The sequence below is a fragment of the Phalacrocorax aristotelis genome, chromosome 3 (genome assembly GCF_949628215.1).
Source record: "Phalacrocorax aristotelis chromosome 3, bGulAri2.1, whole genome shotgun sequence".
NCBI classification, from domain to species: Eukaryota; Metazoa; Chordata; class Aves; order Suliformes; family Phalacrocoracidae; genus Phalacrocorax; species Phalacrocorax aristotelis.
In genome coordinates, this window is record NC_134278.1 from 106306641 (window position 1) to 106450819 (window position 144179).

At 41.0% G+C, this 144179-nt stretch overlaps 3 protein-coding genes across 6 annotated transcripts; all 3 read left to right on the forward strand.

The window, feature by feature from the left end:
* The first annotated feature begins 250 nt into the window (after positions 1 to 250).
* On the forward strand, positions 251 to 66794 carry LPGAT1 (lysophosphatidylglycerol acyltransferase 1). 3 transcript variants are annotated; one of them, XM_075088960.1, is made up of 9 exons: positions 251 to 340; positions 691 to 850; positions 1255 to 1522; positions 29359 to 29477; positions 35697 to 35792; positions 39902 to 40175; positions 48538 to 48664; positions 58244 to 58350; positions 62648 to 66794. In XM_075088960.1, exons 3-9 carry the CDS (start codon positions 1285 to 1287, stop codon positions 62797 to 62799), a joined length of 1113 nt encoding a protein of 370 aa, XP_074945061.1. In that variant the 5' UTR covers positions 251 to 340; positions 691 to 850; positions 1255 to 1284; the 3' UTR covers positions 62800 to 66794. The 3 variants fall into 3 exon arrangements, with proteins under 3 accessions (XP_074945061.1, XP_074945060.1, XP_074945062.1); XM_075088959.1 differs by having other exon boundaries at positions 255 to 379; XM_075088961.1 differs by lacking the exon at positions 251 to 340 and adding an exon at positions 371 to 499.
* A 33282-nt stretch (positions 66795 to 100076) lies between these two features.
* NEK2 (NIMA related kinase 2) lies at positions 100077 to 110106 on the forward strand. Of its 2 annotated transcripts, none has more exons than XM_075088962.1 (9): positions 100077 to 100239; positions 100460 to 100677; positions 101797 to 102034; positions 102742 to 102824; positions 103071 to 103197; positions 104011 to 104230; positions 105224 to 105278; positions 105361 to 105431; positions 107959 to 110106. In XM_075088962.1, exons 1-9 carry the CDS (start codon positions 100144 to 100146, stop codon positions 108183 to 108185), a joined length of 1335 nt encoding a protein of 444 aa, XP_074945063.1. In that variant the 5' UTR covers positions 100077 to 100143; the 3' UTR covers positions 108186 to 110106. The 2 variants fall into 2 exon arrangements, with proteins under 2 accessions (XP_074945063.1, XP_074945064.1); XM_075088963.1 differs by having other exon boundaries at positions 100079 to 100239; positions 100460 to 100662.
* An 18442-nt stretch (positions 110107 to 128548) lies between these two features.
* SLC30A1 (solute carrier family 30 member 1) lies at positions 128549 to 137284 on the forward strand. Its single transcript, XM_075088964.1, has 2 exons — positions 128549 to 129380; positions 132875 to 137284. Exons 1-2 carry the CDS (start codon positions 128750 to 128752, stop codon positions 133783 to 133785), a joined length of 1542 nt encoding a protein of 513 aa, XP_074945065.1. The 5' UTR covers positions 128549 to 128749; the 3' UTR covers positions 133786 to 137284.
* Positions 137285 to 144179: the final 6895 nt, after the last annotated feature.

Below are 144179 nucleotides of genomic sequence, written 5' to 3' on the forward strand. Positions count from 1 at the left end.
CAAGGCGGGGCCGTGCCGTGCTGCTCCCCGGCTGTCCCGGGCCCGGGGAGTAGAAGCCCCGGGGGACCCTGCAGCGGCAGCCCTTGCTTCGACCCCCTCCGCCGAGCGGGGGCACCCCGCGGGCCGGTTTGGGGGACACTCCGGGGGGCGGGGGGTGCTGCTCCGCTGCCGAGCGGGTGTCGCTATGAGGGGACGGGGGGCGGCGCTCGCTGCAGCGCCAGCCCCGCTCCTCGGCAGCCGGCGGGCGGGCGGTCACGGCGGACACGCAGCCTGCGGGGGCGGGGAGCACGGCCCCAGCGGCCGGCATGAATCCCCGGCGGCCCGCGGCGGCGGTGCAGAGGTACGGACCCTGCGTGGGCCGGGATCCCGCCCCCAACAGGTGCAGGGTCTTCCTCCTCGCTCTCTACCCGCGGCACCCACCCGTCCTTGCGGTGCCGGGGCTCGGAGCGGTCCCGCCCGCGGAGCGCCACGCTGAGCCGAGCAGGCGGGGAGGGGACGGGTAAGGGGAGGGAGGGGAGGGGAGGGGAAGGGAAGGGGTGCTGTGCCAGGCCCGGCCCGGCCCGGCCCGGCCGCCGGCGCGGGAGAACCGAGGTGAACCCACGGTCTGCGCCTGCCCGCCCGGCCCGGCGCTCCCGCCTCCCGCCCGCCGGCCCCCGCGCTCACGCCGCCCGCCCCCGTCTCTCTCTGCAGGGAGCCGTAGGGCGAGTAGCGCTGCCGCGGCCGGGCCACCCAGCTCCGGGTCCATGAGCCGCCGCCAGCCGCCGCCAGCCGGGACTGCCGCCGCCAGCGCCGGGCCCAGCTCCCCCAGCCCCGCCGCCGCTTCCGCCGCCGCTCTGCCGCCCTGCCGGAGGTGAGTCCCGCCGCCGGGCCGGGCCCCGCCGCCGCCTGCTCCCCTCAGCGCCGCCCGCGGGCCCCGGCTCCTGTCAGCCGCTCCGGGGCGGGGGTGAAGCTGCCGGCAGCCGCCTTAGCGCCCACCGTCTTTTTTTGGGGAGGGGGGAAGATGGAGGCCGGCTGGGACCGTGCGTGTGTCCCCCTGAGGGGAGCTGTGGGCCGGGGTCCCCCGCAGCCCGCCGCGGAGGGGTGAGGGGAAGCGGCGCCAGCTGGGGGGTCGCGGCGCTCCCTTCGTGCCTCCCCCGGAGCGGGGGTAGCTTTGCTCCCCGGTGCCTAACGGGGGAGGCAGGAGTGGACTGGGACTGGGGTCGGTCCCTCGCCTCGGGAAGCGCTACCTGTGCCTTGTTTTTCCTCTCCCCGCAGGACGGTCCCGCGCCCTCCGCTGTGAAGAGAATGGCCGTGACTCTAGAGCAGGCCCAGCGGGTGGGCTATACCTGCCTGAAAGCACTCCTCAGGTTCGCTTTTATGGTCGCCAATAACCTGGTTGCTATTCCGTCCTACGTCTTGTACTTAATTATGCTGCAGCCTCTCCGAGTGTTGGATAGTAAAAGCTTCTGGTATATCGAAGGAGTGTTATTTAAATGGCTTTTAGCTATGGTGGCTTCCTGGGGCTGGTGGGCAGGATATACAGGTAAGAATGTCTTATTAATTTAAACTATACAAATATAAAGATGTAAATAAGTGACAAAACACAGATGTTTTAGTATGGGGATGTGTAGGGGGATATGTAAATATAGTAGATATGTGGGATGTTTTTCTCTCAGGTTTCTAATACAGATGCTGTGTATTTCTGGATTGAGATGCCAAGTGTAGCGAAACATTTTTTTAAATCGTAGGTACAAACTTATTATATGTGAAGTAAGACTTTCTCGATCACTATTTTGTCTTACTATAATAGGAAATACGATTTTTCCTAAGTATCTTGATTGCTTTGCTTTAGTATTACATGAAAAAGGTACCTCTCCTTAAAAGAGAGTTGATTTGTACTGTTCATGTAGTTGATAGATCTAAACTTTTCTTAAGTCTGCATTAAGTCTCTAAATCGTCTCCACTTAAAACTTTCAGGACAGAAGGCTAGGAATTTTGACACGAAGCTCATGTCAGAAGAGTAGGTCTTCTGTTCCTTGCAACAGTGACTGTCTTTGCTGCTTCAGAATGGAGGGAAACAGAGGGAACCTCTTTCATACAAATAGTGATATGCAATGTTTCTTGGCTGTATGGCTCTTCATTTGTTGTTAGCAGAGCTAATTACAGAATCTGTAGGGTTTTTCCCCTCTGCATGCTTGCTTTGCAGTTTTTCTTGCACTTATATTTGCTCGTTAGTATTCATAAGCTCATCAAGGCGATGGACTGGACTGAAATACTAAGGAAGGGTATAGTCTTATCTTCGAATGCACTGATTTTCATCCTGACTACTGCACTTTGTGCAAGAAGCAGCCATCGATTCTTTATATGTGCTTAGACCTTGGAAAGGGGAGGAAACGAATCTACTGAGTACAAAATATGAACAGCCCTCCTAAAATTCTTTCCCTCTCTTCTGTCCAGGCTGCATCTGCAGGTCTTGTCCATGTAAACAAGGAGAGAAAAAAAAAAAAAAAAGGAATGGCAGCACACAGCTCTGGAGTCTGGTCGGACTCCTGATTAGTCAGGAAGTCAGTGTTGACCCAGATGGAGCGCTCTTTTTGTTAGGCTACAAGAGCTGAAGCCTCTGTGATAATGTGCCTTTTGGTACCCTGTCATGTGCCTTTCCAAGATGCATAAAGTTTCTGTGGATACTCTAGGTGAGCTTCCAGTTCTTAAGGAGGTGGTGGCAGCAGCAAGCTGGGTTCTGGTCTATCAGGCTAGAACTGTTGCAGTGTTGCACTGCTTCCAAATTGCCTTGCCTGGTACAGCTCAAGCTTTTCTAGATATGCTGTTTTAAAAATCTTTTTATATGTTTGTATTTGCATATTAAAAGAAGTCCACATAGTATTTGCAGTGGCAGGTATATTTTTAAAAGTCTGCTTTATGCCTTAAAGCCCAAAGGCCTTCCAGAAGGAAGGATTGACTTTCAAGGTGTTGTGTGTATTATTAATTGGAAATGGGAAAGTTTATGGGCATAATGGTAATGTTAAAGTCATACAGCGCATGACCCTGGGGATTCGCTGTGTATACTGAATGTGCTAGTTAAAATTCAAGCCATTGTCCCATGAGGATATGGTTGTCAATTTTTGAAAGCAGTTTCCTTGGGATAGTTTTACTGCTGACTGCAGAACTGTGTGGTTTCTTTTGCCTATTGCTTGGAAAGTGGTCTTAGCATGATCTGCATATTCCAGAGTCTTCCTGAAGCATCTGTTGATTGGTGTTGCTGATGTATCTTGACAACTTGAAATAATTTGTTTTACAGTCTTGAAATGTCTTAGTGTGTTTGTTTGAAGTATTATTTACAAACAGCTACGGAGAAGTGTTTTCTGGGATGGTGTATGGGTAAGGAGGCCCTTTTTGCTTTTCACTATAAAGCATGGCTTTTGTTTTCAGGAGGATTTTAAGCAAATGCTTGTACAAAGTCTCAGTTTATATTTTATTTGATGTGGAGACATTAATGTGTTTTATACTGAAAGCTACAAAATGGCAAGAATAGCCTATTTCTCTGTCCATTCTTTCTTTTTCCTCGTCAGTGCTCACCACCACATGGAGAACAAACCTGGAAAGCGTATCTTTCTGGCTTCAATATACATAGGCAGAGTAATTTATGTGTCTGTTTCCAGATTGATAGATTCATAAAAGCCTGTTGCTAAGTCCCCTCTTTTCACAGAGTACGACATAACTAATTCAGAACTGAAATACTACTTTATTAGAGTTAGTGTTGCAAGACATCAGGATTGCAGTGGTGCATCTGAAAGAAACATTGCTCCAGAATTATTCTGTTTCCAATTTCAAAAACTAAGTCAAAAGCTAGGCTTCAGTATGTTCCATCTTTGCAAAAGTAAACGCAGGACAGTATTTATGTATGGGTTCATTGAGTAGATTAAGGATTTTTCTTTTGAGTTGATGAGTTTTTTTGTTTGTTTCTCTTCTTGATTGAGAGGGTAACCAGCTAAATATGTTTACTTGTCTTTTAATTGGAGGTAGTGTTGAAGGTGTATTTCAGTTTTTTAATTTATTTCCTTTTTCCTTTTCTGAGCTTGGGCCTTCAGTTGGGTGAGAAGTGGCATGAACCGTTTGTAATTAGGGACTTAAACTCAGCTTGCAAAGTAGATTCAGGGTGGACTTTTTTCCCCTGAGAGTTTGTAGGTAATGTGCAGGAGAGAGCTCAACACCAAATGAAGAAAATATGCTAGGTGCTAGGTTTTTCTTGGGGGCTTTGCTGCTGTTGTGTAATTGTTGGTATATTTTATCAAATAAAGCTGGAAGGGCTGAGGAAAGCTCATAAACTAGGTCTGCCCTTCTCCTTCCCACCCCCGCATAAACCTGTGGTTTTGTGCTAGGATCCTAGAGGATTTGTTACAGAAACGACATGATCTGTGTCTGTATTGGCAACTCCAATCTGTGCTTTTTGATAAATGTAGGTGTTTCTGTTTGCAGATGCACTTGATGTTATGTAAAGAGATAGTGTATAACTGGACAAGCAAAATAAAGAAAGGAATGGAAAGAGAAGTCGTAAAGGTCATTCTCCTTTCCCTAATCTTTTGCTTCTTAAGATGCAAGTATGAGAGAGAACTTGGGTATAATTGGTTGCCTTTGATTTTTAAAGGGCAGAGTATGATAAATATCTATGTTGTTCTCTTGAACACTATAGTGTTTCTTATGAAAAGGAAGACTGAGTGTCTTTTTATGAAGAACATTCAGATAGTCTAGCAATGTTATTTTATTTTTATACAATTTCAGAAAGGCCTTTTCATAACTCTCCTAAGCCTTTTTCTTTTTTAAGGGTTTTTATATAATTGTATTGCTCTTGTTGTAGGAGCTGTTCAGTTAGGACACTTTGAATCTGCATATTAGTGTGATTTGAAAGGCACCTTTGAATAACACTTCTAAATATTTTCCTGCATTTGTTGGCAGATGCATTCCAAAAAAAGCAGACTTGAGAGTGCTTGATCCTTTGCTGGCAAGTACCTTTCCCCCCCCCCCCATACTACAATTTGTCATTTAATATACAAGTAAACCAGAAACCACTAAGTAATGCAGTGGATGTAACGGGAGGGAGATGGAGCGTATCTGTGGCAGTGAATTTCTGATGACCTCCTGATCACCTACAAAACTAGTTTTAAAGCAACCATCTTCTAGATTTGAACTTCTTTGGGCAAGTAACTATTGCAGACTGAAGTTTAATATCCCTGTATTAAATATCAAATTGCTAAAAAATATGACTGGTAGAGAAAAGCTTGCTTTGCTTAAATACACTCAGACAAACTGTTTTGTTGTATTCTCCTGCTATCTAAATGCAGAAGTTAGCATTAGCCTGTGATAGTGTTGTTGCAGTATTGCAGTTAGAAGTGTCTAGGATAGCAGAGTAACTGGTTAGCAATGCAGTCTCCTGATACTGGTGATGCTAATCTTGTGCTTTGCTCTGCTCCACACAGCTTGGTCCCGCTGTAGGGAGCAGTGGTGTGTGCCCCCAGCCTGTACCTCTGGCTGGGGACGAGTGAGCATCCTGTGTCGGCAGCAACTGTCAGTGCTCTTCTGCCTGTCAGAGCACTAGAGAGAGGTGTTGTATGTGGTCGGCAGGGTTGCGTGCACCTTGGGAGGGGGTTTCCATCAGAGTTGTGCTTGGAGTATTTCATACTCCAGCAGTGAAGAGAACTTGACAAAACCTGTTTCAGCCTCTTGCCAACACACACAGTCTTGCAGGAACGTTGGGCAAGTTGGTATGCTGATGAAAGGAAGAGTAATACACGTCCATTACCACACACAAAAAAGCCTTAGTGGTGTGAGTATGCTTACTGGTATAAAGATGCAGTGCTTAATAAAGAGTGAACTAATCCTATGGTATTGCCTGTTACTGTTCTGTGTCAGCTGGGAAGGTGACATTTAAAGAGTGTCTGTAAGAGTTGTCGGGTTTTCTTGAGTGAGGAGAATTTCTCTTTCCTCCTCCTTTGTTACTCAGCCAAGCAGAGTAAAACTGAGGTTTGGATTTTTAGCTGTGACCCCCCCGTCCTCTCCCCTCAAGTGATGAAAAATTTATTGGCAGATTTGTACGTATGATTAAGTAGTGACTACTCTATAATTTTTTCAGCAGTCATTTTTTTTTTTCTCTAATTCAAAATCTTTGTTTCCATTTCATCAGTCAACAGCCTCAACTCCTCTGATCTTCTGAGAATGTGAATGTTTTTGTCTTCCAGAACTGTAAAAGATACAGGTGGAGTTGCTGTGACTACACTTCCTCAGTGCAGACAGTCTGCGCTGCTTCTCATCGCAACTCAGCCCCTCCCCTGCTCGGGCAGGAAGTGCAGCAGGAGCTGAAGAGCAGCAGATGAAACAAAGTAGTTTTTTCCCCAAATAAGGCAGGAAGATATTTAGGGAGACCTGTCTATGCCTCTGACCCTGACACTGTTTTCTACCCTCCTCTTTTCATACAGTGTGACCTTTTTTTTCTTTTTTTTTTTTTTTTATTTTAACTGGGCAATATTTTGTTTACGGGACTGGTGGCAATTCTGAGGACTGGGCATGGGGGGAAACAATTTGTGTTTTTGAGGTCAGTCAGCATGTGAAATGGAGAAACAAAATTGTTGTTGTTTTATGTTTTCTCTGAGTGTGCAAAAATACCTGATGTGACTCTGTAGATTTAGATAGCAGCATACCACACAGAAACTTTTAGTTTATGATATGGCTATGTGTTGAATTTCTAGGTAATCCCTGGCTTAAATGCAGCTTTCTCTGATGTGTATCATTTATGTGTAGGTTATGCTGAGATCAAGCAGGGCTCTTCATTTATTTTGCTGTTTGTAAGAGGAAGTTATTGTGTAATTTGTGAGCTGTCTTGATAAGAAAAGGTCAGAATTGAATGAGTTGGGGACTTTGGAGCTGTTTCTATCATGGCCTCGGAGCAAAGGCTCATTGTGCGTTTGCGTAAGAGGAGGTAAGGAGTACAATGAACTCACTGTCAACTTCTATGTGCAAGTGATGTGTCTATCTGTGAAGAGTGCTATACAGTGACCCTTGTCCTATTTTAATAATATGTAAAATCACACCAGGAAATTCCCACCTCTCCTTTCTAGAACATGAGTTACAGGCTTTACTACACTTCTTTGTAGCTCATCTAGTGTCAGCAATGTGCCAAAAGCACTATAGCTTATCTTTCATTTTCCTATTGTATCATTTAACTATAAAGGATCACTCCAAAAGATTAGGTATTGAAGTGCTCTCTGAATTTCATTTTTAGAAAGCTACAGCGTTCTGGCACAAAACTTGGAGCAAAAGCACACACTGTTGCTATTTGCTAGTGATATTTGTGGTGTTGGTTGCTATTCACATCCTTTTTATTTTTTTCTTCTTAGAGTGGCATAGTCTCTGCTCCTGTTTCACCTACTCTGGATAATACACAAACTATTGCAAGCATACCAAAGCTGTCACATCTGCCTAAGGATAGTAAAGATGAAATTATTGAGAAATACCTATATAGAAAGATGTGGTTATTTACTTCTAAGTCCAGGAATGGCTGCGGGATGCTTCTGAATTGGCTTACATGCTAACAGTCAAAGGAAGACAAAGTTTAGGGAATTCTGGGCTCTATTCCTGGTTATGGCTGAGTTTGCTATTTTTAGGATGTGTTTTCATCCCTCATAGTAGTTCTGGGCCTTTGTTTTTAGAGTACCTATTTGCGCTAGTCATCTTACTTCTCTCTTTGTTGCTGGTTGAGTGCCTGAAAGGATATGACTAAGAATACCTGAGAGATGTGCCCCTATTCTGTGTACCTTTTCTTCTGCTTTTTCTTGATGGTAGGCTTTTAGGAACCATGTGAAATAATTACAGAAAAGCTTTGTCCAGCTCTGATTTGGAGAAGCAAAATCTTAGGGAGTTAAATTATTTGTCCAGAAATTCTTTGCAGAGGGCATGAAGGAGGAATTTTTTTTTCCACTTTGACAGTGTGATGCATCTATATTGGAACATGTCGGAGATGATGTCTTTAAGTCAGAGACGCAATTTCTTATTCTCATTTAATGTAGCTGTTCTAAAGCATAGAGGTTTTAGAGCTTTTCAAGAAAACTGGAGAAAAATATGGAATGTTTAATGTGGATAAAACCTATTTTCTCTGCCATTTTGTTTCGGGAAATTACTGTTTTAGAAAGAAACTCAAACAGATGAACAGAATATACCATTTTCCCTTTCTCTGTCAGATGTGTGTGAGGGATAGAGAAATCTTGCCAAAGGTTAGTTTGGCAAGGTTTTAAGCCACTGAAAACAGGATCTTAAAAATGGAAGAGTTGTGCAACCTTAATTAGACAGGGTAGTTAGCTTATATTCCATAAAGGATTTACTTAGCGGTGTAACTTTCCAGTGTGAACTGAGCCAAAATACAGCTTCAAGATATGTAATCTGCTCAAGTTTATTACAGTGGAATATGAACTCTAATGCTTAAGATGACATGTTAAATGTGGGATTGTGTAGCCATGTAATTGCGCTGCTGTTGCCGTCACCACACCACATTTGAGGTAATAGTCCAGCCATTTGTATATGCAGTTACTGAAATAAATAAAGTTAATATGTTTACATTGCTAAAAATGTTCTGTGACACCAATGAGGGATTCTGCGTATGAGGCTGTAATTTTTTTTTAATTTTTTTTTATCTCTTCACCCACAAGCATTTCAAGCAGGGAGTGCTACTGAAGAAAGCCAGTCCCAGCCTTTCAGACTCATCCTACCATCACTGCTTCAGTTTTATTGGCCAGATATTTTAATGATTGTGTGGTGATCTGGATCACAGCCCTGATCTCCACTAAAACTATCCACCCCACCCGCCTTTTTTTTTTTTCTCTCTGGGTGACTTGTAAAACACAGTCCCTAACCCAGTTCATTTTGCGGGTGTGGTGAAAGAAGGTGGTGGGTACAAATAGCAAAGGAAAAGAGGAAGGAACTGTGTCTTTTGGTGACAGTATCAGCTTTAATGTATCTGTTGAACTAGTTAGTGCTTGTGGCCGCAATTCAAGAGAGCAGTCCTGTGCAGCAGTAGTACATGCATAAAGTGTCACTGAAGTAGACTTCTTCACCTTCTCTTACGATTTTGTTAACTGGTTAGTGTTGTTTAGACTGGAAAAGTGCTTTCTGCAAAGTTCCTTTAGAGAAGAAAACTAAGTGTAGGGTGAGAACAATGGGTTATCATAAAGTGAAAACTGGTTGATAAAGGAATAAAAAGACAAGTGTTCATTTTGATGAAAGCTTAGCAGTGGGGTCCCTGCTTTGTATGCATACTGTTTGAGTTTGTCGGCTCCAAAGACAGTTGTAAAGAACTTCAAAAGTACTTAAGCTGTATGAATAGCCAACAAAATGCAGAAGTTGTTCAGAGAGGAACAGTCCAAAATAATAAACATTTAAGTAAATTAGCAGTTTAGGAAAGAGATTAGTATCAGTGGATTGCTTACAGGAAGTTTTGGCTCGGTGCACAGCTATACATTATGTTATAAAATCTGTAAAGAACAAGACGGAGAATAATATTAAAAATATCAGTGGTTCAACTTTGCGCTTTGCTGGTTTTGTCTGTTGTTTAAAAGCTATTGAAGAGGTAAGAAGGGACTCTAAGAGGGCCAAGAGCTTCATTAGTGTAAGCTGAAATCAGATCAGAACAATTTCATTCACAGCTGAACTTGAATTGGAACTGAATTGGACAACTCAGTGATTCTCTTTCCTGGGCAGAATAGAGTAGAAGAGATGCAATCTCCTTGCCTCTGTGTAAAAAAGAAGGGGACTTTAATCTTCTACTTTCCAATGACACTAAAAGTCAGCAGTGCTTGGGGGTTTTGTTTGTTTTTTTTCATAAATACTTAGTCTTTTCATAAATACTGACTTTGCAAGATAGCGTCAATGGTGTTACTTCTTTTGAGTCGTACAACATAACCTGAAAACTTCCTGTTTAAACCTTGTGGTTCTAAAAGGTAAGGTATTGTCCCTATTTAAGAAGTCTTATAGTTTAAACCAGCTTAGAGATTCACCTCAGTTTTGTAATTTAAGGAAAGGGGGAGGGGAAAGATTAATAACTTTATTATTGCTCTTCACTTACATAGAACTAAAAATAGAAATGGTATTCTAAGAGCAAGGGCCAGCGTTGCTGCTCTTTGGGAGGGCATAGGTTCTGGAAAGTTGATTCATTAGGACAATGGTGTGAGTGCTTGTGTGTGTGGTTTTTCGGTGGCAAAAAGGAGGTTTTGTCTGAGGGTTTTTTAGTTTACTTCCATTTGTTTTCTAGCACCCCAGAGTTACAACCATGTGCAGTTTCTGTGAAAGTCTGTACTGTCTGTGTTTGCTTGCCAGAACTGGGGAAAGAAACCCATTAATATTAAGAATAAGTGGGTTTGGATAATTTAAACATCCGTTAAGTTTGAGTGTGGTGTTTAGGGTGGGCCATTGAACACTATTTTAATGTAATTTGGTGACTTGGATGTTTTATTACCTATGTAGATAAATGTGACTGGTTTAAGCATAGTTCCCCAATGGGATTAAGCTACTTGTTTAACAGCTATTCTTTCTCTCACCCCTCCCACACTTCTGATTTGCCTCCTTGGCAATCTATCTGCAATTGACCAGATGGTTCAGATTTCAGACATAATGGTGTTCTCACAAGTTTGGTGGAAATTGGCAGCTGAGTGGAGGAGAGAGACACCTAAGTTAGTGCCTCAGCTGAGGGTAGTGCAGGCAGATTTGGCCATCGTATGTCTTGTTGGACATCAGCTGCATGTCCAACCAGTGCGTTAATGGTTTTGGGTTTGCCACAGTGCGGCATGTCTTGTCCAGCCTGTTGAGGAGAAGGAGGTTAGACAACAAGTTTTTGGCAAACCAGGCTTTGGCTCCTGCTGCTTCTGGAGCAACATGCTAATCTGGCAGTGGCAGACAGTGTATGAAGCAGCATCCTTTCCTTTAGATGATGTTTAGTCCCCCTTGCTTATCATAGCCTTTTAGATCCAAAAGGCATATGCAGATAACTGTTTAGTCTTAATATTAGGAAAAAGGATAAGGTGGTAAAAGAACTTAAAGTATTGTGGTTTTAAGACTTTCTACTCTGTATATAAACAGGAGTTGGCGTGGCCTCCTAAAAGGAGGACTGGAAGGGCATCAACCTGACTGAAACTCAGGAAAGAGCAGTGATGCTCAGATTACTGTAGGCGGGGCAGAGACAAAGAAAAAATCAGTTATGAATCTGACCCAGGGACATGTAGAAACATGAGGCTCGAGGTATATTTGAGTGTATTTGGGGAGACATGGGAGAGAGCAACGGTGTGGGTGGTAGGCAGCATGAGGGTCTGTCAAGAAGGGTTCTCTACCGTCGTGGAGGCGTTACATTAGAAATGTGTCCTCTCGAGTTTTGTACCTGAACCTGTTCTGTTTTGGTACGCACAAATATACATAGATGGCCTGGCAAAACTCCAACTCTGGTAACTGCCAGTTTCCTTTCCAAATGCATTCTTCTTTCATATCCGTTTTTATTTCCTGTGCTTGTCTCGGGCATAAAATTAATTGTCGTTCCTCCTAGCAACAGCTTTCCCTAGAAATAAATATAACTGTAACCTGTGTATATGCCAATATAATAACATGAAGGACCTATGAAGTTCAGTTTACATTTGTAAAAATGCTTTCAGATGCAGGTAGAGTTAATATAAATGTCTGCCAAGCCTCTTGCATGTAGTGGGTTACATGAAAACAAACAGATAAATATTTTTTGTATTTGAAACTCTTCTATTTGTATCATCAAACTTAATACTTCGGTTTTCTAACCTAGTAATGTAGGAGGGGAATGTGACAACAGAAAGGCCCTTGCCTGGGTACTTCTATTGTCTTGGATGTGTTTAAAGATCATTTGATGACTAACTTGGGCTTCTGGAGTTTGACAAGATTTTTACAGGCTGGAGAAGCACTTTGTTATCCATTTCAGAGGGAGAAAATCTTGAAACATGCCCTCCCCCCTCCCCCCCCGCCCTTTATTGCTTACATTCTTTGTGACTGTTTTAGCAGCCTACTAAATCTTACAAGCTAAAATGCAGAGCTGAGTTCATGTAGCCCCGAGTTGCATTGCTGTGTGTCACTGTAGGAAGGCTAAGGGTTATTTGGGTGGCTGCTGTGGTGAAGAAAGGAGTGTAGCAGGTGTCCTGCGCCTTCCTTTTCCAGTCCCATTACCACCCTTTCCTGATACTTTGCAAAAAGAGCATGGTAAATCTGAGTGTCTGATCACTCACTGGGTTTGCTTTGAGGCAGGGTTTCTTTGAGCAAAGTACGCAGGATTTAGTTGGATAGGTAGATTAGATGTTTGAAGTATATTGACCAAAGCTCTTACTCTGTGGAAGTGCTAGACTTTTGTAGCCCGAATAAATTTATTTTTGCCTAGTTTTTTTTTGTCTGAGGAAAGAGTCATTTGTAACACTTTTGGCAAGTGCTTCATGAGTAAGCCAAGGCACTTGTAGCCACAGATCACTACAAGTTGCATATAAAGTGCTTACAGTGCCTATTGCTACCCACAGACTTAGGACTATTCACATTAATCATTTAATTGTAAAGTGGAATTTTGAGATTTGTAATGTCGTCTTGCATTTGTGGCAGGCTTGCTGTATTTGAGATGGAGAAGTCCATTTCCACAGTCTCTTTCACAACTCTGTTGTTAAACCTCTTTACAGGTGCTCTTCAGAGAAACTGCTCTGCAGTGAAGTACTGTTTTTAACTGAAGTACTCTGATATCTGGGTGGTTTTTTGGTTTGTTTCGGGTTTTTTTTTTTTTGTTGTTGTTCCCCTAGCTTTTGTCTGCTGTCATTTTTACCATTTGTTCCCAATGTATAGAAAAACTTTTTGATCTGAGATGTGGATTTTTTTTTTTTAATTAGGGGAGGGAGAAGAGAGAACGGACAAGATGCCTCAATTACTGTCATTGCAGCAGCATATTTCAAAATTAGGACCTGGGTATTTCATTGAAAGGTGCATTGAATATTAGTCTGTGTGCTAAGGATGAAGGGTAGCTATTGGAGCCAGCCATTCAGAACGTTTGAATAAATTTGTTTGTACCGAGTCTGACCATTTTATGTCAGTAAAAAACACTACTGAACCTCCCAGTAAGACTGTCAGCCACAAATCCAAGGTATTTTTTTGTAATTGTCAGCAGGTGTAAGAGGGTTATTTGCTCTGTAATAGTAACAGATGCCAGAGACCTAAACTTTTTTTTTAAATTAGGAACAGTAAACTTTCTGCTGCTGCTTTGAGGTACATCAGCTAGAATAATCAGTCTAATGAGGAGGCTGCTTTTTCCTGCTAATTACTTCATTTGTGATAGCCTGAGCGTACCACTGAAGGCCTCACTTCTGGTTTTATGATGATGGACTTCTGCTTACCAGCAACCTGAAATGTGGCCATACTCTTTAAGAATTAAGAGTTGCTGAACTGGTATGGGATAACCTGGGGTAAATTTAAATATGGTAAGATTCTTTGTTGGCTTGAATCTTTTGCAGTGTCATACCAACAAAAGTACTAGCTTAAGTTCCCAGCTAGAATTATTGTTATGCTAATTCCAGCACACTTTTCAAACTTACTGTGGCTTCTTGTTTTAATAATGGGACTTGTATAAGCAGAAATGTAAAACTGAATATAGGAATTTGCTGTTATGTTAATCTGCATCATTAGATTCTTACTATTTTATGATTAAATTATTTTGATTAAATTTGTGATAGCTGAACATCATTTTCCCCCTGGTCTTTATAAAATCCATTATTTGAAAAAAAATGAACACAGTATCTCAAAAGTCCAGGGGGAAACATTTTTACAGTTCTTGTTCGTGTTATAACTTCTTTGTCGTGAAGACTGTAGCGTGGGTGAGAGGTTTAATAAAGTCCTTGAAACCTAATGGCGCAAACATTTAAGGCTTCTTTTAAAATGTTTGTCCTTCTGCTTCCTTGCATCTGTGTCCAGTTATTTTTTTGATTCTTTGCATACCTTTCATTATTAAGTTTTCCCTGCCACACTGCAACTTGAAAATATCCAATGGCTTGGTTCTGTTTTGTGGTATATGGCAATGCTAACCCACTGGAACTGGAGGATAATGCAGAGGTGTATGGGGGGAGGAGAGAATAGTGCTGCAGCTGTTTGGTTAGTAGCCAGTTCTATTGCTTGAGGATATTGATTTTTAGATTATGCTACTTCTGCAATCTCAAAATACACTGTTTGAATATGTATTTTTGTTCTTACGGTCATTCAGGAGCTCAGAGTTGACTGAGTTGAAGAGGTTTAAATGGTCAATGTCCTTCAAGTAGAGACAAGCTCCTCAGTTCTGAGGTCACTGTAGGGAGACAGTAAATAAATGCACAGAATGGCCTTTTGCCTTTCCTGTGTAGGCCAGAGATAATTTAAACACAGATATAGAGACAGGGATAATCTAAAAGTAAAGGGTTTTCCAAATACGTACAGCACTGCTTTTATGTGGTGGTTTTGTACTGTATCAGCTGGGCTGAAAAACAGCTGTATAATGAGAAAGCATCAACAGCATTTTGTAGTAACTTAGACAAGAACTGAAGAATATGAAGAGGTAACTGAACTTGATTTGGATAAGGAGAAGGTAGTGATCAGAGCTGGGATATAGGGGTGGTCTTACCATACTTGGAATCTTGTTGTCCAGTAATAGTCCTGATCTGAACCTTCAGCCAGTCATTAAAGTCATGCAGATCGCTTCTGTTAGGAGGAAGATTGATAAACATGTGAGGTTTTTTGTTTGGTGTTTTGTTGTTTTGTTTTTTTTTAAACCAATATGACTTATTTAAAGACTATATGGAAAAACATGTTTTTCTGGGCCTAATTGGATCTGAACATGAGGAAAATGGTTTCCTTACTCAGTAGTGTAATTATGTTTTTTTTTTAACCCGGCACATCCTCGGAAAAGCATACACTTAGTTCTTACCTGTAGTCACTCTGGCAGCTTTTCCTGATATGTACCCTTTTGGCTGTAACCCTTGCCTGTGCCCAGTCTAGGTGGTGCAGTTCTAGAGCTAAGTAGTTCAATGCTTGGGGGCTGATCAAGCCTTTTCACCATGCTATTTAATTAGGCTTGGTATGTAGGGAGAGATGAATGCAAACTCTCACTTGGAGTTTTAGGCAAGTTCCTCATCTTGTTTGAAGGAAAAGTAATGTTTACTCACTTCCAGCCCTATTACAGTTTTCTCATTCCTGTATTTGATAAACCTCAAGGCACTTGAGAGAATTTCATGGATACCAGAAAACCCTTGATTATTTACCTCTCTAGCTTTGATAAAAGTGCACCAGAATAAAGTGCTTTATCAATTTCCTATGAGAAATTGCTCTACTTTATGCAACCCAGTGCCAGTTTTCTGCATTCTGCATGTCTTCTACCTTGTATAGTGCTCTGAAAAGTTTATGGTACCAAAATATAGAGTAACTTAAAACTTGCAGTTAAAAATGGAAATGGGACTTCCAACTCATGTCTTTTCATTGCTAGCTAGCCTCTCCAGTCCCTTATGCAGTAGGTAGTAACTAAATTCCATTGGCCTCTTCTGCTGTCCCCAGAAAGACTTAATATTCCATGGCCTTGGGGTATTTGTTGTAAGATTGCTGAATATGTCGTCTTATTTCTGCAGCTGTGTTTTTGGGAAAAAACATCTGAAAAGCTTCTAGATTATCTGGTTTCCTTGAAATTATATAGGAAGCTTGCAATCTACAAATCTTAAAAGGACAGGAAATGGCCATCTTTTCCTGGTCAGGTTCATTGCTATATGCCACCAGTTACTTGCTCTTTAAAGCCATACTTTTAACTGGACTGACTTGGAAATCTGGATTAAGTGGGAGCAGAATCTTCTGTATGGCTAGAACTGTGGCTTTCCAAATACCTCACTGCGGGGGGGGGGGAAGAGATAGAAGCCAAACAGCAATTTTTGCAATGTTTTGTTGTAATAGAGCTTGCTCCCTCTTAAATAACAGTGAAAATTTTGAGTAGTCTTTATCAGGAGTTCATTTTGGGCAGTTCAACAGTTACCAGAGAATATACTTAAACTTTTTGTAACGAGTTCCTTCAAGTCTTATGTATTGATGTCCAGAATCAGTAAGGACTCAAATTTGTCCACTTCAAAAGCAAAAGCAAAAAAGGTAGTGTGGGTTACATCCACCTATTTAGCTGTTTATGATGATAGATGATTTTTTATTTCTTTGTAGCCATCAGACTCTGCTGGTGTCTTATTTCCTTCTTGAAACAGAATTACATCTTTTCCCTAATTATTTAATTGAAGGCTTGCTTCTGTCCTATGGGTGAATTTTTTTTCAGTGGACTCTTTGTCCAGTTCCCCAGTATTAATTTCTGGGCTACACAGTGCAGGCTCTATTTTTGTCATATAAAGAAGAAAGTTTGATTCGTAATAGAAAGTCCTGTGGTGTTGCAGTGTGCAGCTCTGCATAAGCAGCTGAACAGTTGAATGGAAACTGTGGGATGCTGTGGTCCTGTTGATTATTGGTTTGTTTTAGCTAGCTTGTACTAGGCCAACTAACTAGTTTGCATCAAGATTCTCAGAGTTAACAGCTGAGGCTGTAAAGCAGGTTTCTACCATTCCCTCTGCTTTGAAAGAGGGTAGTCCTCTCTGTGGAGGAAACAGGACTGCTATTTGACAAGTAATTTGCTTTGCATGGACCGTTACCCTAATGGGATTTTTCACACAGTTGGATATACTGGTTTTTGGTGTTGAATACTCAATCTGAAAAGTATCCTTTTACTTAGGGCCATGACCTGGGTATATTCTGTGGTCATTGTCTCCCCTGGAATCTGACTGGGAAGATCTGTTCTTGTCCTGTATCTGTTAGCTTTTTAAGGCTGTGTGATATGGGAGCTGTACTTTCTGAGCCACCTTAACAGTTGAGGGAAGTGAAGTACCTCATGAATGACTCTTTGCCATCACAGGGAATTTCACATCTGGGAAGACAAGCCACAGGATCAAATTAGTAATGCATACCATTGCCAGTGACTCAAAAGGAAACTGTAGTAATAGTATTGTAATTTGCGATACTGCCTCTGGGTAGATTCTGCTCCCTAGAGAGTTGACTCTGCAAAGACGGCTCAGGTTATTGTTACGATGCAGTACTTTTAACTGTGACAAAGGGTGTGCTTTCAGAGTGCTCTTTTAGGGAGAAAATGTTTTCTTTAATTTGCTTTCCCCAAACAAATGCAAAGCCCACTAAAAATCAAAGAGCTGTCACTCTGTCCCTGCCTAAACAGTGGTTCTGTAGTGTCTGTGGTACATAGCTACAAAATTTTTATAATGAGGATGTTTATCTTTCTCTTTTGAACTTAAGCTTACAGGGAAAAGGAGAAGAGTGAGGGATTGCATGTTTTTAATGTGTCCTAACATCCTTCAAAACAACAACACTCTACGCTTGCTGTGCCCAAAAGACCACAACATGCCTAACAAGTTTGTTTGTTTGTTTTAAGAAAGAAAATCATAGCAATTTTGAAGATGACTTAGGTGACTTGTGCTGGTTATGCTTCACAGGTGGGGCTGACTGGACTTGCCCAGCAGGTCTTCCAGTGTAACAGACCACAGTCCATAAGGATTCATTCTGGTCCAACTGGTGCTTGCTTCCCCATCATTCCGTCTTCTGATAGGTCTGATTGTGTTGGCTTGCCCCCTCCTCTTCTTGTGACCAGCACAGATGCTCACATGATGTTTGTTTTTCAAGTATTGGAGCAGCTTGCCCAAATTAGGAAAAATATGAAATATCCTGAATAAAGATAGTAGGGGAAATAACTGGGGTTTTCCCACTTTACATGTCGGGGTTTTTTGTTTGCTTGTTACTACTCTAAGCTTTAAGTTTTGGGTTTAAGTAGGTGTCAGTAGCTACATCTGAGTATTAAGTAGCAATTTGAATGTGTTGGTGTTTGAGTAACTAAAAGTAGCTCAATTTCAATGTAGCTGCTTTCATGCTTCATGTTTGACATGCAGACAAAACAGGCTCAATAGAGTAGTTCAGTTTGCCATAATGTTTTTTAATGTAGCTAAAGGTACAGATAAAGACATAGATGAAGATCTCAAGGCTTCATAGCAGTGAACAGAATGGCTTATTCTGGCTAAAATGCATTGTTGCCTCAAGTTTGTAGTGTTCATTACTGGTCCCACTTTTTTGCCTGAGTTTGATCCCAGGTGAATCATACTTTGCTTCTTCCATATTAAAGATTGAACTATCCTTCATATTTATGTCTTTGCTGCAGTTCTGCAGCAGTAAGGCAGAAAAACCTTGCCAGTTTATATTTGCAAGAGGTGCTTTGTGACTGTAAAGGCTGCTCCTTTTCATGCCGCAGGATAAAATTGTAGGTTTTGTTGTAGTTGGAGGTATCCACTGAGTAAGAATTCTGTTAACGCTGTGTTTTACCTCCTGGTGTCAGATTGTAGATCACAGAATCACAGAATTGTTTAGGCTGGAAGGGACCTCTGAGGCTCATATAGTTGAACCACCAGCTCAAAGCAAGGTCAGTTGGAGCAGATTGCCCCGGTCCATGTCCGGTCAGGTTTTGAATATCTCCAAGGATGGACACTCCAGAACCTCACTGTGCAACCTATGCCAGTGTTTGATCACACTTAGAGTAAAAATGTTTTTTTGTTTTGTTTTTTTCCCCCCTTGTGTTGAAGTGGGATATCCTGTATATCAATCTATGCCTGTTGCCTCTCAATCTGTCACTGGATACTGCAGGAAAGAGTCTAGCTAAGTCTTCTTTACTCCTCTCCCTGTACCCCCATCAGGTACACATGGGCAAGATTCCCCCCCCCCGAGCTTTTTCTTCTCCAGGCTGAACAGTCCCAGCTCCCTCAGCACCTCATTGTATGAAAGATGCTCTGGTCCCTTGATTATCTTAGTGGCCCTTTGTTGGATTCACTCCAGTAAGTCTGCATCTTACATTGTACTGCGGAGCCCAGTACTGGACCCCGTGCTCCAGCTGTGGCCCCCCAAGTGCTGAGCAGAGGGGAATGACCACCTCCCTCTACATGCTGGCAATGCTTTTCCTAATGAAGCCCAGGTTACTGTTTGCCCTATGCTATGAGCATGCATTTCTGGCTCATGGTCAGCTTCTCCAGCAGGACCCCATGGCCTTTTCTGTAAAGCCACTCCCCTGGTGTGGGACTAGGCACTTCCCCTTGTTGAACTCCCTGAGGTTCCTCTTGGCTCATTTCTCCAGCCTGTCCTCATCCCGCTGAACGGCAGCACGACCAGATGGCATATCAGCCACTCCTCCCGCTTGCACGTTGTCTACAGACTTGCTGCAAACTTGCTGAGGATGCACTCTGTCCTGTTGTTCAGACTGCTAATGAGGATGCTAAACAGTACTGGTCCCAGTATCAATGCTGGGGTATACCCCTAGTAACTGGCCTCCAGCTGGACTTTGTGCTGCTGGAGGTGACGGTTTTCTCTCCTACAGCTTTCCTTCTTAAAGCTCAAGTCCTAGTGTTGACATACTGAATTTCAGAATACCTTATGCCTTTTTTGTGCTCTAAATTACTTTTCCCCTTTCCTCCATTTTATTTCTCATTCTTTTCACATATACGTATATAGAGGGGAGGCTTGTCTCTAACTCTTTCTGACTTGAAGTCAGGAGGGAACCACTTTTCCACCTCCTGATGGGAATTTTTGTGAAGATACCTGTAATTTTTAAGGGGGGGGGAAGGAAGCCATGTCGCTCTTATTGAGTTGTTCCTATCTGTCAGTGTTTGTGTCAGACCCTGTTTATCAGTTCTGATCCTGCTTGGTTAGTTGCTCAGCAGTAGTGATGGGGCAGATGAGTGTGGGTAAAGTACTGTAGTAGCCTGCCGAGTTCAAGTTATTAAAAATACAGACCTGCAGCCAACTGTTCTTGAAAGGGTGATAAGGGTAACAATAGTAGCAAGCTCTGTATTTGTAGCACTTTTTTAGTTACCCAGCTGCACTGGTGTGTTTCTTTGATCAGAGGAAATAAACACTCTTTCCTCTTCTCAATGCTCTTCTGTAGTGCTTAACGTTTTACAAAGAGAAACAGGCTTGAATGAGAGAATCACAGAATGGTAGGGGTTAGAAGGGACCCCTGGAGATCATCTCATCCCACCCCCCTGCTTGCGCAGGTACACTTACAGCAGGGTGCACAGGACCGTGTCCAGGTGGGTTTTGAATATTTCCAGGGAAGGAGACTCCACGGCCTCCCTGGGCAGCCTGTTCCACTGCTCTGTCACCCTCAAAATAACGAAGTTTTTCCTCATATTGAGGTGGAACTTCCTGTGTTCCAGCTTGTGCCCATTGACCCTTGTCCTGTCATTGGGCACCACTGGAAAGAGTTTGGCCCCATCCTCTTGACACCCACGCTTTAGATATTTATAAGCATTGATAAGGTCCCCCCTCAGTCTTCTCTTCTCCAGGCTGAACAAACCCAGGTCTCTCAGCCTTTGCTCATAAGGGAGATGCTCCAGTCCCCTGATCATCTTGGTAGCTCTCCGCTGGACTTACTCAAGCAGTTCCCTGTCCTTCTTAACCTGGAGGGCCCAAAACTGGACACAGTACTCCAGATGTGGCCTCACTAGTGCAGAGTAGAGGGGCAGGATAACCTCCCTTGACCTGCTGGCCACACTCCTTTTAATGCACCCCGGGATACGTTGGCCTTCTTGGGCACAAGGGCACATTGCTGGCTCATGGCCAGCCTGCTGTTCACCAGCACTCCCAGGTCCTTCTCAGCAGAGCTGCTTTCCAGTAAGTCAGCCCCCAACCTGTACCGGTGTGGGAGGTTGTTCCTGCCCAGGTGCAGGACCCTACGCTTGCTCTTGTTGAATTTCATCAGGTTCCCCTTGGCTCAGCATTCCGGCCTGTCCAGGTCTTGCTGAATGGCAGCATGGCCTTCTGGCGTATCAGCCACTCCTCCCAGCTTGGTATCGAGTACACTCTGTCCCTTCTTCCAAGTCACTGATGAATATGTTGAACAGGACTGGACCCAGCACAGACCCCTGGGGAACACCGGTAGTGACAGGCCTCCAACCAGACTGTGCCATTGATCATGATCCTCTGAGCTCTGCCATTCATCCAGTTCTCTGTCCACTTCACTGTCCTCTCATCTAACCCAAACTTCCGAAGCTTACTTATGAGGATGTTATGGGAGGCAATGTCAAAAGCCTTGCTCAGATTAAGGTAGAAAAACATCCCCTGCTCTACCTTCATCTACCCTTCATTCTACTTCATGTAATTGTTGTAATGGTGTGGTATTCTGAAATTCCCATTTTCAAAGGAACTTTTCTTTTTAATTCTAGAAAAGTCAATATGTTTTTAATTATAATATCTTACAGATAGAGCATTCTTTGAGCTTAAGATGTATTTTGCATTGTAGCCATACTTAAAATACTGTCGATTCAATATACAGTACACTGAATAGGACTTTTAAGACTCATATCAACTTATGCAAATTTTATTTTGGACTACCTTGTTAAGAGTAAACATCAGTATTATGGGTGAAACTGCAAGAGTTTGACTCTTTCATTTTAAAAAAAAAAGAAAGTGTGTTCTGTGGATGTAGGATATAAAGTCATTTGCTGCAGTGGTGAGAATCTTTTCTCACATGTAAAAATTATCCTTGCAGATAGAGACTGAAATGTAGGACCCACAGCCTTTTATGACAAAAATGGACGATTTAGGCAAGCATTGGACCTCTTTGCATTGAGGGATTGACTGTGGTGTTTCCATCATTGTCTCTGACAGAGGGGTTGAAGAACAGAAAGTGCAAACTGATAAAAAAAAACTTGTATGTCCTAATTCTTCTCCTTAAAATTTTCAAATCTGTAGTATCTGTCTAGGCAGCAATAAGACACCTGTGGGCCAAAATATCTTGGGACATCTTGTTATACAAGCGGTCCTGTGGCCCTGAGATTGTCAAAAGAGGTTTCTTGCCACATAAAATTGCACAGTCTTAGTAAGCTGCAAATCTTGTCTTTGTGCTGTGTAACAACTTAGCTGAGATCCTTCTATTCAGAGTCTCTTGGATGCTTGTTTTATAGAAATATGTTTCTTTGCTTCTGTCACTTAGGGCGTTACAGTTTTTTGGTCATCCCCAGAGTGTTTAGAAGCTTTTAACCATCAAAAGGCAAAAGTTAATCTTCAGCTTATATACCTCTTTTTGGTTTACGGTCATCTTAAAGACTAAGTTTACAGGACTGTCTTTATTTGATATCGGAAATAAACATTTTTGAACATAGATTGACAGTGTTTCTTTCCACACTGTAACTAGGAATGACCAAAATGGTACTGAATATTAGCTTTAAATATGAACTGATAACAGTTAATCTGAAGTATATTTACTGTTGGTTCAGATTCTTCTGTCTTTTTAGGACCTTGGTGACATGACAATGTGCTTCTAAGTAGGTATTTTTTGTGCATATTTTGAAACTTCTTAGGATTGCTTTTAACTTTCAACCTTGACTGATTTCAGTATCCCTTAATAACCTTTACTTACTGTTCTGATGTTTTATTTCCAAAGTGTGTTAAAAATGTAAAAAAAAGTATCCTTTCATGGTGAGAAAGAATTGTGGGACTGTTTTTTCCTGGCCACTATAACATCTGCAGTGTGTAAGGTATTAGAGCATCAGGATATTGGTTCATGAATGCATTGATGTTCCTCTGGGTGGTTAATACTTAATGTATTTTATCTGTCACCAGGGAGGAATGTACTGTACAGCTTGCTTTTTCTGCAAGTGGTCTGACTCATGAGCTCAAGGTACTTCAAAAGGATTGCAGCACTCCATCCCATCCTTTAGTCTAGCAGTTGCTTTTCTAATAATAGAAGCAGCAAAATAGACAGTGGAGTTATTTCTTGGCTGCTACAGTTTATTACCAGTATAGTAATGAAAGCTGACATCAGTTGCAATCTTCACATTTCACGGTCCACATTTGCCTGTGTGGCTACGAACACTGGGTCTCTTGTACCGCTCCTTGGAAGCAGTAACCACTATATACAACTGGTGTTCCAGTTTGGATGATCAGAACTATGAGCTGTGGGACTTTGACTCTGCAATTCAAGCAGTGTCGTGGGAGCAGCATTGAATAGCTGTTGGAGACCTCCAGCAAGTTGTGCAGGGTATGTCCGGTGAAAAATGTTCTTGTAAGACTTAAGATATATTGGAACTATTCCTTAAATATATGTAGTGAGCCTGACAGAATTTGTTAACTTTAAAAGTTTTCTTATCACATAAACTGCTTGCCTAGCATAATTGCAAGGAGGTGAAGCTCTTGAAATGCTATTGCCTGTACTGAAGTCAATGGAAGGAGTTCGCTCCACTAAAGGTGAGCCAAGGTTTTACTTTTATCGATTCTCAGTCACATATGGGTAAAAGGAGCCCTCTCTTCAGCCACAGGCATCATCTCTTGTGCCAAAGAATTATAGAACTCAGGCAAACCATACCCATGAGGTCTTGAACATGCACTCCAGGAAAATTAAGTCAGTCTTCAAAAGCAGTCATTGCAACTGCCAAAGTCCTCTACAAAACATATCTGTCTGTAAATTGCAGAAAGAGAAGGTGGAAGCTAAGAAGAATGGAACTGAAAGCAAATGGAAATGTGCCTTGTTTTCTGCAATGAAATGCATAGGTGTGCAAAATGGTTTGTCACAAAAAATGAGGATGGTGACTGGGACATCTTAAACCCAGCCTTAATTTATTAACATGTACTGTAGGAACAATCTCCCTTTATTTACAGGCTTTTCTCCCCCAGCTGCTGCTGCTTTTCTGACTTGCCTATGATAAACATTTTTCTTGATGGAAGTAAAAGGAAAGATTTGTCAGTGTAGGTCAGTTTTTTTATCATCATAAAAATCTGAATCAAGTTATCTGTAAAAAATGCTTTTTTGATATCAAAGCCTTGTTCAAAACTGTTTTTTACAACCTTAAGATGTCAATTTCAATGTTGTTATAATATACACAATAGTTTTGTTAGTAAAGATAACATGTTAAGTGAAGCTGTGTTTAATGAGATGTGATGTTGTATGCATGTTCTTTCCCTCCTTTTCTGGATTGTACTTTTATTGATCATCTGTATGTCTTGTGTGTACTTAGATAAAATATATGAAGGTTTCTATGACTTTTGGAAGGATAGGGTAGGATTGGAAGAGCTATTTTTCTCTTTCCAATAGTATGTGCCTGCTTTTATATAGGTGTTCTTAAATACCTTGTAACCCTAAAACACGTGCTTAATGTAAAAAAATTAACTGTATGCTGATTTGCTTAGTCCATTGTTTTCCTTCTTTTTACTGTAGGCAACTACTTTGCAGAGACAAATGCATTTAACCTTTTTTTAAGGGGAAAAAACCACCTTTAGCATGTCTTTATACTTTTTTTTTTAATGCAGTCTAGGCATGCTAAATAATGTTTATCTCTGCATTACTTCTGGGTTTTCTTAATGCCAGCTATCAAAGAATCCCATCTATAAAGGAGAGACAAATGAGTTAACAACTGTACATAGCTACTGTTGCTGAAACATGCTTTGACCAGCCATTTGTGAATAACAGTAAAGCAGGGTTGCAAATTGCCAGATACAAATGCTTGAATATGAGGAGGAATGTTTAAAACATAGAAACCTGGTTGTCATGAGTTACAGTCACTACTGAAGAACATTTCTTCTTTTAGAAAGTAGGGTGGCTTCTGAGGAGGCGAAGGAGGCTGTCTGTTAATAATGCCATTTATTTGTTACTGAAGGTTTCCAGGTGATTGACAGAAGGTGGTACTGTGTGGTTCTAAGTGTTGCCAACTTGCAACTTCTTGGAACAGGTTTTCTTGAAGTCTTGCCTCATGGATGCAAGTGATTACAAGTGATCAGGAGAAAAATAAACTAAGGGGTGGGGAGCTCTGGAGTAAAAGTTAACTTCTCCAATTTCTAGAGAAAGTTGTGAATATTGTGTGTATACTCAAATCTAAATGGCAAATAAAGTGGATATCCAAATCAATTATATGTTTACATATATCATAACTTTCAGGTGATTTATTTAGCCATTTTATGGGGTTGGGAGTTTTAATGATTGATTAGAACACCTAAGGAGTTTCCCTGACCTTGCCATGAAGCATTAGTCTTTTCACGTTTTTTATTTATGGGGCAAATATGGTAGCTTTCAGATTTGGATGATGCTGGTATGAGAATTGTATCTGGTTCCTTCACTGCCCATTTCCTAATGGCTGTTAAAATTTCTGGCAGGAGGCTTTGGTTTTTTTCTTTTTTTCTTTCCAATTCAGTGGAGAAATAAGAAGTTAAAACTCAATACATTTTGAGACAATAGCCCCAGGTATTCATTAGAACTTAAGTTGTCAAGATGCCAATAAAACTTACGCTGATTCTTATGGCACACACTGTAGTAAAACTATTAACTGTAATGAAAACAAGATAGTCAAAAACTTCAGAGCATTTTTGAAGTTTTAAAGTATAGTATGCAAGATGAAGTAGTTCATAATAATTGCTAGGCAGTTGCACAGAATACTAGACTGCCATTCTTGCCAGGTATATTTAAAAGTATAAAATAAATCTACTGAATTGTTAGTTAGCCGAGTAGTCATTTGCCCAGCCTAATGACATAGTGCATTTAAAGTGCTTGCATATTTGTTCATAGCATTGCTTATGTGCACACAGTTATGTTAAGGACATGATTACAAAGCAACCAGGTGTTCTGAGGACTCTCAATAGCTACGTTTAGATGTGTAATAGTTCAGTAAAAACGTGGAAAAACCTCTTTTATTGGTTTTATTTTCCTCTTTAAGCTCTGGGAGGATTAGCTCATAAACGGCCTGGTTTGCAGCTCATTATATGAAATATTTTCTTCATGTTTTAGAGACTTGTGTACATCTTGGACTTTTTGTTTAAAGAGAAGGATAAATCTTTCTGTCTTACAGCTCATGCAGTTGCAAGTAAATTTGTCTTCATCCTTTCCTGGAGAAGCCTTTTCCTTACAATACTAAGTCACAAATGAAGTATCTCTTACAGCTAGGCCATTTCTGTCTCAATATTGTGGGTAAAAGACTCATTACTAATCAGGATTACTAGATTTTCTTGGTACCAAGTTTACTGTGAGTTCAAATTAACACATTAAACTGGTCTCCTGCTCTTTCCTTCCTGTATGTTGTTTTGCTATTTTAAACTGCATTTGCAGAAATCAAACTGTTGTGAGGCCGTAGACACAGAACTGGTGTCCTTATAAAATGTGCCCTGGCAATAGAAGGAAGCTGTGGAGGAACGTTTGCTGGTTTTCAGGCCCCTGAGTGGCAAATATTTATCTTTGAACTGTTTTTTGTCATGTTACAGTTGAGCAAAGCAGTGTTCCTAGTTCTGCTGCCATGCAGCTGAGGTTTTGATTTGAATGTTTCCAACTGCAGTGGAGGAATGTAATAGCACAACTATTTCTTAAAGCAAAAGGTGCAGCTTTTGAAAATGTCAGTGTAGTGAGAAAATTGAAGAAAAGCTTTTATTCCCCCACCCCCGGGTTTAAAGGGACATGGTGAATTTAAAATTCTAGGCATTTGAAGGGTATTTTCTTCTTTTAAAAATAGTGGCAATGGCAGTATTTTTTCTGCACACTTTTGTGGTTTGCTGTTCTGTTTCCGATCCAGAAATGCGCTGTGAAGCACTTGCACAAACTGATTCTTTTCTGCTTGATAATCAGGTCGATCAGTTGACTATAGGCGTTATTAAGCACAAGAGACAGCCTAATTGCTTGAGGAGTAATGACAGGGGGAAAAGAAACTAGAGGATGTCCAGGTGAATCACTGTGACTTAATAACTTACCACCTGTCAGCTGAGCCACAGAAATTGAGCTATTAGCTTGGCCAGTTGATAGATAAAATGAATTGAGTAAATAAATTAAAGAATTAAATCAAACTTTTTTTTTTCTTTTTAACCTTGCCTTTGGAGTGGGATAACAGAGCCCACCTTTTTACTACTACGCAGCTGAAACTTGTTAGTGCATCGTAAGCTGGTTGTGTGTTTTTACACTCTTGTATTTAACAAGAGTAGGTAAAATACTCTAGGTAACCACAGAAGCTTTTTTCCCTGTTTTTCTTTGGCTGGAGCCTATCTGAAAGTTGCAAAGTCAGGCATTAGTTTTCACCTGCTATGCTAAAGGTGTGGGTTTTTTCTAGCAAATTAAGCTTCATAAGTTCTCCTCTTCAGTTGTTTTCAGTTGTGTGCTACTTCTCACAGCTTACATTTTTCAGTCATGAACTTTATTTTAGCCCTTCAGAAAGTTAGATCTGTGAAACGTTTTTGAAGACTGAAAATAGTTTCTTCTTAAACTGCTCTACAGTAGAAATGATGAGTAGTATAAATTGATATGTTCCAGGGAAGTATCTATAGTCGCGTAATCCATTTTTTCTTCTGAGTGATCTAGAAATAATTTTATTTGGAGATAATTACCTACTTGTGAGAAACCTTATTTTGCAGATGCTTAATGTATTTAGTACTTTTTATTACTTTCGGAAAGCCACAGTTCAGTAAGATCATTGTATATTGGCTGCTTAATAAAGACACTGAAGTCATAATTTCAAAATCAGTACGCAGTTGATTAATTTTCCTTTAAAACAGTTCTCCTTTAATCTGAGTTTCTTGCCTTGTGGGGTACTACCATAGCTAGATATGTGAAATACTTGATAACAAAAGTGCATGGTCAACTATGCCACATCCAGGTGTTTTCTGACTTCTGTGGGGTTAGGGAGGATGTCGGAGGGTCTTTGCATGTAATGAAGGAGGAAGGATAAAGGAGATCTTCCAAGTTCATGTTGAGAAAAATAAGAAAGGTTCTGTGCCTAGCCTGCCCGGGGAAAAGGAAGGAAGTTGAACATTATGGAATGAATAGTCCTCCCCACCTTTGTATCTCTAGTCTGACTCTATCTACTTGTGACCAATACAGCATTTTATGTTTTTACTTTGTGTTCAAGTCTCAATTCAGTATTGATTTGGGAGCCATGAGAAAGTAACCGAAGTGGCAGTTTTCAAAGGTGTGATGATAATTGATTACTGCAAATACAGGGAAGCTATGCACGGATTATTGCTTCTTGTCTTCAGTGTGCAGCCTATTGCTTTTGCATCAGTTAAAGCACTGCTTAAAGACAGATAGTAGTAAAGTAATTAATTGCCCTGTGATGAGAATTGTTAATAACAGCACTAAAGATTCAGTAGTGGAGGTGAAATATTTCCTTTGATGTCAGAAATGAAAATAATAGCCAGTAAGAACCACCTAAGATAGTGAACAAACACAGAAAAATAATCATATCCTACACACTTGGGCAATGCATCTTACTTTTCCTTTTTGAACTTCATAAAGCTACTCTGCCTGCCCATCCTTTCCCTTTACCCTGCATTGCAGTAACCATCCCTGCTTTTGAAGAGGGCCAGACTCTACTCGCTTGTCTCTTTGCCCCAATAACAGCATTAGATGTATTCTGGTCTTTAGTTTATGACAGACTTTTTCTCATTTTCCATTCTGTGTTCTTTGGGAGGCACTCTTCTCGTTCTGCATTTAGTTACTTTGTGATGATAGCAATTTTAACTCCTTTTCCTTACCTCAGCATATTTTTCCTAGTCAGAGCAAATGTGGGATGATCAACAGCTGTAGTTTCCTCCTGACATCATTCTTGCCACTGGAGTTATCTGGTGTCTGGTCTACAAAATAATGACTTGTAGTTTCTGTCATCTGAGCAGCATTTTCTGAACCCACTTTCTTGCCTATAGCTAACTTGTTTAGATTCGAATTACTGAGTTTGTTTAATATAGCATTTTAAACCTAGTGATCCAACTACAAGTTTTTTGGTTTGCTTTTACTGGAGTAGTTTAATAATAGTAGTGTAGAAATGAAACAAACTTGCTAAGTTTTAAAAAAAACAAAACAAAACAAAAAACCCACAAAACAAAGAACACCAAACCTACACCACCCCAAAGGACCATTTCTGACAACATGATTTTTAAATTTTTTTTAAAATCTAATGAGGTGAGACAGTTGAATTTGAAAGCTAGGTCAAAAGCTTATGTAATTTTGGGACACTAAATATAGAATGGTGTAATGACACAAAAAGATCAATCTCTGCATATGTTCTGGTAGGGTAGTTTTGTTTTGTTCTTATTCTGTGCATGCAATTTAAAACAAAGCTGGATACCCTCTGCTTGGAAGAATGATCTTGCTAATATTCCTATCTTATGCTATGTGCCAATTTAAATTGACATGTAGCATGTAGGTTTCTTTATTGTAATTGTCTGGGTGTGGGGTCTCTGGGTTTTTTGTTTTGTTGATAGAAAAATTTCCATGTGGTCATTGTAAAAATTTACCTTTTTATTTATTTGTTTTAATAGTAGTGGAATGGGGTGATGATGTTAAAGCAGTATCAGAAGATGAAGCCATGGTGCTAGTGAACCATCAAGCAACAGGTGACGTCTGCACTCTGATGATGTGCCTTCAGGATAAAGGCACGGTAGGCTACAACTGGGGAGAGGGATAACTTCTGTGTATGCCATCTGTTACCTTGGGCGTGCTTGCATCTGTGTGTGGTACTGATGGGTGACTTTTGTGTGTTAATCCACCAAATAATCTCAAGGCCCTGCATAGGAAGCTCTTTGTTTAGATTTGGTTTAATGTGACAGCCAGTAGCTTGGAGCAGGTTTTAGATCACAAACATTGTCTTTGAAGACAGTCAAATACAAGCTGAGTCAGTGTGCATCTAGTCTAGGTTAACATGGAGGGAAGCAGATCTCCTTGCAGGTAATCACATACTTGACTTTTTCCTCTCACCTCATGCCCTTGTGCAACTCATGCCAACTTTCCTCAAACCAACACAGGTAGCTTCTTGGTTATGGCTATTCCAGCATGGAATTTTTCTCAAAGTTAGAAGCAAGTTGTGTATGGGATTTTGGTAGGAGTTCAGAAATGGAAAGTAACTTCCCTGTGAGGGCATGTCCAAGCTAAGCTAGTTAGCTAAGGCCAAAATTGCTTGAGCTTTTATTTCATAAACTCTTAAGCATTTCTTGGTGAGAAGTACAACTAATGTCAATTGTTTCATGCATTGCTGTTCAGAAAATTCACATCTGCTGAGTGTAGTGCTGGAAACCAGAGTATGGGATCTAAACAGTAAATTAAATTTTTGTGCCAATCAGGAGGAAGTGGGTATGTATGATTAGGCTACAAAGAGTGAGAGACATACCTGACAAGCTGAAAAAATGCATCAACTCTGTCTTAGTGTTGTCTTCTTTCTTGTGACCGTGTGGTGAAGAAACAAGGAAAACAACAGCTGCTTTTTGTTGCATCTGCACAGCTTGTAACTGGCACTGTTTTTCTTGGTGTATATTAATAGAGATTGTGTATATACTCTATCTCTACCAGATATTTAACCATTTTTTTAGAAATTTTCCCAGATCTTACTTATGACAGCAGAGCTGATTAAAAACAAAACAAAAAAAACCCTCAAACAAACCAAACTCAAAATAGAAAATATTAAAATGCAACTGAAGATTGAGCAGAGACTAATTACTTTTTTTCTGCTGTAGCCTGGAGAAGACTGTTTTAAAACTGTGTTTTAAAAGTACTTGTAATTGCTTTAATTTCTTCCGGATATATAAATCTAAGCCATATTTATCCTGTTTAACTCCATAGCTAAAAAGTTTCAGTCAAGACAGAGTAAGTTTCAGTGGATACAGGAGATGTTAAAAATGGAGGAAGGCATTGAGATTGCAAATAATCTTCACCACGGAAACTGTTAGGTTTGCAGGTCTTCAGAAAAACAAAACATCCTTAAAATCACTATTTTTTCCCTTAAATAACTACAGTTATTGCTTTTGGAAGATACATGTTCAGAGCTTAATATGGCTTTAATATTTTTAGCTAATAAACAAAAAAGTACAAGCTTCAATGCATGCTTCAAATAGAGCATGAGTAGTACAAGTGGCTAAAAATAATGAGAAAGATCAGGATAGTTTATCCTTGATAGAACCTGCTGAATCGTGTGTTTTTAAATAGCATGCTTCATATTTCTGAACAGAATTGTCTTTACTTTGAGTGACTGTGAAACCACTGGAGGGAAAAGAAAAAACCAAACCTACCTGTCCAAAAGAAATAATTATACAATAGCCAGCTGTTTAAATTTGGCAGTTTGCTTTAAATGCCATTTAGACTTAACATGGAGTCCTTCACAACCCTGATACTCACCTGTTAGTAACAAGATAGTAATTTCCAAGAATTGTTTTATTTTGTATAGGATGGTTAAGCTGCACTAATTCCTAAACACTTTACCACCCAGACAATGCTTTTTAGCTTTCAAAGTATTTTGTGAAGGTGAAAGGCTCACTTCCATTTCACACAGAAGGGCATACAGAGAAGTTAAACAGCTTACCAAAGGCAGTCTCTCGGTGGTGGTTGTGCAGTGGCAGAACAAGGAAGACCTTCCTCCTGTAGCAGTCCAAAATTTTTTGCTTGCTTTTGCCAGCCACTACAGACTGAAAACAGATGCAATCTGCAAACGCTTAGTGTTTGGTGCAGCTTTTTGAAAAATGTTAATTGAAGACATCAGAAGTGTTTGATTTAAAGTTCTGTGTTTTTCTGTGTAGTGTGGTAGAATACTAAAATGTTATTGCAACTTGACAGTGTTTCCTAATGCAATGTCAGGAACTGTGATTGTATTTTTTCCTAGTATTTTATAAATTTGTATATACAAAGGATAGTGTAGCCTATCTGTTTTAAGCAAGTTAAATCTTACTAAGCAGTAAGCTACAATGCATGTGTTAAGATGTTTCCTGTCTTTCAGATTCACTTATGTGAATAAGGAAAACATGATCTCTTATTAGGGAAGTGGAACTTAGCTAAAAGTTATAATTTTAATGGAAGGACTGGACTGGTATTATTTGACTAATACATGTTACCATAAGACAAGCCACACAGAGCAAGGTTTCAGCTGAATCAGAAGTGGCCTAATTACACTTCTTATATAGTTCAAGAAATTGTTCCAATGTCTTTGTGAAGGTAAGTGTTAAATATACTAAGTTAGTTGTGGTTTCATAAACGTTAAAGGTTATGTGTTTAACAAAGAGAAGTTGGTTGAAATGCTATTACTGCTTTCTGACTGGATTAGGACTGATAAATGTGGCTATTTTTTCTGATTTAGAGCAGAAAACAGTGCTAGGAAGGGTGCAATGGAGAGAAAAAAGTAGAGCTTGCAGTTGTTAGAGTGCAAGTTTCAAGACATGCGTTCCCAGGTTTCATTGTTAAGTTAGAGGTGCTTGAAAGATGAAAGTCAGTCTGTTCAAGTTGCTTTATTATGAAATCAATGTAAAGTGAAACGAAAGTGAGCCTGTGAATAAGAGGCACCTAGATTTTTTTATAAAATTGGAAAAAGCTTTTTCTACATTCTGAACTTACTTAATTAGGAAGGATGAAGCAAAAAGGGCCTGAAACGGCATCCCAAAATTCTGTAAATCCACAAACAACTATGAATCTATGCTCAAAACAATACTGAATGTCTTTGCTTAAACCTCCTTGAAATGCAAGTGATAAGGGACTCATCTGATAAGTGTTGTTTCGTTCCTGAGAATCCAAAACGGAAGAGCTACCACCAATATCTTGCAGTGTCCTCTGCTACCAAGGGCAGAACAGAATGAATGTCCATTAATCTAGTTTGCCTTTTGATTGCAAACAAGGTAATTGTGTCCTATTCTTTGAACTCCTCCTTTTTGATTTTATGTGTTAGAGTGTGTGTATATATTACTTAATTCGTACATAAAAACATTTCCTCTTTTTAGTTCTTACCACTGCCTAAGCTTATAGGCAGATTTGTAATCACCAAGCTGTGGAGTTTGCTTCTTTTGTAGCCCACTTGCAGCAAACTGCCTGTATGTTTTGTCTGAATTATAACTTGTACGTCACAGTGATCTTTGACACAGTCACATCACTCCTTCTCAAAAAGACTGAGGAAGTCCTGGGATGCTAGTTAGAACCCCTGTTTCACCTAAAACATGGTGAGATGGACTTAAGACTCTGAAGAACAATGATCAACTTTCGGGATAAAACCTACCATCATCTAAATAAAAAGACAGTAAGAAGCGGTATGTGAGGAGAGAAGCACTAGCATTGCTGGGCAAGAGTTCCTCCTCCAGCATTGCTATAGAACATCTGGGGACCAATGTTGACTCCTCAAAAGACACAAACTTTTTCTCTTCAGGGAGGAAGATTATTAAGCTTGTTTATCTCCTCCAGTAAAATAGATTATGTTGGTTTAACTTCTACTTGATGTAATAGAACAAGAATTGTCAAAATGCCGAAGCAGTAGATGAACACTGACAGTCATATGGTACCGCTGCAGGCTAAACCATCATCAGTGGAATTTTGGTGGGTTTTTAATCAAAGGATATGTTTCCCTACACCAGCCTGTTGTCTTTGGGCTGGTGTGCGGGCTTTCTTTTTTTTCCCCTCCCTAAGGCTTTCTAATTAACTGAAATTGAAAGAATGTGAATCTCTGCAGAGAACTTTTGCTTTAAGATCCTCTGTTTTATTTAACACAGGCCTGGGGATAGCTGTACTGAGAAACCATTTCACCAATATTAGTCTCAAGTGGGGAGTTATAGCTAAGAACCAATTTTTATTTTATCACAAATACATACTGTGTCTTTGTTCCCTTGGATGTGTAGCATCTAGTAAGAAATACCACTGGCAGACAGGAAAGGATACTAGCATGTCACAGAGAAGAAATGGATGCTTGTTTCCAAAGCAAAACCTTTCATATCTTTGAGAGCTGTCCGCTTCTCTCAGATGTGGTTCCCTTTTCCATTTCCAGTGATGCTGGAGGGTCCAGAAATGGGTGCTCTTGCATTATCCAAGATTTTCAAATAGAAAGTTTGCTAGTATTAAAAAACCACAAAGAGTTGAGATGTTCTCAATGTGCTCTTAGGCAAGGATAGTTAGCTTTTAAATGCAACATTCAGATTTTGCTGGGAGATCAGCTATATGCCTAAGGCAATAAAGTATCTTAAACATGCTTTGGCAGGTATGTTCTTGCGAGCGTGTAAAAAAAAAAACTTCACTTTGCTGAGTGTCCAGCTGCAGTTGTTTAAGGATAAGTAAAAGAAACAGGGTTTGTGACAGTTATCTTTCTCCAAATATATTATCCAGGATTCATTTATAGCTTCTGTGGTCAAGAGGGAGAATAGGTAATCAGAGCCCTCCAAGAGATAATTAGATTACTTTGTAAGGAAGACTTACTGATACATGCAATTCTAGATACAAATTGCAAATTATCAAGCTGCTTTTTCAAAACCAAATTCCTGCATGAAATACGATCTGCTTCTTTCTACGGATTCCACGTAGACATGAAGATGTGAAAACAGGGAAAAGCCACCATCTCTCACTGTATCAAACTATTTTGTTAGAAGTTTCTTAGTAGGCATGGGTGTGGATTGAGTATTTCAGTTACTGTGCAAGCCTCTAGTGTTTGGAGAGAAGCGTAGATTACACTTTAGCAGTAGATGTAACCAACAAACAGATGAACAATACATAGTCTTTTCTAGAGAAAATCTTTATTTCTTAGACTGCTTGCTTTTTCTCGTTGCCTCAAATTATGTATCTTGGACAACTGGAAGATGCCAAGCAGAAAGGTGCCTGTTTAAGATTCAAAAAATGATCTGACTACCAGAGAAATGTCATGGTTTTTTTAATAAATAGAAGAGTAGTGTGTTGTAGGAGTTTGTTTCACTGAACTTACATCAGTCTTAGTGTGGCCTTGTAACATAGGGAAGAGTAAAGGCAGCTAGCCTCATGTATGATTGAGAGCATGAGACACATTGGATTTTCCAGTTTTGGAGAGCCAATTCCTACCCCTCTCAAAATCTACATGTAGGAGCTATAGAGGGGAAACACCTTGTGAGAGAAGCTTTCCCCTTCTGTAATTTACCTCTTTGGTAGTAATTCTTCTATTTTAAATCTCAAATGACTGAACAGGTATAGTGTCTTCCTTCACTGTCCTGTAAGAAGTGATGGTCAAAATGAATCTAATAGCTTAACCTCTATTTTTGCATTCTTACCATGCTTCTTGGCTGGGACAAAGAGCATGACTTAATGAAATTCTCAGGGGTGCATGTGGCTGCTCTGCCATAAGAGAAATCGGTAATGGCATGTGGGTTGTACATAGGTCTCAGTGAATGCTGCTCTTCAAAGATTGAGTGAGCATGTATGGAGCATGTGTACATCAGAAGCACAATAAAAATATGATCTGATACCCAAAATTGCCAAATATGAAAGAAAGAAAAAAAAGAAACGTGTTTTTGTGGTAGGCATAAAGCGTTTGGAGATTTCAGATCAGGTCTGTATTAGTTCATGTACTTTAACAAACACTGAAAATTATTTTAGTTTGCAACTGGCTTAAAATCTTGGTCATATGTCAATAAGAAGCGTTACACTACCTTTGTGAAAAGATGTAGTAGAAATTACTCCAGCATATGGCTAATAGTGTAAAACTGTATATTATATTACAAAAAGGCAGCTATTTAATCCTGCTCTTGAGGGTGGAAGTGTAGCACCTGTGCTGCTTTAGACTTTGGGGCATAAAGGACTTTATTCCATATATTTGCTAGGTTTTTTTCTGTTGTGACAAGAATGTGACCAGTACATAATTCTCTGCGCTTATAGTTACTAAACGTTTTTTTTTACTTTTCAGGTTGTCCGTCAGATGATGTGGCTGATGGATCATATTTTTAAGTATACGAACTTTGGCATTGTGTCTCTAATCCACGGAGACTTCTTCATAAGACAGGTAAATGGAAACACGTAGTAGTGCTTTGATTTATCCTTCTATTGGGAACATTGTGGTATTGTGGGACTTACTCATTACCTTCTGGGTGGTTTGCAGGATGAAATAACTATGCTGTAATGTGTGCATTTGGGTAGAGCTTTGTTCTGAAACTGCTTTTTTTCCAAGCCTATTTTATTATTTGCCTAGACAGGAATGTTTACGGAACCCAAATATGATGGGAGCCTTTTATGAGAGGTGTACAAGCAAAGGACATGGGCAGTCCTTTTTATCTCTCTGCTTCTGACTGCCCATTCTTGGCGTCTCTCTTTTTCCTTAGGGACCTTGAAGCTGTGCAATGATTCTGGTTAGGTAACTGTTCTGACTGTCAAAGTTTCAGATAAGGAAAGGCAGGACCATCCCATTTGATGGTGGCATGGCAGTAGACCAGTTTAAGGTAATGATTGACCTGCATAAATAGTAATTAATTGATACTCAAAGGTTAATTATTATTTGAGCATCAGGAAAGAACGTGTGTTGAGCCAAGCATCTCAAATATTAAGGAGTGAAAACCTCAGATTATTTATTACAATTTGGGTTTGGTTTTTTGTTTGGTAGCTGTTGATCAAATGACACTCTAAAAATAGAAACTTAGAAGTAAATGATAGGCATGAATCTGCTCCCATTTATGTGAAGTGTGACATCCAGCGTACATGTTTCTTCTCCATATTTTTATTTATCTGGACTTAAAATGTATGGGCAGCCAGACTGAATTAATGAATTTTCACTTTACAGAGAAGAAGCTAATTTACTCAGAATGAAATAAATAAATACTTAATCACAGCTACACACAGCTAAAGTGAGATTTTTCACTAAGACTAGAGGCATGGTTAGAAAACCTCAGGAAAAGTTAGGTAATAAAGTAAAGGTATCTAGAGATATACAACTGTGTACTGTGAGAGTATGGAAAGGAACAGGGTTTGACACTTTGTAATATATAAATTTGTTTCTGCAGTTAAAATTCACAAGATGCATGTTTTGAGGTACACAGGGCCATCAGCTTGTTAATTGTAATTTCTGAATGTGGTGTTGCAATTCCAGTTACATAACTAAACATTACTGAGCTTCAAAAACTAAGGCTTTTCCTCATTTTTGTGTAAAGTGGCTGAGATATGCAACGTCACAAAATTATGTCATCATGAGTCTAACTATAAACCAATTGAAAATAAAATGTTTCTTGGTTGTTAATTATCCTTTGGATGTAGCAAAAACACTTAAAGTGAGTGAGTAAAGATCCTTTGCCTAACTATAGAAAGGCACTAGTAATATTTGGATGAGCTAATGCTTCCTTTTGTTCCTCTGTAAAAGAATGTAATTTGATCATGGTACTATATATCCTATTTCTTTAAAAATTTACATTAGCCTCATTTTCATGAGCAGCACCAATGACAGTTTTAGGAATGCTTCTGAGGTCTACTAGAAGTTGACTTGTGTTTTCTCCCATTTAAAAAGCTTACTGGAAACAGAGACTGTCAGTAACTTGCCATATCGGTGATGCAAAGTGCATGGCATCATAAAGAATTTGTCAGCAGTCTGCTGCTACCTGTTCTCTCCTTTAGAGGAAAGAAAAGGCTGAGTCCGTTCCCTGTGACAGTGATCAACTAGTCATAGTCTTCAAGAACTGGTTATATTAAGGAGCTGCTTCTGTATGACTTATTTTCTCTTCTTTCTGGACAGTATTTTAATTTTGTGTTACCTTCCAGGACTCTTCAGTATTCCACTAGTCACAGTTGCTTTTAAACACCCTTCTCTTTCCCATTAGTCCAACAGATTTTTTTTTTTTTCCTTCTGTATCACAGCAGCATCTTAAACCTCACAGTATTTGCTAATCAGCAATTTATCTAGCAATAGCATTCATTAGGTTTGTTCAGGTTTTGGAAAGTTCTAATATGTAACGTGTGAAAAGTTTATTGTTCGCTGCTGTGGTGTTTTTTTAACTACTGTGCTATCTAGGAATCCTGTGGTCTGGTGGGAAAGGACTGTTTTGACTGAGGAAGTTTTATATTGCTCTTTAATTGCATTAATATGAGCAGGCAGAGCTTTTTGCTTCCCTTTCATGAGATAAGTTGGAAGTAATTGCAATCGTGGGATTTCAAAATCTAGGAGAAACACTTTCACAAAACTTATCTTCAACAAAATACTGTTTCTAATTGTCTTCCGCTCAACCCCACTGTTTCACTCTTCCCTGCCAATAAAACCCCAACCACCAAAGAGGGGAAGGTTTGCAGCAGTTTTGTTGATGTTTCAGAGAACTAAAATCGCCTCTGCTGAGGGAAGCTTAAATTTGGGACTCCTGTGGCTTTTGACTGATTTGGCAAAGTCACTTTGGAGCACTCAAAAATTATAATTGATGTAAATTAATTCCTGTGAAAATTGGAGTAGCTTACACTTGCTGTGTGTGGAAGTGGGAAGAGAAAAGATTGTTGAAGACATTGAAGATACTTCTGCAGTAATTAAGGACAAATCTTACTGTGTTAATTGAAAAAGTTGTGCATCATCAAAGAGGAGAAAGGAATGAGGGTTGGGGGAGGTGGGACGTTGTGTTGCTTGGTTTTGGTTTTGTTTTATTTATTTTTCCCCTTGGCTCTTCAGGTTTAATTATCACCTGGCTATATCCTATGTACAGCTAATTATTAACCTAGAAGCTGGTGTCATACAGTATCTTGTTGGTTAGGGCATCCCATTTTTGTTGTTTAGGCTTTCTTTAAGTTCACACAAATAAAATCACTTCCTGCTCAACAGTTTCTCCTAGAGGATAAAAACTTGCAAACATCACAACCCAGTACTCCCTCCCCAAACAATAAGTGTTTCCTTCAGTCTGCTGATTTCAGCTGAGACTAAGCATTCAAGCAGTGCAGATTTGGGAGAAATCTGTGGTTCCGCTGAGGTAACCGAACTGAAGCCTGGTCTCAAGGTCCAGCTGTGTCTTCTGGTACCTCTGCTACTCTAATACGGGATGCGGGGAAAGTTGCGTAGAAGATTACATAAGCAAAGATCGTAGAATCATAATATCATTAAGGTTGGAAAAGACCTCTAGGATCATCAAGTCCAACCATCAAGCTAACACCATCAGGCTTCCTAAACCATGCCCTCAAGCGCCATGTTTACACATTTTTTTAATACCTCCAGGGATGGTGACTGCACCACAGCTCTGGGCAACCTGTTCCAATGCCTGACCACTCTTACAGTAAAAACGTTTTTCCTAATATCCAGTCTAAACATTCACTGACACAACCTGAGGCCATTTCATCTTGTCCTATCACTAGTAACTTGGGAAAAGAGACCAACACCCGCCTCACTACAACCTCCTTTCAGGTAGTTGGAGAGAGCGATAAGGTCTCCCCTCAGCCTCCTCTCCTCCAGACTAAGCAACCCCAGTTCCTTCAGCTGCTCCTCATAAGACTTGCTCTCTAGACCCTTCATCAGCTTCATTGCCCTTCTCTGGACACGCTCCAGCACCTCAATGTCCCTCTTGTAGTGAGGGGCCCAAAACTGAACACAGTACTCGAGGTGCAGCCTCACCAGTGCCAAGTACAGGGTCACGATCATTTCCCTACTCCTGCTGGCCACACTATTCCTGATGCAAACCAGGATCCTGTTGGCCTTCTTGGCTGTACGGGCACACTGCTGGCTCATGTTCATCCATCTGCTGAATACCATTTTGGCTGGCAAAAATTACTGATGATATGTGGACCTCCAAATCACAGCTTGACCCCTAGATTGTCTTTGCAGAATTCAGTTTAGCAAATTCAACATGGAACCAGTAACAACTAGGGAATTCTGTAAATACATCCGCCTTTTACATGGCATTTCTGTTTACAGTCGGTCTTGCAGACAAGTCATCAATTCAGGATTTCAACCTCAATTTCAAGAGCTTTTTTTCTTCAGCCTTTCTGTGAAATGGCATTAACTCAGTCACCAGTGGGTACTATGGGAACATTGTTTTATGTTGTCATAGAGGTTTATTTGTATCTTAGAAAAGAGAGAGAAACCATAGAAATGTAATAATTATTTGTCTTAATGTTATCTCTTTTAAACATTCATTTTATTTAGGTGATGTTTTATCCTTATAGGGAAGAGCACATCGTGACCAGCAGCTTGTGTTACTCAAGGAGCATCTAGAAAAATATTACAGAAGCCGTAATCGGAAATGGATTGTTTTATTTCCAGAGGGTGGCTTTCTTAGGAAAAGGAGAGAAACAAGCCAGGCATTTGCCAAGAAGAACAATTTGCCATTTCTTAAACATGTCACCCTGCCGAGACTTGGGGCAACACAAGTAATTCTGGAAACGCTTGTAGCACCACAAGAAAATGGGACTCCAGCAGGTAGAGATGCTGTGATAAAAGGTAAACACCACTTTACTCTGTGGATAAAAAGCAAATTGAATGTCCAAGATCTGAGTTAAGCAAAACATTTTGTTTTGAACTGGTGTCTTTAAATGTCAAGTACATCCATAATGCACCATCATGTGAGCACCCAGAGTGGGCAAGAAGGTGGGCTGGCCCTTTCAGCACGTTTGAGGGTTTGCACAGGTTTATGGCAGTATGGAACTATGGTAGAAGTATTTCTGGAATATGTGAACTATATTCAAATTTTTACTCCTGCCTTTAAAGGTTTCTTTGCATCTAGTACTGTATATTTCGTTCCTCTTCTTGAACTGTATTCTACTGAGTGCAAGTTCTTCTATTCTTTACAGATTTTTATGATGGCTGTCCCCTTTCTTGCTGGAGTTCACCATCACTGATGACTAGATTTGAAAGATTGTTTTGGCTGTCTTATGTTAGAAGAGTTACGAGGGAATAAAAATGTTCCTGCAGCTTTATTGTTCTGGGCTGTAGGGGAGAGATGGATATAAATAATGGCTGTAGTTATGGTACTTGGTGCTTTTAGTCTCTCAGTTTTTAAAATTAACTTGTTGGTGTGTTCAGAGAGCGGGATTAGATCTTACTTAACCTAGTTGTGGATTTCTGTTACTTATTATAGAAACAGTGGGTCGGGGGGTTGTGGTGGTTTCTTACTGATGGATGGTGCTGGTATTTTCATAGCCAAATTATTATAATAGTTTAGCAGTGCCATCCTGCTAACCAAAGATCCATCCTATTGAAGCCACATATACAGATGACTTTGGGCTTTTTCTGTGCTGAAGTTCAAATTTCAGGGTTAGCAGGAAGCCTCGTATCGAAATTTCTTCCAGATTTTTAGTTTTGAAGTTAATCATGTCAACATAGGAAATGAATGGAGATTATGTTCTTGCAGGAGTGGAGGGAAGATTTTTAAATGAACTGAAAATGAAGCTGTGGAATGCATCAGAATATTTCCTTTCAGACTACGTTCAGAAAAGAAAGGTGGAAGAAAGCCCTTGTTGTCTTAGAGTTTAGGTTTAAAAGAGAAACAGAATACTCAGTCATTGTTAAAAGTTACTTTTTTAAGGAGAAAAGTTTGGCCTTTTCCTGTTCTATTTATTCCCATCTCAAAGGCAAAAAGGTATGAAAAGTAGGAAGTTCAGGCCTACTATGTGAATTACAGGCCTTCTAGTTCTGGAAGGGGACCAAAAGCACTTGTCAAATACCAGTTTTAAATTTTCATACTCTTCGATTGCTATCAACTTAGCTGAACATCCAACCTGGTTTCTCTTCTTTTTTTTTTTTTTTTTTTTGGAGCAGCATGATTTAGGCTCTGGAGAAATGAGCATTTGATAGCAGTTGACCTAGCTGGGTACTAAAATAAAGGATTGTCTCAGAAATACAATGGAACCACATCTGTCCATCCTACTAAAAAGACAGAAGGAAAGAGAAGTAGGAAAAAAAAGGAAAGAAATGTGTGGTTTTAGCTATTATTCTGTCAGAGTAATGGACATGAAAATGTAATAAAAGAGATTAAAAGAGAAGTGAAAGTAAATTTCATATGCTAGGAAAGAGTAATATTTGATACATATGAAGCTGAGGTATTTTAAGTTCTCTCTTTTCTCAAGCTCATGAAAATGTTTCTAACATGGTAAAACTTCCCTTTCGGAGAGGTATGAAAGGTTAAATCTTGATCTAAATCTTGTATAAAAGCCTCTTCCCCTAATCTTTGGCCTTCTAAGAAGTCCTTTTACTGTACTCTTGCCACTTCAGGAAATTTTTTAACAATGTTTGTCCAGTTAAATATAATTATATAAATTGATATGCTTATAATATAAAGTTAGAAGACTAATAAGTTAGCAATCATCTTTATTTTTTATCTCTCTTATTTTTCCCTTTTTTAAGCCATATGAAAAAACTTTGCTCAGTGAAATCAAACTTTCCTGTATCCTCTTTGGGTTACAATCATTGAGTTGTGGGTGCTAGAACTAGATGTAGTACAGTAAAGGTTTTGCCAGCGCCTTGCATAGAGATTGCGTATAAACTTGTACATTTTCACTCTACTCCTTTGCTTGGGAAGTGGCCTGTGCGTCAGTAGCATCGCACTTGAGCTTCTTGGTTCATGGAAAACGCTTTTCCTCTGCACCACTTCTTCTTGTGCTCTGTACTGTCTTATTTAACAATGTTCCTTGTGTCCTGGGTAACCAAATTATTCAGCCTACTATAATGAGCTTTCTTTGCCATTATTTACCATGCTCTCGATTTCTTGTTACCACTAAGCTTTACTGATAGTGATGGGGTTCACCTCCCTCCCTCACCCGATTATGGTTAAATTGGTTTATAGATTAAAGGTAATTCCTTCTCATCAAAAATTATGTCTCCTTCCTGTTGGGTTTCCTGGGTAGCTATGTTACTATGAGTCATGATACACAGTTGCGGTGTTCTCAAGTGCTGTTATTTAATTCACTTTAAACCATCCTTGTAGCTTTTATACTATTGCAGATTTTATACCATTCAACTTTCTCAGCTAGAATGGTGTATAATACTGGGTGACAAAAGAAAAGATGCCAAAAGCAACTATAATAAAAGATGGTTCATTCTTAATATACTGATGTTATTATCTTTAGTATCTAATATACTTAAATTCTACCTAATTTGGTACAAACCAAGTTGCGTACAGTTGTTTCATCATGTCACCCCCCAATTCTGCAGCCCACTAGCTTGCTTTTGTGTACACCAAATGTCATTGGAGTTACAGCCTTCAAATAGTAGTTCAAGAATTGTGCAACAGCTAAATGCTACATCATCTGTCCTTCTTTGGCAAGGTCTGTAATCTGATTTCTGTCATCCCTTTGGTAGAGGTGGGTTTATGTTGTGAAGTGCAAGGTTCAGTAGCCCCCCCAAGTTTTCATTAGCCTTAATTATGATGTTGGTATTCTTAATGTGCGATCCCCTTTTCAGTTTATTTTTGTACTAGTTAGAAATTTCCCACAGTTTATTATCTGATTCTTACTCTGTAAAGTGACAGGAATAACAAATGTTCCTGAGCAAGGCAATCAATACTATTTGATTATTCTTGTACTTAAACTATCAGTTCTTTATCGGTTGCTTTTCCAAGGCAAGCAGCCTCTATTTTCTTAATTTCTTCTTCCTAACAGTTTTCCAAGCCTTCTTTCATATTTAAAGTCCCAAGTACTAGCCTTCATTGGGGTGAAATTTAACTTATTGTTGGTAAATAATAAATTAAATTATTAAAACAGTTGTCGCTTTTGCTGCCTTTGAAACACTTGTTTAACTTTAACAAAATTGTACAATTTTATTCCTAAGTAAATAGAAGGATGGAAAAACATGTAGGAAAGGTAGTACTATCACTCGATGGCTTGAGTGCTTTTGAAGCTAGAAAGTAAAGACAACATAGTTAAGCAGTCTCCATCCCTGAAAAGATGGTATAAATTTATTCCGGTCTCTGATGAAGGCATCCCTCTGGGCAGATGTGCTGTGCCCCCGCAATGGAGCACTGCTGCCCACCCCTGCATCCCAGGAGAAGGTTTTAGTGCAGAATAGAAATATGGGCAGCATAAAAAATACTTGATGCATAGCCACCATCAGCTTAACCCTGTAGGGACCAATGGGGGGGTGGGGTGGGGGTGGTAGGTATTTAATGGTTTGGTTTTGTTTGTTTAATTTTTTAATGGAATGCTTAGTTTCTGGTATAGTTGCAAGTACAATGTTTCTTCAGTTAATAAGAATTAATCTTGTGAACTTCACAACTAGCAAAATGTTTTAAATGCTAAACAGCTGGCAGTTCAAAGGAGTTCGGAGCAATTGTTCATTGAAGATATGCATTCCAGAGCTTATTTTTGATCAACCTGTCTCTAGTATGTGGGTTTTTTTTAATTCTGCTTTATTTCACTATGCAGCAATTTTTTGTCTGATAAGAGGTTGCTATGAGCTTGGTTAGAGCCATATTGAAATCTTATCTTACTGTTTTCAAATGCAGCACAGTACATTCAGTTCTGATGTTTTTTCTCAGAGAAATTCAATTTTCCCATCTGCAGAGCTGGACACTGGACTTCATAATTGATTTCTTTTTTTTAATAAAACTTTGATTCACTGTTATGTGAGGAATGTGACTTGAATAGCATGTGGGAATGCTTTTTTTTTTTTTATCCTGGAAAAGGGGCAGCTTGTTTTGTTCCTGGTGATTCGTTACGGAGAGGTCTTGGGATAATGAGTAAGATGTTCAGTCTGAGAGCTAATCTTTGGGAAAACAGTTAATTTTAAGGTCAGTGGTCCAGTTGATCACACAAGGACAAGTAGAGGACGAGCAGCAAGTTACAAGAATGCATTGCTATGCAGGGGGAGGCAACAGCCTCTTTTGGCTGCATTTAGTGTGATGCAAGTGTTCAGGAAACCACACCTGAATACTAGTGAATGCTAGTACGTATTTTCTTTTTCAAGTGGAATCTGCGGTCCTCAGGTTCACGCCGGGCTGGAGCATTCTTTTCTACTCTGGATGCAATGCAGCAGTATCGCACCATCCAGAGCTTGGCTGGAGGTGAGGTTTCCTGCTGAAACCTGTCTTTATAACTTGCTGTCTTCCTCAGTGGTAAACGCTGATGGTCTGCTGGCAGGTTTGAAGAATCCTGCTGTTAGCATTGGTTGAGAGTAACCCCAGGGAAGACATAGAGGGGACAAAGAGAAGCTCTGAACCCCGCTAAATCTGTGATTGTAGATGGTCAAGTATCTGCTGTGAGAGGACTGTAGGGGATGACGGAGCACTGAATGTCTTGAAGGTGCTGATGGTAAGTTGCTTCATCACTAAATACGAAACAACTTACTATCACTGAATCCACAGCTAGAGCAAGAATAAGGAAAAAAAAATAGGAAGATTTGCCTTTGGCGGTGGATAAAAAAAATCCAAAACAAACCAGCAAGCTAGGAGATTGTTTAAATTCTATTTTGATTTTTTTTTTTTGTCTAGGCCAGAAGGCCACTGCTACATGTGATTGTTCAGTCTTGTCTTAACACTCATAAGGCAAGTATGTACCATTCATACCAAGGTACATTATTACTGCAAGGTCTGGATGCAACTGCATAGGACAGATGCCTGCAGGCCTGTTTTGAACATTTATATACTATTTAAAAAGAATCAGACTCTTAACATTTTGAGGTGGTATGAGAAAACAGAATCCTCCACCTGTACTGAAAGTGGCAAGCCTCTACAGCAGCTTCTTCTGCTGAAGACTCTGGCAGCCAGGCAGCTCAGTCTTTCAGCAGCTACTAGAAGCAAAGGATGAGGCTTGAAAGACGCATCCTCAGGCATACTGAGGTCCCACCCCTTTGTGTTGTGTACAGTTGTCTGTTTCTTTTTCAGTTTCAGGATCTGGTAGAGCTTTGTGGCTTTAAAATAAATATGCTTGTGAGAAGTGCACAACACAGTATAACCCCCAAAAAAGGACAGCAAGATTTATTTCAAAATTAGCTTTCTGAAATCCTTGGTGACTTAGGTTTTTTTGGCAGTGTGAGATCTTGGACAATTATGTAAGGCTTATTGTAAACCACAGCATGCAGAAGTATGCCTGTGATTTGATAGCCCATCTTGGTAATTGCACGTGGAGGTAGCTGCACTAAGACGTGCTTGCTCTAAAGGAGGGTCTATGGAGGCTGACATTACCTTCAGGAATAGGTTGGGGGGTTTTATAACCTAGCCTGGGGTTCCTGGTAAGCTGTCAGAGGCAGGCTTTTCTCCCCAGCCTGTCCTGGAAAGGGCTGGAGGTGAGTTTGCAGCTGGTCTGAGGAATCCATGTGGCAGCTCTGCTCCACAAAAGCAGAAGGTAGGAAATCAGCCCAGAAGAGGATGCAGGAGTCTTCCCATAATGAAGTTTGAACCATTATCCACTGAAAGAACAGTTTGAAATACTAGCTAAATATTTAATAAATGATTTTAAAACATTTTACTGTAAATAAGATAATGTGCCCATATTCATCTGGCACATTTTAGGTGCAATTAATGATCTTTGTTGCTTACTCTCTTAGACAATTTATTTGTCTTTATCCATTCTTACTTTACATCTGGGAAATTAATAAATTGAATGGCTTTGTTCCGAAATCCATTTCTAAATGAATACTTCTGTGGATTTACTATTAATTTCATATTGGCTTTTCTCTAATACGTTGCTGCTTTTAAAATTACGGACTCTGTAGTTCGTACTTTTCTTAAGAGAGAGACTTGACAAGCACTCTGTCATGATGCTGGCAAGCCTAGAGCCTCTAATGGGACCTCATGTTCTCATCTCACGTGTCAGTCAGGGTTGTAAAATACTGTATTTCCAGAAGGTGACACTGGATGTTTCACCTTGACCTGTGTAGCTTGCACTTGGTCAAATTTCGGAACAGAATATTGCATGTTGCTAAGAACTCATAACCTTAATATTAGGAAATATTGTCTAGCCTTATTCAGGTAGTATATTTGCATTTGTAATGAAGCAGTACAACTCCGTGGTTGAGCAGACAGCATGGAAACATTAGTTGCTTGTTACAATAATTAATAGATATACATGATAGCATTGCTGTAACTGTCGTCTCACACTTAAAGGCAAATTAAATTAAATGAAATGCAGGTAGAAACTCGCAAGTCAGTCCTTGCATGTATGTTCTAGTTGGTGCTAATAACGCTGTGGCTTTTAGAGTGTGCCTCACACTGTGCTGCAGATTTCTTCATGTGTGTGGTAGCTCTTCTATAAAATTTGAGTGACCATTCTGGGCAAGACCAAACATCTGTCTAGCCCAACGTCTTGTCCATAACTCCAAGCGGATATCAGAGGAAGAGTAGGAACACAGCAAACATGCATTATACTTCTCCCACATACTCTCCTAGCTTCTGACTGTTTCCAGTGTGGTAGGTTTCCCAAGCCAGATGTGGGTTTCAGCCTGTTTAGTTAACCCTCCAATGGATTTCTTCCATGTACTTGTCCAGTTTCCTCTTGAACCCAGCTATCCGCATCCTTGACGTCCTTTGGCAAGGGGTTCCTCACAGTTCTATTCCCCTCTGCACGAAGAATCATTTTGCTCTGTTTGCTTTGAAAATTTTTCCTCTTGGCTTCATTCTGAATACATCTATTCTTGTACTGAGAAAGATGGTGAACAGTCCATCCCTGTGCATGTTCTTCATGCCAACAGTGGTTTTGTCAACCTCTATTATATTTCTTTCATAGCTATCTCAGCTGCAGGCTTGAAGAGTCTTATACTTTGTACTAAGACCTAACACCTCTTACGTGCTTCTGCCAACAGGTGGCTATTTTTAATAGTCAACTTTTTAAATGCTTTAAGATATTGCTGGGTATGATGTAAGCATATTACTATACTAGTGCATTAAGCATTAAGTAAGCATATTACTATACCAGCCTGAAACATAACATGACCTCACATACAAGGCAGCTCCTGTTCCCACAGAACAGATGTAAAATTGAGAAGCTGAACTCAAAGTGCCGTCTTGGTAATGTGCCTCTCCTTCCTGGTTTGCTTTCTGGATCTGCTGCTTTCCCTCTTTGCAAACCTGTAAACTGAAGACATGCCAGAGAAAGGTCATGGCTAGGTTGATATCTGACCTTGACTGTTGCTGGTAGTAACCTATGTTCAGATTTAAATTTGACTCTTCTGAATAACCTTCACAGAGAATACTTTCACCTCCTTTAATCCTTTTTTCAGTTTCCGAGCATGTACTGGTATCTTTCTGGGACCTTGTGGATGCAGTCTCCTCTCCGTTGTGAAAACTGGCCTATTCGTTGCTTTATTGTCTTTAATACGTGAGGTGGTGTATTTCCTCTTTATCCCGTAACTCAGATTTTTAAGAACCTTTGAGGGATTTTTTTTTTTTTTAAAAAAAGTCTTCAAAATTTGATGTTCTCTGACATAAATCACTTTGTCCAGTCGCCCTAACCCAGCAGTGAGGCTGGTTGTCCAAAGGGATCTGCGTGGGTGTTGCTTCATCAGTAACCTGCAGCTGTGAGCTCTTACGAAGGCCCAGTTGTAAATGTGCTTAAAGAGCAGGCCAAGAAAGTTGGATTTTTATTTTTGAAGTTTTCTTTTTGGTGAATGGGGGAAAGCACCTAACATTTGGGCCAATGTGTTATGTGACTATACTCATACCCAGTGAGTGAACTTGTTCTGTTCTGTGTGCTACAATATACAAGAGCAACAGAAATAACTGTGAGAGTAAAATCTTGGTCTAAGTGAAGTTCATAAAAGTGTTTCTGTGCTCTGTAATGTAATCTCATGAAGTAATATAAAAATGGAATAGCTATCAAATGAGTGACGTGCACTTTCTGATTACTTTTAATATCACATTTCTTTTTGTTCCTAGAGAGCAAATCAAAAGGCCTCCAGTGGGTGATAGATACAACCATTGCGTATCCCAAAGGTGACCCTATAGACATCCAAACTTGGATTCTTGGCTACCGACAACCAACAGTTACACATGTACATTACAGGTAGGAGATAAATCTACTCTTATGTTGAACTACAATATTAAAAAGCAGGTATTCACAAATTAGTAACATGATGTTTCAGCATATGGGAAATCAGTAGCAATGTCATTTTTTATGCGCGTCTCACACAGGTGGGCAACTCATATTATCTAAACACAGCACACTTTTCTTTTGACAAGTTCAGTGACCATTCCATAACTTGGCACGTTTAAGTTTTTGACTAGTGTCCTGTGGCTGAATATAGTTATGGGGAATATATTTGATGGCTAGGTCATATTTTCCAGTTTAATGTTAAGGTGCTGGTAAACGCAACTTAATTTTTTTCTTTTAAATAATGACAAGTTAAAAATCACTGTGTTTATTAAATAGTTTAACACTCTTCCTGTAGCAAATAAGTTGATCACATTTATCCCAAAACTGCATTATTTTGTCTTAATTCCCTTTTGGTGATTGGGGAGCTTTTAGACTTTTACAGTAAGTTTTCAGATAATGCTTCTGTGGATTCCCTGGGTGGCAGTTTGACTTGGAATGACCTTCTCCAGCATCACTGCTGTGTCGGTGTTATGTGATGTAGGGTACAGGCTGCTTGCTGGAGCTCGTTTCCTCAGCCATGTTTAAATCTGTCCCTGCTTTTTATAGAAATCTTCCTTCAAGTTCTTCTGAAGGTGAACATACTTACACCCTAATTTATGTAAGATATCGTAATATCTATTGTGCTTTATTCAGGTCACCTTAGTACTCTCTCAGATCTCTGGGATAGTTGCAAGTTTGGAATTTTACTAAAGAGTATTTCCAAAAATACATCCTTTAAAAAAAAGACGAAGTTATCTTCAGCAGAATTAACTTCCTGCTTCTAAATGTGTATATTCAAAACCTATTTTTGAGCACAAGCATAAAGATGATGTAACCTTCCTTGCATTGAACTTGAATGTTTGAGTTCCTGTAGTATTAAAATTCTAAGAAAAAAAAAATATTAGAAGTTGTTTATTCTTGGGTGTAGGTTTGTTTTCTTCCAGAGGGTCTAAATCACTGGTTTAGACCTAGGCAAGCCTCTATTTTAATTACTCTTTTTAAAAAAAAACAACCACCCCAAAACAAAAAAAAACCAAACCACCTCTAGTTGTTATGGCTGACCCTGTAAAAACATTTGAAGTATGCCCCAGATGGAAACTAATGGAGCGGCATGTCTCTGAAGGCTGAGAGCTGGATGTGATACCTCTGAAATGAGAACCGAGTGTCTTGGTTTTAACTGGAGCTTTGGCTCACTTTCCAGTCCTGGTAGTTCTTAAATTGGCACGTCAAGTTCAGGCACATGTCCTCTGGACTTTAGTTAGGTGCAGGGTGGCAATTTTTAAAGATGCATTTAACAAAGTACCCTGGTTCTGATAGCGGGCAGTAGCAGCAAAGGCTGGGGAAGGCAGCCCACGCGCCATCCCTCCGCACGTAAACACGCAATGGCTGTAACGTGTTCTGAGCAGGCACTGCATCTGAATGATGATGGACCTGGCCTTCATCAGCTTGTCTAATACCATTTTTAACCTGCTTATGCTTAGACTTCTACAATTTCCCATGACACAACATTTAATTGTTCTTGAGGGTGGCAGCCAGGACCGCTTCCTTTTTGTTTGTGTTGTTCTCCACCTGATGCCTTCAGTAGGTGCACCCTGTTTCCCATGTCCTGCTAGTAGTGCATGAATTATTCGTCAGTGATGCTCTCCGTGGCCCGTGGTTTTACAGAGCTTTCTCATATCCTGCTTTAGCTGTCCCTGTCCCCCTCCCAGCCTGATAAGTCTTCATCTATTTGGTGTCTCCTTACACAAAATCCTTTCCCTGATTATCTTGTTACTTTTGTCGGCACCTTTTCTGATTCTGCTATAACTAGTTTTTGAGTTGACTGACATCCTGAATTCCCTACAGTGATTTCAGGATCGCTTACCAGAGTACTAATAGCTAATCTTACAGGCTGCGGCAATGTATGCGTAGCTGCTGGAGATTTTTCCTTCCCCAGCGTTCATTGCCTTGCATTTACTGGTATTTAATTTCATCTGCAGCTCTTCTTGACTACCCAGAATAACACTATACCAAAAAGGTCGTATCATGTTTGTGTCCTTTTTTCCAGATTTAGCATACTATCTAGCTATGATATGCTAAGGTCTTTTAATGTATCTGGAATTAGAGCTGTAGTTTGGAATGAATATGGTGAATTTTCACCCTCAGTGCTTTTGACAATAAAATTTATTTTTAGATATTTTTGTGTGGCTTTAAAAATATTTTCTGTTTTACATAAAGGACATATTTATCAATGGCAGGATTAGCAGAGAGTGACTCAACAGCGTGTGTACATGAATTTACTCATGTTGCATCATCCTTTTCTATTGCTTACACAGAAATTTCCCTGTTGGATTCCCTTCAGGGCATTACAGCAACTGATTTTTTTTTTAATTAATCTTTTTTATTTTTTTTTACCAAATCACCTGACTTCAGTCATTAGGGGTTATTTTGTTTAGCAGAATGCTGTAATGTGATGGGCACCTTCAGGATTTTGACAACTTTAAATCATGTATTGATGATTTGCACAGAGTTGTTGGTACTACTCAGAACCTGCGAAGACAGAGTATGTGCCTGGGAAACGGAGTGGTGGACAGGGAAGAGTAGGGAACAACTGTTCTCTCCTGGAGGGTTTCTGGTATTAAAGAATAGGTGATAGCAGAGCTGTAAGTTTATTGAACCTTCTCCAGGGTTGGGAAGCCAGATAATTGAAGCTCAGTGGGCTGACATAAATTTCTTAGTGCTTATTTTTGAAATTATAGGTATGGTCAGTGGAAAACTGTCTCTCAGGAGCTTTGCATGTATGCCTCCTAGGTAGTGTCCTCACTTGTCTGAAAATACAGTGATGTCTTGAGCTTGTTTCTGTGTCAGCTCTTAATCAGGAGCAGTTCTGGAAAAACACCAAAACCCTTTATGCTTGTTAAGCTGCATGCTTCAAACAGCTGTACTCTGTGACCAGCTCATCCTTGCCATGTCAACCTCCCTCGTCTAGTCCTTGGCACATCTGTTTGGAAATGCAGAGCTACCTTTTGATGTGCTGAAAGGTGTCCTGGGAGGTTTCTGTGAGGTTTTGCTTCCTGAGAGCTGGTCAAGCCTTGGGGTGGAGGATGATACACCAGACCCGTGTAGCTGTACGGCTTGACTAGGAAACCTAAACTACTTCAAGTTCATCTTCTATGTGGAGACCAAAACACTGCTGTAACAGAGTCAGCTGGGGTTGTTGGCTGGGAATGCCAGCACTTATTCTGCAGGGCACAAATTCGAGGTGGTTCCTTGGTAATTCTTAATTTTGGTAACAACTGGGTATTAATTACTCTTTGTCCTTAACAGTGTAGGCAAGGATTAAATTAGAGACTGAGGTTTGAAAAGGCCTGTGCTGTGCTGAGCCCTGAGATGTCCCTTCTAGAGTCGGAGTATTTCTTTAACCCTTTGAAACAAACTCCATTAGCAAAGGAAAATCCAAGGTAAAGTGGACTTCATCTTTAAAAAGATGGAAACGTCAAAAATGTCTTCCGAAGATGGACAATATCAGAGGTGTTTCTCTTTTTCTGCATTTGACATAAATGTCCTCGGAAATGTTCATGAAATGTATATCAAGTGTGCCTGGATTGTTGTTATTGCCCCCTTTTTCCTTCATTTAACGCAATAAAATTTTGCTGGTTGTTTGTAATTTGGAATGCTTTTGGAGATTGCATTTGTAAAAAATTTAGGGTAATTTTTAAATAACCGGGGAGAGAGAAAGTTCTGCATGAGTCTATGTGCTCTAGCGTACTTGTTTCTCATCTATCACTTCTTTTAACTGAGTTAATAGCAAAAAAAAAAATTACCAAAAAGCTGCTTTGGAAAAAATAACATATAGTTTTGACCAGATGTTTGACCAGATGCCATCACTATGGTATGAAAGGAGAATTGGGATTTAAATATGCTGTTCCCTTTTCAGAGTAATCCGGAGTGAGGAATTGATGTATGACAGCAGTGTGGAAAAAAGCAACATTTTCTGCACTACTCGAACTGGAGCAGAGGAGGCCGCAGAGCCTTTTTTGTTCTGGCCGCTCAGTCAGTCCTTTCGGCTGTTCCCCTTGGTCACCACCTGTCTCTCTCTGCCTTATGGTCTTTCAAATCTAGTGTTTTCCTTTTCTCGTAGCCTGTCCTTTTACTGCAGGATTATTTCTTTTTCACCCTACTTAGGGAGCAACAGAGGAGTGAGAGGACACAGCAAGCAGTCTTATGTTTTCATTTTTAGATGCTTTTCTAGCTGATGAAAATGGCAGAGAAGTTTCAGTTTAATCCAGTAATGTTTTTTTATTTGAAAGCTCAATTTTGATAACGAGTTGAAGCTTGCTTTTCAAACTTCAGTTTTCTGTACAAATGATGTTTTTCAGGTAAGTTAATGATTAGGCTAAGCTGTGGCCTGATTTTCCTCAAGCTGCCAAAGACACTTCCCTAGAAAAAAGGACAATTACCAAATTTCAGATTCTTCAAAACACAAAGGTGTGAGAACTTGTCCTTTTAACTATCAAATAAATTTTTGACCCTGACAGGCTTGTCTCAAAACTCACTGGAAAGTGCTGAGAAACTGGGTTTGATCTCTGAAACATAATAATCAAGGAAAATATCTAATTAACTTCTTCCAGGTCAAATGGTGCTGGGATTTCTGGGGGAAATTTCAACCCACCTGTTAAACCAGTAAGCACAAAAAAAAGAAGGCTGGGAGGTGCAAGGCATCTCTAACTAGAGGTGTCACTGAGACCTGCCTTTTAATGAGTCTGTTGGAAAGGCTTGTTATCTCTTTTCAGGATGGTTTAGCTTTACGCTTGGGACATTTTGTGATGTGCATTGACCTTAAAATAAGCTTGAGCGGTTTGGTGTCTGTGTAGCAAGATGGCTACAATTCCCAGCTTCCACCATTTCCCTACAGTGAGTTGAGTTTTGGGATTATTTCTTGTCTTACAGCAGTCACTTTAGTCTAACTGACTTGGTGTTTCTCAGCTGGTCTCCAAGTTTCTCAAATAGTAAGATTTCCCATGTGCTGTTGTCAAAACCCAAGAGTTAAAAATGGAAAAAACCCTGGGTATGAAGTTTGTCCGATGCTTCATTTCCTCTCAGTCAAGAATGGTGTGGGGTTGGGGTTTTTTGCCTTGGCTTCCTGCTGGGTCATGCCCTTGTGTGACCATCTCCCGCCTTTGCGCTGTGTGATAGTGATTGTGGAGTAGAGGCCCTGAAGTCAGAGCTAGCCGTAGTCGTCTCCGCCGCAAAAGATTTATGCTGCATGAAAGTACCACACTATTTCCAGCTAACTCAGCTGTCTTTGTGCCATAATGCGGATGAGTACTGTGTCACCTTTCTTTCTTGTACCAGTTTTTGTACTGTGCTGCTCTTGAAAAGAGCTTTCAGCTTCTGAGGAGGTTCTTTTTTTGTGTGTCTATGTTGATACAGATTTATTGAAATAAACTAGACTGCTAGCTATAAATAAGATGGAATACATTGTGGTTGCTGAATGAATTTTGCAGAAATGTCTATGAAGGGCATCCACTTTGGCAGTGTATTTTAATATGCTTTTTTTTCTGCAAGAAACTTATTTTTGGTCATGCCTGAGATCTACCAACAACTTCTGTCACGCTGAGGTTATTTAAAGAGTCACTGAAAGAGTAAATAATGTTATGATTGAGAGGTGTAGGGGTGATAAAGAACTTTTAATTCAGGGTAGGATAGATATTGAATGGCAATTAGTACTTAAAGGTGGTATCTATGAACTTTAGCATTTTAATACAGAATTAAAGGTTGTTTCTCCAATAAGGACAATTCAAAGGAGATTAAATGTTTCCGAAAATGCTCTCTTTCTGAAAATTAATTGGGGTCTTTTGAAAAATGGCCTATCTGTAGGTAAGTGTCCGCAATTTCTTGTGTGTGCCAATGTGTCTTTGGCAGTTACATCTCCTTTTTTTAAAGTCCTTTCATCTATCCTGGACTGTCATTTATGCTAATATATTCTGGTTTGGGATGTAGAAACATATTTGTGTAGTGGTTTAAGAAAGTTGCCGTCCCTCAGTCAGCTACGCTGAGTGTCCCATGGCCATTGTCACCTCACAGCTGCAGATTGGTAACCTCCAGCTAGAAGATGCTGCCTTGTTACTGAGACAGCTTTGCAGAGTCCCATCAGAGTATGTCTTTACTTCCACCACCACTTTTATCTTCTCAGGGTGCAGCCTGTGGTGGCACTGCTTTTATCAAAGTTTAGCCTCCTCCCCACCTCCCCGTGATGGTAGTAAAGTGGCTGTTCCCTTGGTGAAAAATGAAAGATGGTGGTATTCAATTCTGCTTGAATTTTATGGTCAACTTAGCTTATCCAGCACTATTAAATTCCTTATTTGCCATACCAGGAACAAAGACACCCTTATTTTCAAGCAATGTGAGGTTAGTTTTGTCCAAAAGCTAGACAGGTTTGAGTGCCCAAGAGAATCTAGAAGCTTCAGATATTACATGTTGACCTTGTTCATTGTCAGGACAGTTCTATGTGGTGGTAACACTTTATTTTCTTGATGAGAACAGCAAACCGTTTGCATTTAGTGGCAATCCTGATGCTAGATACCCAAAGGTGGGATAGAGCCAAGATGATTCTCATGCTGTGACCACGCTGATAGCTGTTTAAATATCTCACTGAATGGAAGAAACTATATCCTGCACCTTTTAACAGTAGACCTGGCAGACCTCCCAGCAATGGTTGGGGATGACTCTGCTCCAGATAGCACACTGGCTTCCCACTGTTGTTTTGGATCGTCTGTGTAGAGAGTTTTGTAACATTAGACTTCTCAGTTACCTTTTCTGAGCCCGTCTCCTTACAGAGAGTGTTCTTTTAAAACACAGGTGCTAAAGAAGCCCTCTGATGGGCACGGACTGATGATAGTGGCTGAATGTTCCGCATAAATACGGCAGGGGTGGTGGTGGTGGGTGTTAGCTTCACCTTACCTAGTACAGGAAGGGCTTGTTCCACAGTTTTAAGGATTATTTTAAACATTTCATCTCTAACTTAGCTCAGTCATTACTAAGAATGTTATGCTTGTAAAAATAACTCTGGATAATCTAAAAATATGTTTGAAAATGCTTCTAAATACACAGACACTTACTGTTGCTGACACTGTGACAGCCAGTGTTGCATTACTGGAAAACCATTTGTTTTCCTCTCTGTATTAATATTCATTCAAAATGGGTATAATGGTGATTGCTCCTTAAACTTCCAGGAAGTGGGGTTCATATCCAGAAACTCAAGTGTTCTGGTTACTGTATTGATTCATACAAGAGCCTGGGTGGATTCAAGCAGGGAAGTGGTGTGCTGCCTTCCATTAGTCTCTCACAATATTGGTATCACTTATGCTACTTTGCTACTCCATTAGAGTGCCAGCTCATAAGTTGTTTCTAATGAAGTATCTTGTAAGATCTTGTGATTATGTTTTCAGACTAGTAGGTACATTCTTGGAAAAATACCAGGCTTAACTAGGTTATCGAGCTGTAAAGCTGTTGCCCGTTAGGTAACTGAGAAGCGAAGGTGGAGGTGAAGAATATCTGTGGCTTACAGTGGAAACTGCATATGAAGCCAGCTAATCCTAGACTTCTGTCCTGAGCCCACACGCACGTTCTGTTAGTTCTGAACGATCTTCAAACTTGCATAAGCAAGCATCTGTCCTTCAGAAATATAATGTGAAACGCAATATTCCGTGGCTGAGTCCTTTTATCTCTTCACAGCAGATAGGCAGAAGGGAGTAAAAATAGAGCTTGGCGACTTGGTTGTGTTTGGGGACAGAGATTAAGTCTTTCTTAGTGTTACACCCTCAATAAAAACGGTCCTTTCTCTGTGGGTGTGTATGCGGTTTAATTTTCATCTGCTGTACCACATCTGGGCTTCAAGATAAAGTAGTTCTTTATTACATGTCTTTGTCATTGCTTTTAATACGCATGCTGAGGACTTGCACTATTGATTGGACTAACAACTATTTCATAATATCTGTCTTTGACCAAAGACTTTTCTTCCTGAGATATTCTACCTAAGATAACAGTTGCTAAATTCTGATTGCTAAGACTGGCTTTACTAGAGCACAGGAAACTCCACAGTTTGAGGAGGACGTAGGTAGAATTGCTGCAAAGGCTACAGAAATACCTGAGTTCATGTTGATGCCATAGTTAGAAAATAAAGTTGTTCATCTCCTTATACGGAAGTTACCTCTGTATGCCGAAGCACCATTATTTTTAATTCTCTCATTAAAGCAATGCTTTGCTGCTTTTCTCCTCCACTTACAGCTTATTTTTCCATGCATCAAACTGAAAGGGGGAGGTACAAATGACTTGGCCACAAAGCGAGCGAAGACGTTGGAAATAGTAACAGCAACAAAAGCATTCTTCAGAAGTGTCTTATTTCTGTACTCTGACATTCCCGTATCTGTTCAGCCACTTCACACATGATTGTGGCATTACTTCAGATTCTTTCCAGTGTAATCAATCAAGACTGTGTATAAAAAGAAATGAAAAATCCACTAATAAAAATAGGAGCATGGTGTAGATGACAGGGTAAATGGGAGCTCACCTGAAAAGAGAAACCTACAGTAAAGGTCTTACATTTCAGAGCATGAATTGTTTAGGCTAGCCTGATACACAAATGTCTTCTGCCTTGGCCTCCCAGTGAAACGTGGCAGATGTCTAAGTTCTTGTGTCTATCAGAAGGCACTTAGGGTCTACAGAGGAGATTTCACAATTACTGTGAAAGACTTGAAATTCTATTTTGAAAAAAATCCAGTGAGATATGGTGGGTTATTTGGTGTTTTCTGCATGTATGTATTCCAGTGAGTTCTGCCCTGGATATCTGATTTTCTAAGTAGACCTAGTATGCAGTGTAGAAGGAACAAAACATTGGTAATTCTTCCACTGGGGTTTTTTAAATTTAGCAGCAATATTTGAGTACACTTACTCATGTGGTGAGTTTTCAGTGTAAAACCCGCCTTAGAAATTTCAGACAAAGATGATGGCATCCTTTGAAAAGCACAGAGGGCTCATTTTCTGGGATACAGAAGAGCTACTGGTACTTAGTGATGCTGTTACGCAGCTTCTGCCTGTTGAAGAACCGTTTCTTCAAAACTGTGGCTGAAACTTCTCAGTCTTTTATTTCTTTCTGTTTCAGTGCATGAACTTCATAGCATCTTGGTTTGTATATTTTTAAGGATAATAATAGAGTGTAGTGGTATTCTGTTTAAAAAAAGCCCCTGCAGCTTAGTAGGTTTTGTCAAATGCTGCAGCACAGCATTTGATAGAAGCTGATAATGCCCGTGTCTGATGTGTGCATCTGGCTGGTAACCTGGAATATTGCAGTTTTGTATCCTTCATAACTATGTGATCTGTGAATCGGAGGGAGAACAAACCATGCAGTTAGATTTATACCAAACTCTTGTTCTCTGTGTTTTGAGGTGGGCTGGGGCAGAAAGGAATAGGTTTTTTTCTTCACATACAGAATGCATTTTCTACATTTAATTACCTGTCTGTCTTTGGTAGGATTTTTCCAGTTAAAGACGTACCTGCAGAGCCTGAAGCTCTTACACACTGGCTATATCAACGATTCATTGAAAAGGAGGATCTCTTGACACATTTCTACAAAACAGGTAGGATGGTAGCTAGCAAAGAGAATTGCACTTTGCTAATGTCTTTTCTTACAAGGATCTCAAAATAGTTTAAGAATGCGTGTACATTCTTCACACAAATACAATCTCGATATAATTATCAATACTTATGTGGCAAAAAAAAGTATGATAAGAAATGATCTAGGAAAGGTAAATTACCTGGGTAACGTTAAATAGGGTAGTGTTTGGAAGCTGGCACATTCAACACAGATCTAAGGAAATCCTCTTTTTTTTTTTTTCCTGCAATAACATACAGTTCAGCTGTGAAACTTGCCTCCACAGCATTTCGTTGACTTGGAATAATTTAGCAAGATTCAAAGAGGTAGCGAACATTCACACACATAGTAAAAGTATTTAGAGTATATGTGAAGTTTGGAGGGGATATAAAACCTTTGTGCTTTAAAATGAGCAAGTTCTTGACTAAATGAGATTAAATAACATAACCTGCCTTGGATAAGGGTCTTATCTGCTTAGTGCGGCTATTTACCATGTTCCTCTGACACTTGTGCTGTTAGACAAAACTGGTCTAAGCGGCCTGCAGGTCTAATCCAAAACCATAGTGCTCTTCTGTGTCCTGTTAAGCTAAACAGAAGGATGCTGTGATGGGAAGGATCTGTAAGAATTACATGGCATAAAGTCTCTGGAGTCTTGATGTGCAGCCCTGTGCTGTGAGTACTGGCCGCCTTGCTGCAAGGTATTGAGAATCACTTCCATCATAATATCCTTTCCATGCTAATGGATCAGAGGAATCTAAATAAACTTAGGGCATTAATAACATTACTGAAAGGATCCTGGTAAACATGTGATTTAAAATATCAGGTAAATACTTGGAAACTATAGCCAGAGAATTGTTTCCTCAAGGCTCTTTTTCTTCCATCCTGTTGGTACTGAAGTATATCATCTGCCCTCCAGCAGGTGTGTGGTGGGGGGTGTGGGGGTGTGTGTTCAGAATGCAAATCAGAGGAATTCATCAAAATAAAAAAAAAAGAAAATCCAGAGAGGAAAAAGTAAAGTTTTATTTTGACATACAGGAAAGGAAGTTTATCAAACAGACTGAGTAGGAAGACTCCAGCAGCTTGTCTCTGAAGAAAAATAATCTCTGCCTTTGCAAGTAGCACAGTTGTTGGGGGGGGAATATTCAGTCTCTTGACTCAGATGGGTTTAATGTTCCAGAGCAACTGTTAAACAAAGAGACTTATTTCCATTAGATGATTTATTGCAAAGACTGCTTTAATTCCATTTTGAGTGTTTAATTTATCAATGGTGGTGCTTAAAAAGATTAATAGAATTCGTTAACAACCCAGTTGTATTTTGCTTTATGAAATAGTGCTGTCGCTCATCCATCATTGATGGCAAAAGTCAGACCCTGCTATATAAATTGCATCCAAATCCCTATATTGGACTTTATTAGATGAATAAGCTTGTGAATCTGTTCAAAACTACAAGTGTAGCCGATAGGAGGTAAGGAATTCTCGTTACTGAGACATTATTTCACAAATACCATCAAAATAAGTCATACCCCCAAAAATCTAACTAGACCAGGATTTCAGAGAGTATAATTAATATAATCACATTTACTCATTGAAATGTGCTTCCAAAATAGGATAATTGGTTATAATTTGCCAATGTAATCAGTATGAATTAATAAGACATGTTTTAAATGCAAATGCTATGACATAGGACCTTATTAGGCATAAATTAGCATACTTCGAAGTTATTACCATTTATGCCAGTTGAGAACTTGCTTGCATTGCTTTTGTTGGCTTCCTGCAAAAGTGCTGTTACAGTTTTTGGAAGCCCCCTGGCCAAGTCCTGAGGCCTAATGTGAGGGGAGTTCCTGAAGCTGCTCAAGAGCTGGCTTTGTACTGGTGTGTTACGCTGGCTCACGTTGGCGTAGGTTTAAGACTTAGGGCTGTTTCAGCGTTTTTGGGTTTTCTGGGGTTTTGTTTTTAAATACACATTGCTTAGGAACTTGTCTCAGTCCGTAAAACTTATTCCATAAAGCTGGCGTAACATTTAATGCTATGTGAAACTTTAAAAGTTCATATTGACGGCGTCATCAGTAGAAATACATTCCTTTAGCATATATTTATTGGGGGAGAGGAAGAGACAAAGCCTAAAACACCTTTTTGCTGTATTCCTAAGTGTTAAGAACTTCAGTGGATCTGGGGAAAACCTGTAATATTAGACCTCTTAAAATGAAACAAAAACAAGTATCTGCCTAAAATCTGAATATGAAACTGCCCCATCCTTTCTCACAGGTGCATTTTACACATTTTGTTTATAAAATTAAAACCATTTACAGTTAATATCTATAGGTTTAAGTAACACAAAGACTCTTATTTTAGCAGCTAGTGGAAAGCTTGTATTGGCGAGTTCATGATTTCTCTGAAGTCTTCAGCAGGATAACCTTGAACACTGCAGTAACACAAATGAGATTACATTTAGCAAGACAAAAGCACTTGAAGACTACTCAAAAAAGCCCTCTAAACTAGGAGCTTCTCAGTTGGAAATGAGGAATTGTATACTGAAGTCATCATGCTCCTCATTCACTGTGACCATAAGCCAACTGGCATAACTAAAAAAGTAAGCGGTGTCATCCTACAGGGCAATGGGAGAGGCTTTTCACCAGTGCTACGGATATGCTCTTCATTGTACCAAAGCTGAAACCTCAACTGGAAATTCTGCGTACAGGTCCCTCACCCCCGTTCAAGAAATGCAAATTGACCTGGGAAGAGGGGCAGAGAATAGGCGCTAAGATGATTAAGGGGAAAGAGGAGTAATTTCTGTGAAGGAGAACGAAAAGTGCTTGGGTTGTCTCAGCTGGGGAAGTGAAGGATCGTTTCCTCTGTAAGATACAAGTTGTCTTGGGAGAGGAGGAGGGGAAGAGACAGTTGCTATCGGGAAAAGGAAAGTTGTTTAAACCAAAGGTCAGTGTTGGTACAGGAAAACCAATGGGCCGTGGAAGAACAAATGTAGCGCAGAATGGATAGGTAGAAGCTTATCAGTGAGAATTACTGGGGAATAAATGGTGTGGCAAATCTGCTTGTGTGTGAAAATACATATCAGTGAGAGGAGGATGAGACTCATCAAGGAGGTTTGTTTTTTTTTTTTAGGTTTTGGGGTTGTCTCTTTTTTAATTTAAGAGCGTTTATACAGGAAGAAAAGCTTTGTCTTAAATGCTTGATTGCAGTTCCTCCAGTGATTGCCAATGTGAAACATAGAAATCAGTTGCTGATGGGATCTAATTGCCCAAATTGTGTGCTTTCTGAGATTCAAAATTGACACTGCTATATCTTTACTCTTTGAATCATTCATCTCTTGTTCTTCTGTGAGTAGTTGTGACTCCATAATGCTGCAGCAAGTACATAATCTTCTCTGGTATATTTAGAGTTTTTATATTCACTGCTCAGGATTAACGACAGCAAAAGTAGTTCATATCTAGGCTTTGTGCGGCTCAGTAAAATGTAACGCAAATGATTTAATATGCTGATGTAAATGGATGCAAACAATTTGCTCATGATCGTAAAGCTCTCATGTATTCAGTCACATTTACTTTAGTGTTGTAAGTCAGAAAAAGACGAAATAGGGAAAAAGGCCTTCAGCTGCGTCAGCAGTATCCCCTGCCAGCCTTTCCCACCTAAACAGGCTTTTTGGTAAAATCGTTGTGGAAAACTCTGTGGCAAATTACAGTGCTTTCTTAGTCTATATGACTGACTGGCCAATGAATGTTCAAACATCACGGGGCGACTACTGTTTAAAAAAACCCAAATGTGTGTGTGTGTGTATATTTACATTTTCAAGAGGAACCTTGAGAATGTATGGGTGTTGCTTCTTCACAGTCTACAAAATCATTACCAAGCAGCTGTAAAGTTTAATATGGAATCCATTCAACTCGATCCTACAGATGTTAATAAAACTTCAAAAATAACACAGAAAACTTACTTGACGGTCAGATCTCCCTGTGGAGGTTGAATACAATGAGGATGGCTGCTTTTAAGGAATGCTTTGAAGTTTATGCTTAAAGGTTACATCAAATGAAATGGAAATTGTTCTTAATAATTAAGATAAGGGATTTTTGTTTAAATTTTTTAATTTTCTTGAAGATACCTGATAATGCCAGAGGATTTTTTTGAAAGTTGAACAGCGTAATACAGAAGTAACCAGTGAATTGTTTGTGGACACTGTTGCTGGGACAAACAGCGATGTTAAAGAATCGTGCGTTAAGGCTATTGTTCCTGCTGCGGAAGCTCTAAATGTGTTTTCTTTTCTCTTTTAGGAGCTTTTCCTCCACTGCAGGGTCAAACAAAAGCTATTTCTCGGGAGATGACTCTCAGTAACCTGTGGCTAGTCTGCATACAATCATTCGCGTTTTTGTCAGGCGGTATGTGGTACTGCATCTTTCAGTATTTTTATCATTGCCTATTTTAGAAGTGGAATGGGACCTGAGGACACGATGGGACTCCAGGCTTTTGAAATGGATATTATGTTGTATGTGCAAATGTGAATATTCAAGAGTAAAGGAAAATACTGGACAGACTCTTACCTCTCTTTGGGGGAATTTTAAACTCCACTGAAAGTGAAGATCAGTAACATAGTGACCTGATGATGTATTATTTTAAGAATTGTCTGTATTTTTAAAAACGTATACTCTCACCCACACTTAAGCAAATTCTGCATTTGGAGAAAAGGTGCAATCGTACGACCGCCGTAGAAGAATGTCTGTGACAAAAAAGCTCTGTCACTCCAAGTGTTTCTTGGCATTAGTTAGAGCTCAGAAAATTCACCAACTTGTCTCTTCAGTAGTCTGTACAGCATTGGTGTGGTAGAGGTTCCTCATTTGCACAAAGTCGTACCTTACTGCAACTCATTGTGCTGGAGTCAAAGATACTCGACAGAGCTGGTGGCGGTATCTTTGTGGCTACGCAGTCAGCGGTTGTTGTATTAGACACATTGACCTAAAACCAAGACCCAAATAAGATCCAGTGTCTGGTGTGTTTTGCGAGGAACTGGTCCTCAAAAATGCATTGCAGCATCATAGTGTGTTTAAAAGCTATCCACATTTGATGAATCAGCCCATGCCTGCTGTGGTGTTACCATCAGCTCTCTGAATTCTGTGTGCTACCAGTATCTCGTATTATGAGGAAACTTGGAAAATATAAAGCCACTTGGTTTATTTTCCCCATTTTGTTCAGAATGCACCTCGCCGATCGTTATCAGTTTTCAAAATGCACTTTTAAAGGTGAAAATACAGTGAAGGAAAGACACAAAACTTGGGGAATAGGGGAAAGCTTTATTTGTCACGCACTGGAAGCCAGAGCAATTCTAGCTGTTTCTGAAGGTCTGCTGGTGATTTTTAGCCACCTTTCTATTTTGTGTACTGCAGTCCAACCAAGGTGACCTTTGAGTGGTTTATAGAGGCCTTTTTCTCCCCGCTAGTTGCAACAGTGCTAAATATACTTGTGGGAGAGTTTAAATAATTCAATGCCAACCATCTTAATGTTTTGCTAAGGAGTAATAGAAGAAAAGCTAGTTTCTTAAAAAAAAAAAAAGAGAGGTGTAATTGCTATCATAAATCTATAGGGAGATACTACTGCAAAAAAAGTACGGTAAATACTCTGAATAACTACATGGAGGGCAGTATTAAGTAGCTCACCACTGCGCTAAAATCCTACTGGAAGAAGGATGACTTGAATTTAAAAGCAAACTGAACAGAAGACACTTTCAAATGTGTTAACTTAGGATACTTTTGAAAGGATGTCTATGATGTACGGTCTTCTGGCAAGTCAAGTTGGCATCGTGTTTATGTGATTATACGCAGATCTGAAAGAGCTGTTCCTAAAATAAAACTAATCTCTCTAAATACGAGCAGGGTAGCCAGAACCTCAGATGTTGGCATACTGCCTTTTACAGAGTAATTTTTACTGAGAACAAAGCAAGCCCTCAGTAGTTTTGGCTCTGAGTTAGCAATATTGATCCCCCTTCTCTCTCCCTCTCCTGCTACATGAATCACAGTGGGCGGCATGCAGAGTACAAAACCTAGCCAGTGTTTCCTTTGTGGAGGCAGCTGAGAGCATACCAAAACATGAGGCAATGCCGATTTCCCTGACTTCATGGAAAAATACCTAGCTGAATATGCCACCCTATACCCCAAAAGCAGAAGTTTTATCCTAAGGTAGCTCAGTGGGATGGCTGCCAAATGGTACACTGTAGTAAGCTCCCCTGAACTACGAGTCCCCTCATTGATTTAAAAGAACCACTGCAGCTGGGAGGCAAGGGATGATGCTTGCCTACAGCTTAATGTTTCAGGTGAGACGCTGTCTCTAAATCCCATCTCTCTTCACTCTGTCGCGCACCTGAATTCCGGTGTAATGTAAAATCCATTTCAAAAGAGGTAAGCCCTGATGAAAGGGAGGCAGTCCTGGAAGTATATTTTTTTCCTGTTGCTCTTGCTAAAGTACAGCTGATGGAATGAACGTATTTAATCCACCATTTTACAGGAGGGTGGTGGGGCAGCCCAGCGCCGTTACCGTGTAAGCTGTTATGTCTGCTGTGCGTGGGTGTAAACAGACTCTCAAAACCGCAAAATGCAGATGGCAAGCTTCTCACTTCTGTCCACCACCAGGTGATTCAATCAGAACCACGGAGATGCCCATAGTACCGCTGGTTTTATTTTGAGCTAGGACAGACTGGAGTGATATAAAAAGGGAAGTTTTATATAAGCAGATTGCACAGCAGTAAATCACATGAGGTTGCTCTTTATAGACCCTGTGAACTCCATGTCAGAGCATACTGGTTTTTCAAATGCAGTGTATTTTTTTTACCCCCCGGTTCCCCCAGTGGATTGCAGTCAATAGTGAGTGTTCACATGCTGCCGAAAGAAGTTAATGCGCAATAACGTTTCAGATAATACTTTGATTTATCTGGTACTGCTCATTTTTGGTTTGTTCCTCTGTAGTTCTTACTATTGTGAGACATTTGTTTTCAAGCACTGATTGTTGTTTTGGTAGGGTAAGTGAATGGTATTAGGCCTTAGGCTGCTTTCCTGCCTGCACTGGAAAACGTGAAGAAAACCTGATGCTGTGTGTCCTTACGGATGGGTTGCTGTAGATGACAGTGGAATGAAATGGCTGTTAAGAAACGTGGAAGTACCCTCCCAGCGTGAACTTGGATGCTGCTTCATGCAAGAGATTAAATTGGAGAAAAGAAGTTTTTCTATTAAGGGAAAAACATAAAAAGTATACAATATATAGGCAAATCTGTGCTAAAAATACTGTGCTGGTCAAGACCATTTGGAGCTCAGCAGGCTAGTTTGTGAAGTGTAAATTCCCGTCGGCTGCAGTCCGGTTCTACCGTCTGGCCGTCGGCCCATGTTTGGTTGCAGTGGGCATTTTGCTGTGCCATCCGTGGGCTTCCTCTTCTGAGGAGTTCGAAATGCCATTGATAGAAAATGATGTTAATAAACCGTACAGTTGATCACAAAATGGTTAATTAATATAACTTTGAATTTATATTGGGAGAAATATAATGGAAGAATGTATAAAGTGATACAGAATGGAAAAATCACAGAAAAAGCATTAACAGAAAGCTGTTGCATGCAGAAGTGAGAACGTAGCAACTTAAGTGTATTGCAGATAAAGACTGTTCTCTGCCAGGGTTGCACACAAAACATCTGTATGTTTCTATGTTTAATTGTTCATAAACAAGTTGTTACAGCTGAAATGATGAAAGTTCTACTGGTTTAGCATTACTGCTCTTCGGATGCCGTTACATGAAGAGTATCTGCCCATTCACAACGGGCAGTGTTTTCTTCGTGCCCTTTGGGGAGTGCACCTTCCTTACAGGTTCTCTAGTGGTTTATGTGTGGTTTTTCAAGGTTTTTCAACAATGATGTCTCTTTCAGGAGGGTTTTTGTTTTTTTTTTTAAGTTGCTGTCAGCAGATTTTGAAAAGCAAGACTTCAATTTACCGTGCTTGCTAGGAAATTAAGAGCTTCCCTCTCCCTCCTCCACCCCCAGCATCAAAAATAAGATGCATCTTATTGCAGTAAAAATATGATGATCACTGTGGTACTGTTCATTATTCACTTGTTCTGCAAATGATGTAACTGGTTGTTTTCTGTCTGACACTGCCATGAAGTGCTGTTAAATTTTTTCACCTGTTTGTACAAGATAATACAGATACCGCTCACTGTGTGTGACAGGATTCAACTGCTCCGCTTTGCCTTGACATAAAATTTTGGGACCAAAGTTACTTCAAACTGGGATTTCCAAATCACGAGACTGGGGTCAGGTGCATTCTCTTGATAGTCAGCTGGCGATTTTGTGGTGATCTGATACAATCACACAAAACAATTCTACATCTGGGGTACTGTATTGTTTGGAAATAATGGAGCCATATGAAATAAAGGGTTATTTTGCAAAATTCCATATGTGATAATTTTTACACTTTTTTTAAAAAAGAGAACAATTGGAAGAGCAAAATTGAAACCATACTCTGGTTTAAAATGTCTGCATGCGCTATGAACACTTCTGAGCAGCTTTATTTTTTTCTGTAAAAACCTGTAGGCTGCCTGGCTGTGATATAAAGAAGGCTTTAAAAGGATTCTATGCATTTTAAAACTTAAGCCTTTCATTTTATCATTGGATAATCAAGTAATAATATACTGAACAACTGTCCTATTAAAGTGAGTTAGTTCCTTAAAGTTACTCTGCAATGGTGTTCATTTTGTATGAAAAAAAGTAGTTTTCCTGATACCAGTTATTTTCACCTCCAATTTTCTCCTGTGTTACCTGCGTTTTTGTTTTGTATGATAAAATGGATGCAGAAGCCTGTAGTGACTCTCAATGATTTTTGCAAAGGCCTGGTTGTGTTTGGAATTATTTTACTGAATTTATTTCATTGGATTTTTTTATCAAATCTTTCCAGCAGCCAAGATGTCTTTCAGAAATGTAGACAGATACCAGAAGCAGCAATTCTCTACAGAGATTATTGGGTGTCTTTTTCCATTATTTTTTTTTTGCGTGTGTGTGGCAAAAATAAAGTTGATTTTTTTCAAGATTATTTAATGTGCTTCTAATCTTTAATAGATGAGATTATTTTCTTTGGTTGTACTTATTGTGCTTATATCCAGCAGTCAAACAGTCTCTACTGTGCTTAGAATAAACGCAACAAATAGCAAAACAGCACTTTGGTTCGCTATGCAGCTGCAGTCGTAATTTGTGATAGTGTTCCTTATTAGAGGCCCCATCAGGAAGGACACAGAGACAAATGTTTCTGTGCCAGAAGTAGTAAGGGGAGGAGGAGTGGAGCAGTAGGGAGGAGGGAGGGAAAGCAGCTTCTGTGGCCCTCACTCACTCCAGCGGCCGCTGGAAGCTTCACCGATGCTCAGGCTGCAGAGTTCTTCCAAAGGTCACTGCGTAGCAGTGATTTCCCCTTGAAGTTCCTGAGAGTTGAGGGCAGCCCAGGAGCAGACCCTGAGCCCCCATCGACCCTGGATCGCCACCATCCTAGAAAGATGTGAATCCAACCTTTTTGTGAGCAAGGCGTAATAATTTTGTAGGCGTGTACATTTTCTTAAGAGAGTCGTCTGTTTTCAAACAACCTCAGCTAGGCAAAGCAATACCGAGTGGAACAGTGCCGTGCATCCTGTGGCCCTGGCATCTCTTGCGAAGGACAGCTCGTAGCTCCATGTCACCTTTCCTGGTAACTGCTGGTGTGCAATGCTGCAATGTGCAGCTAAGGAAAAAGGAACCCCCTCGGAGCATACTACAACATCTTGCACAATTTCCAAAACAGCACCATGGTTGTAGTTACGTCTACCTCTTTGTTTCCCTTCTGGGTTTTGCCTTGTTTTTCTGTGTTGTCTTTTCCTGCGAGGGATGGGGGGAATCGGGGAGGGAGGTGGTGGGAGGGAAAACTTGAAATCTGACTATAAGACACTGGTGGGGGATCCAGTGCTCAGCAGCTGTGTTGTCATATCCAAAAAAAATTGGTTTTAATTCCTGCCTAGTGTGAAATGTTTATTTTTAAAAAATCCTTCCTTCCAGAAAGGAAAATGTGTTCTTAAAAAGAAAAAAAAATCCCTCTCTTGGCTATGAGAATGTCAGCTGTATGGGTTGTGGCCATATCATGACACGCTGATCCGATAGAAATAATTTTTTATCTCAGGACTCTTATCTTGTATTTTACTCTTCTTGTAACTCTCTCAGGTTTTTCTGAAAATGCTGCTCTGCATTTTTAAATATGACTAATTTCAGCTGGGGTAACAAATAAAAAAGGGGTGTGAATGTCACATGTGCACGCTCTGGTTTACAAAGGAAGAGCTCTTGCTGATGCAAAAAAATATGTACCCCATACTGGAAGGCTCGCTGCAGGTTAGCTCAGGGCACAGGGGAGCTGCTGCGGTGAGGGTGCCGTTCCAGCTGTTCCTCTCCCTCAATCCCTCCCTGCCTCCCCAAGAGCCGCCGGGAGCTTCATATATACTGCAAAACAGCACGCTTATCCCATGGGGCACGCAGAGCGAGTACGTAATGTTCTAGCTGATGTAAACGGGTGGCTTCTCGCAAAAGAAGTTGCAGAGTGATGGGCAAAGCTGTAAGGATGGGGCTCACAATGGGCCGGGAGTCTGAAGTATGGGCAAAAATGGGCATCTGAGGTGGTCAGACATGTTACATGCTAGTGTTAGTTTTGAGATCACGGTATCGCCTTCCGCTCTCTTCGGTTGGTTGTCCTTTTTAATATCGGTCTGGTTTTGTACTGAGTTAGCCAGTCAGTTTGATTAAGGTGGAGAAGTGATACCATCAGGAACTTCAGAGCAGCTAGTGCTAGCATCTAGCGCAGCTGAATGAAGGTGCTTATATTTTTATTTTACTTGGAAAAAAAAAAGTCGTAGAATTGGTTGTAAATTACACTATTGCACAAGTACTAAAGGCTGACAAGAATGGATGGGTTGATCCGTGCATATTAAAGATGGCAGGGAGCTCACTGGATAGTGATGTACGGAGCTTTCGGAAAACTGGGCAAGCGGATGTTGTGACAGTGATAAATAAGATCAATCTCCAGGTCTGTGCACTGAGTCAATAATAAGCTAACCTCAGTAAGGCCAGTCAGCGTGGCTTTGGGAAGAAGCAGCAATGGTTTTGCTAAACAAAGCTACACTACTAAACTTGATGAGAGGCAAAATGTGGCTGACGATTGTGTGACAAAATAGTTGAGGTTTTGTAGTCTCACTTGAGAATCTGAAGGAGAAAAATTATAAAAGGTCAATTTATATTAAATTGCTTTTGAAGAGAAAATTTTCTATTTGCAGTTAACTAGTATAATTCTCTGCAGATCTGTTCAGCAATATATGATACTTTCATAAATTATATGAAATAAAATACAATTTTTTTTATTTTACCAATTTGTTATTTATGAGGACAAGTCACTGAGTAGTCCAGATTACTTAGTAAAAAGTGTTTGACAGCAAGCATCCAAACAAGCAAAAGGAAGGTCATCTGGCCACAAGGATTAGACGAAGAGTTTGTCAGGGAGAAAAATTGTCCCAGTAACAGTGAAAAGAATTGAGAGACTCCAGCAACTGATGGCTGTGTATGACTTTCCATTGTAAATAAATACATATATATAAATAAAAGGCCAGATTTGACCCTTGGAGCAGATCTGCCAAGTAGGAGCAGAGGGCAGGAGAATTTGTCTGCAGCATTAGGGAGGCCGTATATTGAATATTGACACAAAATGGCTAGACAAGATGGAAGAAAAAATTTCTAAACCCGGCTTTCCATCCCCATGGTGTCCTTGCCTCCAGGTTAGGCATGGCTGGCTGGCTGACTTTGAGCTGAAATAAATGCTGCCCAGTCCTTAGTAAGGTTTTCTTCATCTCTGAGGGGTGGCTGGCTGCTTGCTGTTCCTTCCAGCTCTCTTGCCTTTGGAGAAACTGTGCACTCCCAGCTCTGGGCTGTAACTCCTCTGCTTGTTACACCCTGGACCTTCTTTTTTTTTTCCTTGCACCAAAATCTTAGTTGTTTTTTAGGGAAGAACCATTCCCCTTCATCCACTGGCTCTCCCCTCAGAAGCAGTAGACTCCATCACACAAGAGGGTAGATGCTGACACTTCAGATTCAGATGCCATGATGTTAAACACTGCTGCTGATTAGCTTCTGTCACATCCGCACCTACCTCCAGGAAGCCCAGCCAGCAGGTCTCTTTCCTTTTTCTTGTGCTCGTCTCCGTTCCTGAGGAGGAGATGATGGGTACAGCAGCGCTGTGAAACCCAGCCTGCCAGCGCTTTACTCCAAGGTGAAGCTGCCAGGTTTTCCTTTTCCTCCAAGGTGAAACTGCTGGGTTTTCTTTCCCCCTCCATGCTTTTGAAAACACTGAAGATGCCTTTGTGGTTGTTCTTGTTCTTGTTGTGTTCCCTTATCTCTGTGTTCCTCTTAGGCTGATGCACTGGGTCTTCCTCAACAGGAGGCATCTGAAGGGGAGAAACCCAGACGTAGTAGATCGGGCTGTCCTTCACCTGTATCTTGAAATGCACAAGATGTTACGCGTCCCTCTGAAAAAGAGAGAAAACTCCCTCCACTGGACAAGATGGTAATTTTCCTGCATTGAAAATGATAAACTTAAAATGTGTAGAACAGAACTGATGGCTTGGTTTGGGGTTTTTTTGCCACTGCTTTGACTAAATACTCCCTTGCAGCTGGTACAAGTAGTGGAACATTTTACGTGGACTGCTTTCTTACACCACAGCCAATGGCTTACAGGGCCTGTGCCTGACAAGCACAATTTTAAGACCCTTCAGAGCTGGGCCTCATATGCCATGCTTAGGGTTGGGTTGTTTTTCTAGGAAGCTTCTTAGCTAAAACTGATGACAAAAGTAAGTATAAATATTACTTTAATAGACCAGTAGAGTCGTAAAACTAAGCTCTGTTAATTGCCCACAAGCCTGCAGTAATATTTGCTGAAACAATGTCAATTAACCAGTGCTGGATTAATTTCTGGCAAATAAATTTTCTGCCACTTCTGTTTATTCCAATACTGAATATTGATTCCCTTGTCACTTGAAGTTGTAGCTGATGGGTTTTATTACTCCAGCCAATGCCCTTCAGTAACAGTGATAAGGTGTGGTTTATGTTTACGCTACAGCTGTTATTTCACATTGAGAATGGTGGTATGTTCTGCAGACAGCCAAGTATTTGCTAAGCAGACAGAAGAATGTGCATGGGAGGGCAGTCTCCAAACTGTGCCTGTACACCTACTACTGTGTGTCCCTGACACAAGTATGTTGGTTGTGCTGAGAGAAGGATCTGGATCAAGATGAATTTTTAGCCATTTTAGTCAATAACAGCATTAGTCATTGAACAAACCTTCCCCCCCCCCCCGACACACACACAGACACACACACAGAGAGACAGAGACAGACAGAGACACAGACAGACACAGACACAGACACACAGACACACAGGCACACACACAGGCACGCACACACGCAGACACACACAGACACACACACAGGCACACACACAGGCACACACACAGGCACGCACACACGCAGACACACACAGACACACACACAGACACACACACAGGCACACACAGAGGCACGCACACACGCAGACACACACACAGACACACACACACACAGACACACACAGGCACACACACAGACACACACACAGACACACACACAGACACACACACAGACACACAGACAGACACACAGACAGACACAGACACAGACACAGACACACACACACACACACACACACACTCTGAAGCTGTAGCAACCCAACTCCTGGAAGACCGCAGACAGGGTCAATTAAAGCTACAAAGGTAATCTGGAAAAAAAACTTATTTTAGTGGAAGAATAGTCTACTCTGTGTAGCTTATCCAAGGGTAAGTAAAATACAATTCTACTGTGTACAAGTACCCAGCAGGTACTGCCACTCATGGACTCCAGTCTGGAAGAAAAGGTTTAAGGTGGAGCAGTTCAGTGCGGAATATAGCTGAGTTCCAAATGGGGCGAGGGGAAAGCCCCAGCTTGGGTGTGTGTCCCTCAAGCCTCGAAATCAAAACTAGTCTTAAATATTTTATTAGAGCTGAAATAGAAGTAGATACTGTTTAGCCTAATTACAGTGGGAGGTTGTGACCTACATTATGCAGGTAACTAGACTAGATAATTGTCCTGATGGTTTTTGGCCAAAAAGCCTATGCAGCTTCTAATTTTATTAGTAGCCAGATGGCCAATTCTTTTTTTAGGCCTTTAACTTCTCAACACAATGTTTCCATTTTCTGCTTCAGGCTTTCAAAGATCCTGATTTTGCAAGAAATAGCAACAAATAAAATACTAACTTTTCAGACTACTCAATAATTTTTATGTTTGGAGTTAACTATTAAAATGCCTGCCTTCATTATGTAAACACAGGTGATAGGAGCTGCAAGGAGACTCAGGCCCCAGATACATCTGAGCTATTATCATCACACCTAGAATAGCCAGGACAAGCACCTCAGGGAAAATTGTAAGGATCCCTGGAGTGGACAGGCACTAAATAGCCTTGCTATATATAGGGGTTTTCTTCCTGACCCTTCCATTAGAAGCTGGCTTGATGTCCTGGCCCACTGAAATTTATATCCCTTTTCTGTTTTCATTTTAGTTTGCAGCCTCAGTGTTGGTTTTGTTTTGTTGTCCTGCGACATTTTTGAGCCTGGGGAGGTTAATGAGCCCTGCAGGCCACTTACAAGCCCTTCCAAAAGTCCACTTTGTTTCAGAAAAAGCTTCGTTCGTTATAAATGTTCTATCTCCTCATTTGTTGTTCCTTCCCTCTTGTTGTGTTATGAGAAGTTTAAACAAACAAAAAAACCCGGCTGTAGCTTTTTTTCCTACCTTTCCTGGTTTTACATACCTCTATCCGTTCTACTGTGACTGAGGATGTCTCTGAACTATGTCAATTTCTGTTCCCATTCTGGTAGATCCATCACCTGCATAGTTAAGTTCCTTCTGCTTTTTATTACAACATTCAGAGAATTGATTGTCCTACCAGTATAATTTATTTAAATGCTTATTTAAATACAGCTTGATGGTGAGAGGATTAGATTTATTAATGGATTTACCATGAGTGATTTCCTGACTCCAGTGAAACATATATAAATCAAACAGTAAATACATTAGCAGCTACAGAAAAAAAAAATCTGCTGCCAATAGTTCTTAATTTCCTTCACAAAAATACACACGTTTAATTTTATTGCATAGTGAAGAAGACTAAAAAGATAAAGCTATTCCATAAGGTAAAGTGAGCAAACAGTGAATTTACCTCCCTCATCCCAGTCTTTCTGTCTTTAAAAAACAAACCAAAAAGCACTCAAATGAGGGTAAGTTTGACAAGCTTCTGCTGGTATCTCCCTGAAATCTTTGAGAACCAAGCAGTTGTTTAGAGAAACCAACCTGCTGCTACTCTGAGCCAGAGCCACTGGTCGAGAGCTCTCTGGGGAACAGCTCTATCTCCCAAAAGGATCTATGAAGGGTTGGCCTACGATTTTTATTTGTGGTCCCTTAATTTTTTACATGAAAATAAATCCAAAATACTCTGTTAAGCCAAAGGGTGAGGATGTGGAAAAGCTACATATTACTATGTAGAAAGCTCCTGACCTTTATTTTCTGGTTGGCATGTATCTCTCCAGCGCTTCGTTGTGTAAGGAGGTATTATATATGCTGTGTATGGTGATGCAGGCAGCAGAGGAAACCTGAGTGTATTAAGGGTAGATATCACAAGGTCAGAAGTGCTAATTGCACTAGTTAGTGCAATCCTGACTAAGAACAGTTACATGACTTTATTTTTAATGAGCACAAGGATTATGGGAGTTTAGGCAGAACAATAATCTATTTTTATCTCGTATTTTGTAAGCTCAGAAGATGAGTCAGGAATAAGGTGCACAGTAAGAGAGGCCAGAGCCATGGCTAAATGAACAAACCTGCAGGAACAAAAAGTTCCTTCCTTCGCAGCACTGCACGGAAGTCTCCAGGTTACAGCAATAACCTTTACTTGATATTGAAAGTATGTGTTACAATGACATGGTAGTGTACAAGTGTGGCACCCACCTAGGAAATTTAGTATGAGAAGATTTTTTTTTTAAATACTTCAATGTTTGCAAGTCAGGAGGGAAAGAAAATATATTTTGCTAACAGTTAATTATACTTATTTCCTGTAATTGCTGCATCATCTGCTATTGAAGGTTAAGAAGACTAAAACTTAGCCTAACCTTAAAAAGGTTAAAAGAAAAAAACAAAAAGCAATAACAAAAAAGGAGCTGTAGAAAATTGCAGCTTTTCAACTGATCAGTCTTCCTCTATGTCATAATCTGGCAAAAGGGTTATAAGCTTTAGGTTTTAACTTTGTCAGAGATTCTTTAAAGACAGCTCATGGTTGCAAGGAATAAGAGATTCCCAGTCTGTTCGTTGGTCAATTACGTTGCCATTACTGTACAGGGCACTTGATTAGGATATGCCCCAAGGCGGCACCGCGTAGTAGTTTCACGGGCTACAGGCTGAAAGTAAACCAGGCCAAACTCAAACCATAAGGTTCCTGTGCCTAAACCTGACAACTGAATAAGCTACGACTAAGAATCTGTTTCTGGCTCTTATGTGCCCTATCATGTTTGGGGCTGCATTGATTTTTAATTATGATTCTTACAAAAATAATTTTAAACTTATTATTAGTTTTAAAGCCTTGTGCTTTTGTGAAGGGACTAGATGTTAATCCCAAATGCTTTGTTTAACACCCGTATCTTCCAGAATCAGGATGCAAGATAGTACGTAGGCATTCGCCCTAGAAAGACCATGGTATTTCCATTAAAAAAAGGGGAAAGAAAGAAAAAACCCCACCCACGTTTCTTTGAAAAGGGAGCCTATGTTCTTAGATCACTGCTGTCAATATATGCCTCGAAGACAAAGCTAGGTGTCAGTTACTGCACACTTGTTACTGTGATAATTGTTACTTAAGAGTAAATTAATTAGCAAGTGATAAGGTGCATTGCAGGAATCTTGGGTTATGTGTTTCCATAAGGAGTAGCAGTTGACATACACTTTTATACAAAATATATGTTCTCTATGGAAAGGCTACATGCTGAGATTTGCTTACTCTCTTCCCTGCCTCGTGCACTGACTGCTAGTAATTAAATCAAACATCGAAGACGGTATCTCCTTTCTGCCAGGAAGACATTTGCACTTCTGAAAAGCTGGAGGCAGACAAAATCGAATCAATGGGAAAGTCAAAACAACTTTCTACATCTTGAGAGATGAGAAAGGGGACTCATAGCTTTTAAAGGTTCATTAAATCTCATTTTGGAAAAGGATGGGGATAGAAAGCTAGCTTGCTTCTTCCACCGAGGGTGTCTCTACAAATGCAGCCTAGCCTGGAGAATATAGGCTAGTGTAGGCCCAGCATCTACAGTTTGTCAGCTTACTATCTGCCCTTGAATTGAATTCAGGATTGGGTTCAGAAAAGAAAAGTGTGACTCTTTCTCCTGTCCTTATAAACCTTTATAAAACTCTTCATGCTTCATTTGTTTTTATCACTACCTGGCCAAAGTTACGTGTGTTTTCAGTTGTCTCCTTCAATATGCGATTCTAAAAAGTGGTAGGTCCCTGTATTCCAGCACGTTTTTCCAGGGGGTTGAAAAGATTATGAAGTGCACCCCCACTATGCTACATGAGCTGGCTGAATCATTTGCAGTACAAGCATCGATGTGGACAAAATATTTTCTGGTGATTAATCTTAGTTGGGAAAGTACAGTGAATTGCGTCATCCTATAGGGATTTATAATAACAGTTAATAATTTAGTCTTTTTTAGACTTTTTTAGATGTTACCTTTTCAGATAAGACCTAGACCGTGATTTGTCCTATATCAGAATATGGCATTAATGTCAGCAAAAGTTAAACTGGGTCTGATTTGAATTGTGCTGCTCTTTCCTCAGTCAAGCCAAATCCCCGTGGTACTGAAAACGGGGTGGTTTAACATTTGGATTGCTATTTCATGACTAGGATCCTGTTTAAGGTTGAAAACAAGAAGCTTAAGAGCACATGGAGAAACTGAATTTTAAGGTGAAGGATAAAATGGTGGTTTCAGCCATGCACAAGGCTGTGTTTGTTCTTTGTACTCCAAACAAAGAGTTGCCACAAACATAATTGCACGGGCCAGCCTGCAGAAGAGTCTTGACTATTGGCAAAGTCCACAGTTCCTTTAGGGTTATAACTGTCTCTGAGAAACTCTTCCCAAATGTAAAATCCTGCCGGCAATTATCTGTTGCAGCTAGAGAGAAGCATGCTATTTCTGTCTAATTTTCATTTGAAGGTTGGGGAACATCTCTAAAAGAACAGCTGGTAGCCACCAGCTGCACCTGGATTGCTCAATACCTTACCATCTGAATAGTGCAGAATGGCAGTATTACCTCGCGTGCTGCGGTTCTGCAGAGGCTCTGCTACCTCAGTTCTTCAGGACACTATCTTCCAATTTGCATCATCGGTGGAAGTTTCCAGTACTGAAATGTTAGAGTCCTTCATCCCCTCCAAAAGACGATGGCTAAAACAGAGGATTAGTACATCTGTGCTGAGATTTTTGGACTGGACATCTTTTTTATTTTAAAAGTTCTTTCAAATAGGTTGCTGTCATTAGTTTTCTCTGGTGATGAGGCAGGTTACCAATTATGTTACATCCACCTGCTCTGTGGTAGATACGAGGTATTTGCTAAACTGTCAACCAGATTTACTAGGAAGGCCTGGGCTTCAGTGGCATTGTCGTAGCATCTGTACCACTTGCTGTGCTGTCCCAAATAGGAATTTCTCAGACCAACAGCTGTGGGATCTTGAGCTTGTGCTCAACAGTGACTGAGAGATTTTACAATAAACGTTTCAGCTAAATAGCCAACAAGAAGCTGCTCTTATATTTGCCTTACTTTCTCCCTGCTCCCATGCCATCCCAGAGCTGGGAAGAACTCTGCTGATGATGTTCTCTCTGGATTTTTAGCTAGTAATGGCTCATGCTTAAGTCTCATGTGAGGAGAAAGCTCACTCACTTATCTCAGGACTGCACAATAAAGAACAGAAAGAGGTGTGAAGGTACTTCTGTTCAGCCATGTCACACACCTACAAGAAAGACTTTGAAGGATATTTAGAGATTGCAATTTGCTTTAACATTTGCATAGAAGTGGAAAAAAAAAGGCAGTAAGTGCATGCATGGCAAAATTAAGGAGTGGCATTTACAGCTGCTTAGTTTAAGGTGATGAGTAAACATGATGTGAGGGATGCATTCCATTTTTGCACTGTACTGGAAAGCCTTTTCCCCCAGATTTATAGAACATTAATTTTTATGTTTTTATTTTAAGTCATTATGAATCTAGGAATAGCATTAGTTATATAGAGAGCAAATGTGAGAGCTAGCAAATGTGTTGAGATTTCATTCCTGTTTTATACTGTGTAATGACTTTTTCTCAACAAAAGATGTGTCAGGGAGGGAATCAATTTCAAAGTAAACGCCTGAGGCTGAAGTTGGGACACCTGATTGCCTAGCTTGGGTGAGATGCCCAGTGGAAGAGTACTGCTCAAACACGGGCTCTCAAACCAAGTCAAGTCTACATCACTGGGTAACGTTTAAAACACAATCTGCAATCAGTTCCTAGTGATGTGCACAGCCAGTGAAAAGCGGCCTCTGAAGGTGCCTGTTCGGAGCAGTGCCTCTCCTTTCTGCAGTACTGGCTCCCCCCAGGTTCCCCAATGGCTGGGAGCACTGGTGTCTTAATTCATGGTCCTTATCTCATTTACCTGTGGCAGATGACGAGCTTACTACTGCACCTTTCAGTTTCTCTGCTAGTGGTCATGGCTACATTACAAAGTCGTAGATGGGCGGTATGCCTTCAGACGTTTACATTCAGAGCATGGCGTATTGATTTGAATGGGCCCTGATTTCAGTTTGCATTAACACACCAGGCCAAGAACTGAGGCAGCAGAGGGCTGACCAATAAGGCTTGTCAGATTTCACTTGCGCTGGTCCAAGAGGTTACCAAACTCACAGCCAGAGGAGGAGAAAAAAGTTCAAGGAAGAAAAAAACCATTCTTTAGGACAAGGGTCTGGTGAGCTCACCACCAAAGACAAGGTTATGGAGCAAGTGCTCAGTATTCACCTTTATGGGGGTTGGTTGCCCATTCAGCAGCAATTAAATGCTCTACCCTGCCCTCTTTTGAACTGTTCCTTGCTAGGGGACCCATAGTATGTGTATTACAATGTGTCTATTCCTGCCCTTTACTCTTTTCTGATATAAGCACCTTATGTCTAGCTCGTTCTTTCCAAAAATCTGAAGAAAAATAATTACTCGACTGAAGCAGTTAATTTGAATGTAAGAGATAGGAAGCAGCTTTGTAGAAATAAATATGTACAAGCTTAGAGTGTTTTAATTGAACTGCCTCAAGCATGTGCTAGCGCACTTATTTTGCTCGGAGACGTAGCTTCCACTGCTCCTGGTAAGTCTCCAGATGCACTAGTTGTGTTGTTGTAAGCAGTACCTTGAACTGGTGCTGCTGTGCAGCTCTGCATGTAGACTGATTTCTCCCTTTTCTCTCCTACATCTACTACTGCAGAACGAACACCCTGAGTTAAGAGTTATTATGATGGTAAAATAGCCTGCTCTGACAAATGGTATCAAGCTTTGAAAACAGATTAGCATAGCCAAACAGAGATGATCTTGTTCTTACTTTTAGAGAGAATGAGAACAATGTCTTAAGAACACCGTGTCACCTGCTCCTCGGACCTGTTCTCATGGGGGCGTCTGGTCGCGTCCCTGACGCAGGGTGGTAATGGGAACATTGATCCCTATAAGCGTATGCCTCTCATCCTTGTTGACTAATGCACGCTAATAGATACTGTGGGTGAAGCACCGTTATGTAATTGTGCTTGTGTTGCAGACATTCAACCTCCTGTGACATAACAGATCCTGTATTAAAGAGAGAAGCAGCTTTATCCTAAGTATTTTTGCTAATGTGAACAGACCTAAACATGAGCAGATGCACTGCTGCTACCCGCAATGTTATGCCTGTATGCCATTAATAATTTTCAGTTTAAAAAACATATATTGTTTAATTTGTTCATAGAGAAAAAACAGATCTGTGGGTTCTGAAGATTTTGTAGTTTAGTATGTGTGGTGTTATAAAGTCACTATTCGATAATTGCAAGATGTACATTCAGCAACATATTTTGACCTTGACTACTCAGACCTCAATTATTCAACCCTTCCGGTTATTATAAAAGGGGTCAGGTCCTCTGATGTCTACTAATTAAAGTAAAAAATGAAAATGCTCCCAATTTGTCTGAAACCTCAAAACATATTTAGTGTACCAGCAGAGGGGAGGATTAAAAATGTGGAGGGGGGGGAGGGAGAAGAAAACGAAGGGCCCAATTAATCAGAATACTATTGATTTTGACACTGAAATACCGGAGGGTATTTCAATATTTTAAACCACACAGGAACCCTTGTGGTCAGTCCACTGGACTGGCATTGGAAGAGACTTGGAAGCCATGCCCCTCTGGCCTCCCTAGTGACTTTGCCTCCCTGTGCTTTTGTATTCTGTGCTGAATAACACTGACAAAAACCTTATGCCCACCCAAACCAAACTAGCTGTTTTCTGCCAACACAGTATGCTGAATTAGCTTGTGGAGGGATCAAACAGACACCAGATTCTGTGATTCTGTCTAAGGTGAAACTACAGAGGTTAGGTAACATGTCAGTGTTTCCCATTGGGTGTCACCAACGTGACTTTCACCTCAGAAACACAGGACTAACAACTCCATTTCAAGTGAGGTTTAAACTGGGGTTTTGCACCTTGTGGTATGACTTCTAGGCTTCCTCTTTATCTTGTTCCATGTCCCATGCAACCACAAACTGTCCCCTCAGATCTTCTAGACACTCATACCTTATTTTCACTCAAATTCACACATTCTCTTACTTTGATTATCACTCCTGTACACCAGTACTATTCAGTCAATGAATATTAGAGGACATGGCTATTTTTTTACAAGTAGTTGAATCGCAGACAGCTAAAGCAGCAATCCTTATCTGAATTTTTCATTAAAAAACCGAAACTTTTCATGGAGCTGACTAAGCTGTCTATGTGAGCCAACAGGTGACAGGATTGATTGATTTCACAGGGACTGTGCAGAATTCAGTGATGTCTACCACTGAGAAGCCTGGAGTAAATGGTCATGCTGTTACTGAAGTCACTGAATTAAAGCTGTCAGCTTAAAGCAGTGCAGGCTGGAACATCTTAAGCAGAAGAATTCGGAGCCAGTTCTTGTTAATTAGGAGTCACATAAATACCATAAGGTATGTTTTTCCATTAAAGACGTTAGGAAAGGCCTATTGAGAAAAGAAATGTATTTTACTAGACCGGATAATAAAAGATACTGTCTTTTCCTACAATCTAGCTTGAGTCATATCCATGAGTTGCAATGATCTATGGAAAGTTAAGAATCCATTTTTAGATTCTGTGACACAATGTATAGCAACAAAGCAAGCATGAAGCTTCCAGGAAGTGTGCTGCAGAGTACGTCTAAGATGAACATGTAAGGAAGTGCTCGAAAGGCAATTTCTAACAGACACATTAATGTAAGAGAAATAAGAAATTATCATGGTTTGTACCCCCAAAAGTCCATGATAAAATTCGGACATCCATTTAAATTGTACCCTTGCTCCTTTGTTCCTGAGGTGAGCCATTGGTCATATCCAACTGGACACACTAACCTATCACTTAACCTGCATAAACAACATTTGGACATTGACTGACATTAATGGAGATAACTAATGTCTTTACCGCTATGGCATTTTCACAGTAACACTACTCCCTCTTGGCGCACATACAGCTGTAGGCCTTCCTGGGTCTCCTTGTTAGCTTAGGTAAAAGTATACTCAGAAAAAAAACCCTGAACTTACCATGACCTTCCTGTCAATGCTAACATTGTGAGCATAAATGCACTACATTATAATTCTTCTAAAGAGTGAGATGTCTTAAATAACTATTGGGACTGTCTGCACTTAGCCAGGCCGATGAGCAGGCTGCTGTTTAGAGTTTTAACTACACTTTTTTCGTCAGCCTGTGGCTTAATGGAAGACTGAAAAGGTAGACTCAATCGTAACAAAGGACAGCTCTGAAATTAGGCTTAATATTTCATATTTTCAAGGCATTAGAAAAGAGGTTTATCCATATATGACATTTTTCATTATGAAATTTATAGACAAAATTATATTCTCCATCCACTCCATCATCACAGAGTCACAGGTTGGAAGGGACCTCAGGGATCATCTAGTCCAACCTTTCTAGGAAAAGCTCAGTCTAGACCAGATGGCCCAGCAGCCTGCCCAGCCAACACTTGAAAGTGTCCAATGTGGCCGAGTCAACCACTTCCCTGGGGAGATTATTCCAACGGTTGACTGTCCTCAGTGTGAAAAATTTCCCTCTGATGTCCAATCGGAATCTCCCCAAGAGCAACTTGTGTCCATTCCCCCTTGTCCTCTCCATGTGACTCCTTGTAAAAAGGGAGTCTCCATCTTCTTTGTAGCTACCCCTTAAGTACTGGTACATGGTGATGAGATCCTCTCTGAGCCTCCTTTTCTCAAGGCTGAACAAACCCAGTTCTCCCAGCCTATCCTTGTATGGCAGCTTCCCAGTCCTTTGATCATCTTGGTGGCCCTTCTCTGGACCCCTTCCAGCCTGCCCACATCCTTTTTGTACAGCGGGGACCAGAACTGTACACAGTACTGCAGGTGTGGCCTGACAAGCACTGAGTAGAGTGGGATAATGACTTCTTTCTCTCTGCTGGTGATGCCCTTTTTGGTGCAACCCAGCATCCTGTTGGCCTTCTTGGCTGCAGCAGCACTCCGTTCACTCATGCTGAGCTTCCTGCCCACCAGGACCCCCAGGTCCCTTTCCACAGAGCTGCTCTCCAGCCAGGTGGATCCCAGTCTGTGCTGCACTCCCGGATTATGTTTTCCCAGGTGCATGATCTTACACTTCTCCTTGTTGAACTTCATAAGGTTCTTGCTGGCCCACTCCTCCAGCCTATCCAGATCTCCCTGCAGAGCAGCTCTCCCTTCTGGAGTGTCTACTTCCCCACTCAACTTGGTGGCATCAGCAAACTTCATCAGGCTATGCTTGAGCCCATTATCCAGATCACTTATAAAGATATTGAATAACATTGGGCCCAATGTCAATCCCTGGGGGACCCCACTTGTGACAAGTTGCCACTTGGAAAAAGAGCTATTTACCACCACCCTTTGGGTGTGGTCTGTCAGCCAATTCCCCACCCACTGCACAGACCACTTGTCTAGGCCATAGCATATTACTTTCTCCAGGAGGAGGCCATGGGAGACCATATCAAAGGCCTTGGAGAGGTCCAGGTAGACAATGTCCACTGCCCACCCCATGTCAACCAGGTAAGTCACTTTGTCATAGAAGGCCACCAGGTTTGTCAAGCACGAGCTGCCCTTAGTGAAGCCATGTTGGCTTTTCCCAATCGCATGCTTCATTTGACTTGTGATGGCCCCCAGGAGGATTCATTCCATAACTTTCCCAGGGATTGAAGTAAGGCTGACGGGCCTATAGTTACCCGGATCCTCCCTCGAGACTTTCTTGTAGACAGGGGTAACATTTGCCTTCCTCTAGTCCTCTGGGACATCTGTTCTCCACGACTTTTCAAAGATTATGGAGAGTGGCCTTGCAATTATGTCAGCCAGCTCTCTCAACACCCTCGGGCGGATGGTGTCAGGGCCCCAAATTTGTAGGGGTCAAGCTCCTGTAATAATTCATGGACTAACTCTTCCTTCACTGATGGGGGGTTGGTGTTTGGATCAACCGGCAATTTCGTTCCCAAAGCCTGGGACTCGACAGTGCTGGTAATGACAGAGGTGAAGAAAGTGTTAAGGACCTCTGCCTTTTCAGCATCATTGGTGATTGACTCTCCTATTCTGTTTAACAGTGGGCCTGTTTTGCTTTTTTTCCTGCTTGTGGTTGACATATCTGAAGAAACCTTTCTTGTTATTTTTGACATCTATGGCCAGTTTCTATTTGAGCTGGTCTTTTGCTTTTCTAACTGCATCTCTGCACACTCTGGCAATGCACTTGTAGCTTTTGATGGATAATCCTCCACTTCTCCATCTCTGGTATGCTTCCCTTTTGGATTTGAGTAGACCCAGGAGGTCATGGTTGAGCCAAGGGGGCCTCTTGCTCCGCTTACTTCCCCTTCCTTTTTAGGGGATAAACTGGTTTTGTGCTTCCAATAGAGAGTTCTTTAAGAACTCCCAGCACTCACTAGATCCTTTATCTTCCATGGAAGCATCCCATGGAATCCCTCCCACCTGAGCCCTGAGTGAACTGAAGTTTGCTCTTCTAAAATCCAGAACCCTTGCCTTAGAACTGACTTTCAGCATGCTCAGCATGATCCTGAACTCCACAATATTATGATCACTGCAGCCAAGGCTATCACTAACTGAGATATTACAAAGCAGGTTTTCTCAGTCTGTGAATAGCAAGTCCAGCAGTGCCTCATTCCTGGTTGGCACATCTAACGTTTGTATGAGGAAACGGTCCTCTACGCATTCCAGGAACTTGGTGGATGACATGCAAGCTGCTGTATTGTTCTTCCAGCAGATCATATTAGCAATTTGCAATAAAATATGTTATAGGAATGTTGGATTATCCTAAACCCAAAAGGTTTTAAAATCTAGAATGATTAAACTAGGATATGAGATTATTAAATGCTTATCTAGGACATGAAAAAGGATTTAGCCCTGTCATAACAACATAGGGGAATTACCTTTAAAACAGGAAAATGCCTTTGGAGTATTGTATTGCATTTTACTGCCATAAAACAGTAGGTCATCTGGGAGTCCTGATGTTGCATTTCCATCCCACACATTAGGGATGGGAGAAACATCCCCAGTTTCTTAAGAAGAGAAGGATTTTGTGGTTGAACCATCTGTTGTTACCCTGCCCCATAGGTTTCAGGCCTATTGGCCATACTCAGCACCATTTAAATCATGTAGAAGTCTCAAATGTGATCCTAAGAGGGTTTTTTACTGAAAAAATTGATAGCCAGGGAGGCAGACTCCGCAGCTGAATGACCCCCATGAGAAAAAAAGTAGGCAGAATACAGGCATTTTATACAAGCTAGTCAGCTGGCCAGTCTGTGGATGGCTGCACAGTAACTGTAGCGTGTGCTGCCTATGCCCAGTGGGCATTTCAGGGGAACATGCAGCAGAGCTACTATTATGAGGTGGGCAGCAGAATTTAGGAGGCAAAGAACTAAAATCTGTAGGAATCTACATTCATTGCCTCTGTTGCTCATTGAATAGCTTGAGAGGATTTATCTTCTACATTTCTTTGAGGAATAATTCTTGGCTTGTGCAATAAATGACTACAGGATAAATGTATGACAATATTAATAATGAGAGCATCTTGCTCTTTATGCTGCAGCCCATCAAAAGATCAAAATCTTGATCACTACCTGTCTACTGTGAAGTTGGTAGTGGTGCTTATTTCATTCTAGGGAAACAGAAATGACACTCAGCCGCTCTATCTGACTTGCTTATGGCCGCCCAGGAAAACCAACAGGGAGGGAGGGTTTCAGTAAAGACAAGCCTTGCCATTTTTAACAGCAGTATGCGCATAACTGATGTTCCTGTTGTCCTGGTTTAAAGGAAAGGAAGGACTTGTTCAAAACTGGAGCTAGATGACTGTATTCTGGTTGTAGTCTACTGAAATAATTGCTACCTGGAAGTAGCAAACACATCGCTTATTAAACCGAGTAAGCAATTCTGTTATTCTTGCAAAAGTTACATTTATAAAAGCCCCCTGAAATCATCTTGTTTCCTGAAGCTTTTCAAGTATCATACTTAAACTGATTTTTTATAGACAATGTCTTTCTATTATAGTCACTGGGATACAAGGCTAGTTACTAAAATAAACCTATACTAGCTATTCAGAGTGAAGCCAGAGATAAGGCACCTACTGACTTGAACAGAGCTCAGACTTTGTGTTAGTACCTTAGTACAGCATTAAGTTCTGATTTTACAAATTCAGCTGTTAAAATATTAAAAGTTAAGGAGATTTCTTTCACCAGCTCAACAGGAACTTGCCCATGCTGCGTGTAAAAAATATTAATAGCCCTAAAATGTTTTCTGAGATAATAGGAAGGCAATGAGTTGGAAGCACACTGGGCTGAGCCCTATTCTCCCCAACCCTCTTGCCTGTCTCTCCCTCACCTGTAATTCGTGTCCTCACATATCTTGGCATTCTTGCCATGTTTGGATTTCTTCAGCAGTCAGTCCCAGCATCAGCCTTTAGCTTGGCTCTCCACAGGAAGGTCACAAAGTCATTACATAGGGCAGGTTGGGATCAAGGCAAGGCTATGTCTGAGAAACCAGCCGTGAGCCTAGAGCAGCTCTGTGCTACTTCTGTGGGTGTTTGCAGAAGAGCAGGTGGAATACATCTCTCTGCTGGGTAGGAGTATCTGGTGTGGCAGGAGCCGAGATCCCACAAGGCAGGTTGCAATCACCCTTTTTTTTTTTTTTTTTCTTTAAGAAAGGGGAAGAGAAGACAAATGAGTGAGGCTGTTCTGAGGGGGATTGCAGATCAGTTTTCTTCACCCTAGGCCATTCATTATTTCAGGACTTTGCCCTCATTCTCAGGGTTGCAAGACCTAAATTACTGTGTATACATTAATACATCAAATCATTGTAGATAGGGAGAGGATCCACTGATACTGCATAGAGACTGTAGCCAGTGATGTATGGTTTTATGACTATATTGGCCTCAATGCTATTCACTCTCCATTGATACCAGTGTTAAAAGGAAATGAATTGTGTATACTTTAAATTTAACCTGTACTGTTTTTCTTAGCTATGTACACAGAATGCATCTTTTCATCTCCAGTTTGTTTTGGGTATTCATAGTGGAAAATTAGCCAGAAAGAAAGTAAAAGCTTTTCCTGTTTCCTGATGGATACAGCCTTAAATGTCCTATGATTTGAGCAAGGTGTTGGACCACATGATCTCTAAAGACCCCTTCCAACCAAAATTAAGTCTATAATTCTATGCCAATCTTCTGTTCAGAAGAAATTGCCACTTCCTGTGGACCTGTGTGTGTTGCACACTTTGTAGCCACACGCTGATTGTTTTCTATCTCCAAGCTTGAGCTGCAGTTTTGTGGGAGTTTAGGGTTCTTGTACCCACAGAGGCTGTCAAGTCTGAAATTGCTGCTCTGCCTAGACAGCAGCATACACGAGTATGCATTTTATATGGCGCTGTCTACTGTTAAGATACTCCTTGTAACATGAAAACTTGGGGGTGGGGGTGAAATGAGGACAGGTTGACAATGTCCATAGCTGAAATACCTCCCAGTGATAGTTGTCATCTCCATTACTGTCAAATTAATTCTGAATTGTTGCCCATCATACACTGCTTAGCTTCAGGGAAGCGAAATGGTGGCTTTGCTTTGGCGGCAGAAATGAGAGTAGTTCAGCCCTCTGAGGAGCCTTGCAGAGTGGCAAAGGAAATGTCAAATATCATTTGGTCAAAAAGTATTTTTAAAGTCCTCTGAGTCCTTGCTCTATACACTTTATCTCCACTACATATACAGAACAGAGAAACAGAAGGAGCATTTACTGAGGAAGTATCAGCTTTCAGACACAGCTGGAGACATTTAAAGCTGAGGCTACTTTTGGACTGAGACTTAAGCTTTACAGACAAAATCTGCACCTTCAAGCAGCTATCTGTCAATTTGAGAGCAGAAATGAGCAGTAGATGGGACAACAGGCTGAAATTCAGTATTAGCAGTCTTGATTTCAATACTTAACTTGTTATGAGACACTAGGCAAGTCCACTAGGCACTATGACCACTCCTTCCCTAATCCAGCAGAGAGAATCTCAGTGCAGCAGACCTTCTAGTCCAAACTATCTCAATATTTCAACTCTCAGACAAAATCTAGGTACGTGTTTAGGCACTCTGATAAATGAGATTGCATTTCAATGAGTGTTAAGTAGCTCAGTAAATTAAAGAACATATATTTAGATACCTAGCTAGAATCAAAGTACCCAAAGAGGTTTGTTTCTACCTTTGTAGAATACATATTACGTCTAGAGAAAAGGAAAGATGATCATATGCTGAAAACAAGGGAAACTGATCCCTCTGTGGAGTTTTTCCCTAGATGCCTCTCTATCAGCTTGCTGGTTCATTTTTTTCTTCACTCGCCTGAAGATGTACATGAGCTTTTCTTGGATCCTCCAGCTTACCAAACTGAAATTTGGTGGAAACATATTGGAGAAAATGGGAAAGTACAGTGCAAATTCTGTCTCTCAGAGCCAGCTAGAGGTCTTGAGAAAGAAGCTAATGGTGCTGAATGAGTTTAACGTGATGGTCTTGTCTAGAAAGCACAAAGAATCTGAGTACTGCCAGACCTGTATGGCACTACCGGAACTATCTCAGATGTATGGAGTGTGAGACAATGATTAGGCCTTCTGGTGTATGATGCTACTGGTGGACTGTACAGAAAGAATTAAATGTTTAAGAGTCATATACTTGGGGTGATTATACAAAACCTGGATTATTCTCTGGGGTCAAGCAACTGCTGTTGTTGCTTAAAGCTTCACAGATTAACAGTCATCCTCCATCTTGTGAAGCGACCTTAAAATTGCAGTCAAAATGGAACTTAGAAATTACAATGACAGTCTGCACTAATTACTTTGTGTTCAAGTAGGAACAAGTAGTTTACTATATATGCATTCTATATGCCTGGCTAAAAACAATGCAAGACTCTCAGCAGGAGCTGGTGAGAAAACAGCTAAGGGGAGCCCAGATGCAGCTGGTAGGGTCACCTTGAGGAGAGTGCAACCCTGTAATTCCTGGCGCGAAGTTTAGAGACTCTATGGATTTTGCTCCCTCCCTTGCTTTCTTCCCTGGGTGAATAATGGTGGCTCTGTGGGTCCCTGTGGCCAGAGGCAGAATCACTTTTTCTGTGGTGAGCAACTCAAGTGAAGGTTTTATTTGTGGGGTCACTTTGACATAATTCTAGGAGGTGGCATTGTACCTTTCAGCTGTTAAATGCTTCAGTCTATTCCATATAAAGCTGTGGAGCATGACTAATTAATGTAGTAATCACCTCTAGCAGAGAACACATTAACTGCCTGAACTCTCAGGTCTTAGAAGATCAGAGAGAACAAGTTGGAAGATGCTGAGAAATTAAATTAGCACATCCTCAGGATGGCAGCCAGTAAGGGACGTTACGCACTCATGTGTGGTAAGGGATGAGCTCCATGCCCTGGGGACGCAGGCAAAGCCCCTGTCTTCTTTGGAATTACACCATGTGGGTACTTCCCTGAGGACAAGAAGGGAATGAGCTCCAGAGTGCTCCAGAGACCTGTATTTATTCAAACTAATATTCTGGGAATCAAATTATCTAATTAACTAAACATGCATTCAACCACAAAAATGTTATTTTTAGCTAACATTGCAAACCTACATCAGGGGTGCTGCTTCTTCTCACCAAGCTCTGCATCTGTTTCCTACAAAATTCCCCTATTTTTCTGATTTAAATCATCAGTAACTTGTGTGGTTGTTCTTGATTTTTGATCCTCGGAGCCTGTTATGTCTCTTCACCCTTTTTAATGATGAGATAAGCTTCTAACAGAAAGACAAACAGAAGTAATCAGGTTCTTTGAAACAAGTTGTAGCCAACTATAGGTACAAGTTTTCTTCCTGTTTTCAAGTAGAAAAAGAGGGGGCAATTACAGATCAATGTGATCCACAAAATTCCATTCCTATTTGGATTTTTGTTACAGATTCCAAGCTTCAGGCTAAGCTTGAGATGTCACTGGAATCACCAAAATGGAAACAAATAAAATAGTCTCAGATTCTGAGCTTTAGCCCCTCCAAAACTGAATGAGGTCTTGTAGAAATCACATTTCACATTCAGAGAGAGAAAGCCTCAATGGCCTTAAATATTTATTTGTTGCATACCAGAGTAATTTTTGTCATCTTAATTTTGCTGACTTTGGGGACTATGGACTGCCTGAGGTATGAGCAGCCACTGCTCTAAACTGTCTTTTTTAATACTATAGCCACTAACAATATATCGCCCTACTGTGTAACATCGCTGCAACATTTTGTCACATTCTCAGTTTCCAGAAAGATGATAGCAATCTGGAAGAAAAAAAAACCATGATAAAAGGCTGTACAGATGGTTCTATAACAGCTGATAGGTAGCTGTGGTTGTTGACGAGTACTTTGGAGGTGACAGGCAGCAAGGGCAAAGAATTACTGCCAGCACTTAAAGGCACTCTGCCAGGCCACAAAATAATCCTGATGAAAGAAATGCTTCAGAAACTTTTCCAGCACTGAGATTTCTTAAATGGGAATAAATTCCCCAAGAGACAGGGACATCTCTTTTTTTTTTTTTTTAAGACAAAACTGTGCTGTGCAGTAGCTTTCAGAAAATGTGACCCTGGAAATAGAAATCTCTTAAGTGTCTTGCACAAGCTATTTGCTGTGTGCTGCTGCGAACAATTACAGAATTACCTTCTGTTGTAACAAGGTATGCATAGGGTCTTGCAGAAAAGAGTTTGGATTGTAATAAGTAATGACGACAGTTCCTATCAAGTTGACTTTTGACCAAGTACTAGTCATATATCACTGCAAAGAGCAGAAAAGGCTTACTATGGAGGCTGTAGAGCAGGTAGATCTTCTGGGTCCTTTAAGAAAAGCCTTGATAGGCACGACACCAAATCCATCAGCTAGTGACTCTGCTCATACCCAGGAGTGGTCCTGGGTCCAGGCCCTGTCAGTCAGTCTGGGACTGCAAAATGTAAGCGTACCCAGCAGCTGAGAATGTGCCAAAGGTATCGTGACATGGTGGCAGAGGCTTACTCAGGAGCATGCAGCTACCTGAGTCCTCCGGGAAGAGTGTTACAGGTCAGAGCCTGCAGATTGCATGAGATTGCACCTCTTTGCTACGCTACCACACATAAAGGCTCAGCCATGTAACACTCCCATTTACTGCTGCAATGCATGTCAACAGCAGCAGGAGGCAGGCTATGCTAACCAGCCAGACTATTCCAAATTATTGGATGTATGATTAGACAGCTGTCATTTAAGATGAGCATGATTTCAGTCTTGGGTATGTGTGAAAAAAACAAATTTCATCCAACCTCAACATGAGAAACCCGGGCCTCATTAGCAGCAGTTAGGGAGACATGCTCTTGGACCTTGGCATATCCAAGACTACGGCATCCCCCATAACCCCAGCAGCAGGTTGACAAGGTGACGGTCGGGTTCGAAGGACAAGAGATTTCTGAACATAAAGGCATCATTAAAGAATTAAAGGGGTACTGTTGCTCTACCAGCAGAGGTTTTTAAGGCAATTAGGCCTTTCAGCAGCCTGGGGGCTGCACCCACCAGAAGATATCTAGGCATCCAGCATCTTTTACACAGAAGATGTTTCACCAGCTTTCTTGATGGGTCCCTGGGGTCTTTCCGGTAGGAAGTTATTTCATGAACTTTCATCTGCCTTGGGAGGAGATGAGGGAGTTCCTCCCCAGAAACAATCTCTGAACACCGAGGCAACCTTAAGGCCTTTACCGAGTGATGGGCTCAGGAGTGGGAGTGGAGCACTAGCAAGCCACTTCTCATGTTTCCCAGTTATCCTTAGCAGTGGGATATGACAACCAGATTCTGAGAGAACGCTTTCAAACATTAAGCAATGAATGACAAAGACAGAAGTTGGTTTAGGATGCTGGTCCTACCTCCAACCTTCACACAGTCATTCCGGATGCCTTTAGCCTCTTTAGACATTTCTGCTCTTTTTATAGGTGCCCTTGCTCTGTTTGAGGGCCCACGCCATGCACAGGCAACTGAAGCATAGCCATCTGCCAACTATATTCAATATGTCCCTATTAGCTGTTTTGCTTAGGCACTCTGAGCATCTTCTAATTTCTGATGGTGTAGTCCAGCCTTTCCAGGAAAGCCTGACAATAGATATTTTCATTTGGCTATAAAACAACCCTGTGCTGCAGGGACTTTGTTTTCCCCTGTGGTCTGTCACAGGGCTGAGGGCAAATAATCCTACTGAAGAGGTAATCTCCCGGATAGTGATATCAGCCCTAAGTAGAGATCTTTCATGCAGTAGGTTCTCCCTCTGGTCCCACATATTTCCAGGTAGCTTTTCGCATTGTTGGATTTGCTGAGTGCCAAGATAACTCTCCCCTGACCATGACAGGAAGAGCTTCATCAACCTGGAAAACTACAACCTATTTCTTCTCTTTACTTGGAAGATTAACCTTGAATTTCTAATGCCTGCCACCAGCAGCTAAGTCTCGCTGTTTGGCAAGTTGTGGTGAGTAGCATGAGACACAGCACTATGACCTTAGTACTAAGCCCGCTTAATGCCTATGGCTATATAGAAACTGCAGAAGTTCTCCCATCTATGATGATAGGTATTCTTAGCTCACTCACTGAAGAATGACAGTATTCTGAGCCTGATTTCCCAGTCCTAGCCTCACACCTCTGCAGTGAGCTTACTCTATGTCTAGGCAACACATCAGTGTGGGCTCTGAGAGGATAAATCAGGCTGTTGCTACAGGATGGCATTCAAGGTCATGGGTGAAATACAGAAAAGTCAACTACACTGTGAGTACTGCAGAATCCTATATTAAAGGGCTGTGCTGTTTTTAAGAAACAGCCCGACTGACCCTTGCTGAAGGCAACAAAATTTTTGGTTGTACAAGAAATATATACTTTTGTTTTAAAGTGCTCCTTCTCAAGATATTTCTATATGAACGAAATCTGAAGAACAGGGACAAGATTTCATAACCATATTGGCTTTATCAGTCCTGCAATAGCTGGCTTCCTGTTTTCTCCAGTTAACCTAAATGTATTAATCCTGTCTTTTCCATAATAAGGTCCACTCAGAACTTGGTGCTCCCTAGGCAGGAAGTCATATTAATGTCATTAAGTCTCTTCCTGGAAGCCTCCTACAACAATAAGGCTTAAAAATTGTGAGGAAAAAAGCAAGGTGGACGCTTTGGTCTTTAAATATTTACGTCTAACCACTATATTTGTTGATTGTTTCAAATGAGGACAGCTGAAAATATTTAAACATATCTGAGTACAAAAACAAAATTTGTTAAACTGTGTCTGTCAGTTGCCAAATGTCTACAAGCATCTAAATAGATGGGCCCTGCCTTACCCAAAGGATATACTGAGGCAGTAAGCTCTTTAAAGAGTTATATTCAGACATGGTGTTTCCCTTCTGTTATTTCCACTGATGACAGTGGGCCTCCTCTACAAGCCTCACTGCCCACCTCTTGCTTGCTCATAAAGTTTAAGCCAGAAAGAAATATGCTCTCACCTGATCTAATGTCCTGACTAGAAGATTTCACCCTGCTTTTATGGATAGAACTTAATAATCTGTATATGGTTAAAGTTTATCTTTCAAAAAGAAACAGTCCTGATTGTAAGAATCAGAGAATCTTCACTCACCTTAGTTGTCTGCTCCTAAGGTTACTTGCTCTCTCGGCTAGAAATCTGTGCCTTTTCCTCTAATTTGTCTGACATCATCTTCCAAAAAAATCAGTTCATGTTACGACTTTCTCCATTAGTCTGAAGAGCTTGTAAGTACCAGGCATTTTCTCCACATGAAAGCACTTATTCACTATAATCACCTTAGTGTAATATAAGTAGGACTGGATTTCAGTTTGGTTTCTGAATAATACATGACAGATTAAAAAACCATGTAGTTCAGTAAGCAGTGGAGCTAATGAAGTTTGTTTTCCTGTGGATTTGTATCCCATAGTTAGATTCTCTGGTGTCTCAAGACCACACATTAGTCAAAGGTTTTCCCAGCAGTGAACCCATTCATCATCATCACCATCCATATGGATTCTCTGGTCTAATAATATAGTTGAACACGTTAGGATGTTTCTTCCTTCTCTGCTGTTCTTGGAATTTGTAGGAGGAGAAGAGATACAGAGACTGAGAGGAATATATTGGTGGTATGATCAGTTAAGTTCCATTTCCATAGGAAATCGGCCAAAAACTCAGTTCTATGCAAAGTAAACACTGGCTTTTAAACCTTTGCAGGGAAAAATGCCACTTCAGATGGTGGCACTTGAACTGTCTTGGTTTTTAAATCTTTGTTTGGTATCGGCATTGGGAAGCCCACATACCAGGATCCCCACTAAGGCAATAGGTGTTGCAGTTGCTCCAAATTTTAGATCTTTCCTGTTGAAAATCAGGCAGCTGGTTTCTTGTAATTTGAGCTTAGGGACACTGGGGAGTTCTGTACCATATGGTACCAGAATATGTCTTCTGCCAAAAATTTCTGTCTCTCCATCCTCTGCTCCAACCACATGGCCCTTTTTCCTTAACAGTCAATTACATCAGATATAACTGATATTTTTGGCACAGGAATTTATTCATCTCCTCAGAGCAAAGGACTGTTATGAGGTTTCTCTGTGTTTCTACATGGGGCTACAGTATGTTATGTACTTGTACTGTCAAGAGTTCCAACAGACACGGTGCCACCTGTTAAAACATTGCTACACCTCTTTATGGATCTTGCTTCATGGAAAATACTGTGTCTAACCCTTCTTTCTAATGCACTTGTAACCTTTAACATTACAAAATCTGACTGCGTATTACGGGCAGTGCCCAAACAAGACTAGGCATTGTAAATTGGATCAGTATGGTATGCAAACTGATTCCTTCAGTATCTGCTACCAAAAAAATACCTGAAGAGGTATTCTACTTGTAATAGGTAACTAAAGTTTCCTCTTCTCCATTTGCTACTAAGTAAGCAAAATGTAGGACTGATGAGGACTAAACTCTGCCTTTGTCTAAATAGAATAGGAATAGGGGTGGCACTGTGTCTCTGCTGGCAGTTGGTTTTGAAAATTTGGTCAGCGAATGCATGCTTCAGCCAAAGGAAGTGTGGTGTGAATGAAGCTGGAGAGGGCTTGGCTGTCCTCCAAGCTTAAAAGCTGAGTTATCAAGACTTTGCAGAAGCTGTTGTGTCATTAAAGAGTGCCCCAAAGTATACTGAAGCCTTCAATTGGAAGGCAGAACATATTTGGCAGCAACTGCACACTATCTTACCGCCTTACTACCTTCTGAGTGTACAGGAAGGTACTGGATTCAGACTAAGCCTTAACTGCATGCCCTTGTGCAGGTGCGATGGCCAGGGAGAGAACGTAGAGGAGATTTTGCCATCATTATTAGCGATTTATCTTTAATGTGATTTCTGTGCATCTTTCTCCTATGGGAGAAGCAAGGCAGAGTAAAAATCTATTATTCTTATGGATGGCATGGGTCTATAGACATGGGGGGTTAGAGAAATAATGACTGGCCTGGTAATGAAAATACCTGTGAAAATAATGGTGCATGTAGATCTGGTGATGGCTGTGCTTGAAAACATTTTCCCCGATATGCCTGAAGGGACTGTGAGTACAAATAAGTACATGGAAAAACATTTGAGACTGACTGGTCCATAATAAGAAACCCTAAAATTCAAGCACTTTCTGTTCTTAAGGTAAATGAATACTATTTTGAAAATTAGCATATATATGAAGACATATAAAATAGATAGGGCTGGTTTCAAGAAACAGAGCTAAGTAATTATATACTTTCAAAATGTCCAGCCATGTATTGTATTTAAATATTCCTTTTATAGAATGTAAGGAATGGATAAAGCAAATCTGGCATTAGAGAATTCATATGCTTCCTTCTCTGAATGCAAAAACATGTCTTTTCTACTCTCCTCAGCCTCCTCCTCATTAATTCCCATGCTGTTAGATTTTTGTTTTTTCAATGCTTCATGTAAAATCTTAACCTGCTGCTGAATTTATTTCATGTGAGTTAATGTTTTCCTCATTTTAATGGTTTGCAATGCAAAACAATAAAGGTACAGCTGCTGCAACAAACTCCCCTATTGAAGCTTGCTGGCTGTGCATATCGCTTTCGGAGTCTAACTTGGCTTTGAATCCTACATTCGTCACAAAAAATGAAAAGTAGTATGGTCTTAAGCACTGTAATTAATGCTTCTAAATTTTGTTCCTTTGCTGTCCTGTCCACAGCTGTGTTGTGCAGAATTTCTTCAATGAACATGTTCTTTGTTTCCCTCCCAAACCAGTAGAGGAAAAATACTAGGAAATGTTACCCTCTGGTACTTTTTAGACATCTTTCTGTCTAATATCCCAGCATTTTATGTTTTTGTTAATCCTATATATGGAGTTTGACATTAAAGTCAGCAATTAGAAAATTAGAAAAAAATGGTGTCATCTGTGTACAGTAATCCTGGGTAAATGTAAGATTTCTGTGCATGGACCAAATAAGAGAAGGTGAGGAAAAAACCCCCCATTGTGCATAAAGATATTTAAGGACAAATGCAACTGAATATTAAAAATTGAATATTAAAAATTGAATATTTAAAAACCCAAAGCACTTACGTGGTGAAAATGAACTAAAATAAAACATTCATGTCTCGGTCACTCCCATATTTATAACTCCTCTTGTTGTAATTTAAAAGCATTCTTAAGATCTCTTACCTTGCTAATATTAGATAGTCAATTCCTCTTTTTTTGCTGGAAGATTCTGGCACTTTTCTGAGATCCTGGAGTATGATTTTACCTGTGTTTCACCTCTTTAAAGAGAAAAGACAGGGTTTTCTCAGATATTTTTCTAATTATTTTTTATGAAGCATATTTATTTTTCATTATTCATCCTCTTTGTGTTAATTTTCAGTACTCTTCCTACTGAGCTTCTTTTCTGTTTCTGAATCCGCACTTCCATGCAATTTTCTCTGATTGGCTGTCAAAAAATGTTGCCAGAATTATAATTTAATTTGCTACAGTAATTGACAATACTTTTTTGCTATTAATCTGTATAATTATACCGGCTTGGACTACCACAGCAAAGTGTTAGCCATTTAATTTTACTTATTACCATGCGTGAAAAAGAAAATATCTGGGAAATATCAAATTACCTACCATAATATTTATCTTTAGCATTTAATATTTTGTTAGATTGCATTGGGTTCACGTGGCAAGGTTTTGGTAGCATGGGGGCTACAGGGGTGGCTTCTGTGAGACACTGCTAGAAGCTTCCCCCATGTCCAACAGAGCCAATGCCAACTGGCTCCAAGACGGACCCACTGCTGGTCAAGGCCAAGCCCATCAGCAACGGTGGTAGCATCTCTGGGTTATCGTATTTAAGAATGGAGAACAACAACAACAAAAAAAAGCTGCACAACTGCAGCCAGAGAGAGGAGTGAGAATATGTGAGGGAAGCACCTCTGCAGACACCAAGGGCAGTGGAGAAGGAGGTGCTCCAGGCACCAGAGCAGAGATTGCCCTGCAGCCTGCGGTGAAGACCATGGTGAGGCAGGCTGTCCCCCTGCAGGCCATGGAGGTCCATGGCAGAGCAGATATCCACCTGCAGCCTGTGGAGGACCCCATGCCAGAGCAGGTGGATGTGCCAGAAGGAGGCTGTGACCTCATGGGGAGCCCGTGCTGGAGCAGGCTCCCGACAGGATCTCTGGACCCGTGGAGAGAGGAGCCCACGCTGGAGCAGGTTTGCTGGCAGGACTTGTGACCCCACAGGGGACCCACACTGGAGCAGTCTGTTCCTGAAGGACTGCACCCCATGGGAAGGACTCATGTTGGAGAAGCTCATGGTCCCATGGGAGGGACCCCACGCTGGAGCAGGGGAAGAGTGTGAGGAATCCTCCCCCTGAGAAGGAAGGAGCACCAGAGACAACATGTGATGAACTGACCACAGCCCCCATTCCTTGTCCCCCTGCACCACTATGGCAGAGAAGGTAGAGAAAATAAGGAGTGAAGTTGAGCCCAGGAAGAAGGAAGGGATGGGGGGAAGGTGTTAAGACTCAGTTTTATTTCATATTAACCTACACTGATTTGATTGTTAATAAATTAAGCTAATTACCCTGAGCCTGTTTTGCCCATGACCATAACTGCTGAGTGATCGCTCCCTGCCCTTATCTCAACCCACAAGCCTTTCATTGTATTTTCTCTCCCCTGTCCAGCTGAGGAGGGGGAGTGACAGAGTGGCTTAGGTAGACACCTGGCATCCAGCCAGAGTCAACCCACCACATAGATAACCAGGCCCTGAAATAAGGGAAAAGGTACTCCTTACAGCACAAATGACAGATGTCAGAAAAACTGACAAACTTTGGCAGAGAACAACAGAATAATTTTGTGTGTGTGTGTGTGTGTGAAGTTTTGGCAAATGATCAGTGAAATTTGATGTTAAAAAAACCAGAATAAAATATTAGAAGCAATATTATACATAGACTATCGAAAACTGTTTTGTAGCTTTCAAAGACCTGAAGTCAGCACATGTATTTTCAAGACTAGAAATCTAAGAGTTGCTCCTGAACTAGAGATCAGAGTTGAAAATACAATACCACAAAAAAGGGGCCCCTGATGTGTGTTTTTGGAATCACTGGACTCTGGGTTCTCTTATAAGGCCAGCGTGGAAAGCAGAAAGAAAATGGAGTGCCTACTGAAATTTTAATGACCACTTTTAGAAATGCGTTTTTCTCAAAATTACCCAGGTCTTAAAAAATAAGCATAATCAGAAGTAGAATGACTATGCTACTGGTTTTTGGAACATGACATTTTGACATTTCTCTGATTCAAACCAACATTTCTAAAGAAACTTTCAAGATAGTCCCTAGACAAAACACAGTATTGAAAACCTAGTCCATTTCTTTTGAAATATAAATAGAAAAGTTCCCATTGATAACAGTGGGGATGCATGATGACCTTTTGCTAATTTGAAAGTACAGAAGTTTGAAAAGGAGATACCTGAAACCAGAAATTAAGCTCACAGCCTGGATAATACATACTGTACTTTTTGTCATTTTTACTGCCTAATCCCACAATTTATTTACCATGCTAGTGGTATATGTGAGGATTTTCTTTTAAGGTAATTAAAATCAGTGATAAAAATGAACCATTTGAAACACCCTGTTACTCATTAACAAAACTAAAACATCTTTACACTGTACAATTCGTTTGTTCATATTTTCCTGTAAGGAATAGTCATTATCTACAGATAGAAAGCTACAGGGTTTTTATAATGGATAACAGAGCTTTTGTGCCTCCTGATGATGGTAGTAAAGACTTAAGATTTTTCTAAAACCTAGTATAAGAATATTTCATAAATATTCAGTAATAGCTTGACACCTATCCCCCTTAAACCTTTTTCAAAGCCTGAAATAAAATGGAGAAATTATTAATGAGACCATGTGGAGATGCAGTATGAGAAACTACTCTGTCCTATCGCTGAATTTCTAGGTCAAGAAATACAACTGTTCCCTTTTGCACCTGATTAAGGCATTATACAAATGCATCATAATTCTTTGCTGAAGAACTAGGAGTTCCCTTTTCAGTCATAGCCACCTCCACATGGAGGGAGATTAAATTGAATACAGAACTGCACCCTAGTATCACTCCAGAATTATCCTAAATGATGCTAGAAAATACACACACATCTTAAAATTTCTGTGATATCATTTAGTATATTGTGGTTTTATTTAGTGTCATTTAATATAACCATAATAATTACTGGTTCAACTTTTGGATATGCATAATATTCATGCATTCCTGTTTTCAAATTTACATATTAGGCCATTACATTATTCGGTTTGTTTTCAAAAGATGTTTGTGTGGGGGATAACACAGGTGTTCATACATGGTCTAACAGTAAAGCTGCCATGACTTCTGGAGTTTTTAATGAATAATTTATTGAAGAATCAAGAGAATTTTTCCTCATTGGTTTTAAAGTACAACTTTCCAGAACGAATTTATAGTATTCTAAATAGCTTAAGTGTTTTTAACACTTCTCAGTATTAAAAAAACTCTGTTAAGATCTTCCAGTTTCCTATCGATACCTGTTCAATAGACCTAAGTATCTCAGGAAAGGGGATAATTTATTAGTTATTTTTACTGGAAAAAAAGTCTCTGAGGAGCTACGAGTGCGTCACCCACCCGCACGAGGGCTACCCAAGCCCGCCCGCCGCCCCGCTCTGCGCGGCGCTGTGGGGGGGGGGACACGGACGCCCCCACTCCAAATGCGGTCTAGGTCTGCTGCGGGGCGGCCGAGGAGGCGGCCACCCCCGGCTGCGGCTCGGGGGGAACCTCAAGGGCTGGTTTGCCGGTCATTTCAGACCTCGTTCTCCTCAGAATACCCGACCAAAGGGAACCGAACGCCGCGCGGCTGGCGGAACCCCGAGGGGCGGCCGCGCGCCTCACCGGTCTGCGGGCAAGGACGGACACCTGCTGCCAGCCTCGCTCTGCGAAACCGCGCGGGGAGGGGCTGCTCGCCTCCGGGCTGGCCCGCGCGGCGCCGTGCCGTGCCGTGCCGTGCCCCGCCCCGCCCGCCGGGAGGCGGGTCACCGGTCACCACAGGCCACCGGTCACCGCCCACTCGCAGGGTGCCCCCGCCGCCCCGCCGAACCGTGACCGCGCACAGCCCACCTCTCGCGATAATTCTCTGACGCGGATGCTCGTAACGGCCGCAACCTGCCAGTTGCTGTTTACGGCGGCGTAGCCAATGGGAAGGAGGGGCGCTCGGGCGGGGCTGCGCAGCCCGGCCAATGGGCGAGAGGGGCGGTGCGTTTAAACGGGGCGGGAGGGGAGCCGCTTCTCTGGTGTGCTTGCGGTGGTCGCGTCGTCATGCCCGGCCATCCCGGCGACTACGAGGTGCTGCTCACCATCGGCGCCGGCTCCTACGGCAAGTGCCGCAAGGTGCGCCGCAAGGCTGACGGCAAGGTGAGAGGTAACGGCGGCGGCCTGGACTGCGGCGGGGGTTGAGGCACCACTCTGTTAGTTGCGCCTCCTGGTAACGTGCCGTTGCTGTCGGTTTCAGCTGGGTGCTGGCGGCTGTCCGAGATAAGCGAGAGGCTCTGAAAGCCCCCCTTCCCTTCGCCCCTGCAGAGCTCTGCCTAGTGCATAAGTCACTCCCTAAAGCTTTTTTTTTTTTCCCCCCTAGATCTTGGTATGGAAGGAGCTTGACTATGGCTCGATGACGGAGGCAGAGAAGCAAATGCTTGTTTCGGAAGTGAATTTGCTTCGTGAGCTGAGACATCCGAATATTGTCCGGTATTATGATCGGATCATTGACAGAAGCAGCACAACCCTGTACATCGTGATGGAGTACTGTGATGGGGGTGACCTGGCTAGCTTAATTGCAAGGTGCACAAGAGAAAGGCATGTGAAACCCATTTGTGGCAATTTTGGAGTATCTAGCATGTGTCTTGACAATCAAAAGAAACAGCTCAAAGTGAAATGTGCCTCTCTTTAATAACTTCTGAACAGCTTTGTCTCTCATCCTTCAGCCCAACACTCTCCCAAAATGTGAAAGGGATGCACAAAATTACAGCGCCAGTGGGAATTGTGCTAATGAATGCATGAACTGATTGGATGGTTATGTCCAAATAGTAAAAAAATCCAAAGCCCTCTTATGAAGCTGTTGAAGGGTTTCTGGATGCCATGCTGTGCGTGGCTTTGAAAACGTAAAACAGCTATTGCAGATAGGTAGCTTGATCTGTGGGTTCTTCTGGCTGGCCTGTCAGTAAAACCACTTGTACCCTATTTTTTTTTTTTGTTAGAACACCAAAATATGTGAAAGGGAAAAGTGGTTTAGAACACGATATTAAAAACTACTTTGTGTGCCTGCATATAAAGCTTGTGGAGACATCAAATTGTAAGAATTGGTCTAATTTTACACTTAGCAGCCTACATATTAAGTATAACATTGGTTTTCATGTGCTTAGGTTAAATAAGTTCTCCTCAGGCACCATGTGTTGCTTTGTGAGAATAGTCTAAAATGGTACTGCAGCTTCCCCCAGATACACAACTATTTTCATTTTAGGAGGGCTATATTAAAAGTTAGTGCCATCTTGGCTCTATTGTTGTTGTACATTGCTTTTAACAGTTTTAGAAGCCGCTGACAAGATACTGTTATTGTAAGTGATCAAGGGGGCAGATCTCATCACAAAAGCATTAATGGTTGTTTGTATTATAAGTGATGGACATGCTACATATTTGTTAAACCCTTTGGAGGAGGAAAGGAATATTACAGGTATTTTGCAACAAAAGTCTAGATGTCTTCCAATGTATTTGATTTTTTTTAAAAAAAATCCATTTTAAAAATAGTATATGTAGATGCATGTTGCTGTTAGCTTTCTGTAAAGGTGCTGGGGTTGATTCAGTGATGTCTTATAGCAGTATAGTGTTAAAAAAAGTTAGAGCTGAGAGTGGCAGCGACTACTTAAACTGATGTAGACTCGGAGAATACCTTTGTTAAAGTATGTGCTCATCTTTCAGGCATTACTTGGAAGAAAGCTTTGTTCTCCGAGTATTGACTCAGTTGACACTGGCCTTGAAGGAGTGTCACAGACGGAGTGATGGTGGAGTCACTGTGCATCGTGACCTAAAACCAGCAAATGTCTTTCTAGACAGCAAGCAGAATGTGAAACTTGGAGACTTTGGACTGGCTAGAATATTGCACCATGACACTAGCTTTGCCAAAACGTTTGTTGGAACGCCGTATTATATGTCTCCAGTAAGACCTTCATTCTGTGCCTTACCTTCCCTCTTGTCCCTCCCAGATCTGGTTTCTGCAGTATTGGTCTTGGAGCCCATGAATGTCTGGGAGGTTTTAATGGAGAGTTACTAGTCTTAAATACAGATGTCTTTTTTCATAGAATGTATATGTTCTAGAGACAAGACCATTTTGCAGTTATTTTCATCTCCTTTCTTCCTCAACTATCACTGCCTTCTAATTAAGGTTGTTCTTCACTCTAAGTTTTGATATGCTCTTGAAATATTAGAGATGTAAACTAGTTATGTTGGAGTATCTTGTACCTGAAAAGGAATAGGGAAGCCAGAGCACTTTTATGTTTCATAGTGTTAAGGTAAAGAGCTTATTAAATTACCTCTTGAAGGTAGGATTTTAATTTGTAGTGAAAATAAGCAAGAATGAGTTATTTCCCTGATATGGTGCATTTTGTGTGGGAAAGATTTATGTTGACTGAAATCTGGAGTTGTATCAACTGAAAATTGGTGCAACACTTCAGTATTCTACAGTGTAGTACTCTGTAACTTGTTAAAATCCTGCTAGTAAGAGTAGCTGTGGAGGTTAATTAAGACAAACTCTTAATAGTAACCCCAGTAAGTAATGGCTTAATTCAGGTTTGAACAGTAGCTGATTATCCTGCAATAGTAGAACAATGTCTTTGTTAATAAACTTGAGTTGTTCTATTTCTTTAGGAACAAATGAACCACATGTCATACAATGAAAAATCTGACATCTGGTCTCTAGGATGTCTCCTGTATGAATTATGTGCTCTCTCGTAAGTATAGTGGTGTAGTAATGAATGTGGGAACATAACTGTTAATGCATTTATGATTAAATTTTGCACAGATGAAAGCTTAAAGGTTTCAGAGATTAGTCCTGGATTTTTATTTTTGTATTGGTCTTGACATTAGGTAGTCAAAACAAACCTTCAGTTGCAGCTTTTACTTAGTCTGATACTTTTTAAATGAAAATAAGTCCTCTAAAACTAGTGAGAGATTCCAAGAAAAATGTTCTTCTTCAGGCCTCCGTTTAGAGCTTACAACCAAAAGGAGTTGGCAGAAAAGATAAGGGAAGGGAAGTTCAGGCGAATACCATATCGTTACTCAGAGCAGTTGAATGAACTTCTCAAAGAGATGCTAAATGTAAAGGTAAGAATCAATTACTAATTTTTCCACCTGTAATTTGAACTAGTACTGAAATACTAGATTTCCTTCTCAATTATGAAACAAACTGATCTGAAGTAGTGGTTGCTATCACCTTGTCACTGGCCATATCACTTGTAGGTGAAGGAGGGAGGAATTGTGCTTTGAGTCCCTTAACACTTGAGCTGCTGCCTTTGTTTATGCCAGGTTCACAGGATGAAAAAAAGGATGTCTCAATTTTGGCTTGTACAGAATTTCCTAACAGCATGTGTAACAAGGTCTTATAACTTCAAGGTTAAAATGGTTCTGGTGTGTTTAGAAGCTGGAAGGGGTTGTTTTCATTTTGGATTTTGCTTTATATGGCTCATGTATAGCTCTTCCCCTCCCCCCCTCCTCATTGCTTGCATGGGGTGTTGAAGAGTATTGCGTGGGACAACAAAGCTGTAACAAGAACCCAAGTCTCGAACAGGTACGGATCCTTTAGTAATCAAGTCACTACGGTAGAGATGCAGAGTGTTAGCTCCAGAACCTGCTGACAATTGCCTCTGTAGGCTCACCACCCCATTCTGGCTCTGAAAGTGGGTGCCTGGGCTAGGAGAGCCAGGCTTGCAGCTTCTGGAGCTGAACGCTGGTAACAGTCTCCCCCCTCAGCTTTTTGCCACCTGGTCGTGCTACTCCTTAACTCAATTTTTCTCCAACTTTTCCTTCACTGTGTAGCACCTCTGCTGGCTCCCATGTGAGGTGGGTCTTGCCTGGGAATCCCTGGCCTTAAGGTTTCTTGTTTACAGATGGAACCTGTTGGTAATGTCTTTCCTCTAGGATTATTGCCGACCTTCTGTTGAAGATATTCTGCAGCACCCCTTGATAGCAGACTTGGTGACAGAAGAACAAAGACAAAATTCTGATAAAAGAGGCCAGAAATCATGGGAGCCAGAAAGACTCCAGCATTCAGATGCTGCAGTGAATGAACTGAAACGGAAGGAACAACAATTACAGGAGCGAGAACAAGCCATTAAAGAGAGAGAGCAACGTTTGGAGCGTATGATATTCCACTTTGGGAAAGGGGTGGCAATAGGATTATGATTCAAAAGAATAAGTGCAGTGGAAGGGAAGGTAGACAATTTTCAAAACCCTCACTTTAATGCACCAGGATAGTGGCGAATGCATTTCTGCATTCACTCTAGAATTCTGTCTAAATACTGAAAGAAGAATGCTTGGGCTTACCCATCTATACTAGTTCTTGTTTTAAGTTACTAAGATATAATTGGCAGCTTGGGTATAGAAGTCTGGTTTAGGAAGGTTATTAAACATGAGTGGCAATTAGGAAAGTGTACAGAAAAATAGGGCTTGAATATATTCTGCACTGTGCAGTGTAGATTGCTTTTCACCTACTCCATCTAAATTAACATTAGCTATACTAACGTGTAACCTAAGGTGAGCCTGATGTTGGAGCAATGTATACTTGAGTAAACTGCTTTTATAGAAGCTGCACCCTACAGGTAGATTGCCTGTGAAACTGTATAGATGGCTGGTCCTCAGGTGTTGGGATTTCCTGCCTGCATAAAATACCTCTTTGCATATGCAGTAGGCTTTGTAATACAGATTTTAATCATGTTTTCTGAGCCTGAATAACAGCTGCTGCTGCTGCAAACAGGGTGTTTAGTCATAGCTGAATTATAGTATCTGGTATCTAACTCATGGCATACATGATACCAGATCTAAATAAATACTTAACTTGCAGAATAGAAAGCTGCTATAGCTTCATTGTTGCAGATATGGCAGAGTTTGCTCTGCCAGGGGGCAAGCCTGCCTGGCATTTGAGTACTTGTCCAGTGCTTTATCAGTGCATTGATAAAATTGTATCTACACAGCAGTTATTTTGCTTTGGTTAGAGCCACAGAAACAGAAATATGGGTGCATCAGACAGGCTATTACTGCTGTCTTTTTTCTGAAAAAATATCCATCATGCACAATCACTCGAACTTTAACATTCACGTTTTAACACTGCATACGACCATATTTCTAATTCCAGAGAGAGAACGGGAACTCTGTGTTCGAGAGAGACTGGCAGAGGACAAACTTGCTAGGTACCTTACTAACCTGTAATTGCCTAGATTAGAAACATTATAATCTTACAACAAAAAGCTTAAATGTCTCTCTTCAAAACAGAGCTGAAAACTTGATGAGGAACTACAATCTCTACAAACAGCAGAAGACATTAGCTTGCGCAGATGGTCCAGGTATGAAAATACACAAGAAGCCACTTGCGCTCATAAATATGGGCTGGTATGATCAGAAGAATGCCTCTGATACTTGGCATGCTGTACCTAGTCCCATTGTAGTGATACAAACCCCAATTATCTGTGTGGTTGGGAAGAGACTTCTGATTTTCTGCAAAAAGACTTATGACCGAGCATCATTCATTACACGTGACCACTGTCAGCACTGCAGTCTTGTGCTGTTTTGAAAATTAGGTTCTTGTGGTAAGCTAATGGAAGTGCTGACTTGTAACCCAAACTTTCTCAAGCTGTACTTATTTTACTGGTGGATGTCTTTTAATAGACCTTTGATTTAGTTAATTTTAATAAGATTGCACTTGTCTAATCATTTCAACTGTGGAGTTCAACTTCCAGAAACTTCAAGGTGGGCAATAATTGTTGCAAGAGACCCAGCTGTGATTGGTGCATCATGTAAGCTCTGAAGAATAGAAACTTCTATTATCATATTCCAGTTTAACTCACCGGGAAAAAAAAAAAGCAGCTTTGAAAATGTGCTATAAAGCTTTCTGACTACCTGTAGTCTGATCTGTTTCACAGTAGTTATTACCCCATAAGTATTTGACCCTTACTTTGGCCTTGATTGTTCAGTCCTTACTACCATAAAAAGTAGTATCGTCTGTTCATTGCACCAGTCTTTAATAGTAAAAATGATTCAAGTATCTAAATGCATTTTGAAATACTGGTGGAATTTTAAATGGCTGGGCCCCAAGTAGTACTCTAGAACAAAGACATGTGAACACACTTTAACATGCAGAAGCACTCTCTCCATTTAGTGTTGCTCAGATAAAGCAAGATAAACATGTCACTGCCTCTAACACAAATAAAATGAAGTTTCATTTTTGTTTTTCAAGAAGTGCCTACACAGCAGGGAAGAACACAAGTAAAATGCCACCAGAAGCTAGTGGTACTTGAGATATTTCTACCATTTCTCTCAATTTTGAGAATTCTACCTGTCTTTCAATATCTTGTCTGACTTTACTACATTAAAGAGTATAAAATTAAGAATAAAGTTGCTTTGGCTGCCTGATGTTGTCTCTAGCACTGGATGACTGAGGGTAAATGAGCTTCAGCATTTGCTTCTGTTCTCTTCTGCATCTCCCACCCTTTTACATGACATTTTGATCTTAACAGGGGTATTAATTTTTGAAGATGGACAAAACCACTTTAAGTACTAAATACCTCAAGACAGACAATGCAGAAAAGTGAATATAGCTATTACAAGAGTGACCAAATCTTGCAATAGTTGTAGATCACTTAAACATTTGTCATAATGTTCACTACTCTTCAAATTGATTCCACAGTACTCTTGTAATACTATTTCTAAAATTCTCCCTGAACTGGTATGAATAGACTAAGTATTTATCAAGATTAACAAGATTGCTTCTGTTATCTTCAGTTACTTTAACATGACTGTCTTTCACAACTGGATTGCATCTTGCCCATCCTAGACCCCTAATTTCTCCCCAAAGTCAGTTGTGTGGTTCTCTTCACAGTAAAATGGAATAACAAAAATCCTGGTTTCTGGAACAGTATCCTAGAAAATACCCAATTTTTGCAGGGATTTTCTGGTTCTTAGGGAGGGATTTAATGTTAAAACAAATATAGCTTACTGACAATAAGCTACAAAATGCTGAAACATTCACTAGTCCCTTCAGTTCGGTCCTTCTCACTTTTATATGCTTATTGCATCTTTGCTCTAGCCTGATGAATTGAAAATGAAGGCTTCAGCAGAGTTATGATTAAGACAGTTAGACCTTTGATAAGGTCTTCCCCCCCCCGAGTTGAGTCTTGTGAAGTTGGCTCTTCTGAGAGACAAGTCATCTGTTTGTTGTTTTTTTTTTTTTTTTATGGTAGTCCTTGTGCCCTATGTCATTAAAACCAAAACAAACTAAGTGTCTTTTGATTGTAGCAGTTCCATACAGCTAAAGCATAGCTATACAATGAAAATTCCTGCCTTGGAGGCTGCAGTGAAAGTAAATTACTAATTGTTAATGCACCTAAACTCATTATTCATCAAATCAGAGCCTAGTTTGTACCCAATTGAATTAATACAAGGATAGAGTTGGAATAATGTGGGTAGTGTAGAAAGACCACTGGACAGGTTGGGTTTACCCCTGCTATGAAGAAATGACAAGGTTTTTCAGTAGCCGAGTGCCTAATACTCTGTTTCCTTTTCTTTTTGGAACTGGATTATGTCACTGTCCTGTCCTTCAGAAGAAACTCCATGTCTTTTGTTCTTACGTCAACTAATATTTCCTTAGGTGCTGGGAGGTACACCCTAGAAATGACAATGGCATATATCCTTTTACCACAATTATTTAAAAGCTCTGTTTTCAATTTTCCCTCCAAAAATGGAAAAGAACTGAAATGCATTTAATTAGATTACTTAAAGTAGGTAGCAAAATGGGTCACAGGGTTAAAAGACACAAGCTGAGCACTAAATGCTGGAAGATGCACTAATTCAGTATGTACTTTTTGTTTTCTTAAGGTAATGCACTCCTGCTCCCCTTTTCTACAACCAAGAAGAAAGTACACTTTGATGGAAGTGAAAAGAATGCTGTGTCTCCTGTTAATTTGGAAAACTATCCCCTTTCCAAAGGGAAATGCTCTGATCTCAAAAAACGTCTCTATGCTGCAAATCTACGGGCTCAAGCACTGTCTGAACTGGAAAAGAACTATCAACTAAAGAGCAGACAAATCTTGGGAATGCGCTGAAACTGTAACAGATGTACAGTATTTAACTTTTTAGAGTTGATTAAATGTATAGGAAGATAATTGTGCCTCCCACATTTAAGCTAGAACCTACTGAAAACATATTTTAACAGTTGTTATACAAAATCTTAGTCTATGGTATGTAGTCTATGATGAGGCCATAAGAGATCATATTATCAAAACAGGTAGTTTCAATACCAAATCAAACAAGCTGAATGAATTGTATTCTAGAAAAAAACACTTTGGTCCTCCTTCTGTTTACCATCCATTCATTAGTCTTTTGAAAATATAAAGAATGAATATTGTAAAAACAGATTTTTTAAAATCTGTTGTGAAAAACTTTTCAGATTAAAAACTTACAGAGGTTCAGAATCTGTAGGTTAAAATGATGCTGTATGTAATGTACAGTACTTGATAAAAGTATTGATATTTTGTATATGTGGAAAAACAGTGGTCTTTTGTCTGCACTTGTAAATATTTTTTAAGTATCAAAAGAGCAAAAAGAGATTTTATGCTATCTCTTTCAACTAACCTAGGTGGCCCATCAAAGCAGGCTACTTTTAGCTTAATGTCTTTGACTAATGAGTGGGATGGGTCAGCTTAGTATGACTGATGAGTTTACAGTTCTTTCTGCCTGGGCAGCTGAACGGCTTGTCCATCAGCTCCTGAAAGGCCTGCTTCAGAACATAGCATTTGAACTAACACCTTCTTTGGTTTGCCTTGAAACTGCGTTATAAATTGATCTCCTGAGACTGCTGTCCTGGATGGGACATCATCCAGGGTATTAGCACCTGTGTTGGGGAGGGGCAATTGTACTTTGAATAGCAAATCCTTATTTTCTAGAAGCTTATGAGGTGTCTCCATCTTTTCCTTCACAATTCTCTGCCAGAGTAGGAGTTGCTCACTTAAGGTGGTCTAGGTTTCATGAACTAACTCAGGTTCATAAATTTTAAAAAATCCTTTGAAACTGTAATGTCTGACATATATAAAGATTTTCTGTCTCTGGGTTGAAATGCCATAAAACATATACTTTCAGAAAATAGCTAATTTTCAAAACATCTGTTTCCTTATTGGGCCATGAATCTTATCTCAGGAGGTATTCTAGATGGTTTTTACTCAAAAAAAGATAATCTTATTTGAAACATCAATTTAATTTGGCATATTTGCTGATAGACAAGTACTTGTGTTGCCAAACATAAGTTGTGCTCTAACAGATTCTTAACCACCCAGCGGAGCTTATCATATTTGTTTGCATAGTGGTTACTGTTTTCACCATAGCCTTTGCTTAAAAGATTTAGAATACGACCATTTGGTTTGCTAGTCTAAAACTACCACTATTCTGGTAGTCACTACCCAGCGCTCAGTGTAGTCAGAAGTGTCTTGCTGGTATGCACAGCCAAAGTGTCTGTGACACACTGATCAGTGCAGCTTTCCTGCTGTACTCTTTCATATTGTTTAAGATTCTCACACGTATTTGGAGGGTGAATCCCTGTTCTCTCACCATGTTTGCATATTCCGATTTTTCTGTTCTGTGCCACAACAAGGTGATCTGGCATGCAGCCTTCCTGGCCTTCATGTGGATCCTTACTGTATAGCCCATAACCTAGCAAAGAGTAGAATATGCAGTAGTGTTAATCTAATCTGAGCAAATATACAGGATGCAGTAATTTTGTATGCTTTGTCATCTGCAAAATGCAGGTACAATTAGTGAAAGGAGGAAACCAAGCAACCAAGAAAACAAATTAGTAATTACTGATTCAGGAAAGGCTGTATTGTGAATTGGCTGGTGTTTGCAAATGCTTTGCTTTTCACAAGACCAAACTAAGAAAATGGCTTGAGAGGTTTTTTTTTTTCTTTCTTTCTTGGAACATGTAGATGCAACAAATAATTTCTGCATTTAAAAGTAAAATACCTTCAAGACCAATGCCTGCAGCTTTCCTTTAATTCTCTACTGACCTCAAGATGGCACTGTTGCCCTGTAATTTTTGGGAATTTATTGATACATTCATACAAAATTTAAGATCTGATTTAAATATATTTTTACATGTTTTGTTTCAGAAAATCAGAAGTGTGTTGCTGCAAGATGCTGATTTTCTTAGGCTATAGGTGCTTTAATACTTGCTGGTGCAATTAATTGTAGTTATCTCTGATTTGCCATTTTGCATCTCTTATGCATGTTTTATAAAAATGGTTGAATCAAAGTCTTAGTTAACAATTACACTATTATAAATAAGTAATGTTATGGAGAGTGCAAACTCTCCAATGACAATGGTAGTAATAAATGAAAACAGCTTAAGTTACAGTTGTAGCATTGAGCTGTTTAAGCTGTTCTACTCACAATGTCTTCTTGAAGTATTAGCATTCTAATATGATAAATGCAGCATCTCTCAAAGTTTTTGAAATAAGAACTTCCTACTGGTATGTGTCAAACATAGGGAAAGGCATCCTGGGGATGGTCTTCATTCTCTCTTGGGATTTTTGCTTTGGAATCCTGAAATTCACATTTTCCTACAAAGGCATAATTGTTTCTCCCAGAGCATCCGTGTAGTATTGGAATCACATTCGGGATGTCAGTTTCAAATATATTCAGGAAAATAAATAGACCATTTACAGGAATAGTGACTGTTTATGGAGTGCTTGCAAAACATTGCCATTATGTGGATGGGTGTACTTGTCTCTTAAAAGCGAAGGTGAAGTGAAATTGTACATATGTATACAGTACAGCTTAAGTCTTATAAGATGATAATAATAATGGTGTACACTGTTGAATGTTGTGAGGTAAATTAATTGATGTTTAATATCAGTATCTGGAATTTTAATAATATGTATAGTTACAGAAGTTATATATGCACAGAACATAATTTAGCCCAAGGATAGATTGGAGGGGAAGTTGCATCACCCATGGACCAGATCCCTGATTTCAGCTTTCATGTGTGACCTTCATCCAGACCCTGTCCTGCGCCTTAGGTTCCAATCTGTAACAGGTTCATCACAGGCCTTCTGCACTTTGGGCAGATTTTGTGCGGCGGTGGCACAATCACTTTGGTCTCTGGGCAGCTGTGCATATACTAGGGAATGGAATTTACTGGGAAATAGCGGTAAGTTACCAAATTTATTCAATTATTAGCCTAGTCAACTGTCCCCTCTGCAAGCCAGTTGACCAGGCCATTCCATGTAACTACAGCACTTAAATGGCATGAAAGTGTTGGCTAGCTGGGCAGATAAAATGCCTAAAGAAAATCAGGCTCAAATATAGTGGACCATCAAGCTTCTTCCTAAACATAAATATCAATAGGTCGTTTAACCTCTACTATATCATTGAACAGGTGGAGACAGAAATCCCTCCAGAACAAATATAAAATATTTTATAGGGAATTTCACATTTTTGCCTTTACTGTCAGTGAGTAACCCAGGAGGAAGCGATCTGGTCCTAATAGTGGCACAAGCTGATTCACAGGCGCTCACTGAAAGAATCAATCTCCTGCAGTTTGCTGCAGGTACAAGAAACAGTGCAGAGCAGAAGCTCCCTGCTATTACTCTTGTCTTCACCCAAAAAAGAGATTGCTCCTCACTTATGCTGCATGTCATCCTAGCCCCTGCATGTACCTCATTGCTGTGCTAATAAAGTCAATTTCCTGGTAAGCAATGCTTCCAGCATTCCTAGCCCAAAATACAGCTCGACCCAGTAATGACACAGTGACTGCCTTTGGGCCGTGTCTTTGTGTAACTTGTGTGAAGCCAGAGGAATCCTAGTATCTATAAAGCTGGTGTATTGGGCATAGAAGCTGAAGCCTGCACTGGGAGCCTGCTTAATAGCCATTCTAGCACCGTGGAAGACTGTGGCCTAATTAAGGCTACACAGAGTATAATCCACATCAGGTATTAGAAGTGAGTTTTATTTATTTATTTACCTTAAAAGTTAGCTGAAAGTTAAATATTAATGTTTACAACTTTAAAAAGCTCCACAGACTGATAGGGTAACGCCACATATTGATAACAGTATGATAACAAACTGCTTTTCCATTTAATCTTGCTTTCAGCCAGATCAGCAATGCTGAGAAGTTACTACACTTGAGGCAACAGCGCCTTTATGTGACGTATTATTTTGAAGGCAAAGTGCACTTCTGAGGCTCAGCTGCCATGAAAGGATGAAGCTTTGTTGGAAAAAAAATCCCTTGTATTCTACAAAATGGATTCATGCTAGAGTTTTACGATATGAAGGGAAAAGAAAGGTTACACAGATATCTAGAATTAGCTAGCTCTAGATAGTCTTTATTTTCCAACATAGGCACTTTCTGGGTAAAAAAACATGTTTATGAAAACTTTTGGCTTAATTAACTTTCATATTTGACTGGTTTAATTTTTGACTAATGGATGATGCTTGTTTCTGGGCTACCTCGTTTGAGCAGAGGTAATTTATGGGCCCAGTTACTACTGCATTGTTCTCTACTATGAATATATTATTGGTCTCAATGCATTTCGTCTGCTGTAGTTGTACGCTTCTACGGGAGAACTTATCTTGGGCCACATATCTCCGGGACACAGGGCTCTACCCACCCTGGGGACAGTGATGCACAGACATCAATATGATGGATACAAAATGTCCGTTTATTTATCTGCGTCACACGCTTATATAGCTCTTGCGCTTCCTGTTTCTGCCACTCCTATGGGGAGGAGTCTATCTTTCCGTCACATCCCGTGATCTTCCGGTTGCCGATCCCTGTCTATTCCCCTACAGTCTGCTTCCTTGGCAACTGAAAGTCTGACTTGGACATGACACGCAGCGAGTAATAACCAATAATGCAGCTTCCACTATCAACTTTCATATGTAGTTTTTTGTGGTAAAATTAATGCAACATGCAGATTTATGAGGAATATGGCAGTTACTCAGCAGGTGCTTGAATACTTGGCTAGAGCTAGTAATTTTTTTCCCATTATTCATACTAATCTGAAAAACTTTTTTATTTGCAAAGATAGCTGCTAAATACTTTTTTACTATTTAGTCAGCTCTTTTAGCAGGTCCTGCTCTTGTAAGGTCAGCAGAAGCAAGCTTATGCATAATACAAATTTTGCACGTTTGTGTCAGTCAAAGTCCCAAGGACACAACTGAAGCCCAGTAAAGCCAATGACAAGCTTTCCTTCAGATTCAGTGAACCCTTGGCTGGACTTCAACTTCATCAGCATTAGATATACTAGGCATTTGTAAATACTTACACTTGTTTGCTCTTTGGGGAGGAAGAACATTGCCAAAGGTACAGCAGGAAAAAGCAATATATCTTCCTCAACAGAAGTGAAGACAAGTCACTTTAGGCAGAACTCTCAATCTTGGCTTCTACCAAATCGGACCTTCCTTGACAAGAATTCACATCAATAGCCCTTGGGCAAGCTTGGGTACGGCACAGACCTCTCTGGAGTTGTATGTAGTGTAGGGAACAGCGAATGCTTTTTTTTTCTGCTCATAATGTGTTTTTACTATCCAATTGCAAATATAAGCAATATTATCTACGTGACCTCTCAGCTCCTCCTAGACCATCAGGGAATACTCCAGTGACCCTAGAGCTGGATGGCTATTTAGGTCATCCAGGAAGTTTAGAAAATCCTTCCTGACAAATGCAAGTGTTAAAGTCACTGACCAACTTGAGAGCTTATTGCCACGTAAAGTCTTTTCTGACTACCACTAATCAATCTTTAGATGCCACTAGGGAAAGATAATACGGACTTTCTGAGACCTGGATGATAACATAAACAAAGCCATCAGGGCAAATGGCAGATCATGACAGATAATGATTTCCTGGGAGGTGAAGCAAATACCTCCTATGGCAATGATCCACGTAATTAGCTTGCACTGGATTATAAGTAATTTGTGGTTGCAACTAAAAGCAGGAGGAAGCATTAGCATTAAAGAAAATGATGTAATCAAGGAAGTATTCAGCTGATTGGGAAAATAACATATTTTTATGAGAATTACTACAGACTTACCTTTAAGGCACATTTTAAATATTTCTCCCCAGGTGAACTGAAAGCTAGGAAAATCTTCTCATCATTGTGCCAGTTTCTAGAGGGACAAGTGTGACCAGAGAACTGCTGCTGTGTGATGTACTCAAAGGGATCTATCTGCCTGTAAGGCAGGCAGGAGCCTCACCCTTTTCAGGTGTAAGATCATTTTTCACAAATTTTAATTCAGTCAACTTCAGCAATGTGATGGTCACAGGTCAGCAGTGCGATGAATACAGGTAAGCAAACAAGACTATGTCACTAAATCTCTGTGTAAGATGCAATGAGTAAAATTCCATGCTCTAAATTTCCCACTCTTCTTCAAAGTCAAACTCCTGTCTCAGTGCTTTAGGTGTCAAGATGAAATTGGAGGCTACAGGGGGACCTCACCTCTGTGCAACGCTACATTCAGTAGAGGTCCATGTATTATCGAAAGGCGAAAGGGTGTGAAAATATATTTTCTAGTTACAGTATTAAGTAAAGGACTGAAAACTAGACCCTGCATTGCCTAAGTTCAGGGCAGAGCCCTAGCAACCTTGTTTCAGAGGCTGTATGTACAACCACAGTCTTCATTTGTGTGTGGTTTTAACCTCTTTCCCTGTTTCATTTTGCTGTCTCACGTTCTGGCTAAAAGAATCCATGGCAGACTCATCTTGTAACTGCTGCTAATTTGCACTTGCTGCTGGCATGGCTGTGGATGCAAACCAGACAGTTAAACGTTGGCAAGAAGTGGTAAGTTAATCACGGCCTTGGAAGCGTGGTCCTCTGCTTCTGCTCCAGGGAATGAGCTCAACTGAATGGCAAAGTCCAGCCAGGGAACTCAGCCCTGAGTTCATGCCAGGGAGTAACCATGAGTTTTGTTTTCAAATCTGGCTCTGAGTAACTTCTTACATAAAATCATAGAGCCTGGCTCAAATTGACCAGCTGTTCCAATTGCTTTTTCTAGTGCTGTTTTTTTACAGTTTAGAATCCATCTTCAAAGACATTTTCTGGAAGCGAAATAGCACTTGCTACAGAGGTCAATTCTAAGCTCAGCATTATTGCAATGATTTGCAGTGTTTCCTAGTGGCCTGCCATATCTGCATCGCCTCAGTAGCATGCAAAACTTCCTGTCAGAAATGGAAGTTGTTTCTAAAGGTTTGCTCCAGGTCCTGCCCCCACACCCCTTATCAAGCTGTTTCTCTACAGCTTCAGCTTGGGCAAAGAGCCAACTTTCTCAAAAAAAATACTACCTTTATAAAGTGGGATTGAAGAAATCACTGTGCTGTGGTGAAGCACCCTGAGATCTGTACATGCTGAATAATCCTATTTAACTCTTCATGGCTTTGGAGTTATTAGTGGGCATCTAAAGATATACTGTACATAACCAATTGGCATTGGTACAAAGTTGGAGAAAAAGGTGTATGTTTTGCATGGATTTATTATCATACAAACATGTACTACCACAGATGCTGTAAACTTTAGTCCTAATCCAGTATCCCACAGTACCAGGCTGTGAAAACATATTTTTAGTGATCCTATAGTAAACACACCAATTGTTCTCTTACAGAAAATCAGAAGCATCAACAAGAAAAACACTGAATGAAATAAAATCTTTGCAATGGTAGGGACAGCTTTCAACATATGGAAACACAGAATTGTCTTCTACTCTTCTTTTTAGTAACCAAACACAAAATAATTAGCCTCTTCCCCCACTTACAGGCTTATTCTCCCTGGTGACTTGGCCTGGAAGAATGGTAGCTGCTCATTTCTTTAATGCCAGGGGAACTACTTACTTATCATGCTGTAAATCATTCTGTCCTGTTTAGCCTCAGGAGTGCTGAGAAACAGGCCATGTACTCAGTCTCAGCACCACATGTCCCTAACCACAGGCAACACATTTAAGTCCCCTGATTACCAGTGAGGTCCCTTCCTGCCCTTGGTAAATAATAAATAAGAATAAATGCATGAAAGGAATACTAGACATTTCTCACCCTGGGAGTTATTCTAAGGAAACTCAGGACGTGCATTACCTGGCAGTGAGTGAGGTTTTTAATTTGTTTTGAACATGTAGCTGGTGGAAACAAACCCATGCTGACATATTGTCTTTGAACAACTATTGGGTCCTTCACAGCACACTAATGCAGACCACTAGGTAAACTGGAAATCTCTGCCCTTCTAATTTTATTAATTAATTTAATATCATCCTTCTGATTGACAGTCCAGTAGCCTGACTTACTTCCTTCACAGGAGAGGAAGTTCACTCTGAATTAACAGGGGGAGGCTGTCTCTATATGTTCTTGGTGCTCTGCTTTCTCACTGAGGTTGCTCAGATTAGTGTCACTCTTGCTTATTTGTGTTAGGAAGTGGTTACTTCTTTGAAAAAGAGGAAGAATAATTTAGGTAATTGTATACAGATTACTGAGGAGGTACCAAATTATAATATTTTATATCTTTTCCCCTTTTTTCATTTTGTCTGAGCTAATCCTCCTTTGGCATGGGAGTGAGAGTGGCTGTTTAAACAACAGTAGTTTATTTACAGCTGCTTGGGGTTTCATTGTCATCTGCCTATGAAGGTAGAAACATTAACCCTAATTCAGCATTGTTGGAAACAAAGGATTTCCATGTAATTGTTTTTGCAAGGTATGTGTTATAAATGAGAATTCTCATTTAAGGCCCATTTCACAATCACTTCTTCCTCTGTGAGTTATGGGGAAATTCTTTTGCAAAATTTGGGCCAAATATAATAAAAAGCCCATTGATCCCTTCAGCTGTGGTTCAGCTAGGTCATCTCTTTGCAGCATATTACTTCTGGATTTTCTCTCATATTGAGCCTCATTAATGTTTTATTTATCTACTTCTGAAACATTCCCAATACCTGGACCTGAGTGATTGTGGCTGCTTTTGCCAGAAGACACTGGCAGGCAGGGCATAGCCAGACTGCAGGGCTAAGATACTGGGGAATGAGGCGGTTTCCCCATGACCTGAAACCTTCCCACCACTGCTGACTAGATTTCAAGAAGACACTACACAGTTTAGGCAGGAGTCCTTGATGTGCGAATCACTGAGCCAGGGTTTAAAGTCGTATCAGTGCTACAGTTCCTAATGATCAACCTTTAAGCAATGACTTGAGAACTTGTCCTTAAGGTTATCAGTAATTTTTTCCTCCATCACCCTTAGAGCATCCGTGAAGGACATGGAATTCCCAGAGACACCTGTCCTTTCTGGTAAAATATATCCCAATATGAATTGTCTTGCTACAAGCTCCAGATAAATGCTGAGCATTCCCCCTGCTGACAAGTCTTTTATGATCCAAGCCTGGGTGACATCAGGATGATAGTGTGGGTGCTCAGCAGCTCTGGAAGACATCTGCCATACATCAGACACTGATGAACTGAGAGGTTTGCAAACAACTGAGGAAAGTTGCTGAAGTATGCAAAGCTAGGGGAAGATTATTAGGCTTTGTCATTCGATTGTAAATGCAGGAGGAATCCTGGCCCTGCGGGAGCCATTGATGCTGTTGTGGCCTGGGTTGCGTACAAAGTCTTGCCTTTTTGATTTAGAGTGTTTAGTTATTTCCAAACCTCCTTCCCCACCACCCCTCATTTCTGCTCTCCCTGGGGATGATTCAGTGGAATAAAGCCACATGAGTATAACGCCCATCCAGCAAAAACACTTGAGGACAAGCTTTAAACTGAGCAAGTGTTTTATTACTTCCTGAAGACGAATGTTTTTATAGTTATATGCTTACGTCTGTTACAAATAATAAGTCATTTTAGCTAAAGAGAAACCTGTAGAAACTGCTCCCACCATCTAACAATCAAGTGAGGCTGGCAGAAGGAACCAAGAACTTTGGATTTAGTAAAAATAACTGCCTATTATTTGCTTTTGATTTTCCCCCCCTCTTGCTGTCTCTGCTCCATCTTGTCTGCCTGCTCCATTTCCTTTGCATTTTTCAGTCACACTGGGTTCTTTTACTGGAAGAAATAAACCCCAGGATATTACTTTGTCTGTTTGACCAGTGTACTAGTCTCTAGCGCCAAGCAGCCAACAGTGTATTCCCAGGATTTAGGAAAGCGAGGATCCTTGCTTTTAACCTTCCTCCTGAACTGCATCTATTCTGTGTGCACACATGTCATTAGAGGGAAGATGACCCTATTCGTAACTGCCAAGACTGTGCACAAATAGATGCCTGTGCACACTTTATGCTATAGTTGTAGTAATTTGAAATTTCCCCGAGACCATCTTGGAAATGCAACTATTTCCCCTTTTCACTTTAAAAGGAACAGCCCTGAGAATTTTTAAGAGGGCTGAAGAACTCACTGATCTCACTGAAACTGGCAGGGGAAGTAAATAGCGGCACAGAAATTAGCATGTGAAATGCAGGCCAATATTTACCTTGGGTATCTGGATATTCTTTTGATGTAAAGAAGCATTGTATTCTCCTTAGTGCTTTGCTACAGAAGCATTTCTCCAGCAGTAAAACTGAAAAAGTAGGTTTAATTATTAGCTGCTTTGCCACCTGAGGTGGTTTCAGCAGGCTGTGTGCAGTCGTTGCAGATCATGGCACTCAGGCACACCCAAAGGCTGTGCTGGCAGCCTTGAAAGGAAAAGCTGGAAGCAACCATTCCCCTTTAAGGGCTCCATCTCTTCCAGATAAACAGCTGTACAGGAGTGAGTATGAGGAGCTGGTCACAGCGCTGCTGCTGCTCCTGTCAGCTTGCTGTGGGCGGGGGGTCCCCAAGCACACGTGCTATCCTGGCACCATAGAGGGACAGATCGTGCAGGGTTCCCTTGCTGGGTGGAGCAGATAATACAGAAACATAAAACTGAGCTACCTCCAAGTTTGGGGTTACACTGGGTTATGTCAGTCAGAAGATAGGGCACTGAGCTCCAAGCTCTGTAACTGGTTGGGCTCTGCCCAGGGCAGGCAGCACTGAAGGCTGAGCGCCTGGCTGGGGCCCAGGACTCAGCGCTGCCTGCAGACCTCTTTGCTGCCCCTGGCCCTGCCTTTGGGGCAACCCCAAGGAGGCTTTTTGTAGCCTGAACGTGATACAGGATCAACATTCACCCATGGCTGGATTAACTGGTATGCAAACTGTTGGGTTTTGGCTGCCAGTGAGGGATGTCCATATGCGGGGACCTGTGTTATCATCCTGACCAGCACAAACAGGCTGTGTGACACAGCTACAGGGGGTGAGAGAGAGGATAAGGAGGTCAGGAGGACACTACGGTATGTGAGGCTAGGATGAAACACCTCAATATAGAGAAAACTTATTCCCACTACATGCCCCAGTGTGAAGCGCTGGGCCGTGTAGCACTGCCAGGCTGCCTCGACTGCTAGATCAGGCCAGAGTCAATGCTGGGAAAGCACTGCATATGACCATGCTGAATTATAATGACAGAGATCAAGCAGCTCCTCCTTTCCCTCTTGCAACACTTCCCAGCCTACGTGCTGCCTGCATGCCGCCATACTAAACATTTCGGGAGGGGCTGCACACGTGCACACCCGATTTCTTGTTCACCCACACAGAGTGTCCTGGACGGCAATCCACTGGTATGGTTGCCTCCCATGGAGGACTGTGTGTGCACAGCCTGTTATGAATGCATAAGGAAACATGAACACTCAAACACTATCAGCTGCCTTTCTGTGGGCTTATAGGCTGCAATCAAGTCTCCATTAATCCAAAATGTCATGTGGGAAACATTTTTCCTACTTAGGATTAGACATAAAGGTGTCTAATTATTAACATCATTATTAACAAGTATAGAAGCTCTGAAGACCAGCTTGAAAAGATCTACTAATTAATTGATTTTTAACAGTTAGTGTCTACATATATATATATTTTGATAGTGCTTATAGTGATTTTATATCGCTACAGTGATATAACATGCATGTACCAGTGCATTAACAACACTGATGTGCTGTGATGCTGCTCATCAAATAAGCACATATTTTGCTTATTTACATATTCCCTTTTTTACAAGGAGAATATTTTCCTATAGGGGAATTTCCAAGAAACAGTCTCTGGTTTATCTAATTAGCAAAGGCAAAAAGTATGTCTATTACATGTGGCTAACAAAAAACTGAATAAGTGTATTCCTAAAACTTTAGTTGGCACTGCTCATGATCCTAAGGTATATGCAGTTTAACTGCAGCTTTTTGCACAAGACTTGCCATCCAGCAGGAAAAAGACCTTTATTCTCACTGTTAACTAACCAGATAATATACATTGTTAGTCAATAAGAGAGATGGAGCATGTATTTCACAAAGAGATTACTTGGAAACTTGATGGGTGAGTCCTTCCTGGGACAGCCATGGAAACTGCTGTATTTAATATTTGCTTTGTCATGTTAGCAGTGGTAGAAAGAGGTTCCCTCCATTGGCTCTGCAGCTACTGTGGTACATCATTTAATCCACCCATGCTATTGCGAATTTTCGTTTTCCTAAACATTAAAACATTAAGACAGAAACATCTGGCTAGATATAAAGCAGGGCAACACAAATAAAGCTTTCAAGAAGCAGTGTTCACAGTCGTTATTTTGCTATGCAAATAGCCGTTCATAATGAACATTATAGAATTAGCTTGTAAGAATTAGACGAAGGTTTTTTGAAAACTCATGCTTGAAGTGAGGCTTCTCCATGCTTAATCACCTACGTAAGTGACCTGCTTTCCAAAAGCAGCCACCACTCTATTTGCTTCTGAGGGAACTGTTGGCTGCCTAGGATCGATTAAATCAAAACACCTCCTCTCTGCCTGTGACTTTTAGCTTGGAGACACAGCTTTGAACAGCACATTTCTAGTATATTGGTATAAGCATTAGCATTAGCAGGTCTGGCCACTGGATTCTACTCTTCCTTCTGACATTATTCAGTTTGTGGCATTAAAGAACTCACGCTTTAATGTACGAATAAGAAAAACCCTTGTTTTATAATAGGTAGAACTAACATTTGGGGGCAGGAGTCGCCTCATTAGCCATTGACCTAATCTCTGAGCTATTCACACCAGGCTTTCTTTACAGTCAAGGACAGAAATGGGCACTCTAAGGATGGGATTCATCTAATTAAGTACATACTACTATAGGAGGAGATAAACCACATTGCAGCTCCCTGACACAGCTGATTAGATCTCCGCTGACTCTAAAGGGAGACTTATGATCTGAAGATGTCTGTGTGTCAGCTACCAATTCCCAGGCATGAATCCCTCCTTTATTGTCCATTTGAGGCTGTGGTTTCACGATGGGCATCAGCAACTATGGCCTGTTGCCAGCATATGGTCACACGCTTTCCCCTGCCCTAATCACATGGTCCTATGTGTCAGCTCTAGCAATCCTGCAGCCCTAGGTAAATAGGATTAACTTGCTGAACTGGCTGAATACTAAAGCTGAAGAAAAAGAATTTGGTTTTGGTTGCAGTGGCAGGCAGACCTGATGCCCCTCATGGCATCACATGCCCTGATAGCTAGATCCGAGGCCTCGTTGGGGGCAGGAAGGTAATTTCTGAAGGGGAAATGTGCCCTTTTTGGCACCAGCTTTTAGTTGGACCAGCTTTCGACGACCACAAAATGGCCTCCATGTAAGGCAGTTCTGAAAATTAATAGATTTAGTTACAGAACATAAAGTTAATATGTTTATGCTTACTGTCTTGGGATATGATTTGACAAACACCAGATACAATTGATCCTTGAAAACAGGTGATGAGACATAGCACAGACCTTCATGTCTCTCTCCATCTTTATGTGAAGGCCACATTTGGTGCATGCAGAAAGAAGCAGTGTCCAGCAGGTCTGAGCTGGGATATCAGCATATTCCAAATCACAGCATCAGCCCTGGGGAGAGGCAATGTTAATAATCAGGACTGAAAAAATGTAACTTCTGCTCTGGGCAAAGATGCTTTTCAAACAAGTCTCAAAACGGTTATCTGCAGAAAATGTTTATAGTGCGTGCAAACTTGCTTTTAGTAAGATGGCATTAGTGATATCACATCATTTGCTAGAATGGCTTCTTTCTAAGTATCTGCAGCTTAAAAAGGGCAGTCTTTGTCATGAGCTTGACTAGTGGCTGATGAACAGGTATTAACAGCACCTACAGACCTAAATGGAATCTAAAGAAAACACTTCAAGCAGCAAAATAAATGGTGTTTTGACACCATTTTTACACAGATATATCCATTTGTTTAATAAAGGGAAATTAATCCATCTCAAGCTGATACAGTTAGTATCTATTAAACAGTAAAATGATAAGCATGCTAGAGCTTAGCCACTTGAAGGACTTTACATGAAAAAGACTTTGTGTCATCAAGACAGATGGATGCAGTTCTTGCCTGGTGTGTGTTGTGGCAGCAAGGGCAGCAGAGATGTGCAGGTAGACGAGCTGGCTGGAAACCCCAGGTGTGCCTGGGTTGCCTGCTGAGGATGAGCCTGAGGCTGCCCTCCCGATCAGACCTGTTGGTGCTGGGTCAGAGTGGGAGCCCATGAACGTGTTGCACAGGGGCCCCCATGCCCAAGCATGCCCTGCTAGTCCTGTGCCACCAGGCTGTTTGCCACGCTGCAGGCAGACCTGTCTTGCAGAGGAGAGATGATAGGATGTGCCATATCCTGTGCTCATGGCAGCTCCAGGAACCACCCTGTAAGTTTTGTGTATACACAGCTGGTGTGACGGCTTTCATTCCAATTTGCCTGGGGATCTTCCTCTTCTGAGCCAATACTGTTCTTGTACTAAGGTCTCGCATTGCCTAGTTCAGTCCCTGGGACTGAAATCAGATCTTCGCACCGTGTGCCCTTGATGTAGCACTGAGCTCCCAGTAGATCAGAGGTGTACCAGCAGGTCCCCATTTATTGGGGCAAAATATGCCACCAAAGGGCATTTCTCCTTCGGCAGCATTGCAGAGGGGTGTTTTGCAGCCTCACACGATTCAGAGCTGCACTTGTTCAACTAGTTTTGAACTGACTTTTCAAATGCCAGAACATGCACATTTATGATTTCCCTATAGTATTAGCTGTTCTTGTAGGGACTTTTAGGGACTTGCCTCTAAGGACCTGAGTGACTTTCTCCCAGCAAGAGACCTTTAGAAATCCTACACCAATGAAATCCAACATCCTACAGTGACAGTGGAAATCCCTGCCCCCAAATAGCCAACTTTGATGCCAGGTTCTCTGGCAGGGCCTGATATTGTAGATAGGTGGAGGGCGCACCACAGTAATTAGCATACACCTCTCTCAGTGCCTGTCCTCAGCAAACACCCATTGATTCATGGATACTCATTGCCACAGGTCCAAGAGTGGCCAAGATTAGAGCTAGAGATCTCAAGTTCTTTCTAAAGATAATAAAAGGCAGAGCTTAACAATATGATTTATTAAAAATGCTGTATGAAGGATAATTTCCTTCAGTAATAATTAAAAATGTTACCAGCTAATCAGCTGCAAAGATATTCTTTCATTCTGTGAATTCCATGTTTACAGAATTTTCCAATCGCTGTTGAATCGTGACTATTTTTCCAGCAGAGAGCCGCACTGTGTGCAAAACTGAATAACACCACATTTTTTCTGACTTTTTTTCCTTTAATGATTAATATGGTGGTGATTTTTCTAGTAGGATCCACTTGAGCACTGGCTGAATAAGGTATCAGCTCTAACTAATGCCTTATTAGTATTAACTTCACAGCTGACTAGAGCAACTATTTTGCCTGCCTACCTGCAAATTTTAAGAAAATACTAGTTGCACTATAAGCAGACAAAGTGGTAACCCAAGCAGCCAGGAAATGCTCTTAAGTCTGTCCGTCCGCCTGTCCCCCCCGCCAAAAAAAAAGCATGTTCATTAAAAATATTTAGATATTGGCTGCACAGTTAATTGTGCCAGAAGTTATAAAGCAGTTGCAGGCTGCTAAATGCCACTGGATCAAATGAAAGGCTTGATAGTAAGAAAGCAAAATAACTAACCTAGAAAGGAAAGATCAAAACTGGACATAAGAAAGGCACACTTTTAAAATGTTTGTTTCTTTATTAGGGATAAAAGATTTTGGAAGGGAAGAAGTGGGGTTTTTTTTAATCTGCTTTGCAAGGCTCAGAAGATGTATAGCAGATGATATACTAACCCCCTCAAAATCATCTGGAGTTCTGCCACTGAATTCCAAAGAGCCCAGATTTCACAGACGCGGTAACCAGGTAGAAAAAGAAATCTCGTTATAGAGCAAGACGTTCCTCATTTCCTATCTTAATGCCAGCTATAACTATAGTCTTCTTCACAGGTCACAAGCAAAAGCACGCAAGCACATGCTTAACTCACCTCTGTTCAAAGGTGGCCTTTAATTAACTGCAAACACCTGTTTAAGTCCTTTCCTTGATAAAGCTGCTTTCCTGAATCAGGATATAGCAGTGAATTTGATGTAGAGCTATGTGAATGCTAATACTCACTTTGCATTTGTATTGTTTTTCATAACAAGGAACAAACTTGTTTGGGTAGGTAAGGGGACAGTGAATGCTTCTGTTCCCTTTGGTGTTGCTGACTGGATCTAATTTGAAGAAACCTTGTAAGGACAGCTAACAGAGAGACACTGCCTGCAAGAAACGCAGCCTAAAATGAACACTGACAGCCTTGAAGTGGAACAGACAGATGGAGTCATGTTTGCCAGAGTCCCACAAGCCTTTATTAAAAGCAGACAGGTCTGATGACTGCACAGAAAGGGAACAAGTTAGGTGTTAAAAGGAGGCAGTGTGCTCTGTAATATGGGACTGCATCCGTGGTTTATAGGCAGGGTTTCACCTTTTCCAAGTGGAAAGGCACAGAGTGATGAAGAGCCCTCCATGGCTGAGCTCTTCCCATTGCAAACTTGTGCAGATATTCAAAGGAAAAAGCAGTAACTTTATTTACTTAGCAAACATGCTGAGTAATAGTGAATCTTCCAACCAAAGTCCTATTCTTCCCACAGTGCTCAGCTGACTTAGGAGAGCTCAGCAGCGCTCAGTGCAAAACATTTTAGCTCAGAACAGGAGACAAGCAGCAGCTTTCTGTTTAGCCCTTCCCTATCTTGTCACCCAGTTCTGGGGTGGTATGAAGCTGCATACCGGAGATTCAGAGTTACTTCTCCCCTCAAAACAAGGAGCACTTACAGTAAGCAAACAGATTTGGAGACAGGTCCTTCCACATGTGCGAACCGGAAGCCGAGCTGAGAAAGAATTGGGTGAGTCATGAACAATGCCTGGAAGCCTAAAAAAAAAAAAAAAAAAGAAAAACAAACCCCAACAAAAAACCCAGAATCCTTCCTACTTTGAAGAGATAGTATTCTCCTCAAAATCGTAAGAAAGAACAAAATGTTCTCCTGTAACACATCATTTATGGCTTCATTAGGTACCTTAATCAGTCACCTTCCCATTAAGCTTAAAATTTATAATACTGCCAGATGGACAGCCCTAAATTTAGGAACTCTCCCCATTCCTCTTGGATGCTGATGTATGGTAATACAATAGAAAGCCCTGGAAACAACACTGTAGAGTATACTGGTTTATGAGACAGAGTCTGGAGAAGAGGTAGCGATGTGAACACTTGTGTGGTCCAGCTGCCAGTCTATGCCTGACACGTCCAGCAGCAGGACTGGGCTGCCACAGGGGATTATTCATCAAAGTCCCTGTATTTTAAGCCAAGGAAGACAGTGGTGGCTGCTGGGTCCCAAAGGACAAAACTATATGCTCAACCCTATTCATCAGGGAGCAGTAGAGGGCCTGACAAACCACTATTACTTCCCACATGGGAAGAAACCACGCCCTCCCACTCTACTGAGGTTTATGGTCCATGTCTTGTGGCTTTTGGCCCCAAGGGGAATTCAGTATTCAGCCTGGTATACTAGGAAGAAAAGCTATCCCTGAGCAAGGGCAGGATCAAGAACATGCCATCCTGTAAGGGGAAGACAGCAGCAGACTGACCAGCTGTATTGTACCCTTGAGCAGATTAAGAGGTCTCATGGTGAAGAAATGTTACAAGAATCACAAATTGATCTAGACATTGGCTACATACCAAGAAAGAAGCCAAAAAAGCCATAACTCCCCTCCTGCAAATTAGTCAAAGCTCTTGACACGTTTTATGTTCAATGCGGATTAAGTTTTATTCATAAGGGTGGTAGTGATATTCATATCCTGTTTATTTCACTCAGGAGGGAACTGAGTAGTTTTAATCAAGAAAACTATGAATGACATCATGGGGGCAACCAACTAACACTTAAGTTTCAGTAATTCCTTAAGTCCAGCCAATGTGAGACATTAAGCTCCTCATCCTCCCTTCCTTCCTAGCTAAATTCCATTGGATTAACACCAATTCCTGTAAAATTACAAGCCTGCCCCACCTGTAGGAATTAAAAAGGTTTGAACTGTACCAGTTTCTTTGACCCATATACCCTAAATTTGGGTAGTTCTTCCTTATTAACTAATGGCCTTGCGTGGGGGTGAGGAGGAAAGGACAGGGGAATGTTCCATTTCAGTATAATTGCTGGTCAGCTTCCTGACTATTTACATCTTATTAAATGATATTATGGCATATGGGAAGCCAAGTAGATGAGAATGTTATAGCAATTTAATTACCGACTCTCATAGAGTACTCTTTACAACGGTCATTAAAGCGTTCCATACAGGTTCCTATCGCCAAACTAAAAACATCACAGGCCTAGATTTTGGCATATGAACAATCTCACAGAAAATGGGGTTCAGGGTCACAGGACAGTACAGCAGTGCCTGCAGTGCCCAAGCCATGCCTGTAATGTAAAGAGCACAGCAACACAGCATAAACGAAGAAGAGGGGATGGCGTGCAGAGATTAGGGCAATGTGGTAGACAGATGTAGGCTTGCAGGGACTCTGCTGAGCTTAGGTAAAGCCTGTCCTGAACTACTCATCTCAGTTACACTTGTTGGTAACTCTTTTGTTATGGAAGTGTGAACACCTTCAGCCACTTTACTAATGAAATGAGACTAGCTGCCCAACTCCAGCTGTCAGGAACCCTGAATCACAATGCCTTTGGAATCTCCAAGTATAGCAACAGGCTTTTACATATTTGCCAGAACTTCATTTTCAGAGCACCAGTTTTCTTACTGCCTCTATATATTCATACACACAACTACACCTCTACAGCTACAAATAGCTATGGCTCTTTCCTCCCTCTCCATTTGACACTCATGGAATATTCTCAGACACTGTCTCTCTTGCTGCCATTTTGATGGCCCCCTGGAACACAGCAGGCACAGCAAGAGGTCAACTCTGCCATTTTGAAATGTGTCTTTTTTTGTGTTATTTTTTAGGTGCCTCAGAATATTTACCTTCCCTTTTCTCTCCTAACTACAGAAAACTAAAACTAACCGTACCTAGGGACTGATTTTTTTAGCATTTATGTATTTTTGTGGTATTACAGCTTTTCAAAACTTCTTCAAACAAAATTACTTTCTTCCTCTCCAAATTTTTTACCCATGAATGACTGCTTGTCAGTTATTACTGCCTCATCGTTCATCCCTCCGCCCTCAGCAGCGGGAGCAGGACAAAAATTACACAGAAATCCCCCTGCAAAAGGCCAAACCTCCAGCGGAACTAGGAGTCAGAAGGGCGGTGAGCGATAGCCGTCGGGCCGTGCTGCGGCACGCGTGGCGGCTGAGAGATGGGCCCGTCCGTTTGACAGCTGGGGACGGGCGCCGAGCCGGTGCAGCTGGCCGGGTCCTTCCCCTGCTCCACGCAGGCGGGCGTGGAGAGGCCACGGCCGGGCAAGGCCATTCCGGGCGCCTCACGAGCTGCAAGGCCGGGGCGGCTCCTGCTCGCGTTCGTGACCCAATGGGGCACAAACACCCGCCGGTAAAAGCCGGAGCTTCGGCCCGGGGAGGCCGCCAGGGGCTAGGGACCAGCGGCCATTACCCCCTCCGGGGGCAACCGGTACTGCCCCTCAGAGGCCCGCCACACAGCCCAGCCCTAGCAGCCCCCCGCCGCGGACCGGGCTCTTCTCCTTCTTCTTCTTATTCTTCTTCTCCTCCTCCTCCTCCTCCTCCTCCTCCTCCGCCCCGCCCCAGAGTGCACGCCGGGCCGGGGCCGTGTGAAGCGCACCTTTTGCACGAGTCCCGCTCGCCGCGGGGCGGGGCTTGCGGGCCGTGCGGGGCGGGAGAGGAGGGGCGGGGAAAGCTAACGGACCCAACCAATCGAAGCCGTCGCTGCCAGAACGTCAGGCAAGACCGCGTCCCCCCTCCTCGGGCCCGGCGGGGAGGGGCGGGGCGGCCACGGCCACGGGGCGGTACTAAGGGGGCGTGGCCGCCTGTCGCGAGGGCGCGCGGGCCAATGGAGAGCGAGGCGGGGGGCGTGGGCGGGCGGGAGCCGCCGGGCGGGGGAGCGGTGTCCAATGGGGCGCGGGCGGGGGGGCGTGGCCGTGCCGGCTCGGGTTCCGTGTGGAAAGAGTGAGGGGGCTCGGGTGCAAAGTTTGCTCGCCCAGTGGCTGGGCAGGGAGCGGCGGTGGCTGGGCCGCCGGCGGTGGGGAAGGGGCCGCCCTTGTCTTCGGGACTCCGCTACACGCCGCGTCGACCGCTCTCCTCTCGCCTCCCGGGCCGGGCCGGCAGCCGCTGCCGCTGCCGCCCCGCGCGATGTGCGGGAGGATGGCGGCGAAGGGGGCGGGCGGGCCACGGTGGTGGCAGAACCGGCGGGCGCGGCTGCTGTGCATGCTGGCCCTCACCTTCCTCTTCTTCGTGGTGGAGGTGGTGGTGAGCCGCGTCACCTCGTCGCTGGCCATGCTCTCCGACTCCTTCCACATGCTTTCCGATGTCATGGCCCTGGTCGTGGCACTGGTGGCCGTGCGCTTCGCCCAGCGCACCCGCGCCACCAAGAAGAACACCTTCGGGTGGGTGCGGGCCGAGGTGATGGGCGCCCTCGTCAATGCCGTCTTCCTCACCGCCCTCTGCTTCACCATCCTGCTGGAGGCCATCGAGCGCTTCACAGAGCCCCACGAGATCCAGCAGCCACTGGTGGTCATCGGCGTCGGGGTGGCAGGACTCATCATCAACCTGCTGGGGCTCTGCCTCTTCAACCATCACGGTGTTGGGGGACACGGCCATTCCCATGGACACGGACACTCGCACAGCGGCAGGCAGCACTCCCGCAGCAGCCCCAAGCCTGAACAGCCACCTGGGGATGCGGAGACTGCGCTGCACCGAGAGGAGACCAGCACCTTGGTGGAGAACTGCAGCAGCTCCAATGGAGTCAGCCAGGAGAAGCTAGGTAAGCCCTGCAGCACCTGTGTACCATCCCAGAGTAGAAGTGCCGGGAAAGCAGAAGAGGTCCTTTCCCCAAGTTAGGGTGGTGGGCATCCTGGTACTGCCTGGTGCAGGCTTCGTGGGGACCACCCACCCTTCCTCCTGGGGAAGAGGCGAGAAACTTTCTTAGCAGTGCTTTTGGGCACACAGCTGTTGGACCTCTACCTCACACCTCTCCTTCAGGTGTTCAGAGGAGTGCCCAAAGTTGTGCGTTTGTCTTGCAGACAGGGCAGAGTGTGAAAGAGTCTGTGTCAAGCAGTTTGCCTTGGAAAAAGTTGGTGCTGGTAGAGAAGGCGCATGACAAGTGTTTCTTGCCTAGCGACACAAGCTGTCACAAGATGTTGCCCTGATGCCGCCTGAACTGGCTGCATGTCAAATAGAGCACAGCTCGACATCTTAGCCCTGACAGTGGATCTCACTGTTGGGTCGGTTGTTAGCTACCTGAGCAGCTGACCTCAATCTGAATGTAACATACTAAAGTATATTCCATTGCAATAATGTTGTACTTCTTCGTGACCTACATATGATTAGGAAGAAATCTTGGATGTTACCGGTCAGAGCTGTGGAAGGCATGCAGTAGGCACTGAAAGTGGAGCTCGCTGGTTTCAGAGTACATGCATGGTTTTTCGAATTAGTTTTCGTTAACTTTCTTAAGCCTGCACTTTCCCACTCACTTGAACATAGAGATAAATTTAAAATCTTCCCTTCCCAATTGTCATCAAACTGTCTGTTTTGTGGGAGGGAGTTTCTTGGTTTATTTTTTCAATGGATCCAGAAGTTGTTTATTTTGAAGTCACTTGGTCAAAGCCAAGTACTGCATGCTAGCAGAGTGGAAGGTGCATAATTACCACTTCTCTACTTCAATCATATGGCATCCCCATTACCAGGAGGAAGGAATTTCGGTCTTCAAAACCCGTGTCTCCCCTTTATTTTCAGAGCGACATGAGGAGACCATTGTTTTAGCTTAAATTGAGCTGTAATTGAGCAGAGTGAACTTTGCTACAGTTTCGGTTTTCCCATGGTCAGAAGTTCCAATAGGCATTTGAGAAACTTCGCAGTTTCGTTCTCTCTGTCTAGTATTTTGACTCCATGTTGGTTTTGAGAATACAGGTTTTGCAAGAGGGTAGAAAAGTTCTTCTGAATATATTACAGCATTTTCTTGACCACATAATAAGCTCTTAATGTTGGTTTAGTTCCAACAAAGGTATCCTAATAATTAGTTTCAAACAATGTAATATTCCCTTAACTGTCAATCTAATAGATATCTTGGTTTGTGAATTGTTCTTACACAGTGAAACTTAAGTTGTGCTTTTAGCCAAGTATTGGACTAGTTCTAGGCTAAAAGATTAATTTATAGTATGGATTAAAATGTATACTGTTTTGAGCTAACTTGTGTGCAATTTCTCATGGATGTCCTTCTGGCAATAACAAATAATTTGTTGCGGCTATTTAGGTGGTAATGGGGCATAATTTTGGTCACAGTGAAACTTGGAAATAAGTTTCTCTTTCCTTCTGTGCCCAGTCATGATTATGTAATGGATGGGGTTAGTAATAGTTTACCCATGGAAATGTTGCAGGTAAAGGTGCTCGGAGACTTGAGAGAAGCTGTAAGATGTGTAGGCGAAGACTAGAGAAATGACTGAGACTGCTGTGCCTTTACTGGAAATTACAAAGAGGAGGGGCAGACCCTGATTTCCTAAGGTGGAAGTGGAAAGCTAGTAATAGTCTTAGGGGCGAGTCCTGCACAGGTATCTTTGTGCATACACTTTGTGTGAAGTAATCAGTTTATAGTTCGTTTTAAATGAGTATATTTCAAATGGACACGTTTTAACCATTTGCCATGAAAAAAGCTCCAGAGCTTTCTGGAACCGTGTTTCCTGTTATCTACCCTTATAGATAGGTCTACTGACTTTACAAATCTCCTTTGCTCCAAGTACTTAGTACGCAGCAGAGCGTTCCTCTTCCCTTGCTGTTGTCTTGGACCCTGAGTTCTGAACTCTGTAACCTGAGATGTTTTCCTCTAATTTATTGATTTCTCTGGAAAGTTACAGGTTCTGTATTCCATAACTCGTAGAGGTTGTGTGGAAAATGTAGCTGGAGCTTTAGGATAGAAGTGTGATGCACAAGGTAATGAGCCTGGGCCTTGGAACTGACCCGCTCAGCAACCTTTGTAGGAGCCCACCCCTTCTTCAGAGAGGAAAGAACTTGTAGACACTTTATGATTATTGAATTGCAGTCACAAGAGCGGAGTGGCAGAAGCTGCAGGTCATACTAACATGTTAATGTTTACAAAGCTCTGAACTGAATACCCACAGAAGCAGTAAGAGCTCCTTGTTTCAGTTTGTCGGGCCAGTGGCCAATGCCCGTTGCATTTCTTTAACACTGGAAGTTTTCTCTCCAAAACAGAACTTCTGAAGAGAAGTAGGAGGTTAATAATGTAAAATACTATCAAATTTGAAAATTGCAAGATGTTTTTCTTTCAAAAAACTTTATTTTTTTGTAATGATGTGTGCATTTATTCCTGTATAGCTAGTTAGGTGTGATGGAGTGGTAATATCACAGAGAGTTTTGACAAAGGAGGGAACTAAAATGTTCATTTATGCATTGCACAGTCCATGACATGGCTTTGGGCATCAACAGCTGTATGTCACTCAACAGCTGTATGTCACTTAAAGAAAAGTACTAAAAATACATTTTTTTAATGTGTTCTGAAATATAAATAATACTAGTTCATAGCCTCTGAGAGCTTCAGTGATAACTTATACTGTCCTGTGGTCAGTACTGGTAAATTCTGCACTTTAGGCCTAAGAGCTCAGCATATTGTATCTCGCAGTTCTGCTGGCTCCAAGCGCCATCTCAGAAAAACTTCCTTTTCCTTGAATTCAGAAGGCTCTTGGAAATGAACTACTAAATCTGAGAAGTAGTTACTATAAAGCAGTATCCATACAGCTTTTGAGCTTCTGGCCTCATAAATGTTAATATAAAATAGCAATGCAGTCCTGTGGTTTAAGAGAGATTTTAGCAATGTGATTAGCTGCCTGGCTTTTCAAAAGAGGGAGCAAATATAAGTTACTTAGAGACTTAGCCAGCTTTTTTTTGTATATACTCTGTAATTCTGCATTTTGTCTAAGAAGTGAACAGAGTAGTGAAATGGTTAAAGAGCTGGAAAACGTGAAAACGTTTTTTCAGTGGAATAAATAGAAATGGAGTCATCTTCATACTTTGCCACTCTACATCTTTAAGTTCCATGTAGAAACAGTTCTAGACTGTTTAGGTCACTTATTGGGACAACTGAATATTTCTCAGGCAGAGAAAATGTTGCTAAGTGTTATGGGTAGAGTTGCTTGCTTTTCAGTTTTGTATTCAATGTGTCAAGCTTAATATTATTAATTTATATGGGATTATATTAATGTGTGGTATTATAGCACATGCCTAATTGTTTTACTGTTTTCTTGTCAGGTGATGTGAAAGGCGACGTGACTGACCTACAAGTGAATGGGAATGCTGGTCATTATCCTCTGGATGTAGAAGAGGTTGAAGAAGACTCTAGCGCGCAGCTTAACATGCGTGGAGTTTTTCTGCATGTTTTTGGAGATGCCTTAGGTTCAGTAATTGTGGTAGTGAATGCCTTGCTCTTTTACGGGTTGTGGAATCCGTGCCCCAAAGATGGGCCCTGCTTTAACCCATGTGTCAATAATCATTGCATGGAAAACGCTACTTTATCACAAACACTTGGCAGAGCAAACAAGTCTGAGCAAGAGAGCATTACAGTGGCTGGTCCATGCTGGTTGCTATATTTAGATCCCATCCTTTGTTTGATGATGGTTTGTATACTCCTTTACACAACTTACCCGTTACTTAGGGAGTCAGCCCTTATACTTCTGCAGACTGTTCCGAAACAAATAGATGTTCATTCATTGAACTCAAAATTACGTACCCTTGAAGGAGTTGAAGCAGTCCATGAATTACACATTTGGCAGCTAGCAGGCAGTAGGATCATTGGCACTGCTCACATAAAGTGTCCTGACCCTTCCACATACATGATGGTGGCAAAGCGCATAAAAGAGATCTTTCATGACGAAGGGATTCACGCAACTACCATCCAGCCTGAGTTTGCCAGCGTTGGCTCTGAATCGGGGAGAGGGAAATGTGAGTTTCCCTGCAGGACTCAGTGTGCTTTGAAGCAGTGTTGTGGAACAGGAGAAGATAGTACTGCAAAGAAGACAGAAAAATCTTCATCACTTAGTATTTCTTGTTCAGATGTTGTAATTGAATTTACGAAAACTAGGAGGACTAAGTCAGAGAGCATCCCTTCAGTGAAGCTAGAGGCAAACACCGATCAAAATGAGCAGTTTGAATCGTCTTTGTGACTCCCCAAATGGTGCTACCTGAGTTTTGGTGACTTTGACAACAGCTATATTGCAAGAGGAAGAGACAGACATTTGAGATGCAATTTTGCCAAGTAGTGTAATTGCTGAAGTCCTTGTTCTTGTCATACTGCTAAATCTAGAATGCTTGTTTTAAAGAACATAATGTCACTGTCATGATACAATGTGTTTGTGTTGACGTTGTACTGAGACAGACAGAAAGTGCACCAATGCTGTAACAACTTCAGAAAACCAGTTTCAACATTTCAACAGAGACGCTTTTTGCTGTGCTTCAAATTAAAATATTTTTTCCAGTGAAAAGGTATTTGAGGGATAGCACATAGGAACTCAATTTGTGTTACAGATTTTTTGGGGCCTACTCTTTTCTTTAATAATTGATTTGTAGATATCTTAATATATTGTTTATTTAGAAGCCCTAAGGAAACCAAAGCTCATAGAACGTTTTTAAAGATATAAGTACTTAAAACTGGAAACCACTTCGCAGTTTCACATATTTTTCTTAAACCTATATAATAATAAATGTGAAGGCTTTTCTAATGAATTTATCTTATCACATATTTTAAAGAGAACATCATGTGATTGTTAGAAACTGTCCCCACTTTTTCTGGTAAGGTAGCAAGGTAATTAAAATTAACGGCTTGTGAAAATATCAGATGTGAAAGGGTTTTTTTTTCTCAGAATGGAAGTTCAAGCTATTGTATATTGCTCTGTGACCAAGACGTGAGACTGACGGATAAAGTAATGCACACTTCCGTATCTTACAGATTTCCATGTGTCTCCTTACTGCCAAGTTGCGTCTGGTCATAAAAGCCTTCAATGTTTAAAGAATCCTTGACTCACAGTACTTTGAATGAAGAGCTGGAGCTTTATTTTTAACCGTTTCTCCGTTTGCGAAAATAAAATAATTAGTTCTGTCAATAAGTGCTCTGTGGGGGAAAGTCTGCCGAGCACCAACAGTATCATTCATGCTTTTAAGCATAGACAGTATCCTCTGTAACAAGTAATTCAGTGGTATGTTTCACTTGTAGTTGAGTGTCTCTGTAGGCACTTGCACTGACTGCCATCCTTGTCCCTGCGGTGTCTTCAGGAGCCTTCCAGTGACTTTTGAGGAAGTGGGGCAGGGAGTAGGACTTCATTCACTGTATTTCACACTTTGAGATGTTTATGCATCACGTAATTTCACTTATTAAATATCCGAATCTATGGTTTAAAATGTTAACTCAGTTAATTGACAACTGGCTCTAAAGAAGCTGTTACAGTATGCTGCCAACTTACACCTTAACAAGGAGAAACTTGTCTGTGGATGCTGTGAATTTGGCAGAGACTAGATGAGAGTTGAAGATAAAACATACAAGATATCTAATCTAAAACCCTGACCCTTTCGATCCATCCCCAAGTTCTGTATGGGAAATAATGTCTTGTGATTTAATTGACTGCTCTTGTGCTCAAAACTGGAAAATAACTCAGATCTTCCATTGTTTGCTTTATGACTCTGGACATGATAAACACCCTGCCTCAGTTTCTCTCTCTCTTAAAATGGGGATAATACCTACCTCACAGGGGTGTTGTGAGGTTTAACTCTTGTGTGAAGAGCTCTGAGATCTGTTACTGGAGGACACTGGAAGGAGGATAAGATACTGAATTACAAGGTATTTACTCCGTCTACAAGTGTATTGCAATACCTAGACACAACAGAGGGAACTGAGGATAGTTTTGGCCTTACAAAATTCTTTGATGCTGTGGTTTTCAGGTTTCTAACAGTATTTAAACGTAGATTTTTTTAAAAAAAGAATGTTTTGTTAGTGAAGGGCATGTAGCTTTGCCTCCGGATACAGAACATCTCTCTAGTTTGCATTTCTAGTACGTGTGTCTCGTATGATAATTGCTCCTAAGTAGTTCAAAATAGTCTGCTGCTTGTCAGACCTGGATTGGCCCAGGTCATGTCAGTGGTCTTACCCAACTTCTCAGCAGAGCATTGCAGTCAACTCTCGATTATCCATGGGTGGATTACCAGTGTTGTATATTACCAGTGCAGTCTACAGGGTCAGACTAGCTCCATACGGTATGCCAGTGTGTTGGCCAAATGCTGTGTGCCAAAGCACTGAAAAAGTACAGGAGCTCGGTCCAGTTTTTGCACGAGCTCGCTCTCACAGGGTTTGTTAGCTTGGGCGCAGCACAACACCGTGCAGTTATTTTGCCTCTTGGCTGCTCAGATGCATCCACAGGAAGCTGCGGTGTGTGGATGGGTCAGTTCAGCTTTGTGCTAGCTTGGGGATGTTGGTGCTTCACAGCCATCAGCATCGCTCACCTTTTTCTGTGTTTATGCTTGTTGTATAGTCTCATAAACTAACTTAAATATGTTTAGTATTTATGTATGGTTTTGTTTTGTCTGAATTATCTTAACTCTTTCTTCTGTTACCTGTATATGATCTAGAGTTGACTGTTAAATGAGATCTTGTATGAGTCTACAGTTGCAAAATATGCTACCACTGCTAGTATACTACAAAGTATTAACCAAGTAAATTTTTAAATTAACAAAGTACTATTTTTTTTCTTGGAAATGTGTATCCTTGCTTTTTATGGTAAACTTTCACTAATCATTTTGCTCCATAGTTTAAAATTGGTCTCAGTCATTAGTATGAATTATTGAGGTCCTGCTGCATATCACTAATGCGCCATAGAACTACTGCTCTTTAGTTCATTTAGAAAAGAAAAAAACCCAAGGCAAACCATAGTAGCACTGAGAAGCCAGACTGACTTCTCTCCTGTTGCTCTTATAAAAAGAGAGCAACTATCCATTGGTTAAGAGTCTCAGTAAATGCATCTGAATAGATGGAGTTGTAGTCACTAATTCCATTGTAACTATTTAATCCTCTTTTTTTTGTGTGTGTGCCAGAAGTCATATTTTTCTATTTCTGTGTCCATTGCAGGCAATGGCTAGCTTAAAAGACAAAAAGCTCTCCCCCACGTTATTTTTATTACCAGGACAGGATGCAGATGTGACAATGATGGTGATGATGATGATGGGGGCAGAAGGGGGAGTTGTGTGGCCTCTCTGTCATGGGCCATGTTGCATGTGCAGCACCAGCTGGTGTTGATGGGTGCTTCAGTCTCTTTAGTCCTCGACAGTAAATTCTCTGAGAGCATATAGTCAGGTCAAGGTGGTGGGTGTACAGCAGCAGGAACACAATTTTTGCATTTGTTCTGGCTGTATGAGACCCGACTGTAGCCTGCTAGCTTGCGATATAGCTTGATGGTTTTTTAACCCCATCTGTCTGTGGTTACACAGACTTGATCTGTTCTGAAGATCACAGTTCCAGAATACTGGGAACATTCAAAAACACTGCGCAGTCTCTTTTTTTTTCTTCGCAAAGCATGAAACTAGCGAATCTCATGTAAGTGAACACTGCAGTGGTGGGGAGCTAATTGTATTGTGTATCACATTCCTGAATTTTTAAAATAAAAAAATATGGAACACTGATTTTAAGGAAAAATAAGTTTGTATTTCAGTGTCTAGAATGATTCTGCTTCTGATTAAATGTGTCAGAGATGTACCAAACATCATTGGGTGAAATATTTTACACTTAGTACATGTCTCATCCAGAAACTTGCTATTTTAGAATCACTTCTTAGATTATATCTACACCTAAGGGTGCAGTGCAGAACTAATTCAGACACTCAGTGGGCTAGCTACAGTACCATGAAGCTTTACTTGTTACCAGAGTAAATTGCTTCTGTGGGACCCCTTATAATTTTAGCTCAATTGCTTTCAACATCCACTGTAGGCTTTTGGTTATATCTCTCATTGCTGAGTCATGGTATTTGGTATGGACATACACACAGTTAAGTAAAAGACAAAACTAGCCCCAACTTGTGACTCCCCAAAAGTCATGGCAAGGGCTCAGTCCTGCAAATTTCTGTATTCATGAATAGTTTCCTCGGGCTGACAAGTAGTTACTTGCCTGCAAGGAATTACTTGCGGGAGTGAGTCCAAAGCTTCTGCCAATACAGACTGGCTTTTGAAGAACGGCCGAGAGTACCTAGATTTTACGGATGTATTAAAGTCAGGAGTGCTGTGGACTTTCTAAATTTGCTGCAGTAATACTAGCAGTTTGCTACAATTCCAGCATTTATTCCTTTCCCTCAATCTTCAGAAAGAAAGAAAAAAGCCCTAAGTCCTAAGACTTGTTAACAAGTTTAGCTAAACTGACTTTGCTGTTTGCTTCTGAAATTGGGCCATCTGAATTTATTAAACACTGCCTAGTGGAGTTTGGGGAGGAGGGATAAAGATTCTTGCCATTCTCCTTCCCCTGCCCCCTGCTTTGACTGCACTTTCTAATCTCTTCAACTATGGAGAGACCGGGGGAGGTGGAGGGGGTGAATTTTGTAGCTAGATGTTCCGAGTTCCACGTGGAAGGAATGGGAAATACTGCTAACTATATTTAAAAGCATATAAATATGCTCTGACTATTTTAGTTTCAGAGGATAGCATCAGTTACGCCCTTTTTAGGTATGCATTTAAGTTGTTCAGCGCTGTAGTAACTTTGGTTTTTTTTTCTTTTTCTGCTGGACAGAAAGAGGTGGATGCTCCATTTGCCTGAGCTAAAGGCAGTCTTGACAATTTTCCAAATCAAATGTAGCTTTGCTGATAACAGGAGGTCTGATTATTCCCTGTGACCTTTGCTTTGTGTGGTTAGCTGCCAATGAGGTACAATACCATGTTTTAGCAGGTTCACGTTTATATCTTTTTGCATTGACCATGTTATCTAAGTAGTTGAAGAACAAAACCACAATACTGAAAAATACCTTTCATCTATATGTCTCCAAAAAGCACATGGGATTAATTTGGCTCCTTATTTTCCATGTCCTGCATCCTGTTTCCAAGCAATGTTAAAATATAATTGGCACAGCTAGTGTTAATTGATGGTATTTCTTTTTGACTTCTTTTAAAATAAATAATAATGTTGTTCTTTTTTCTTTTTTTAATTAAGTATTAAAGTCCTGAGAAAATAAATGGAGCTCTTGAATGTCAAATACTTTTAGTTGGGATTTCTTTCTCAGGTCAGTTCCTAGGAAGAAATTCGACTAGTAGAAATGCACTTTCACTGTCTCCCAGAACCTCAGAAACAAGTATAAAGAGCACGAGTAGAGAGGAGGTTAATAAATGGGTTGTAAAGTGATGGCCTCCAACTGTCTGGATTCCAGGTGCAATTAAAAGAATAGTTGCTCAGTTCTAGTGTCATGTGATGAGGTAATTATGCAAAATGCATTTTTTTCCTGCATTTTTTTTTCCTAAGAAAAACAGCCTTTGCAAAGAATAAAAATATCCTCCTGCCCTGTTAATTGGCCATGGTTAAATATCTGACATATGGGTCAATAAGGCAGGCTTCCTAATAGAAGTCTGTATTGTTTAATTTAATGTCTTTGGAAGATAGCTATTTTAGAGCAGAAGGTTCTTTGGTGTTTTTCAGCTTCATTTGTTTCAATTCAGAAACACTGTGCTTTATGAAGTTTGTTGGGAGAAAAGTACTGGCTGCAGAAGAAGGTGCAGCTGCCAGCAATAATACTGAGGAGGGCAGGATCTGTATTAATACCTGCCTTGAGCTGTTTAGGAGCTTGCAACGATGAGTTCATTCTGGAGCCCTTCACTGGTGCAGGTTCAGCAGCTGCTTTTTTCTGCTTCAGGAAGGAAAAGTGATTCCTTATTATTAGTTATACATGCAGGAGGGTATGTTCGGTTGTACAGTGAGCATTGCACATGAGCTTGAGCTTTACCATTTTCCAAAACTACTTCTACCAGATCATGAAAAGATGTGATTTAAACTTCATATGAACCTGCTTTATGAGACATACTAGTGTGGGAATTTTTAATTAATAGGTTGGGAGAGGAAGCTTCAGGTCTGTAGCTTAGTTCTGCTTTTACACGTACCTTTACCCACATCATTCATAGATCTCCTACCCCAGATGGTTCCCTGAGCACCTCAAGGACCAGATCCAGTCCCCAGAACAACTCCTTCATGCTGCTTTTGCATCAGAGGAGCTGATGCCACAGGGGAAGGGCAGGATGGAAGTGAAGCTGTGTCTGACTCGAGGCGGACAAGCACCTTCAGCAGGAATCTCCTCCTCAGTCTGATCTGTGCTAGCATCCCAAACCTGGCATTAGACCCTTGCCACCAAAACTTTGGTTAGCATTTATATATACGTTTTGTGTTATCTTTTCTTTTGTCACAATCAACACAAACTTTCAAATAGTGCTCAGACCAAATTGTAATCCCACCCCTCCTGTCACCCAAGCTCCATTTCTAGTCACAGCGTTGGTAGGCATCCCAGCGTTTCCCTCACACCAGCTACTGCAGCTAAGAATAGCTATGGTGATGCTGTGGAACAGGATGTGCAACCTGCTGGGTTTCCTGCGTTTGTGCCTGTGTTGCCGGCCTGTGCTAAAGCCTGTCCTCCTCCATCTTCCCTGCTAGTATTGCTGGACTCGCTACGTGAATTTGTTAGATTGAATTTGTTAGATTAGGTTTGCTCTGGGTTGGCCTACACTTGTTTCAGTTGCATTCTGTAGTATAGACAATTGCATTCTGCAGTAGAGGCAAAACCTCAGCTGAGCGAAATACTTACTTGCTGCCAGTCTCTCTTGCTTCAGAGTATGCTGGTTGAGTGTAAGGGGTTGCTGCTGGCCCACTGCAGACAGTGGCAGATGAGGGCTGCAGACCTGGATTCAGCTTTGCTGGTTGGTTTACGTTACTGTGTCATCCTTCTACCTGAGGGTGCAGCTCAGCAAGTGTGTGCAGCGAGTACAGTACGGTGAGTCTCAGCAGGTAACTAGGTCATTGACGCTTACCTGATCTCGGTGCTCATACCCTAGTTTAGGAGTGAACAACACTCCCACAGATAAATGCTGCACATAATGCTATACCCTTGAGATTTTTGCATAAGGCAGCATTAGCTGGAGACGCAGCTCATCTTTCTTGTCCTGGGGTGCTCTAGGACTCTTCCCCAGTTAGTTGCAGACAAGCTCATTTTCCTTTGAGAAAGGGATTATGTGAATTAACAAAATAAGGGTGATAATTTTCACTTGTATTTTTGTGGCCATGTGGTAAGGTTCTGACCCAAATGGATGGGGTTGATTCTATGTGCTTCCAGCTGAGTATAAGGGGGTGTTGGGTTAAAATACCAGGTAAAATCTAAGTTCAAGCAGTTTATCTTCTAAATATCCATAGTGGCAGAGGTCTTAGACGTTTATGTCACACTGTTTTGAAGGGATTTGCTCTTCTCACATTGCTGTTCAAAAAAAAAAGGAAGAAGTGTGTTTAACTATCACAAGAATTAGTAGCCAGCCTTGGTAGCTGTGTTTCCAGTTTGCCTGAAAATCTGCCTTTGTATAGTAGATGCGCAGTAGAGACACTGATGAGTTAGTTGGCAAGCTATCGCTAAAAAGGAGGTGTTTGGTACATATGCTTCAGCTTGGAAGTGGAATGACACTTGGCACCGTAATGTCCCAGTTATCTTTTTTTGAAGGAGTAGGAAAACTACAGAACTAAATATTGAGTCAAGCTGCGTGGGCAGAGCTCCTGTGTTAGGACCGTGTTGACGTCAGAGTTGCAGCGTGACATCACTAGCCGTATGTGAAAAGCTCAGAGCATCACCCAAGCCATACATGTTATTCAAAACCTCAGTAACATTTCCTGAAAACTTGGGGAAAAAATGTGCCATTGAGCCCTAAGTTTGATTGCCATTGCCCTTGCATTCCCTTTCTAAAAATATCTATGAAAACAAGGTAATGTCAAAATAATGTTTCGCTACTGAAAGCTGTTTGGATACTAAAGTCTACAGCTTCTGCAGTAGTCTTCTGTCAATAAGAGGCTGTCTTGCTTGCAGCACTCCTGATCACAGATGCATCCCAAGACCAGCATCTGTGGTGCTCTTGGTTGCTGCCCTCTGCCTGGACAGTTATCTTAGCTATTACTGCATGTTTGGGAGTTTCGCAACAATGAACGTGACATGGAAAAAGAAGGGGACGAGCACTGGAGTTCATTAGATTTTTTTAAGAATGGAAAATTTAATCTGTGAGATTTTTGCCAAAACTTCCTTCAGCTCTGGTAGCATCAGGAAGGCAGATCACTTCTCCCGTGGTCGACACTCTGGTTAGCAGGGAGCAAATGAAATTATAGAACCAATGGAGAAAGATGAGCAATGGAGTGTGTATAGGTTTTGCTTTTGGACTGGTTATAATTCTTTTCCCCCTGCAGCTGTTTTGGTGAGGGTAATGATGTTCTTTGGTCTTCCCCTGTAGCTCTGCAGTGCTTAACCGCTTATTACTGTGAGACCTACACATGATGTCTGTGGAAATCAAAGTTACTGAAAGACATGGAAAAAAACGCTTAAACAGATCACAGCTGAAACTGAGACCTTAATCGTTCCAAGACGGACAAGGTAGTTCTCCGTAGTAGCAGTGCGGCTGTTACGTCAGGAAAGGATAGCGCAAAGTACCAAGCTTAGCACACTGCTATAAAAATGATGTAGAAAAATTAGGTAACAGTAGTCTTGTTTCACACCTGAGCATATGAGAAGTAGCCTATATTAAGAGACTGCATCTTGGCAAAAGTAATGTCCTTGCACAGAGGTTTCGTTGCTGCCAATGGTTAAAATCCCGATAGAGCAGTATTTCTCCAAATGACTTAAGGTAAAGTCAAATGTAGACTCCTTATGCAATATGGAGTTCCCCTTTCGAAACAGCAGTTTGGAGAGAAAAAGTCGTCGGTCTGGGCTAGGACAAAAATTGCTGAAACAAGATAAACAAGGGTGGACTGCTGCCATCTTTCCCTTCCCCTTTAGCTCTAAACCTTAACCTTAAATTATAAATACGAGGTTAATGCAGTGCAGTGCATCTGCAACTACTGAAACCAGCTACACTTTAATAGATTTCATTTATTTTGATGATAATGAAAGTTTAAAAGTTCCTTTAGGTAACAGAAATATTTCTATGCTGTGAAGTTAAAATGCAAGTATTTTTTAATATTACTAAGAATGTTTTCAAATTAAATAATAAGTTCTCCTAATAAAGTGTTCCATAATCAACAAAAAAAAATATTTACTAATTCTGTATCCTTATTTCTAATCCAAGTAGCTCACAGAACATAGAAATAAACTCCATTTTCAAAAACCTGTCCAATTTTTGTGGGCATGGTATTTTTTAAATATCAGCTAGAGGAAAGGAGGTTTCAGTCATAAAATTTGAGCTAACTACATGATATTGGTAGAGGTCACTTGCCACTAACATGTACTTCATCACTGTGCAGAGCTCTGAGTGGCTGTAGAACATGTGAGAACAGGGACGACATCAATAAAATAGGGTGGAAAAATCTTTGGACAAGCATCACAAAGAAGAAACTACTTCAGTGATATAAAAGAAAAGGTATCTGTTCCTAGGTCGCAGTTTTTCTTGTATTATACATAGTGTCCTGCAAAACTAACCCTTCAAAGTACGGGTTATGTGATGATGACTTCATTACAGCAATACCAGATTAGGTCCTGTCCTACACAATGGTTTATCCAGGCAGCAAAAGTACGGTAGGGAAGAGTGGAGAGCATGATAGATGCATTTCTGGACTGTACATCACTCACCTGCTCCTTGGAGTACACGCATTCCTTCTTTTAAATAATGTGAAAGTGTGGTCAGGGTTTTACACAAATCTGCTCATCCTGGTTTCCAAACAACTTTGTTCTGACAGGTTCTTTTTGAAGGAGAATGTCTTAACCAAATCGTCTTCAGAGTGCCTTGCCACAACGATGCCTTCAGGTGCCACGTGCTGGCTGGCTGAGCCAGTGACACTGTATTTTCCTGTGCTCAGTAAGAATGAAAGAGACTGAACCAAGTCACATACTGGACGGAGAATACTAAAGACTTGGAAATGTGGAAGAATGTGCTGAAGATAAGACTTGATTAATTCTCAACGTCAGTAGTCTTTGTTAAGAAAGGGGTTTTTTTTCTGTAAATGTGATTTATCCCAAATAGCTGCTCATATTTAGAGAAAGAAAAGCTTAAGATTCACTGAAATTTCACCGAGGCACTTTTTGGTAGGTCTAAGCTGTTTACTAAGTAAATTGTCTAGGATGGTAATGATTGTTACAGAACCCCTTAGAGCATGTTTTCCATCTACTAGCATCTGTGATTAGTAGATTATGAATATAAGAGCCTGCCCTGGTACAGTGTTGGGAACTCTGACAGAGGTGAAAATCATACTCTGTTTATGGCACACATGGGGTTCTGACCTCTGTCATGCTTTTCATCCATCAAACCTTGCTAGATAGTGTTTAAAGAAATATGAAATAGTCTCTGAGACCAGAAAATGTGACTGCTTACTTTGTAG

Coding starts and splice junctions, on each gene's coding strand:
- SLC30A1 (XM_075088964.1), top strand. CDS start 128,750: ATGTGCGGGAGGATGGCGGCGAAGGGGGCGGGCGGGCCACGGTGGTGG. Junction 129,381..132,874: donor AGTCAGCCAGGAGAAGCTAG/GTAAGCCCTGCA, acceptor TTTTCTTGTCAG/GTGATGTGAAAGGCGACGTG.
- NEK2 (XM_075088962.1), top strand. CDS start 100,144: ATGCCCGGCCATCCCGGCGACTACGAGGTGCTGCTCACCATCGGCGCC. Junction 102,035..102,741: donor CGCCGTATTATATGTCTCCA/GTAAGACCTTCA, acceptor CTATTTCTTTAG/GAACAAATGAACCACATGTC. Junction 103,198..104,010: donor AAGAGATGCTAAATGTAAAG/GTAAGAATCAAT, acceptor TCTTTCCTCTAG/GATTATTGCCGACCTTCTGT.
- LPGAT1 (XM_075088960.1), top strand. CDS start 1,285: ATGGCCGTGACTCTAGAGCAGGCCCAGCGGGTGGGCTATACCTGCCTG. Junction 1,523..29,358: donor CTGGTGGGCAGGATATACAG/GTAAGAATGTCT, acceptor TTGTTTTAATAG/TAGTGGAATGGGGTGATGAT. Junction 58,351..62,647: donor GACACATTTCTACAAAACAG/GTAGGATGGTAG, acceptor TTTCTCTTTTAG/GAGCTTTTCCTCCACTGCAG.